This window comes from Ambystoma mexicanum, chromosome 5p, assembly GCF_040938575.1.
Source record: "Ambystoma mexicanum isolate Mex_15411 chromosome 5p, UKY_AmexF1_1, whole genome shotgun sequence".
Taxonomy (NCBI): domain Eukaryota; kingdom Metazoa; phylum Chordata; class Amphibia; order Caudata; family Ambystomatidae; genus Ambystoma; species Ambystoma mexicanum.
The window spans coordinates 866,727,136-866,871,314 of record NC_090930.1 but is presented as its reverse complement, the minus strand read 5'-3'; positions in this window follow the sequence as shown (position 1 = coordinate 866,871,314).

Sequence of the window (144,179 nt, the reverse complement as noted above, 5' to 3'; positions counted from 1 at the left end):
CCTGTGAGTGTAATGACAGACCACACGACCTCTGGACAACGCAATGACAGCCCAAGGGACAAGCCAGATACCCTGAAAGTTCATTCAAAAAAATGTTGTGCCCTAAAACAACTAGCTTAGAACATCATCACATTTCACTGTCCAGACATGTAAATGAAATAAATCCACAATAGCTGCCATAGTAGATATAATCTTAGGGACACTTAGCCTGTTTCTGACCAACAAGGACAACACATTTGGGTAAGAATGATGCCAGCCAGCCCGCCCAGAGAGCCCAGACCAGTGGTGTGGAAAGTAGAAGACGGATGTCGCAGGTATTGATATGAGTTACGAAGAAGTTATAAGGACTGTGGAGAAGGGGTGGTTCCTGGCGGGGAGAGGATAATGTGGCAGGATTAGGAGATTGAGGTGAAGAACTGGATTCAGTGGTAGACACAGGCAGTTGTGAGAAGTTGGTGGATGAGGTTACATCTGGATGAGAAGTGGAAGAAATGAATGAGGTGGTGGAAAGGGAAGAATGGGCGGAGAACTTGACAGTGGAAATAACAGGATTAGAGGTGAGTGAGCTGGAGATGACATTAAGAGCACAAGAAGGCTAAGTACCCAGTAAGACCAGAAAGAAACGAGGAGGTCAGGTTGGGCCGAGGCAGGCCGAAAGAGAGGTAGGAGGTATACATCCAAGGGAGGGACTCCAGAAGAGTGAGTATTCTAGAAGCCAGTGAGGTATACAATGTATCTGAAATGGTAGAAGAGAGGCCTTGGGGGAAGCGTGTTGATTAGACAACTCCAAAAGCTCTCATGCTATCTGCTACTTTTGGAGATAGCCTGGAGTAGTTCCCAAGAGGATCTCCGGAATTCGACATGAACATAGATCTGGTGATCACCACTCTGCTAGAATTCAGATGGATTGGAGCCCAAAAGCCGCTGGGGCTCATTATATGTTTGCCGGTCTGGAATTAACGTGCCAGTAATTCCATTTACCGGCATGTTTCCAGACTGGAAAACTACAAGTCTGCCAGTGGGGTGGCTGAGTTACCTCCAACTCTTGACTCCAGGTAAATCAGGCCAGCCTAGCTGGTGGAATTACTGCTAGATGCTGGGGCTAATTCCGCCTGTGCTTATTTCTCTGGTGCTAATTCCACCAGTGGAATTAACACCCATTTTCATGTACTCCTGATTCACAGGTGGGGTAAAAGTGGCAGTAATTTCATTACTGATACTTTACCACATACCGCCCAACTAGTAATGAAGCCGAAAGTCCTTAGGGAACCTGCTAATTGCAATAAATCAAAAATTGATCTAGCGTAAAGGGAAAAAGAGAGGGCAGTAGAGTTTTCGATCAGACCAGATGGGATTCCACTTAATACAGATGTCTACACACTTGAAGCTCAACAGAAGTAAGCTACTCTAGATACTTGGTGGCAAACATAATACTCTGGACCCCTGAAAAGTTCTTTAAAGCTCAGCTTAGAACAAATACCCTATGTTGGTTTTGTGATTTACATCCCGGCACCCTCTCACATATTCTGTTTTACTGTTTCTTTATATTTGCATTTTGGTCCTTCATATGGCAGGCTATTTGCAGAACAATACACCTTCATGCACTTTTGCATTTTTACAGCATATTAGGAAGGAGACGTGCTCCATGCCTCAAGGTTATTACAGAACTGAAGACAAGACCGAGATTCATGTCATAACTTGATGAAACCTTGTATCATTCCATCATTAAATCTTTAGAAACAACCTCCATGAATCAACAAGACCTTGCTGGATATAGTATATCTATGGAGATTAGGTGGTAATTAGATGAGACCTTCCTAAATTGCCATTCAGAACTTAAACCAGATAGAGATGGTATAAGCTAATGGCCCTTCAGCTCTTCCTTACGGGTTGTGTGATGATGTTCCCTACCTAGATGTGCAGACAATTGTGGGAATTGCCTTGTGGTCTAGGTGCTTCCTTGAGCTTGTGGTTTAAGGTCCCGGGGTGGAACAGGGATGATCCCTGGGGCACTTTCTTTAGTTATTCATAACATTAGGCAATCCCACCCCACACCAATTCCACAGAACAACCTCTTCCCAAATTGTGCATGGCAGACTCCCTATGACATTCCCAACTCTGTCAATGAACAGCTCTGCAGTTTGCAAGCTCATTCCTGTATGCAGACCTGTTTAAGGCACTCTGGATTTTCAGATACCAGATACCCTGAAAGTTCATTCAACAAATGCTGTGCCCTAAACAGCTAGCTTAGAACATCAACACATTTCACTGTCCAGACATGTAAATGGGATAAATCCACAATAGCTGCTATACTAGATATAATCTTAGGGCCACTCAGCCTGTTTCTGACCAACAAGGACAACACATTTGGGTCAGATTGATGCCAGCCAGCCTGCCCAGAGAGCCCAGACCAGTGTTGTGGAAAGTAGAAGAAGGTTGTGGCAGGATGTGAGAGGAGTTACGAAGATGTTAAAAGGAATGTGGAGAAGGGCTAGTTCCTGGAGGGAGGGTATATGGTGGCAGGATTAGGAGATTGAGGTGAAGAACTGGAGTCAGTGGCAGACACAGGCAGGCAGTTGTGAGAAGTTGGTGGATGAGGTTACATCTGGTTGAGAAGTGGAGGAGATGGATGAGGTGGTGGAAAGGGAAGAATGGGAGAAGAACTTGGCAGTGGAAATAACAGGAGTAGAGGTGAGTGAGCTGGAGGTGACATAAATAGCTCAAGAAGGCTAAGCACCCAGTAAGACCAGAAACAAATGAGGAGGTCAGGTGGGGCTGAGGCAGGCAGAAGGTGAGGTATGAGGCACAAATCCAAGGACTGCAGAAGAATGAGTACTCTATAAGACAGTGAGGCATACAATGTATCTGAAATGGCAGAACAGAGGCCTTGGGCAAACCTGGTAGATTAGACAACTCCAGAAGCTCTCATACTACCTGCTACTGTTGGAGATAGCCTGGAGTGGTTCCTAGGAGGATCTCCCGAATTCAACATGAACATATATGTGGTGATCACCACTCTGATAGATTGTAGATGGAATGAGGCCCAAAAGCCGCGGTAATGGTGCCGGTGTTTCCACGTCCGTGTGCGGCCGGTGGCATTACGCCTGCCAGGTCAGACCTTGTGGGTGTAACACCACACGGCCACATAACTAGGAGTTAGCCGGTCCGGAAAACTGTGCTGATACCGTTTTACTGGCACCGTTAAATCCGGACCAGCTAACTCGTAATGAGGCCCATGTGTTCTACGTAAGATTCAAATAAACTCTCCCTTGTCCTTACCTTTACCCGCTCGCCTTTGCATCTCTGATGTACACCCTTTATTCAATATGAAGTCATTTTCATTGAGAGCTTAGTTTGAACTATTGTTTTGATTCCGTTTCCTGGGAGAACAGTTTTGAGGAAACCGATGTAGGTAACATGGTTGTACTGATGAGTTGAGTATACATAAGTGTGTATGGTTCTCTTATATTATATCCTGCTCTTAATTGCTATTCCATGTACACCATACCATACTGGCACAGCCTCCACTTTGATATGCACTAGCTTCTACAAATTATGATTAGAAAGAGGTTGCACTTTTTTAGGGGAGGCTGATTGTGCCGTACTTATGCATGCTTTGTGATCAAAAGGTTGTCCTTTACACCTACTCTTTTTCACTGAGTACAGTTGAACGTGATGGATGCTTGCATCACCCCATGTGTGTACAAAGGAAGTCATGAGCCTGTTCAGAATAGCAGCATAGCTGATGAATCCTCTGATTTGCAGTGCTCGAGATTCCATGGCTGGCACCAGAGGCAAAAGAGGAGCAAAAGAGGAGCGGGTGAGGATTAGTTTTGAGGTGACTTGGAATTTGAGGGTCATGGAGATGGCACTGCTGCTGCCCTTGCATGGTAGTCATTTGGAAATGGCGGTGTGCAGAGTTGTAAAAGTTGGGTTGAAGTTGGGAGCAGGAGGTGGGAAGGCATTAAAAACTTCATATTAAGATTATTGAACAACGGTTAGCAATAACATCCATGGGGGGGAAGCTGGTGGGGAAAACATTCTACAGAAAGTGATTTTGGGGTATTTACCAAACATGAGTGAGTAGGACAGGAGTATGTTGGAGAATGTAGGGAGATGTGCAGCCACTGAGCCCAACGGAGCCAGTGAGAGTACATGTACTGCACAGGTTAGTGAGAGTAGTAGATGGGCTCCTGCTGGTTGGATTGGGAGAATCATATTTCTGAGGCTGGTCTTTGATTACTTTTGGATTTCTGAGTTGGCATTGCAGGAAGATTTTAGGGTAGTGTTGTGGCAGGACATGCAGGTTAATGGGAAATAATTATACACATTAGAAGGCCAAAAGGGGACATAGACGGGAGGGCAGTATGGTCTTTATTGGGTTGGTCAGAAGAGACACAATTATGCGCAATGCAGGCTTTCAAGGAATGAATGAGCATTACGTTTGTGGCAGAGGGCCATTATTTTGGCATAAGGGGTGATGCAGTACAGCTTTACAGTTATTAGTGGCTTTGAAGAAAAATTTGAAGGTGCTAGTTGTGGATGACAAGGAGTTACTCTGTACTTCTAATGGAGTTGGGTGTTTTCAGAAGGGAGGAGTAAAACCATGCAGACGAGCCAATGGCATTAGAGTGATGGAACTGAGGGAGGTGAAAACCAGGAAGGAATCAGAGATACATATATAAGGTTTTTATGCAGGGACACTTGCAAGGGTAGAAAACAGACAGATATTTGGTTATTGTCATACTGGTGGTTTTTATTTTGGTAGATAGATAATGGAGATGAAGGGAGTGGTGTAGTAGTTGTGTTCTTGAGGCTTGGCTTTTCAGTCACTCCTTGGTAAAATGGCGAAGAAAGAGAGTGTAGGCCAGGAGCTGAACCAGTTGCTCTCGATATGGGTAAGTGAGAAATAGGGCCTTCAGTCACTGATTGTTATTCAACTGGGCAGATATGTCATGGTAAGAAATCTCGGAGTCAGATTAATTAAGGAGAAGGTCAAGAGGCATTTAATTGCTGCACAATGTGTGGGACAGAGTTGACAGAGTGGGACAGAGTTGCTGCTTAGGAGGGTGTGGTGACGGTCATAGAGGGTAGCTATGAATATACCTGTATAGAAAGAAAGTGTCTAGGTAGTTATCAGTGGTATCATACTCAGGAATTATGTGTGAGGCAACGGAAATGTTCAGGGAGGGTGGGATACACCTGACCATAATGGGAATCAAGCATTTTATATTGGAGGTCAGGGTTTTATTTTTGAGGGAATTTGTAGGGAATATGAAAATTAATGGGGCATGATTAGCACCTCTTGGAGGATATTCCTGAGTGATGTGCTTTAGTTTTGAGGGATTTTGCTAAAGTACTGAAGATGGAAGGTCAAAATCCGGGCCTGTTCCCCCACCGCAAAACACTCGAACTGGAAGAAAAACCAAAGACAATATGGCCGCCGATTGTACGAGCCCACACTGATCTCCAGTGCGTCTATGATGAACAAATACAATGAAAGCTACCCTCTCAGTCAACCTCACAACCCAAGAGCAGTACGAACATTACCCAAGGTGGACAAAGACCCACAGGATGGAACCAAAGGCAACTCCATTGATAGTCTCCTCTAAAAGCGCCAAGAAGCCATGCATCCAGTCGTTAGAGACATCATGACATAGCAGTGTTAGACATCAAGCATGTGTGCCGGCCGCACATCGGGACACAATCACTCACCCAAACACATGAAGAACACATGCGTACAGTTCTATAAGTTAGAGGACAGTAACATGTACATACAGCCTACACATTTTTATTTTGTCATTAGCTTGCCGCAGCAAACCAGAAACTACAAGAAGCAAGACGATCTCATGTAAATGGTTGCAGATGCTCACATGCAAATAATCCTACATAAATATAGGAACACTTGATGGACCCAGCAGAGCCGGAACCAACTAAGCTATGGATACTATGGAAAAGCACATTCACTAGAAGTCAGACTATGGCTCAGGAAATGACATTAGGCTGCAACGATCTCAGAAAACTGAAGCTAAGCTGAATGAAGTACGAACCAGAGAGCTGCCATGTGTGGAACAGGACCACTGCCAAGGTCACATTGTTGCAAGTGACATTCTTTCCCCCGAAATGAAGTAACACCAGAGTGGCAGACACAAATAAATCTCCTTCAATTCAGACTAATTCAGAGCTCCAAAAGCTCACGAATATGGTGTCTGAACAAGTGGTCCAGAAGAGCTGACAATGAACTAAGAACTGACGGCTGGGAAGAGCAGAGGTCTCACAGGCCAGACAGTGGCTGGCAACAAAGTTGTTACAACTAGAGCCGAAGTTATCCGATGGGAAAGGAGCACTCTCATAATTATGGTGGTTCACATGTGGCTATAATGCAGACACATAGTTGCACATGTCTCCTTGAACAGGTGAACTCCAAGCTGAGAACTAACTTGAGTCCCAGGCCAGGGGGCTAGCACCTCGACCTCGACCAATCACAATTAATGGCCCTAGGGGTGGGTAGCGGGGGCCACCAACCAATCATCGGGTCAGAATACTGTAACATTTAGAAATAGCATTTTCCCGGGATGGTCCAGACCTGACACCTGACATGGGAGGACCAGTGAACTAACCTCTATAGGGACTGCTATAAGGGAACTACCACTCAACACCCAATCATGGAAGGTGATACGTTCCTGGAGAAGGGTCCAGACTTTCCAGTGTTCGCAGAGCTGTGCCTGGATTTTTCTCCATGTACTAATCCCTGATGGTTTGTTGGCTGTCATAAACCACAGTTGAACTTGCTGCCTGTCTGGATTTGCATTCCTTTTGGGAAAGAGAAGGAGTTAGGCCTTCCATGAGTTTGGTGTTCGCAAATTCCTAGCAGCCACACTGAATGCCTGGGAATTCTCCACTAACCGTACCATTAAGAAGCAACCTGGTTAGTTCTGTTCCAACAGGCTTGCCTCGGGGAGCAGAGGAGGGGTTAAGCAGATGTAGTAGGGGGACAGCGGATTCCTGAAATAATTTCTTGGACTGGCAGCTACAAGGGGAAGGGCATGGATGGGGTTAATGCTTAGCAATGCACTTTTAAGCAAAGGCAGGACATCATCTGAGTGAGAGTTGCTAGACTGAGGATTAAGGAAGGGGTTATGAGTTAAAGTTACTGCATACGTTACATCTGTAAAGCAATTTGAACCAGTTTAACAGTTGATTGTAAGCATAGAAATGTCAAATTAATAGGACCCTTTTGCTTAAGACACCCATGATATACCATATCAGACAAAGAAATCCCTGGGGTGGAGGAGGAGAAGTTCAAGTCCTCCCATAACCTGGTCATTGGGCATTGTCGTAGGCCAGCTAAGTGGAACGTGATTGGTTCGCAGGTTTCAAAAAGGGTGCCTACAGAAGGAGATCAGCTTTTCCCCTAAGCTGTGAGAGGCAAATGTGCGCCACCCTCCCACCCTACAGTCATTCATGGAGGGGAGTTTATTTTCAAACGCATGATGGGTTCATGGCATGTGATGATGGTTTGGTTAATAGTAACATGTCACAGTGCTAAGGAGGCATGTGATATGTAAAATGTTTGTGGTGCGCGGGTAACCTCGTTTAGTGCCTGCGTGGTGGCATATGTAGTATCGGATAGGCTGAACAAGCATAATTTAAATATGCCATTTTGAATGAAAAGAGGTTGGATTGTAAATAGACCATGTTTTGTGTTTTATGTAGAGAGAACTTTGGAAGAAAATTTCACCCGAATATGTTGTGATTGTGAGGGAAGATTGACACCTCATTGTTTGGTCCTGAAGAAGGTCGGAACTACACCTGGCTGCAATTTCAAGCCCTTGTTTAGTCGAACAAAACATATGTAGACGCTGTCAATAAGCTATGCTATTGTACATATATCCATACCAATATGAGAAAAGGGATATAATGTAAATAACCAACTGTGTATATAAACACAAGAAGGGTTCTAGTGATAAGTGGTTCTTCCTGTGTTTTGGTGTGAATTGTTGCAGTGGTTGAGTGAGAGAATGTATCAGTTCGAAAGGTGGTAAGAATCTAATGTCAAATGTATAATTATTTTGTGGAAACAATATGTGGCTTTTTTAATACTGTGATATGTTGTGAAATAAATTGATATTTTGCATTGAATATTATTGTGAATTGTGTTTTTCCAACCTTATCACCAAGTCCATATTTTTGAATACATTATATTATTTCCCGGCCTCTGGTTTACAGGTACCCTTATATCTAATGTGTATGGATAGGCAGCATGTCGGTTAGGGGCGTTTAGTTCCGCAGGACTTAAGGTTATTCATTGTAGCAAAGGCTTCTATTTGATAGGGATTTTAGTGAAGCAGTGTTAAAGAGGGTTTGGAAAGTTCCATTCACATGGCCAGGCTACACTGGGGGAGATATGACAGAGTGAATCAGTAAGAGTGGAATAGATCAGGATCCCTAAAGGAATTTCTTGGAGTGGCAGGTGCAAGGGGAAAGGCATGGAGGGGATTAATGCTTGGTAATGGACATTAAAGGAAATGTTTGATATAAAATGGAGGAGGCTGATAAAAAGACTGATGAGAAGGAGAATTTATGGAAAGAGCCAGGAGATAAAGGCATTTCCCTTAAAGTAGTGTGGTGTGTTCTGTACTGTATTCCCAAATGACATACATCCAGATGTCTTGCAAATTCTACCTTTAGAAAACTGCAATGATAAATTGAAGGCAGAAATGTATAAATACATTAGTATGTTTTAGGGGACATGGGTGACCCTCACAAGATTAGACCAGTACCAGAGGTATGGGTGGCATCCTTAAACATCAAGGACAACACCTACGAGATACCAGTAATGGACTTCAGGAGATTGCACATATCACCAATATTTTGTTTTTATAATAATTGGGAGGTTTTACTTCCTACTTCCCTCCCTCATTGCCCGCAGTAGTACGGTCCTGATACCCTCCTAGCTAAGCAGAGACCAGAGGGTGTTCACCATTCAGAAGGCCCGGGAACCACGCCGCGGATGCACACAGTTCTTTTCTCCTGACTCTAAGATTTCACACAATTCTGGGCACGGGCACATAATGTGGAGGAGTAACTTCACAGATACAAAACTCAATGTGGATTTCTCTGTCCAGGTAAGACACGAAGGAATAACTACCTAGCACACTATACCCTGGCACTGAATTAAGCCATCAGATGAGGCATGACAGGGCTAGACAGTAAGAAATACCCTTACAGACACATCACCCCTTTCTTGTAACTCTTGGCTGCATGAGTCTGAAACACACAGCTTCTCTCTCCCAGCTCCGGGCTCAGTGACACAATGAACTATGCATGTTGTAGCCAAGGTTCGAAAATAGGATGGGCCTAAACGGCAGCATTTAACACAAACTGGATGGGAAGTTTGGGAAGGCAAGGCAGGGCTAACCAAATAGCTGTATCCTAACCTGAAAGGTACACACCTCACCTACAACATTCTTTTAGCGACCAGGGTCGTGCAAGTGCCACCTCGCAGCCATTCCTCCAAGTTCCTAGCACTGTAGTGAATGGTGTTCTAATTACTCAAAGTAACAGCACTCATTGTATCAGCTTCAGCAGAATGAAGGGCCGAGGTCAGAGTGGCCACCTTTTTAGGCAACTACTTTATCCGTCAGCTATGTACCCAGAAAAGCTCTTCTGTAATGGAGCCCCGTGAGATCTAAACTAACTGAAATAATGGAAACACTTACTTTTCTGGATCAACACTTATACACAAGATTTCTCTTTGTAACAAGGCTCAAAATATTGCTATACAATAAGTAACACACCTACATTGCAGTAGTCCAGCCACTAATTCACGATGTATAGAAAATGTGCCTGTGCCCTATCCAGATGCTAAGAATCCTTTCCATAAAGTGTTTTTTAAGACACATAAATATGGTAGGTTTCTATATGAAACATGGTGCTTTCTCATTTTGAACCTCTACCAAAAAAAAACACAAAAAAAAACGGGAAAGTGGTGAAAGGAGATTTGAGCTATTTCATGTCATTGAAGCAAAGTATTATACTGCATTATAGTTGTTTGTATTTCTTGTAATACATGCGATTCGGAAAACCTAATGTCACAAATTCATTTTCAGTATTTAAGAGCTGGCTTTCCTTGGAAAACCCTTTTACTTGTTCCAAAAACTGCCCCCTAATGTTGTACAGTAACCATGTCTTACAATGGCTTTATTGCAGGAACTGAATCTCAGTAATGAGTTTAGGCAGAAGAAAAACATATGAGAATGTATTCTGTGGGAAGTTCCTCTCACGCATGGAGGTGCTTAGGGAGAAAATTCCCCATATCCTCCATTTGTTTGTTCAGGGCTATTTTGAAGCATGTCAGGATGGAGGAAAAACTGCATCAGCTCACTACACCGTTTAAGTGCTTGGCTCTGTAATCTACTTGCTGAGCAGAAGGGGAAATATTCTGGGCCAGAAATAATATCATTTTCATTTGAACATTCCCTCAGGCTCCGAGAGTCCAAAGTAGAGAACAGGTCTTTCGACAGCGACTTATTTCATGGTGAAAACATGCAAACCAATGTAAACTGTTGCCTCTTTGAAAGGGCCTATCAGTTTCAGTTTGAAAGTGTGGTGCTTCTACAACTAAAAGACTTGGGCCCTCATCATGAGTTTGGTAAGGCAGAATCACTGCTACTTCTGTCATGTCCAGCGGAATTACCGCTGTATTACAACTTGGTGAGAGCGTGCGAAATTAAGAACAGGATTTGGCCTTGGTGAACAGGATATACCTCATCATCCAGGCATGGATGGCCCATCACGGTCTATGCCTGAATGATGACAAAACGGAACTCATCATACTGGGGAACACGCAAAATATCAAAAAACTGAACGATGACTACTCTTCATTTATCATAGATGGCAACACCATTAAAGTAGCGAAAGAAGTAAAAACACTAGGCTTTTACCTCGACTCATACCTCTCTCTAACAAAGCAGGGAAATGCGATGGCCTCCAGCACCGCTTACACCTGTAAGCTGATTAGAGCAGCTAAACCATATCTATCCACCGCCAGCTGCCTCACCCTATCAAGAGCCCTGGTATTATCCAAATTGGACTATTGCAATGCACTATACATAGGGTCCAATAAACACACATTGCAAAAAATCCAAACCCTGCAGAACAACGCCCTTCGAGCCGCCCTAGGAATCCCAAGAAGAGAGCATATCTCAGATGCCAGAAGACAATCTAACTGGCTATCCACAGCTGACAAAATTAAACTCAAAACAGTATCATTGACTTTCAAAAGTATTAACGACCTAGCCCCCAAATACCTAACAGAAAGATTCAAAAGAAGAACCTCTAACAGACCTACCAGAGAAGCGTACACCAACCAACTAGCTGTGCCCCCATTCAAATTGAGCACAGCCGGAGGCACCAGCTTCCCTGTCAAAGCGGCCCAGCTATGGAACTCGCTCCCATCATCCTTAAGGTCTGACCAATCTTACCCACATTTCAGACTTAATTGCATTAAATGGCTCAAAGAAAATGACTTATAACTGACTAGACTAGGACTACTCACGTCTGACCCACCTGTTAATCTGCAGCTAAAACTCATACCTCGCTCATCACCCCCGCTTAACCCACCTTGCTCCTTAACATTCAATGTATACTGTGTATACACCCCGTGTACAATCACCTGTGTATGTAACCATGTATATTGTCATCATTTACTGTTAATGCACCCTGTAACCATCCTGAAATGTGTAACTGTAACATGTAAGCTTAAAGTATTGTTGAACACGCGCCCGGATACCCTCAGGTCTGGCGCGCGCTATAAATAAATAAACAAACAAACAAACAAACACACCACTGGCAGCAACGGAAATTCCATCCAGTAGAATTATCACTGTAATTGAATATGCAACGGTAATTCTGCCCGGAATCATCAAAATCACTGTTACCGCCATACAATCAGCGTTAATTCTGCTGGCTGAATTACAGCCAATGGATTTACTGCTGGCAGAAATAGCGTCATTGTTGGACCGGGAAGCATGGCGGTGGCCAACTTGAAAAGTAAAATCCACTTTGAATCTCCCAGCGGAGGACCTCTGGCCAGAGGAAGGCTGCCATCTGGGCCACCATCAGGGAGTAGGTTAGTGGAAATCTTCCCACGGGACAGCGAAGAATCTAGAAAGCAATGGAATGACCTCAAGGCTAGGGTCCACATGCTCATTGCCAGGCACAGGAGGCACAGGAGCTAGACCTCAGCTAAAGAACATGGCACTGCGCTACCCCTCGCCCTGACCCATGGGAAGAGAAGGCCAGCTCCATACTCCACATGGAAGGAATAGAGAGGGAATTGGCTCTGTGGAAGTTGGAGCAGCAAGCCAAGGGTATGTCGGGGAGTCTATCAGTCCGCACTCCCATGTGTGTGCACTTACCAAAAGCATGCGTCCCCCACACTAGATGAGCACAATGGACAATGGAATGGGCATACAGATGGCAATAAGTACAAAGGCACAGTGACTTCATGCATGTGCCAGGGAAGGTGGGATAATGTGGTAATGCACATGCACTGTAGTGAAAATGTGCATGTGAAGTCATGGAACCATGAGAAGCACCCATGTGTGCTGTGACGGTCCATGTTGCTAAGTGAACCCTCTGTGCTGCCACAGGAAGCAATACTGGCAGGCCAACAGGCAATGTGCACATGTACGAGCCATGGACACCCTCAGCAGGCACTACTCCCACCTAGCAGTAGCTGTATTCATTGGCCTGAAACCAACCACACCCATCATCCAAAATGTGTGTAGTGTGAGACAGGCATGGTATCAAGAGAGGCACAGACACAAGAGATAACAGTTTGAAAACCTTTATTAAAGATGTTTGGGTTGGTGTAATGCCGAACTTGCCCTATCTCTAATTTGGGGTTTCCCTCAACTGATGTGTCTAAGGATAGTCGAGGTCCGTAAGTCCCAAAACAAAAACTGTCTGTGTCAAACCTATGTTTACTCTCACTGTGGAAACAAATTTTGTGCAGGATTTCTCCAAAAATAAAATAGTGTCCCAAAGAAATATATCCAAGACTGGATTCAGATGGACATCTTGTCAGGATTGGTGCTGCCAGTACAAAAATAGTTCAACTTGAGTTTTCCAGGCAAGGTTCCGTTAGTGTTAAAACGACTTGGTTCATAAAAACCCTCAGGCCCGCTTGTACACAGTTCCTTTAGGCCTCTAATGGTTCTTTCCCCTAGGCTTATAGCCTCTTGTTTTTCAGTTCACAATCAAAGGTTTACAAACACAAAGGTTCTGCTTTTCAATAAGCCCCTTAGCCTTCCCTTCCCCGAGCTTGGGCCCCTCTGGTTTAAAAGTTCATCAAAAAGTTGACAAACACAATTCTTCTCCTTGGGTCAAAACAATCTCTTATACTATTTTAAGGATTTTGCTCCCGTTTCACCTTTCTCAAGTGGAGCTGCTGGTCCTTTTAACACTGGGACTGTATCAGAGACTTTCGAGGACACATAGCTTAGCTTCCTCCTATGAACAAACACTCTGACATTCAGTCCCCTCCTCTGCTCTCTGTCTTTCTTTGTTAGAGCTGCTGCAGTGTCTTTAACACGCAGGGCTTCACTTTCTTTCTGGGTTTTTGGCACCCTCTTTATTCCAAACCGTTTCTCTCCTTTCTTATGCCTCTTGCATATTTTCCTTCTCTCACGTTCTGTGTCATTCACACTCTGTGTCTTTCCCCTCTTCGTGCTGCTTGCACACTCTTAATTATTTTCTTGTATCTTTAACTTCTTTTCTTTCTTTACACTTGTGCCACTAGAACATTTAATTCTGTCCTTATGCTTTGTGCCGCTTGCACACTTTCTTTCCTTTCTTTACCGTGCCACTTGCATGCTTTCTCTCTTTCTGCTTTCCTTTCATTCATGCTGATCACACACTTTCTTTTCGTTCATGCACATTGCACACTGACATCCGGGGCTTCTCTGAGATATTAGGCTACAAAGTCAATTGGAACAAGTCTGAGATACTTCCTGTCACCGGTAGATGCATGCAGTGCATGTTCGACCAGATGGATTTTAAGTGTTGTCCTGGGAAGATAGAGTATGTGGGTGTGTGGATTGGCCCGGAGGTGAAAGCGTTGCTAACGTTAACTTCGACTCCATAATGTCAAAGTTGAGGTCTGATATTGACAGATGGTTGCTTCTGAAACTCTCCATGTGGAGCACCCCTGCACATACTGGATCCGAGGAGCAGGAGGAAGAGCAGGAGGGAGGCAACCAGGCCCACTGGAGACCACCACAGTGTCAGCTGTACTAGGCATGGAGACACCCACCATCCCCATATCAGTCCTCAGTGTCCTCCCCACCAGCCATGCAGATGGCACAGGAGGCACAACACATGCTTATGCAGTTGCTGTGACTACCACACCACAGCTGGACACCGTGAACATTCCCATGAGTGCTGTCCACACACCTGCACCCACCCACCCACCCATCTGCCCCTTGGTACCTTCTCGTGACCTGTGACGGGCAGGTATCGCCAGCACCAGGGTGGGGTAGAAACAGGAAACAATGGCTCTTCACATGAGGAGGAGGAATACACAGGCTCCCTGTCACCCCCTAGCTTAGCCCTATCCCTCTCCAGAGCCCACAGCCAGTGGCATAGCACACACTGGCAACAATATGTGTGAGGCTGGATGCCATGGAACAGTCCCAGGTGTCCATGGAACACCTGGCAGGGCAGCAAGTGCATCATCTGCAGGTGATCAGAGACAGCTTCCAGGGATCATCCAGGTCAATTTCATGGTCCCTGGACCACCAATGCTGGCAGCTCACCCAGACCACCACTGCCATCTCCACCATTGGGCAGAGGATGAAGGAGCACACTAGGGGCATGTTGGCGTTTGCTGGCTCCCCCGATTCTGCATGCAAATTACACTGCAGAACATTTGGGGCCAGGAGTCTGAGCCCTCCTCCTCCATCACCCCCATGGAGGGATCTGTGCCCAGCACCTCAAGGCGCTGCTCCTTGCGTCATCTGACTCCAACAGTGTTTGAACAGGCTGGCGAGGGGTCACAGAAGTGACACTTCATGACAGCCTGTACATAGGAACAATGGAGAAAGGAGGCCATGGCTGTGTTGAGGTGGGGGGAGATGGGTGGGATGTGTGTGTTGGGGATGGTGTGTTGGGGAGTGGGGAAGTGTTTGCAATGGGTATGTTGGGGCTGGTATGTTGGAGAGGGGTAAGGTAGGTGGTAAGGGTGTTTTGCGGTGGCGTGTTGTGGAGGGGGAAGGTGGGTGAAAAAGTTGTGCTAGGGATGGTGTGTTGGAGAGGGGGAGTTGGGTGGGATGGATGGAATGGGTGTGTTGGGGATGTCTTTATTCACACATTAATATTCAATTCTAGTTCTCTCGATGCAATGCTAGGACATTCCTCTTCTGAGAATGTGATTTATTCAATGTGTGGCTATTTACAAAGGTAATCAGAAATAATTGTCTATTAGTTATTGCCACGGCAGACAGTCATACCTTATCTCCGAAATGCTCAGTGTGTGGCAGCACTGAACCGGCAGGTAGTGAGTCATTGTCTACTGGGGGTGGCATGTCCTCATCAGGCAGCAGGGGGACATTTTGCCTGAGGCAGATGTTGTGCTGCATGGCACAGGCAAGAAATATGTGTCCAATCTCTTTCTGGCCTGTACATCAAGGCCCCTCTGGGCTGGTGTAGACACAGACACTGACCCATCAGCAGGCCAATGGTCCATTATATGCATAGACTGGTTCTGACATGTGCCTCGTTTTTTGGCCAACACCTGTGGCATACCTGGATTATGCACATGTGGCATTAGCCATGGTAGCTGGGAGTATCCAGAGTCACCTTCAAGGGAAAAGGTCACAGGAATCAACCACAGTGCATTGTTGATGTGTTGTCATTTGTAAATACATATTGATGGACCCTTTATGTATGCATTGTCCATGTATTGTCCTGCAACATGGTTGCCCATCCATGTTGATGCATGCAGTGCCATTCACTATGGAGTACATATGCATTGTCGTGTTCCACATTCTGTGCAGCTCACAACCAGCAATCATCACACACATGGTCTGTGATTGGTAGTACAGTGTGCGGATGCCCTGTTTTGGGCCTGTGCATTGCTATCGTGCATGTGCCCTGATGGGTGATTTGTTATTCTTGTACATGCTTGCGGAGGCTAGATTCCTTCCATTGTGGCTTCACATACATGCGTGTTACATTGTCTTTGTGCAATTTTGAGCTATGACATTTGATGTGTAGGTATGTGCCCCCTTGCATTGTGCATCACTGAAATACTACTACATTATTGTCTTGCATCTCCTACTACTGTGGGTTAGTTGCTGTAATGTACGAGGTGAGAGGGCAGGTCTTGCATCTACAGGGCCTTGGCAGTGCATGCATTGATCAGTTGTGGTAATGCCCACCGTACACATAACATTTCACTGGCACTGCAGGATCAGTTTGTGTGATGGCACTTGTACTCACCCAGTATCCATATCCATTGGCCTCTGTGGCTCTCCATGTATGCAGAGAGTGTGCTGTTCCACAGGACCATGGCATTGTGGGTGGAACCTGAGAAGCGGGCAAAGCAGTGTGTTATCAAAAGGTCACAGAGTGATACTGCTTCCTGTTGCAGTATATCTCTTCATATTCCTGGGGGACGACAAACGCCACATGGGTGCAGTCCTTAGCAGCAATTATGTTGGCCAGGTTGGCTGCTGTGTATAAATGCATGTTTGTTGCATTTACCTGGGCCTGGGTGTTGGGCAGGGAGATGTGCCAGGAGGCATGGCGTAGGAGTGCTTCCAGCACCTGCACAAGCACATATGAAAATGTGGGCTGGTACATGCCATGCAGCATCCCCGGAGTGTGCTGGAAGGTTCCACTTTCAAGGAAATGCAAGGAAATGTAGGACAAACTTCAGCAGTGGGGATAAGGCAGTTCTGATGTTAATCCTGCTCTGTATGTTGTCATGGATCAGAGTAGCTCTGCAATGGTCTCCCTGTTCAGTCGGTACAGGGTAATCAATTGGTTGTCAGTTAAGGTCCAGGTTGAGGGCCTGACCTGGGAAATGTGCCCTAGCTTAGCATGGTGTATCCTCCTCCTCCTCTATGTGTTCCTGCCTCTGAGGAGCTGCATGTCCCAGGTCGCAACTGTTTGTGGTAGCATAGTGTTGGAAAGTGTTAGGGTTAGGTTCATGATTTTTGTACTCTTTCAGGGTGAATTGGGTGCACATGTCACTTGTTTTCCATCACCTGTATGCAGTTAACTCCACCTTTTAGTTGGAGGTAACTGCACTGTGTTTTTGGAGGAATTAACATACTTTTTGGGTTGCATTTCTGCAGTGTTTCAACTTGGAATATGGCAGAAATTCAGTGAATCCGTTAAACCTGCCAGATGTTGGTGGTAACGGCAATAGGTCAAATTCTGCGGATGGAATTAGCTCTGGCTCTGTATTCAGTGGTGTGGTAAATGTGGCAGTAAACCAATTACCGCCACTGTTACTGTATATACCACCAATGATGAGGCCTTTGGTTCTGTATCCGGGACATACTGATAACCATGTGTTGGCAGATTCGTAACATATAATTTGTGTTGTGAGTGTTATAATAATACGTGTAAAAAAAGAAGAGAACTAGATATGAACCTAAATTTCACCTGATTTGTAATGTCGTAGATATGCAGTTTGAAGGCATCATGAAGCAAGACACAGACAACAGACTTAAAGTTTAAAGTAAAACACTTAATTAAACCAACTATCAGGATGGTAAAAGACCTAACTTTGTCCTATGCTAAGGTGGGATTTTCCTACTTGAACAAAACTAAGGAAAGTCTGAGTCCAAGAGTTCAATTTAAAAGTCTGTCTGTGTCCAAAATATATTCTTGCCCCCACAGCTAAATGTAACCAATGTGTAGGGATATCAAAATCAAAGGAACTTGTGTTCAACTCAAAGTTCTGAGCTTCTTCCAGCTCACAGCTTTCTTTCAGTTCCCCTTCTCCAAGTATAAGAAAGTTCAACAACACATTCTGAAGATTACCTTTTTCCAGTTCAAAGTGATACAGTTCAAAACAACCCTCGGAGTTCCTTTCCCCAAGTTCAAGCTAATCTTGCAGATAGGTCTCGGGGTTCCCTTCCCCAAGTTCAAAGTAGTATCCCAGATGGGTCTCGAGGTGCCCTTCTCCAAGTTAAAAGCAGTATCACAAGTAGGTCTCAGGTTTCCATTCCCAAAAACACAGGAAATCAAAGCACACCTCAAAGTCAGGTGAATACACATTTTGGGACTCTTCTGTCACAGTGACTTTGTTTTTTCCAATTTTATAGTTCCTTGGTCTAGGCGCAGTTGTCAGAAAACATGGTACACCCATCACAGGTCACACAAACCAGAAACCTTAGGTTAAATGTCTTTGGTTTTCACAATTCCCTGGTCTAGGTGCAGTTGTCAGACCACACGGTCCATCCATAACAGGTCACGCAACCAGGAACCCTTGATATATATTCACCCTACTTTGCTTTCGTCTGATTAGCCTTTTGTCTTTTTCACAGTATGTCCCATCCCCTCTGCTAGTCACATGATTAGCTCTTGGCTTGACAATGCACATTTCTCAGTACATTTGGTGGAGGGTTGCTTTTGACATCGCCCATCACAAGTAATATAGTCACTCTTTCTACTGTAATTTGTTTAGGAAGGTTTTCCATCCTCTCTTTATTTTACCCAACAGCTCTCGTGATGTCTGGTGGATTAAACATTAATTGTTTGGGTTTTCTTCATCTTTGGGTGATGTGAGATGCAAAGATCCCAGCTCATTATTAAAGAATAGTTCATTCTCAAAAAGATTTAATTTAGCGGGACCTTTTAACTGTTCCGATAATGGATTGCAACTTAGTAAGCATTCACAGTTACTGTTTCTGCATGCAAACACTTTCGGAAATGGGCTTTCCTTCAGTGGCATACGCGTAAGAGACACACCAGTGTTTCTGAGTGCAGAGAAACTCACTGGTGCTTGTTCTTTGTCTCTTCTTGCTACATATCCTGCTCTGTGCTCCACTCCTGCCTCCAGGGCCCATCAGTCTGCCCCTATGATACTCTGGGGTTCCTAGCATGCCCGGAGAAAATGAACATTCTCCTGATGTCTCTTTGGGACGGACTTCACCAGCTCCCATCTCCACTCCACCAACCATGCAGAAGGAGATCCTTCTGCAACACCAGACACGAGACCTGCTTCACACACCTACAGTTTCAGCATCTCAGCATGTTCTGCTTGAAAGATCGGATTCCCACAGCTTTCAACAGTGGTTCTCTTATCTCCCTCTTTCACGGGTGTCTTCGCAGCTACTCTCAGCCGGGACATTCACATCGGCTTCCACTCCGACTTCCATTCTGACTTCCACTCTGACTCTCGGGTTAACTCCCACTCTGACTCTGACTCTCTGTTTGACTCGGAGGAGGGCTCTATGTAGTTCTTAATCTCTTTCAGGTGTTGCTCATTAAACCTAATTGCCTGACCATCTGGAAAGTGTTTAGCTGGACATGCCTGGTTCTAATACCTCTCTACAGGCATCTGCTTCATCTCAGTACCAGAGTGGAAACTAGTTTACTAGTGTTTACTACTCTCGATTTCTTCTTCCTTGTCTCAGTACTGCTAGGCAGAAATTGTGGGAAAATATTGGGAAATGTCTTATAATAGTCCATAAAGGTTGGGTGAGGGTTAGGTTGTTCCTTAATAGGAAAAAGGTGATACAATGTCTCGTCTAAGAGAATCCCACTCCCAGTCCTCACAGACCCTCCACCCAGGTGATCCTCCCTTGCTTGTCCACCCCCAGTGTCAGGATCCAAGAGTGATTGTGTAGACGGGGGTCCAAACATGACCCTCATGCCCCCCACACGACTCTCTACACAAAGGCAGAGAAACAACAGATATGCCTCACTCTTAGGCCCATCACCACAATCTTCGATGTAGGGAAGAGAAGGAGGAGGGAAGCAGGCGAGAATAGAGAGAAGGTTAGCAATGGAGAGGGAGAAAGAGGAAGAGAAGAGGAAGGAAGGAGTTTCTGGATTTAAGGAGATGCGGATCAAGACGGAATGTATGAATATATATTCATATATTTAACTTGCACATGCTTGACTGCTACTAACATGGAGAAGCCATAAGGAATGATATAGAAGCTATAGGTCTCTGAAATGGATGGCAAAGGAGAGACAGGCTTCGAGTACATGGAAAAAGCATCCAGCCAAGGACAAGTAGAGACATAAAGTTCCAGTTACCAAGACAATGAGCCACCTGTACAAAGTCAGGCTAACATTCCCATAATTATAAGCAGGACAGCTTCATTTAGTGGTCTCCACACACGTGACCCAGCCAAACAGGACAATACCCATTCAACCATGGTAGATGAAGAAGACTGTTCCCATCTAACCAGAGGGAAAAAAGCTACAGGTGTTTCCTACAAGCTGCTAACTGAATGCACTCTCCCGGGTTTAGGTGATCAGAGATGGCAACAATAGGGAACACTTTGCACCACCATTTTCATTCCTGTTGCCTTGAAAAGGTACACTCAGTCTGCTAACTGTGCAGGGTCTCAGGGATGGGAGAACACATTCTGCCCAATCCAGATTTACCTTTCACATGGAGATATAATTTGTTGTAAGGGCCAAAGGTCTCTCTGCAACCCTGCAACTTTGTACATTGAAACTAGTAGAGGTGGTCCTAGGAGGACTCACTAGATATGGCTATCTAATTGTAGAACTAACCCGTATATCTTCTATATGTAGCACTTCCAAACTGACCAATGTAAATGTGTGATAGGTTTCTGAGATGGAACCTGGATTTGTTACATCACAATGGGATAAAACTATGTGACACATGCTTAGAAGATGAGAGCTCCAGAGGATACTTGTTTTTCTGGTGTGATCCCTGTCAATTGTTTGTTAATAAAAGACAGTACATTTCCCCCCTGGTTGAGTGTTCTGTTCTTGTGGCGGGGAGTCTATGATGGGCCCAATTGTTATCTGCTGACAATTGGGGTGACTGATAGAGTGCCCCAGCCACACCTACAGAAAGTGGTAGCAAGGCAAGGTTGCTTCGAGTTTTCGTTGAGAAAGCATCTCACCCCACCGCATGCCAGAAGGGCTGTGTGACGGCCTGTGGAAATCAATTCCTAAAATCACATGAATATGAAGAGAAGGTTGACAGAAGCCACCTTTGGAGCAAAATTCCTGTCCGCTTCCCGTGGGACACCTATCAGGCCAGACGGCAGAATGGCGGGTTGTGGGAGAGTCGATGTTCGAAAGACCTCAGCGGATCACCAAATGTGAGTATAGACTCAGCTATAGAACCAATATGGCTGGGTGATCCACTTGGTCTTTTTTGTTGAAGTTTTTGTTTGATCTAAGGATACCTGTTAGTTTGATGGTCAGTTTGAGCGGTCATCTTAGACAGTCAGCTTAAAAACTTTAAAGAAAAAACTAATATATATTGGTTTCTCTCTTAGTTAGGCAATTTAGCTTTGGTTCATGGATGATTATTTAACGGTTTACCTGGGTATATTGGTTAGTGGAAGAAGCCACCTTATATTGCGGAAGGTGGTTTCCTGATTTACCTCACAGAGGTGCAATTCTATAAGGCGACGCTATAGAAAAGGGACCACAAGATTTATTGGATTACCCTGTTAGAAGATAGGAAGGCGGTCATATACATGTTATATTGTTTTTTGCATTGTGTTTGGGGCAGGTCATTAGCGGACTAATCTATTGAAAGGTTAAGTTATGAAAATGTTTCCTCTAGAGAAGTGGTGACGTCACCGGTGAGGTTGTTTAATAGGGCTTGCAGGTTACAGAACGCAGTAGAACTTGATTGGTAGTTTTGCCGATTGTGATTGAAAATCAGATTCAGAAGCTTACAAGTGGAGTTGTGATTTCAGCCTTCAGGGCGGAAAACCGCAGACGGACGGTGCATGGAGCACGCCTATGTTTTTGGAGCCAGAGAAGCTAATGAAAAGATTTCTTATATTGAATTGATTAAAATTGGATGTATCGAAATCCCAATTTGAGGTCAAGTAAGGAAGAACCTGAACTGTATTGGGATGGTTTGCATCTCTTTGGAATTAACCAATTAGTAGTGGGTACTGTACACGTATGCCTGATTTGTTTTAATATTTAAGTATTTATTGGACACCCTTTAAGGTGACTCTTGTTTTGAATTTTCCCATGATAGACAGGAATGGATTTTAGTTGTTTTAATGTGGGTGTACAGTGTGGTTACCCTCTGAGTTAGTAGAACCCTGACACTCACTGCAACTGGGGTTGGCTGGTGCGAGGAAAAGTGTGCACTGCTGCCCTTGAAGTAGATGGATGTCTAAGGTAGAACTGGTAAATTCTGGAAAACTTTGGTAATTCTGTATACCTCTTGAGCATAAGACAAAGTTTAAGTAATGTGCAAGGAACTCTGAAAATGTATTTTGAATCTGTATTTTGAAATTGCATTCTGTGATTTGTCTGTCGCATTTTTGTTTCCGGTGTGCCATTACTTGTACTTGAATTTGAATGGGTAATTTGCGTTTGTATTTGTACTTGTGTTTGCATTTGGATTTGTTTTCCATGGATATTTACTTATAGAGAAATGTAATGTTTGTAAAAGTTATTTGCGAAAGAAAGAAAGAAAGAAAGAAAGAAAGAAAGAAAAAAAGAAAGAAAGAAAGAAAGAAAGAAAGAAAGAAAGAAAGAAAGAAAGAAAGATGCAACTAACAGAAGCACAAGAGAGAGAGGAAAAGGAGAGCAACAAATCAAAGAGAGCTAGAACACATAGCAAGGACAAAAGCAGAAGAAAAGCCGGAGTGGCAAGTACAAAAAAGAAGGAGGAAAGGAGGTTAGAAGTTGATCGGCACATTAAAGAACGCTGTCGCAGGGAAAAAGAGGAGCGCAGAAGTAAATGAGACAGAGACAAGAGCAGAGAAAGACACTCTTCGAAAGTGGTAGAAATTAAGATGGTAAGGATGATAAGGATGGTAAGGATGCGGAAGGTATACAAAGAAGGATAGGGGAGCTCTATAGTCGCCGGAGAAGCAGCGCAGTTGCCCCACAGGCATACAAGAGTGCTGAAACCTCAGTGATGCACGAATGCAGAGTTACAGATCAAACAAAGTGGAAGCAGTGTGAAAGCACATCATTAATAAGAATTAGCTTTGATGAAGGCATATAGGAGGACAGTGACAGTAGTATTGGGATGATGGGATCAGATGAGGATTCACATGGAAGCAAAGATGATGAGGAGAGAGAACACTCTCAATGCTCTAAGGAAGCAAGCCAAGACAGAGACACAATATGGAGGGGCGAAGATAACATGGGTTGAGGAGATTTAGACATTGCAGGGTGACTACCACATCCCGATGGTGGGTCACTGAGCATGGACAATGGGACTCATTACAAGGTCAGCGGGAAACCACTGGTGCCACCGGCAGGTGGCTGCGACCCAGAAACATTGTTGCTGGCGCCTGACATCCCGGTGCCTCCGGGACATTACAAATCCGGCCAGCGTGGGAAGTCAGATGTCGGATTTGGTAAGTCCCCATTCCTGTGGAGTCCCATAGGACACCTCAGGGATGGGTACTTGGAAGCACTGGCACAGTTACTAACAGTGCAAGTGCTTCAGTGATAACTCTGCCTACTGTGGCCATTGTGCCCGGCAGGGTCAGACCTGCTGGACTCAATGGCACCTGCAGGCAGACCTGGACTGTGGCTACCCAGAAGCAAGGGTGATAGTAAGCTTACTGGTACCCTTGTTTCCGGACCGCCACACTTGTAATGAGGGTCAATATCACCCTGTGGAGCAGAGCCAGGCCAGGACAGAAAAGGAAAGAGATGGCAAGTGCATTCACCACCACTAAAGACATGGGGACGCAGGACGGACGCATGACACTGACATAGTTCCCATTACTGGAAAAGGGTAGGGGGGACAGCACAATATATACCATGGCAGCAAATGGACAAAGACAATTTAAGATTTAAGCTGTATGGTTAACTGCTCGGGCTGGCAAGTGGATTTATGAGATTGAAAGACTGACAGCAGTAACAACATTAGCGGTAGGGGACATGAAGAGTTTGCTCTTAGCCATTCTTGGGGACGTAGCTGACGATGTATGGAAAAGAGCAGGATATCCTAGAGTGACAGCACAAAGCATGGCACGTGATGGTGCACCATTCAATAACTGCCAAGCGGCCGTATGGCAAGCTCTAAGGGTGCAATACTCAGGCACTTTGGACATAAGCATGATCATGGCACACAAAATGCATGAGGACGAAGACCCACTTCAATATATTCAACAAATTAAAGAGAAATGGTGTCTTGAGACGAGAGAACCGTGGGAGAAAACAGGGGTTATTTGTCCATATATTATGTCAGGGGTAACGCAAGGAAGTAAGCAGCTGAAGAAGCTAGTGGGGATGGAGGCTAAGCCATGGTCAGAAATCCAGCTAACCATGCATAACTATTGCAGGCTAATTCAAGAGAATACGAGAAAGAAGCGTGAGGAGAGTAAACAGGAAGAAGCATAGTTAGTGCAGAAGAAATGATCTAAGTACACAATGGATGTGGGGCAATGTTGATGTTCGGAGAAGGAGTAGTTGCTCAGCATGGGCAGAACCGACCATAAATGACAGGGGGAGGTTTTACAGGACGCAGCGGTATGAATCAGTGGCCAAGAGGATGAGGAGGGATACCTTGGGGAAGAGGTTTCAGACACTCAATGCAGCAGAGCGAAGGAAGGTTTCATGGGGGACAGCAAAGACCAATGGGGGGTTCTGCACAATGTTGGGTGTGCGGACAAATTGGCCACATATCGCGAGTATGCAGATACAGGGGTGGGATGCCTCGGAACGGTGGAATGTTTAGACCTTCCAGGATATTGCGGCATGAAATTGAAAGTTTTGCGGCATGAAATGGCAAATATTGTGGCACAAACCTTTATTTATTGCCGCATTTCTGCTGGAAATGTTTTATTAATTGGAGCATGTAAGATTGCCACATTACATGACCGAGGCACAGTGCAAGTCTACAAGAGAGCCAGAGTCTCATTATTACGTATCTTTTGTATTAATTTAATGGGAAGAGACCCAGATGTCTCTGGCTTGGCAGAATAGTGTTTGTTTTGGCTACATTATTGGTTTAATGTGCTTGCCTGTTTAATAGTATTAACTAAATTGATCATTATCAGATGTAATGCTAAAAATATTGCCCTTCTATGTTCTCCAATGCTCCAAACACCCACACACCTCTCTCACCAACACACATCACACATCTCACCAACTCCCCATCACAACTTGCAATTCTTAACCTCTCACTCTGTCATACACATACTCATGTGCTATGTCACACTGCCAGGTCACAATTTGCACTCCCCGGCACCTGCCACACTCCAAATCATACTCCCAACTCACACCTTACGCTCTCCATTGCCTCTTGCAGTATACAGTCCTTCATTCCTTTGTGCTGCTTCTGCATCTTGCATCCTTTCCCTCATTCTATCACACTATTACCTCATCCTTTGTCCCAATCTGAAGCTCACTGACTCTTTCCGGCCAACCGTTTCCTCTCTGCTTTCTGGCCCACTGCTCTCCCTGAGCACACGCTCCCTCTACTTTCTGTACTCTGCTCACTCTTTTAATTCTGGGCCACAGCCCCACTGCATCCTCTACTCTCTTTTGCACTGCTTCCTCCCTTGACCCACTGCTCTCCCTCTGCTTTCTTGTCTATCACTTCACATCTCACCCATCACTCCCCCTCTCTCTCCTTTCCCTCTCATAGTGTGGCCATTTTAACATTTTTTAAACATTTAGATTTTGACCCAGATCCTCAAAAAATGGGGCAGTTAAAAATAGAGACGAGAATATGCTATTTCTAGATAACCTGTTTTTGGAAATGAGCAGATCACCTTATTCTCAGATTTGATCTGAGCATTTCCACAGGGCTGAGCTGTAGCGCAAATTGTTGCCTGGTCAGCTGCCTTGAATAGAAGCACTCTCCCGACAATGTCCTGCAGGTTCCCTGCGCATTTCACCATGACAGGCCCTTAAAGGGCCCGCCACTGTAAAATGTGACCCAGAAAACGCATTTCTATCCTGTTTGAGGAAAATAAAAGCAAGTGACTCAGCAGTGGTTCATAACGTAAGAAAATGCATGACAGGTTCAGGAAAGACCCTGTCATGCAGTGGCACCCGCAGCCCCCATGCACGCAAGGTTGCCTACAATTTCTGCACATTTAAAAGTGAATTTTGCTTCTGAACAGACGTGCATATAAAATGTGCCAATTCAGGTATCCTTTATGGATTGGGATGCCTTTTTTGGTGCAAGTGAAGAGATGTGTTTGTGCATTTCATTTCTTGCATGGAAAAAAGTTTTGAGAACCTGGCCCCCTGAGTAAATGTTTTTAAACAGTCGTTGTTTCAGGTGTTTTTTGCAAAAACAGCTGTTTTCGCAGCATTTTTCAGGATCACAAAATTGCTATAAACTGGAGGGTCTAATCAACAACCCACATAGCAGACAGAGCTGACTGACTATTATAACAAAGATCACACGCAAGCGCAAATGTATGCGCCACAAGAGATGCATACACAAGACAAGAAAACACAACAGTATCAGCCCATGGCAAATGCATTACAGACACAGGGACAAATGCAATCACAGCCAGCAGAGAAGGCACTGGTTCAACAGAACATAATAACCATGACACAAGCAGGCTCCACGATGCTGGCTCCCGTGTGAAAGCTACAACAGTGGTGACTGTTGTAGGGGGCAATCCATTTACAGGAACGGGAATGTCATTATATCTCCAATACGACAGCCCACAGACAGATGTGATATGTTCAATCCTATATGTTACACCCAATCCGGCTGAGGAACCATGAATAAGGGTGACTATAGGTGAGAAGACTTTTTCCTTTCTCGTCGATACAGCGGTGACTAGGTACTGTATAAGGGATGGATGATACTCGATGTCAGGCATTGCCATGAATGCATAGGGATTCACTGGAGCCACAGATTTGGTTCCTTTTACTGATGAATTACCAATTTCTGTGGGAGAACACAACCTGACCATGCCACTATTATATTCCCGACAGACACCAGGGAATATAACGGGTAGAGATATGATGAGCCAGCTTAACATGACCATCTCATTCACAGAACAAGGGATAGTGTGCTTGACACCAGGGATTCATTACATGAATGTGAGGGAACAGAGGGAGTGCCAGTAGACTTCCAACTGTTTTCATATGGGGTAGAAGTGTTAATCACATGGCTCCCAGGGATACAGGGTACAGTGTTGTGTATTTCCAATTAACTTATCCATAGATTCCCTTAGATGAAAATAAAGGAAATGTGATTCCAATAGAACTCTAGGCAGTTATAGTGAGAGATGAGAGATTAGTATTGCATGGAATTGACGATACAATAGAATCATGGAGAACTGTAATTGCAATGGGGGAAAAGATACAGGTTGACAGAAGTTGGGAAGGAAATTAATCTTTCCCAACCCCCTAAGCGCTTTAGAGTGAGGTGAGTCCCATAAATAAGCCATGTGATGTACCAAGGGGGGAGAGCGCCGTGCTAAGGAACCCTGCAGGAACACCATATTGCATGAAATGCAGATGTATAGATGTAGTGGGCGCATATAAAGAGGCACCATTTTTGTATTTATGGCAGATAGGTAGATATATTCAGCCCTGCATTGACGTGTGGTAAACACAGGCCCGATGAAGAAACCCAAGCAGGCCCAAGTGCTGATGGAAGAAGGACCCGCACTGCTAATTCCCATATAAACTTCCTTTTGTTCCTTAATTGTTGGAACTACTGGTTATCCCGAAAAGGAATGTACCCTGCAGGGCCGCGAGGCATCACCAGGCTCCTCGCTGCACACATTCATCACAGCCAGGCAACCAGCAGACCTCCAACCCCCACCCAACCCACCAGGAGTTATTACACCCACAACCAACCCAGTCCAAGACACCTGAATTCCACGATAGTAGGTGACCTCAGACCACCAACCATAAAACCAGTGGTCATAAAATTCTGAAGAACACAACCATTTCACCTCATACCATAATAAAACACTTTGTAATACAAGGTACAGGTTGGAATAACTTTTAGTCCAAAGCGAGGGTGGAAAACTTGGGTGTGGAGAGTGCGATGTGAACTGAGCAAAGAATGTGTGGGTCAGCATGACCGTGATCCTCCTTCTGTGCCAGTCCCAGAGTTTCCCAGGTGCACGCCATAATGATAGAGTAGCATTGACTTGCAATAGTAACTTATGAGGAACAAAGCTTTCAGTCCCTGGAGAGATGAGCCCAGCCCACTCCACATGATGGAAGACGGATGTACGGGACTGGGGCCAATCACATCCTGGCATCCCCCATGGAGCAGGCCCATGTATAGGGTCTCACCAACCAGCCGCACAGGTGTATGACTGTATGTGATGACGATGTGCTGTTTTATAACCTTTCGCTTGTGCAATTGTTTGTTAGAACATTCTCAAACGGCAGAGTTCTTTGCCTGCATCCTTATTGTTATGATTTGAAACCTTGTTATCCTTGCAAGAAATGTCAACCTTTTTCCCTAGCTGGCTGTATTCTTTCTGGCATGAGCGTACATGGGCGTGCCTTCATTTGGTGACCCTGAAGTGATCCCAGTGCCCCCCATACCTGTAGAGGTATCCAGGCAGACTCTCCAGTAGGGCCTCGCCCACCTACTGCGACCAGCGTAAAAAATGCATACTTCCCAGTGGCCATACAGGAGCCGTCTTTGCAGAATCCTGTCTGCTCTTTGGAGAGGGGCGCGGCCCCAAGGAGAAGGGCAGGCTGGTGCTGTTGGAACCCTGCGATGGAGGGGTTTGGGTGAACATGTGCACGTTAGTATAGCCTTGCAAGGGATAACAAGCAGAGGACAGATGTATGGGAAAGTATGGACAGTGTGAACACGCAGAAATTGAAATTGGATGTGTGGCATGTTCTGTGGCTTGTTTTGTTTTTGGTTTTTATTAACATTTTAAGGAGAACAATAAGGAAAGGAAAACGGAAGTGTAGAGAGCCCCCCCAAGTGAGGGGAGAAGGTGGAGCCACTCATATTGTTTAATGAAAAAGAAAAGAGGAAGTACATAAGAGCCCCATATAATTAGAGTGCTTGGGAACAGTAGTGGTTGTTATTTTAGTTTGTTTTATTTGTGTATTTTATTGTGCACGCCAGAGCACCCGGAGGGGCGTTGTGTGGTTTTTGTGTGTTTGGAGAGTGTGGTTTGTGTGAGTAAGGCTACTGAAAGGAAAAAGCAGGGGATCCGGTGGAAGAAAAAGAACATTTTTGAAAGTTATTGGTGACAAAAAAAAGGGGAAATTTGAATGTTTTTTTGACAATACATACAATTGTGTAGCTCATTAGCACCGGCGTAGCACCAGCACGGGCGCAACCAACCCGAATATGGGGGGAGAAACATCCATAGAATACATGTGCAAGGTCCTGCCATAGTACTGCGACAGAATCAATAAATACCACAACCAGTGGGTGACAGAGACTGGCGAGGGAGGATGCCCCACTCATGGCCAGAGCAAGGCTCCTATGACAGAAGTATTCTGGAACTCATGTCCATCTTTATGACAATAAAATACAAAGGAAAACATTTCCAGAACAGAAGGGATATATTGAAACTCTGGAAGACGTTTGAGGATAAAGAGGAGCGTGATGAGAAGAAGGGGCGCGCAGCGATTGTAAGGGCACAGGCCCAATCAGGGATGGGACGTCATCACTGGGACACAGGCAAATATATCCTCTAGCAGCCCGTCCCGCAGTGGGATACACAAACCTAACTTATGTAACCACATCGGAAACAGGCCTACTGCACCCATATGTCTCCCCTCCAGAGGTCACAGCACACACAGACGTTTATCCAAGAGAGTTAGATATAGCACTCGCAGTCAACACGCTCATAACTCGCCAGACTGTAGGTGGCATGCAACGTGACCAAAGCAGACATACCAGTACAGCAGGGGGCAGATGAGTGGATACTGGTAATAACAGGGCCAGTAATATAGGTTAATCCCCCTCAGTAATTCCGGCAGACCAAGTGGTGGAAATGGTATTACAGTTGCCGGCATCCCAATGGTAATACCGGTGGGATAACAGAAAACATATAATGAGGGTCTTGGTCTTTAAACAGAGGGGAATATCAAATATCTAGTATTTTAATTTTTTTTATTTTTTATTTGATTTAGTTGCAACAAAACTTTTCAAATATTTGAACACATACAAAAGGAAGAACAATTTCCATTTAAACTTACAATATGATTAAAATATATACATAAAATACATAAAATAAACCCACTTCACACTTCCATTAATCAACACATAATACATAATACACGGTGCATATCTATTATCCATTTGCTTTGTTGTGCCTTGCATTGGTGGCAAGGTGGCAATTGGGTGTTTGGTGTGGGTAGGCTAGAACCCAAAGACAATGAATGGACAAGAAAAATAATTATATGTAATAACAACTCTTATGAACACTAAATTAAAACGTAAGCCAACTTTGATTCTTGCAGATCGAATTGCAATGTGAACATAACTCTTGATCTCTGCAGCTGCACTGAAGAAGGATGGGCACCTAAATACAGGCTTTACTGACTGGAACGTAAGTTAGCTATGACATAGTTTTTCATAATGTTTTTTTCTTAAATACAATCATTATACATTAAAAATAAGTATGCCATCTTCTCCAAAAACATTTCCAAAGAACTAGATTGACTAGGATTTGGAGTTAATGTTGTGATGATGTTTGCCTTGCTAGACAGTGAATAGTGTGTTTGTGACTGATTTGGAAAGGAGGTGTGTGATGATGTGCTTTACTGGATGGATGCATGTAATCTAGTCTGGAATGCATGAGGTCATATAGAATGTTGGAATGTGGGAGTTTTGATGTATGAGTGAGAGAATGCTGACACGCTGGTGTTCCAACCGAGGCAGTTGGAAGATGTAGCCTGTGTGGTGGGGGTCAGTGGATTCCTTGTATGTAACTTAAAGACCTAAGAATAACCAGAATAAAGTACTTACCTGAAGTGACTGCCGATCTTCCTTTGTTACAGTTAAAACCTGACTGTAGACCAAATAAACATGTAGAGGTGCCTTATGTCCAGTTGGAGTGCATGTGACAAATTCATTCAATGTTTGTCCTTGTGTTTGTGTAATATGTGATATGATTAGGCAGTCTAGGATCAGAATTTCTGTATTTTAGAATCGTTGCACTTTAGCTACCTAGCACTTAAATGACTGTTGTATTTTGCTCTGCAAATAATGCATATCATTACTCATGCTTCAGAAATCAGGGACCTCATCTCCAATCGTAATCTGGACATTTTAGCTATAACTGAAACACGGCTACACCCCACCACCGGTACAGCTCTCACCATTGCTGTCCCAGCAGGTTACGCAATCTTAAGCTGCGACCGCCTACTACATAAAGTGGGTGGAGTTGCCCTCATCTGTAAAGATATCCATTATATTTATATCTATCTCCACCATTTCTCCTCCCTACTGCTGCATACTTAGCACTAAGCTCACACTATCACTTACCTTCACCCTAACAATTCATGTCATATACCACCCCCCAAGCCCAGGCTAAATCCTTTGACTATGACCTTGCACAGCTTCTCAGCGCCAGTGTCAAACCCACTTCCAAAGTCCTCCTCCTGGGAACCTAAACTTGTGTTTTAATGAACCATCAGACAGACACTACTTCACTTGTTAACTCCCTAACCTCTCTAGGATGCACTCAACATATGTCTAGCCCAATACATCGACTAGGTAGGTCACTAGACTGGCTTGCAGACCTTAACTGCAACACAACCAACTTAGCCATCACCCCTAATCTGTGGGAAGACCACTACACCATAACCTTCATGGTGTCTGTTACCTCCTCCCAGACACCTAAAACCCCCTCTGTCCCCACTGCGATCACTAGATGCTCCTTTAATCTCACTAAGGAGTGACTCCACCCTGTCCTCACAGCTTACTGCACCCCTACCTCAGCCGCATTGTAATGTAATCTTTCAAACCTGGTTCACACCTATAATATTGCCATCCAGTCAGCCATTGATGCTATCGCTCCACTCAAACTTCATAGAGCTAAACCAACTATGCACATTAACTCCTGGTTCACACCCTGTCTCCAAAAAATGTGAGCCAGGAAGCGCATCCTCAGAACCAGTTGGCAAAAATCCCCATCAATAGCTAACAAAACCAATTTCCTCAATTTCTCCAAGGAGTACAAGCAAGCCATCCTTACAGCCAAAACAACCGCCCTCACAAACAGGATCTCCAAAGCCCAATCCCAAAAGTGTGAACTATTCTCTATCTTACATGAACCTGAATCCCCCTCACACCTATTGCCAACTACACCAAAGATGATGCCTACTGACAAAATATCCAAGATGCCCTCACCAACAAGATACCAATAAGAGAGCATGTATCCTTGCGAAAATACAAAAGATGGAGCCTAGTTGCTTCCTGCCTGCAAACACCACCCTCTCCACTGTCACTATCTTCAGCTTCATTCCTGTTACAGAATCAGAAATTCCCACTCTCATCGCTGATCTGAAACCCTCTTGCTGCCAAGGTGACACCTGCCCAGGTCCCCTTGTTAAGGAATGTGCTACACCCCTTATGCCTATCATCACTGTATTTATAATTTCTTCATTCACAACATTAAAATCCCACTCAACTGCAAGGAAGCTTGGATCTCACCACTAATCAAACAAGCCTCCCTCGGTCCCACCATTCCTACCAACTACAAGCCTATCACCATGGTTACTTTCCTCCTAAAAATTGTAGACAGTGCTGCCTACATTGAGATTCAATCCTACCTGGAACTACATAAGATCCTCAACCCACGAAGGTCAGGCTTCCATCCAGGGCATGGCATTGAATCTGCCCCTGGACCTCAAAAACCAGTTGGATGACATCCACGATGCTGGCAACCTTGTCCTCCTCCTACTCTGTATCTTTCATCAGCATTTGACCTGGTCAACCACCAAACTCTTTGGCACCACCTTACCACAATTGCCAACTTCTGCCTATGGCTCCCATATGGATTGCCTCATTCCGTTCCGACGGAACAGCCTGTGTCTATGCAGGTAGAGAAGCTGCCCACCCAACTCATGTTCCCTGTGGAGTCACACAAGGCTCCGATGTGCCAGAGTCTTTATACAATATCAATACAAAACTACTCTTCAACCACCTCAACTCTCTTGGTATATCATATACAAACTATGCAGATGATACACAGATACTCATCCCCCTCTGAGGCAACTATGAACAAGAGCCCAGCATTATCAACAGGATTTATGACACTATTCAAACCCGGATGGCCACACACCAACTATGTCTTAATGATGACAAGATAGAGATCTTGATTGTAGACCACCCATCACGTCTAGACAAACTTGACCCAGCCCACTGTGCCTTCACTATTGATGCCTTCTCCATCCCTGTCATCCATGTCAACACAATTGTGTCCTCAGCTGTGCACACCACACAACTCTTGACTGCAACCAAACACTTCATCTCTGCACAAGAGCGACTGACCATAGCCAGAGCAGTAATTGGCTCACAGCTTAATTACTGCAACTCTCTTCACTGGCACATCAGAACATAACCTTAACAAGCTCCAGACCATTCAGAACATTGGCATCTGGGCATCCATGAGCCTATCCAGATATGACCGTGTCTCAATTCATAGAAATGCTGTTCATTGGTTACCTATCAGAGAACAGATCAACTTCAGAATACTTTCGATCACTCATCGCTGCCTTTCTAACTCTGCACTGCCTTACCTTTCCCAGAGGATCTCCAAGAACAACTCATCTAGCCCTACTAAACCAATCTAAAGCCACAGACTTACTATCACATGCCTCAGAGACACTAGTGCCAGGGTTCTAGTTTCCCAGGCATTGCTGCATGACTGTGGAATAACCTACCTCCTCACCTACGCACTGAGCCCTTGTTCTGGCCTTTCCGAAAACAAATGAAAACTATGTTATTCCACTGAAAACAAGTGAAAACTACTTTAATCCATTGACACGGTACCTGACAAAGAACTGAGTAACTAACCATCCCCCCCTGCTTCCCTCCCCCTCCTCTCTCTTCCCATCCTCTCCCCTTACCCCCTTTGCAATCAGCACCTTGATTCCTGTGGATTTTATGCAATGTACAAATATAAACATTTAAAAATGAAATAAATAAATGTGTGTTCCATATTTATAGAGAGTACAATATTTTGCAATCAATTTGATTGAATTCAGCCATTTTTCTTATTGTGTGTTCATGGTTTTATATGAAAACCTTACACATTTAAATAGAAATAACAGTGTGCAAAAATACATAATAACATACAATACATTTAAAATTACAAACAACCATTCTAGAAAGACTCAGAATAAATATAAATCTTGATTGCAAAATTAATGTCCTTAAAATCCAAGACAAAAAAACGGTATTAGGTGAAAATATAGTTTTGTAAAAGCCAAAACATTTAGAAAGACCGATTAAAATCGATAATTCAGTCTTTGTAAATCAATAGTTAAAACCCCATTACCCACTGCCCTATCCCATAATCACTGCCCTCCTTACTCCCCCAGAACGCATTTTCTTTGCTCAATCCAACGCTGTTTTCCTCTCGGTGCGTGGCCATCTTGAGAATGCCAGCTGCTCCCTGAGATGCACACGAGTGCACGTACGGGCTGACAGGCGCGACCGGGCGAGGGACATCATTGAAATAAGGTAAGTGAATTTTCTGGTGTGTCCATGTTTGTGTACATGTATGTGAGGGAGAGGTGTGTGAATGTTTGTAGTGGGAATGGGAGAGGGCAGGGGTGCTAGTTAAAAGGTACTGGATTGTGTAACTGTATGACAGGAAATGATGGTGTGGGGCAGGAGGGGAGAAGGGGCATGGAAGTGGGGAATGAGGGAGTGAAACTTCCTGATTAACAAAAAAAGTACCCAGCTGAGGCAAGAATGAGGGTCGGGGCAAAATACATGGTATTTCAGCGTTTTGAAAGCAACATAAAAATGACCAAAATAAATCTTTTTGGTGTTCGACCTTCAAAAAGCAGGAATATCACATAGGACCAGAAAATGCACACAAAAAAGGGTTGAAGGGAAGATCCTATTTAAGAATTTTCTGTATACGCTACACCTAATAGCTGCTAAATCTAAGGAGATTAATTTTCCCAACATGATTTTGTTCAAGAATTAATTAGCCCTATACAATCTATAATCAAGTAAAAACATATTAAAATAAGTTTGCCCAATAGAGAACGTCAAGAGGCAGATCGTTAACAGATGCTTTATTCCCTGATTCACAGAGCATTTTTCAATGGGGTTTTGCCTTTATGAAATGCTGCTGTGAATTAGGCTCAACAGACCCCTCAAATTTGAACATGTTCTATTCATTCAGTGATTCCCCCTCATGGACCCCACCACCTCTCCAGTTGACAACAAATTCACGTGAAACCTTAAAAGTCTATTGCCCCAAGCTTGACATGGAAATTTGTCAAGGTATAACTCACATTCTGGCAACAGGATTGGGAGAGAAGATTCATTCTATAACAGGGCATATCTCATATTAATCTTCCTGGTCCTAATTCACTCCCGCTCCCAATGTGCTTTTTTTATTTTTTGCTGGCACACATGTAGTGTGTCACTAGAAAAGACCAGATCTTGAGCTGCAGGTTGCATGATGTTGTCCAGAAGAGAAGGAGAAAGCAAGAGGTTTTATGATTCATTAGCGTATTTAATGTAACAAAAAAAGAACCAGTAGACGGTAACCTGATTTTTCTGCAGAAGGATAATGTTTTCCACTCCAACCATTCGGTGATGGACAAGAGGCCTAGCTCTTGTTGAATGATAGGGGCAGGAGCACACTTTGGGAGCGATAAAATACGCCTCCAGATTAAGCCCTCTAGAACATCAAAGACAGAAAGTATACTAAATTACACAATATTATACAATATACATCATCTCGAGTACTGTGACACTGGAGATGTTTATTGTATAAAAATTGATATTATACATATATATATATATATAATATGAAATTGGTGACACTTGGGAGGTCGATTATTTTTTTGAGACCAACCCTATGGACTGATGAGGTTATAGGTAGTGACACCCACGATTTGACCTTCTTGTGGTTTATCTAAATACGTGTTTTACCACTTAGTAGGAAGGTAGTTCACCGCCCAGTGGGACTAGCCGATGTGAGGTTGGTGCCCAATAGAACATGCCAATCAGGAGATTCAATTAGTGATAAGATGTCAACATCAAATAGGAGAGTTGGCAACACTTTGGCGCTATAACAATTCATCAGTGGAACCAGAGAGAACTTGCAAATGTGTTATTATTCCTCTTTCTTTAATTGAAAGCTGAAGGCTATCCACTTCTTTTTCATATAGTCACAGTGATGCTGCCTCCTTATGTAAAATGAGGTTTCTTCATGCCAGATCTACAGATCATATTTTAGTCTTTTGGACATTGATGGCCAGATCGTGTGCCTGCATAACTTCACTAAAAGCCGAAATAAAGCATTGGAGACCAATGGGCATTTGATCTAATAGCACCAGGTCATCCGGGTAATCAGAAAGATGGAGATTAAATAGGGTGGATCCAGGATAAAGCCCTGGCACACCCCTCTGGCTGTGGGGATTGACCCGGTCAGACTACCCATCTCATCTAAAAGCACCCTCATCCTAGTACTATTGTGGCAAATTTCCAAGACTCAGGAATCCTCTTTAACTCAATAATGTCCTTGAACAATAATCCCAAAATATTATCCATTCGCTTTGGGTTTGCCTTCATTACATAATTGGAAAGCCCATCTGTGGCAATAGCCCGAGAAGGATTAATGGCACAAATAAGCATAAGCATTCTGTACTATTAATTGGTATTAATTAAGCTGATAATAATGAAAGTATTTTGCTGTGGCAATAATTGTAAATATATGGGCACATGCATTATAAGCTTTGTCTCTTGGGACCCCGATCATGGACCAAACTTTCTTTGGTTCTAAGATCTATCGCTAGCTTCACACACTTCAAAGAAACATTAAAGACACACCTCTTTGACAAAGACAAAGGTGTAGACTAATCCTTCTTATCATGGGCAACTCATTCTGACGGTCTAGATCCATTTTCTTTTTTTTTCGTTCTGCTTTGTGATCTCTCTATGTGCTGTTTGTTTATCCAAGTTGTTTGTATGCACTGAGGACTCTGGCTGTGTATCATGTTATAAACATTAATTTAAAAAACAAAATAAAACAGAGCAAATCGAGGACAGATGCATCATCCAATTATTTGTCTTTGAAATGCATCATTTCAACTCATTAGTTTAAAAATGCTCTTGCAGGGAAATCAACCTCAAACCACCCTACATTAGTTCAGACTCTTTTATTATGCTCAGTATCTTACACTAAGTCAGGGGAAAGGGCAGCACACTGATTTAAGTTAGAAATTGCGATCTAAACCTGCACAGGCATAGATATCTTCTCCTAAGCATGTAGAGTCATCAGTCATTGTCATTGCCACTAGGAGTGCAAGACTAGATGACCATGTCTGGAATGTGGGGCCCCAATTCATCCTGAGGGTCATACATGAACTCCATATGCACTTGGATCTCTGCTGCAGGATTTAGTCAACCTTGCCCCCAATGGCATGCACACTCTGGGTCAGTCAGTGGTGAACATTTCTGTGTGTTCCTTTTGGGCCTTATACAGCCTTGGCTCTGACAAGTTAGGAGTTGGAAGTCCCTCAGGGTCTATGGGCTTTATAGAATCGGGTCAAAGTGAATACATGCAGTTTCTGATGTATTTTAGCTATTCAATAATCTTTTCTGGTTTCTCTGTAACTGCTGATTCCTCCTTCATAAATTTAACCAATGCTAACATTCGCCAAACATTTTTCGCCAGAGAAGACCAATGTTTCAACTCTATCATTTGTAATAATGTCTATTTTTGAAAAATTACATCTCTTAAGATTCTAAAACACAAAAAGGACTCTTTGGGGTTACCATCTGTGGGTTGCACAAGTCTATTGTCACACCAAAAAACCACACAGGCTAATCAATTATACATGTGTTGCCATTCTCTCAATCTTGCCTGCATTGACCCATGGGGGAATACTGCGTGTTCCAGCCGCATTTTGTGCACTGAAGCAACATTATTTAGACATTCAAAGATGGCGGCATCAGTTCACCCATCAGGCCGCCTTTTTACTGTACCCTTGTGAAGCCCTGAGCTTCATAGCAACAAGGATAACAACTGATCTGACGAGCCTCTGCGTTTCGAGACCACGCGGAGCTCGCCAGACCCTGCACACGCTTCATTTTCAAAAGGGAAGACCTCCTCACAGCCCCGCACCACTCTCTCACTCCCCCGCTCACAGTGCATACGGGCAAGCAACATCTAGAAAACAAGATTGATCATATCGGGTCTTGTTTATCTAGTCTTTGATGTATTTCGAAAATGAGCCCACGCTATGCAGCGCGGCTCGTACAAGATAAAAAATTATGCTAAACAGGTACATACATATTTATAAACTGTTTTGATATCCTGCCTGATCATATATGACATTTATACCTGGCTGATATCTGGTTTCTGGCCCCTAGGTAACAGGGCATGCCAAGTTCTCAGGCATCCCGTGACTATGCCCACCTTTGACCCTATCCAGAGTTAAGGAACCATGCAAAGGGGAAGCCGCTATTCTGTTACGTTTAACATACCTTAGCAGAGACGCAGTTCTGATTAGAGATACTCTAAAAGGGACCTGCATTTTTTCTTCCCACCCCTCCCTCCTGTCATCCCTGCAGGTGGGCCCAGTATCAACAACTGCAGACAACGCTGCACTGAAAAACAGCTAAGGCACACAGGCTGGCGCCTTTTGTATAGCCCTGAAGAAAGTGGTACACCAACAGTATTCCACTGAACCCGGTCGGCTGATAAACAATCCAGTCTAGTGAGAAACAAATAAAGTCACAGCTGAGGACTGTTTTCTTTTTATATCTCTGTCCAAAAAACTGACAGAGATACAACACAAATAGTACGAATACTAAACGGAGTGACCTAAAAAGTAGTAGGAATCTCTGATGGTTAAGTGCAATTCTCACTCTACTAATTGAAACAAATTATATATTTGTCACAGCAGTGATTCCTCTGCCAAGGTGTATGCATGAACTATCAACCAACACCATATCAGAGGACGGTTTATTTCTATCCTTTCAAGATAACCTTTTTTGTCAATTTTTTTTTTCTTTTGATTTTTAACTGTCTCTGCTAGACATAGAATCTAAAATAAAATGTGAAACCATTCATTCGAATAGCAGACAACACATGCCCAGTTTTCCAACTCAGCATGTGCCTTTTACTGTCAATGCTGGCAAGATTAATCTCATAAGATTTTACATGAAAGACTGCCAACCCACTTTTAAACAAAACAATATGTTAATCCTGATGTGGTTGCACAGCCAATAATCTCTTTTTCACACACATGCCCCCCCCTGACCATCTCATCATGGTTGGGCAGGGTTTGGTGCCTATAACTGCAGTGGTGTAAGAGGCCACGGGAGGCAGGCAGGCACAACAGGGCCGGCATCATTGGGCAAATACCCGGCAGAGTCTTATGGCATGCTACGCCCAACAAGGGCAAAAGCATATTGATGTTACCACACTGCGGGAATGTGCTGATGCGTTCCTGCATGCTCACGGCTAAAGCTTGCCCTGCCACTATTGCAATCAATGTTGCTGCCTCATTCTGGTGGTGGCATTCACATGAAAGAGGCTCCTTCCTGGGCGGGAACCCTGCATCTTAATGCAGTTATTGTGGGCCGTGTTTCATGCACTGTTAGAGGTCTCTCTAGTGTGTTGGTCTTCTGTTTCTTTGTCTTCTCTCCTGTTTCCCTTATACTCTACCTAGCTTTCTGCTTGCAGTCCTGTTTGCCTCCACTCCAGTCTGGTCCCCAGCCTTCAGTCCTGTTTTGCTTTTTTCCAATAGTCCTGCCCAATATCTGTTTCTGCTTACCTGGTCCTGTCCCCAATATTAACAGGTTACATGTATTACCCTATTTACTTCTGGCCTGTCTTCTCCTGTTCTTGCTCGCTCCATTCCCCATCGTCCCTTTTCCTGCATCATCTACCAGCATACCTGGTTGTATGCTGTCTTACCTGCTCTGGACATTCCATCATTGCATATCAGTTGCAGTGCTTACACTGTCTGCCCCTGCACCCTGTGAACTACTGAGAGACTGTCCTGTGGTGTAGGGAGGTTAGTTCCACCAATCCCCATTAGCCACTCTTGGGAACGGTGTGGGCTTGACCTCATACACCACACTCCACACCACTGCTATGAACTCCAGCCATCAAGAAGAAGACAGTAATCAAAGAAACAGGTACTCTGCAATGGAGAGAGACAAAGCTTGAGAGATTAAGATGCCTACCACCCGACTTAGACATGGATGCAGTGCGGCCACTGAGGGATGAGATCCAACTCTGCATCTCGAGGTTTCTACTCTAGTGCAAGAGAACACTATCTTCAAGGATGCCATGAACATGTGGTCACTACAGCCACTACAAAGAATACTCTGACACACTCCATGACAATGACAATTCGACGGGGATCACAGGAAACTCTCAGAACTTTGGGAAGGGAAGAACAATCTACGGCATATCACCTTAACAATTGAAAGAAAGATAAGCTAGGATCATACCAAAGAACGATCACAGAGAGATCGGGATGGAAGGGTATGGATGACAGGTCAATAACACCTTAGCCAGCAAAGTAAACACAGGCAGCAATGGATCACCAACATGAAATAGATAGGAAGGGAGCGGTTGATTGTAAAAATACAGCACCAATACCAGAGTGGGGGACATTCCACGCCTCAACCTGATACATAAATGTCAAAATTAACACCGCTGCAAACTTGCCACGCCATCACTCCTAACAATTAGATGAAAAAGTAAAAAAAAGAGAAAAAATATGCCTACTCCATAGGACCACCGGATAAATAGAACAAGAATTATAAAGACTAAGAGACATATAACCCACTAACCCAAAAGCACCAATTTCTGCATACTTACCTGACACATAAATCCACACAGCCACCTTCTAGCACAGCAAACCGCATGCACTGCACCACACCGCAACAACAAACAAACAACACATAACCCGCACCAGCAGCACACAAGGATTCACATCAATCCGATATTCACACCCAAGCTCAGCGCACAGTGAAACCCGAACTGAAGCTGCCAACAGGACACCACCTTTTCTCACTTTCCTACTCCCTCTTCACCTTACTAACCCGACCACTCCTTCTTGTTTGAAGATCCACCAGAGCGCCTGGGGTCCAATTCCGTTGGTGACGGTGCATGGTACAAATACCTTTAACATTAACATTAACATTAACAATTAACATTAACTTTGCAATCATTGCAAAACACAGTTTTTGTTCAGAAGACGTAATTTTGCACATTATAAAGCACAACTAAGTTACAGACTAGGTAACCTCACTGGAAGATCATTGACCTGGGCCGCACCCTGTGTGTCATCCAATAGCCCATTTCTCAGTACCTTTGTTGAATTTGAAAATTAATTTTTTGAGTTATTCCAGTCCCCGAACCTGGCCTCCAGAGCTCAAAATCAGCTGGTAGATATATGACAGGGCTATCAATTCATTGCAATTTATATAATTAATTTCTGTCAGTTAGCCACCGACCCACAGTGGCCCAAAATCACAGAAAGAATGCTCCTTTGGGGGGGCCTGAGAGGAGAACTGAAAGATGAGGTGGAATATGTTTACAAACTGGTCAGTCTTTAGGCCCTCATCGACGTGGTCATATGGCTCAGTCATCGGTTGTCGCAAAGACAAGGGGAAAGAGGAGAACTGAAATATCAACCTACAGACCTCCTTTGGCACTTCCAGTTCCCTCTGTTGAGAACCATTCCAGAGAGTCCATTCAGTTAGGTTTGACTCACATGCCCCTCACTGAAGCTGAAAAGAAAAGACGATGCACTCAACACTAGTGTTTGTATTGCAGAGGATCCAGTCACTACCTAGGAGATTACCTGCTACACCTAGTTAAGCCAGTGGAAAATTGATGGGCTCAGTGCCAGTTGGGAAGGAACCACCAAGCCCACATGTGTCCAATCCTCTTCCCCAGAATGCAATGTCTGTTTATCCCATTCCAGCACCACGTATTTTGGCTCTTACTATTGAAATAAAATGGCCCTAATCTCCAGCTTCAAGAAAATCCTTGCTCACCTGGATTCTGAAGCCTGTGGGAATTATATTGATTCAACCTTTGTCCAAGCACACAGAGTTCCTTTGATTGAAAAATCTATGCTGACCATAGTGGAAGTCATTGATAGCACAGCTCTTTCTTCTGGTCCTATAAACCAGCAAACATTGGCACTCATGCTCTTGATAAATCAACACACTTAAGAGATAGCATTGAATGTGATCAAGACTCCCTCCTGCCCTAATGTTTTAGGGTTGTTTTGGCTAACACACCACGATACCATAGTCAACTGGACAACACAGACAGTGATCTTTGGATCAGACTGGTGCATGCAACAATGCTGTTCCTTGTTATCTTGCTCCCCCTTGATGCACAAGGTTCCTGGTGATCGACAAGTACAACGAATATGCTCCCTGCAAAATGTGCCAGTGGAATACCATGGCTATCGATCTGTACTCTCGAATCTGAAGGACATACCTCTGCCACCACATCAGGAATTTGACTGCGAAATCATCCTCATGCCTGATAAACTTATCCCACATTGCCTTATTATTCACTAACCCCACATGAGCGGGAGGTACTGCAAGAATGCATTGCATAAAACCTCACAAAAGGCTACATCGTTCCTTCCTATTCCCAAGCCAGGGCTCCACTGTTCTTCATCCTGAGAAAGAAGTGACCATGAGGCCAACGATATCCCTTGCCCCTGATTCGAGACATCATGGAATCCCTGTGGTCCACCACATTCCTCACTAAATGTTACCTACGAGGAGCCTACCCTCTCATCTGGATTAAGGAAATCAACAAATTGAAGAGAGCCTTCAAGAATATGTTGAGGCTTTAGAACATAATTACAACTGACAGTATTTAAGAATCAAGATCATAATTTTTTGTAATAAGCTGGCAAGCACTATTGAAAAGAAAATCACTCAGTCTCACAATTCTTGCAATTGGAGAATTTGCAAACTCAATTCACAATATGGAGCATGAGATTAAGATATTCAGAATGATTTATTAGAAATGTTAAGACAACCAGAATTACAAGCATCCCTGGATGAGATTAACAAATAACTTTAGCCACATAATAAAGAAATTGCAAACAGGAAAATAAGAAAGATCATAAACATACTGGGGCAGTAAAAGAGGATATTAGTATAATACTTACTTAAACACCTATCAATCCATTGGACCTAACATTAGCTAGTAATTCTAAAGATGTGAGATGGTCTACATTTAATATTCTCATAATTTCTGAGCATTGTATTGTACCTCCAACCACCATATTATGATAACGTAGTCAGTAAGTAAATGAAAGACGGGGAAGGATATTTAAGGCAGGATATACTGCCTCTAAGAAAGGCATTTCTGGTCTGCATTTGTACTCCTACTGCACATTTATGAACCACTTGTTTATTTAACAGGAACTACTGGTGGTCCCTCATCAATCTCTAAAACTACAATTACCTGTGGATGAAGAGGAGGCTCTGCACTGCCCTTAAGTACCCGGCTCCAATGCAAAGCACTGCGAAGGACAGGGCAGGACAGTTAAGACGGGAAGGCAAAGGTTAGCATTTCAACTAATTGATAAAGGTGAAGTAGACCTCACTTTGAACTATTGTTTGGTGTGGTGAGGGAAAAGATGCATTTAACTCTACATTGGCAGGAGGATGGTATGAGTGTGCCTTTGTGTTTTGGGTGTTTAGGTGCATTTTATTGCTGAATACTTTACATAGATAAAGCCTGCTATATCTTCATTCCAGTAAGGCACATAATATTTTTCTTGCTCTTATTTTTGTATTGTTTTGCCTTGTAAGGCAGGCAATAAAGTTTACAACTTGAAAAAAAGGGAACAAGGGAGCAGTTAACATATCTCGGAAAGGCAAGACTATGTCAGTGGCTGATCAACCCAGTAAACAGCATCTGTCTGACACCTCAGGAAAACATGGGATAATTACTGAATATTTCAAAGGCGATTCTGTGGTGGTAGTTGATGTTAATCCTATACCCATCATGTGTGAAAATGCTAGCAACCCCGGGGCCTCTATTACAGCAGTGCTTGATAACAATAACTCATTACTAAACCTCTGATATTCCATACACGCAGATTGTACCCTGATTGGATAGTCTAAATGAGATCTGTTCTTTATTAGATGCACATAATATGGCAACAAGCTTTGCATTAAAAAGTCTCCCGAAAGTAGATACAATACTCATTGCTTGGTACAAAAACATTCAGTGATTTTGGAAAATATTGGGAAAGCGTGTGATGTTGGAATTTCTTCCACTACCCCAGTGATTCCTAAAGCATCACATAATGTTTCACTGGTGGTTGCTGCACCCGGGGTTCCAGATATTGAACATTTTGAGTCTACAAAAGTAGAAATTCTAGTTGGCAGTGACGAGGATCAAGAGTTGGAGGTGCATCTTTCGAGGAGAATTAGAAGAAAAAGAAAAAAAGCAAAGTCCTTGTGACTTCCATAGGAAGATGCATCTATAATTGTTCAAGAAGATACTAGCACAAATTGGGACAAGGAAAACTCATTGCCAATTGTTTTTAAAGCACTGAGAAGGGCTGCCAGGAAAAATAATAATGGTCTCCAAAGAGGGGGCAATTTGACAAGCTGGTTGCTACTAATAGAGAGAAAAAGCGACAAGCGCATATGCATGAAGCAGTCGTGAATTAAGTGTCGATATCTTCTAAAGAAGAAAGTTGGCAAGAGGGCATAGCCACATTGATTGTTCAAACAAAGGGTTTAAATAATTTGGTGAATAATAAACTGCAAATTCACACATCTAAACAGGTCCACAAGGGAATTATTGGCACCAGTGTGCCCCAATTGAACATTTCTGCCCTGCAAAATGATGCAAAATTTGTTTCAGAAACGCAATTCACGATAACTACTCTGTTCTCTAGTTCTGACTTGGCTATAAATCGGAGCCGATTGCTTTCTATTTTTTAGTAATGTGCAGACTCTGAGAGTCGTCACAAGTAAAGACTTTGTATATGTAGAGCAGGCTAAAGGTTGTGAAATTAAAGTATTGAGAATGCATTGTACTACTACTGAGGTTGCAATTATTATTAGAACGAATTCTGAGTCCTTATTAAAGGGTGGGTTTTGACCTCAATTGTGTGTTGCCACAGAAACAATCTAAAATAATTGAAACTAGGGTAGTGCCTGACAAGGTGTTGAGGAATGAAGTGGTTGTGATGGTTCCTTCATTAGTACCATCATCATGTGATCCCTCAGTGAAAGCCCATTGGGAGTGGTTGTGTTCCTTCTTCCCCCTGAGTTTACTAGAGCATGATCTACCCTGATAATTACATCTTGGAACACCGGGGGTCATAACTACCTATTCAGGCAGGATGGTTCTATTGATCTCTTAATGCCTTCAGATATAATCATGTTAAAGGAGTCTTGGCTGCAGGAAGCCACCACATTAGATGGCTAGTCAAGCTTTTTTAAACCTGCAAAAAGGGTAAAAAGGGTCATCCATTTGGCAGTCTGGTTACATCTATATCTAATGATTTAAAATCTAAAGAGAAACTCCTAAAAGAAGATAGTAATAATGTTCTGGTGGTTTCAGTGGATCGTCGGTCTGAAGATAGCATTTTGTTGGTGAATATATATGATCCTCCTGGAGGTATGGTAACTCAAAGTATTCAGCAATGTGTTTATTAAATGGTGTGTGAACAGCTTCTACTGAACTCCAATGTCTGTTTTGTTCTGTGTGGAGACCATAATCGCAACTGTCTATCTGCTGATGTTGATGCTAAGTTGAGGCTAAAGACAGTTTCCTTTTTACGTAAATCCTTGTAAATTAAGAGGTTCATTGAATGGTCCGAGTTTTTTGAAGACATAGAGGTCTTTATGTTAAATCGCTGTCTGCGAGGAAATGTGCCTGCTGCACCTACATGGAGCGATGACAAAGTAGTCTCTATCATTGACTATGGGCCTTATTACGACTGTGCCGGTCCGGTAAGAATGGTGCTGGTAAGCGTACTGGCACCGTTGTTACCGGACCGACAGAGTATGACTCTGCAGGCGGGTGCCGTCCTGCCCATCGTGGTCAGACCTGGTGGGCAGAATGGCACCTGCCTGCAGAGTTTAACAGAAGCACCGGCACCATTATTAATGGTGCCGGTGCTTCTGTGGTCCCCATTCCCATTGAGCCCTATGGGACTCCAATGGGAATGGGGATTTATACTTTACCAGCGCCTGATTTCCCCGAATACCAGAGTTGTAATACCCCGTTGTTACCGGCAAGCCATGCACCAGTAAATATTGCAAGTCCGGCGGTAACCCACCAGTAGCACCGGCAGCGTTACCGACGGACTTGTAATGAGGCCCTATGTCTGTGTTAGAGAAAAGATGATGGAGTGGGCTATGGATCTCCATGTGGTCATGATTATTCATTGTGACCATGCTATCTTATCTTTCTGCTGCAACCCTCCTGCGCCTATGGTTTAAATCTATCATACAGTAACAGACATAGATTTAAACTCAGGTGGAAACCACATTGGTTGGATGGATATAAACCTGGATAGAATGAAGTCTTTCATGTCACAAGTCAAGGTTGATATAGACCATCGACATACTGACAATGATATGGTGGAATGAATAATCTCTATTGCATATGATGTATTACCATTGGGAAACTGTATCTGCACCAATAAAAATGGTGGTCCAGGAAGGGTCTATGATAAAAATATAGCTGTGGCAAAAAGAGATATGAGATGAGAAATTAGGGGCCTGGAGAGGTTTTACCTCCCAGAAGAAGAAAGGTGCTGTTTCAGAAAACAAATAAATCAAAAATGTATATATAAATGAGGTGAAACGGTACAAAGTATCAACTGTAAATTTGGCGTGACAATCGATGTTGAACATTTTGGCTGAAGATCAGAGCAAAATGTTGTGGTCATCTTACAAATCCATTTCTCAAAGGAACCAATCAGATTTGAAGTGCTATATTAGTGCGTCTATTTAGTTGTCCTTCCATAAGAAGAAATGTGATGGTATGGATGAAATTGTTGGAATTAAGGCAGGGCTAGCGTGATTTTGATCATGACTATATTGTGGAGATAATTAAGAAACTGAAACAGTCATGAGAACCTGGGCCTGATGGGTTATCCAATTTTATACTCAAGTCGAAACCTTCCGCTCTGAGCAAATATTTTGTGTCAATCTATTCAACAAGGAAGAGATATATGGTCTGGTTTCTGATTCTTGGAGGATGTCTCACTTGGTGCCAGTTCATATAAAGGGCCTACACAATAAACTGGAAAATTATAGATTGCTGGCTCCAACTCATGTGTCTAGTAAGATGTTCTTTATGTTTATTCTTAAGGAAATGAATAAGTGGATTGAGGCAAATGATATTATTAGCTGTTGTTAGAATGGCTTTAGAAAAGGCCTCTCCACAAGTATAAATATCCTTACCATTAACCCATTGATTGAGCAATGCAAATTAAAAGATGCCTTACCTCTGTATATCCTTTTTGTGGACTTTACATCCTCATTTGAAACCATAAACAAAAGGAAAGTGTGGTCAAAATTGGAGAAAATGGGCCTGCACAATGATTTACTGTATTCATGTCAGCTTCTGTATTGTGATAATAAGGCCAGAGTATGACTAAATAGATTGGGGGAACTTTCGATACTATCCCTATCAGGAGGGGAGTCAAACAAGGTTGTGTTCTGGCTCCCCTCCTGTTTGATCTTTATGTTTTCAGATATTGGTGGCACATTGGCATTAGTCAATAATGCTTTTCTGAGGGTTGGTACTATGAAAATCGGTTGGCTAGGATATGCCAACGATTTAGCAGTGTTTGATAGTACTTATATTGGTTTATGCCATAGTGCACATGCAATGCTTGACCATGCGGATGAAAATGGGCTGACAGTAGACTTGGAAAAAACAATATTTGGTGTTTGGGGAAGAAAGGCTCTAATCATACAAGAATTATGTTTAATTTGGTTGATTTGTCCAGAGTATTCAGCTATATCTATCTGGGGTGTGAAATTGAGGTGGGCCTGAACAGTGAACTTTTACTAAAGAAAAGAAGGTGAAGAATACTTGAACTTTCGGCTGCTACACATGTATACAAGCAGAAACCAGTTCCATTGTTGCTGTATGCATTGGAGAAATAAATCATATAGGGATTATAACCTATAGGCTGATAAAACAAACGGTGCAAATTGGCGAAACATCTGGGGCTACCGGGATCAACTACAATGGAAGTGCTTAGACTGGAGTTGGGGCTCATGTCAATAGCAACCCATCTAAAGATAAATATGTGGGCACTATTTATAAAGCTAATGTATGCCTTGGACAGTTCCCTATTAAATGTTGTAAGGTTGGCCATGATACAGAATAAAAGACGTACTGTGGAATTATTAATAAAACTGAATGAGGATTTTTTTTAAATTTAATTGGGTTGATACCAAGATGGAAGGAAGGAATTGGATATATGTGGAAATCCTTTACTGAGTGCTCTGAACAATGGGATTGGGTTAAAAGCCACGAGAAACTTAGTAAATTGAAATCACTCTTGTACATGAAAGGTGCGTGGGTTCAGATTCCAAAAGATCATCACACCTGTCAACTTTGTTTGTGTAATTTACAGATTGGAACATCAAGACATGTATTGACTTCATGCAGTGCTATGATAATGACATATATACAATACTATAGAAAATACGTTGAAGATATAGCAAGTATACAACTTTGTCAATTTTGGTTGAGATGTTTGTCTGGATACAGCAAAGGTTTAATAATTGCTGCTACACAGGTGTGGAAAATTGCTCCTAAGAAACTTGAAGACAAGTAATGATTTTAGTAGGTGCCAATCTGATCTTTTTAAGGTATTATTATTGTGTACATGGGTCAGTATGGTAGTTGGAATGTATTTAATTAAGGAAGAAGGTAGCTTCATTTTTATGTGTATTTTAGTGGCTATATTTTGCCAAAGACATGAAATAGATTGTGTATCTAATAATAATGTGTGCAATATTGTATGTAGTGACAATGATTGTTCCTTTTTTATGTTTGTCTTTGTTTGTAGCTGTTTGCTAAAGTTTATAACTTTATCCACAATAAAAAAAACAAATGTAAATAAGTTGTCAATATTATTCAACCTTTTGTTAATAAATCACTGGCGTCTTCAGAACAGTTCAACCTTATACTGTAGAATGGGCTGACAGTTAATGTAGACATGCTAAGAGAACAATGCACAAGGGACTAACATCCTCGAAGGCAAGGGATGCAAAATGAGTTGCAGTTAGGAAAATATAACAAAAGCTAGTGACAAAAATGAAGACAGAACTTTCTCTTAAAAATAGAATCTTGGAAAATAAATCAAAGGCACTTCTGGTATATGTTTAACAAAGGCACCAACTGATCTGTGAATCTGTTAGCTAACAATATTAAGGAAATGTCATGGTATGAACATTTGCAGTCACCTTATACATATGGGTTAAGCCATGATGCAGGTACTGAGCATGTAGCTGTACAGGGTTCCATGATATTGGGAGGAGAATTTACTCCACTTAGCATCCCTATGGTAATGTATTTTTTAATTTAGTATAATGCAGCATATATAGCCTTTTTATACATAAAATTACAAACCACTTAAAGTGCATAACACAGTGATAATTCATAGCAATGACAAGCATATACAGAGGAAAACAATATAAATAAAATGTACTCACCGATAAGTTACAATGTACTGTAACAATACTGGGGCAGGGTTATCACAAAATTCCTTCATAATTGCAATTTATTGAGGAACCATAATCTAGTGATATGGAAGATATGGGGTATGTGATCCACCCTCAAATATTGTATCCAAAACAGATCATCATCTATTTGCAGCCTATATATATTGCTTTTGTTTTTAATGCCACTGTGGCATCACAGAACTACAATAAGTGTTTCACCGCTTCCACATCACCAATTTTGTACATCCTGCAAGTGTGAATATTCCAGTCTATGGAGGTACAACCTCCAATTGCATCTATTGTGTTGACTAGGCTGAGATTTACCTTCTTGTATTCTCTAAGAAGGAAAGCACAAGAAAACTGTTGAAGATAATTAGGTAGATGGTCAGGAGCACTGCAGGAGTAAATATAATTCTGCCTGCTTCTTCAACTATTAAAGTTATTAAGATGTTCTTATCAGCATTTCTTTAATTCCAATAGTATATCAAACAGTGTGGTAATTTGAGAGAGGTCTGTGCTAATATGAATTCCACAGGGAGGCAAGTGACTTTCACGTTTTTGTAAATTGTTCTCTCTTTTGTAACTATACACCTCAATCCCATACAATATTTTAGTTAACATTTTCATCTTATATATTTCAATGAAAAATGTAAGCGAGAAACCAGCATGCTGATTTGCAAAGGATTTAATAGCACTGAATTGTTGGCGAACCCGTACTCTTGTTTTATCTAATTTGGCAGTCCATTCAATGTGGTGGTCATGGGAAACTACCAAATAGTTGTATTGATCATCCGCTCTCCAGGTAAACCCATGCTTCTGTTTTCTCATTCCAGAGAGAAAGGCCCTTAGCTTGGTTTTTGCATTGTTAATCACTAAATCCATGGATTTGGCATATTCTGATAAGTGGCTCAATAAAGCTTGACGCCCGCTGAGCGTGGGATCTAGTAATACCAGGTCATCAGCATAGCCAAGCCAAGAGATTTAAGTGGAACCAAGTTTGGGAGGATGTGAATCCATTGAAGACAATCTATAGAATCCAGTGCCGTGCCCTCTGTGGATGCTCTAGTCTCAACCCCGCAGTCAGTCCATCGCAAAGCGGAAGCCACTTTACGTGACACCAAGAAGTGTCAGAGACCTATGTGGATTAAAAAAAGAATACCGCCACCTGTAAACCAAGAGGGGGATTCCATCTGGATGGCTTCCGATAACCTTCCTTTGTGCAATCTGCCCACACGGTACTTGGAACCTTTTTTGGTAGAGAAACACATCTCTTCTGTTGCTTAACATCTACAGCTATCTATAGGCTAGAGGATTAATGCAGTATTACATGTCTCCATTTTAAAACTCTACAAACCTGATGCTTATGGTTTGGTTCCTCCGAAACCACCTCCAGTGCTGATAAACTTTCACCTTAAATATGAAATACAGGACATAAGTGATTTGTGGATACGTTATGATCGTCTAGACTATGACATAGACTGGAAAGGAAATTCAGCATGCGACCGCTCATGGGAACCCACTTCACAAGTCCATGTTCCTCAACTTCAGGTGCTTTCACCTCTGATATCTTGAGAAACCGGGTGCTCCTTTGGCTTTGTGGAGGGGGCAGAGTGTCAGTCACACAGCGCCCCTGACCATCTCACCAATATCCAAAGTGGTGCAGGAGGTCATGGGAGGCAGGCAGGCCCAAAAGAACTAGTTGCATTGGGAAAACACCTGTCAGAGTTGCTACGCCTGACACGGACGCCCCCATCTTGATGTCATCATACTGTGGGAAAGCATGATTGATGATGCATTCCTCATGTGTGGGTCTCTAGCTTGCCCCATTCATATGCCAAAGAACACTGCTGATGTGTAGAGCTTTGTTCTGGTGGCAGCGTTCCATTAAAAGTCACCTTCCAAAACTAGAACTGCTTGTCTTAATGAGGTTATTGTTGTCAGTGTTTCCTGTGCTGCTAGAGGTCTCCTATAGCGTTTTGGACTCCTGTTTATTTTCCTTCTCTCTTGCTTGCCTTCAGCCATAATTACCTTCCTGCCTGTAGTTCTGTTTGACTTTTGTGGTGCCTGGCCTCCTGCCTGCAGTCCTGTTTGCCTCCTGCGTCCACTCCAGTCTGGTCCCCAGCCTTCAGTCCTGTTCTACCTTTTGCCTACAGTCCTGTCCTTCTTGTATTTTCGCCTACCTGGTTCTCTCCTCAATGCTACCATTCTTTACCCTATAAACTTTGGTTCTGTCCTCTCCTGCTCTTCCTCATCTACCGATCTGCCTGTTTGCTGTCTTGCTTCCTCTGGATAGTCTATCATTGCCTCTGAGTTACAGTGCTTGCACTGTCCCTGCCCCCTGTAAAATACTATGTGGCTGTTCCATGGAGGTGAGTTCCACCAATCCCAATCAGGGAACTGTGTGTACTTGTCCCCCTGTATTCCACTCCACCAGCTGCTATAAACTCAGCCTGGACACAAGCAAGAAGAAAACAGTAACACAAGTAACGGATACCCGGCACTGGAGTAAGGCACAGCTTGGCACTTTTCCCTCCCGTGCCAAAGTGTGTCATACAAAGGGAGAAGGGACTTTGAGTGTTTCCCTTCCCTCTTTTTCCAGGGAAGAAATGTTATCTTGTATTTTTGTTAAACTTGTGAAATGGTTGCTGCGCTGTTTCACAACATTTATTAAACAGGTATTGTCATCCCAGACAGCATGGCATGGTGCTACTAGCTATAGCACCCATTAATGAGTGGCACTGCCACGTAATGATGACACTGGATCTTGTTTAAATTCTTTGCTTTGCTCGGGCATGTACCTTGAGCCCTGCACATTTACGATGCAGTAAAGTCTGCACTTTACGATGCAGTAAAGTCTGCACTTTACTGCCTCGTAACCAGGGTAAATTCCAATAGTAAAATAATGAATGCTACCTTATGAGAGTTTTGAGTAATGTTAAGTATGGAACAAATAGGTAAAAATTGAAAACTTATCACACACTTGTGTTAGTAGAACAAATACAAATAAAATGCACAATGCACTCAAATTAGAGGCACATACAGGGAAACTAGAGCAAGGAAGAAAGAAACAACAGCACCAAAAAATGACAATAACAATAGCGTTAATCATCATGTACACAAATTAATTGTGTGTTTGAGGCGTGCTTATTGCCCCATGTATGTGCACTATGAGCTCCGATTAAACTCTGCGGAAAGTACTTTAAGAACATATAAAAAGGTTAATGTGTATATGGCACATTTTACATTTTGGAAATTTGCATTGTCAGCAAAAACAAAAAACTAGTCTAATCATGTCAGTAAACAAAAACAAGTGGGCCAGATATTTGATGTCATTGTTGATGTCATCAATGACATTTCTGATGGCATCTTTCATGCCCAGGGTGTTATTCTTAGCAGTGCATGGTGGTGTCTTGAGTTATGGTTGCTTAGCTTACCATAACTGTCAAATTTCTTGAGTTTTTCGGGTTAACTTGTAACAACAACATCCATTTAACTGTGTTTTTTCATTGAATTTCATGGGATTTTATTAGTGCAATTTAACCATAACGTCCCTTTAACAAAGTTTTTTCAGTGAATATATAAATGTATAATTTCAAGGAAAAAACATTAGTTGCATGGATGTTGAGACTTAATGCAAAAAACCCTGGAAATTCAGCTAAAGCCACCCTAAATTTGTGCCCCCATTGCGCAGCATATGACTACAATGATGAGATCACAGGTCACATCACTGCTGACATTTCTAATTACATAACAACAGTAACCAGCATTAAGTTTGGCCTTCAGCCATGCTCAGTGTGTATGGCGAAATATATTTGAACACATGAATGGGTACTACTCATGGCCTTCAGTTATGGACAGTGGTCACAACCTTCACCCATGTGCACTGCATATTTTAAAACACTAACAGTCCACAAATCACAGATTGTGGCCTTCATCAGTGGCTACATCTTTCAACTGTCTCCCCTGTATAATACATGCACTAATCAGTCAATAGCCTTGGGTATTAGCACAATACTGGCTAGTGGCCGGAACCTTCGCCTGTAGCCACTATATATTCTAACACATGAGTCACTAGGCATGGCCTTTCACTATGAGCAGTTTGTACATCTTTTGGCCATATGCCCTGTATGATCTAAAATACTAACATGCTTCTACCTATGGCCTTTAGCCATGCCCACTGTATATAATATACATTAACCAGACACTAGCCATGCTCTTCAATGCAATACTAGTCAGTGACCATGGCTATTTGCTGTGCCAACTGTATATTTTAACATATTAATGAGCACCAGCTATGGCTTTTAGCCATAGGCACTGACTACAGATTTTAATGTTGCTCACTGTATATTTTAAAACAGTGATGGGCAACTGGGCATGGCTTTTAACCATGTACATTTGTATCTTGCAACACTAACTAACCACTAATAAAGGCCTTTGATGATGGTCAGTGATCCCAGCCTTCGTCATGGCCAAGTCCATGGCCTAAATTGTTATTAAGATAATCAAGGTTTTTATGAGCTAATTCATTAATGATGTTATGTCTAATGCCATTATTGATGTAATCAGTTCTATACAATGTAATTAGTGCTGTCACCAGTGGTGTCACCAGTCATGCAATTTGTGATGTTATCTGTGTTCTCTGACAACATGTAATTAGTGATGTCCTCGGTGATATGATCTGCGATGTCATCATTGTTGTCATAAGCTGTGCAACAAGGGGTGCAAAGTTAAGGTGGCAATAGTTGAATTTTCAGGGTTTTGTTGAGTTAAGTTCTCACCTTAACATCCCTGTAACTAAAGTTTTTTCCTTGAATTTCAAGTTTTCTTTTAGAGTGAATTCCTCACCTTAACATCCCTGCAACTAAAGTTCTTTCCTTTCCTTGAATTTCAAGGTTTATTTTACAATGTATAACCTTAAAATCCCTACAACAAATGTTTTTCCTTGAATTCCAAGGGTTGTGTTATTCCATAAATAATTAACAGTAATAATCCATATAATTAAGCTAATAAAGATGATGTATCATGTATAGAAAGTAAAATAAAGATAAATTGCTTTTATTTACTTAACTCTTTAAAATATTTACATTTATATGTATTAGCGACCAATATAAAATTATTAAAGTGTTACAGTTACTGTGTACAAAGACCACACTCAATATATCTTAAAATAATAAGACTACTACCCACGTGTGTGTATATATATATATATATATATATATATATATATATATTTTTTTTTTTTTTCAGTGAAAAAACTTTGTTAAAGGGACGTTATGGTTAAGTTGCGCTACTAAAAACCTATGAAATTCAGTGAAAAAACGTTGTTAAAGGGACATTATGGTTAAGTTGTGCTACTAAAAACCTATGAAATTCAGTGAAAAACTTTGTTAAAGGGATGTGTTGGTTCCAAGTAAAACCGAAAAACCCTTGAAATTCGCCAGTTATGGTAAGCTAAGCAACCATAACTCACGCACCACCGTGCACTGCTAAGACTAACACCCAGGACATCAAAGATGACATCACAAATGTCATTGATGACATCACTGATGACATCACATGTGCATTTATCTTTCATAAAAACTCATCATGGCACAAGTCCCACATAGTAATCCTGAGTTTTTACCTATCTTTTGAAACTTTTTGAACCCTTTTTTGTGTTCGATCTGTACGCGGACAGCGCACATGTCCGCGAACCGCGTACAAGCACCCCTATAAAAGACCACACCCTATAGCTTATTCTCATTGTGTTTCTGGCTATTCTTCAGAGCACAGCTATTTCTCCAGCAACTTGCTGATTCCACCATCGAGATGGCATCCCTGGCTGCAGAACTGCCACCTGGTGCTGCACCTGCTTCAGCACCACACCCACCCCCTCCACCACCACCACCTTCCCAAGGGCCTGAAGAGGGGAACAGGAGTGAGGATGCAGAGGAGGAAGAAGAGGATGATGAGAATGAGATAGAGGAAATCCCTACTACCCGCACTAGACGTGAGTCTTGGGTGTGGCGGTTATTTTCCATTTATGGGAATGGTCCTAAGGCTTGTGCGAACCGTGTTATCTGCAATGAGTGCAAAATGATACTCAGTCGCGGGAAGCACGGTTCGTACAGCTTTGGGACCACGACCATGAAGCGACACCTGAGGTCATTTCACTCTGGGGCTATTCGCAAGGTCGTACCTTGCGAAGAACGTAGTAGGTTGATTTCCTCTACTTCATCCTCTGTTTCTGATCCTGTCACCACAAGGACCACCTCTGTGGGACAGCGTCTTCCTCAAGCTGCCTCACAGGCCATACAGAATTCTGATGACCCTTACCTTTCGAGGGTCACAGTTGTATGTATGTACTGTGACACAGTACTCTGCAGGGGGCAGCGACTTTGGAGTGCTTTTGAGACTATTGTCTCAGAGCATGAGAAGACCTGCTCACTACCCAAATAAAACCCACTCTACATCTTCCTCTCTCAGCTCGCCCTTTCTTATCCCTGTGGTTGGTGACCCCCCCTTTACCCTCCTTTCCCTTCCTCTCCTAGTGTGTCGTGTCTAAAAAACCCAAAAAATATATAAAATTACAAAAATCAAAAAAAATAAGGCTCTTTTCAGAGCCGCCTTTCACAGTTAAAAAATAGAAGTGAAGATAAATAAAGCAGGGCCCTTTGTATTTCTTAAAAGTCCGCGGACATTTCGCGAACATTAAAAAAATTGGGGTGCTACCCTATTGTTACCATTGCATTTTTCTCTGGGAGGAAGTGGTGGCGTGTCAAAAATTATAAATACTTAACACCTACTTCAAAATGGATGAGTGTATTTCTAAAAAAGGTTGCAGTGCATTTTGTACATTTCTCAGAAAAATCTCAGAAATATTGCTAGCATAAGTAAGATGGACTCCATCTCTGCGAAAAATGTATGTACTACGAAACATAATATTTTCATTGTGATAGAGGACATGCCAAAATCTCTTAGAAATGCACAAACAGCCTTATTAACATTGCGCCTTGTTTTTTCCATTTGTGGACCAAATGAAGAAGAACGAAGCCACATTTGTCTCTGCGCAATCTGTGAAAATATTACTTGAGAATTAGGAAACATGTCCATGACTTTCCCAAGTTCTTCTTTCATAGCAAATTGCAAAGAAATTCCAGACATATGTCCTAAACTGTTCCCTTCACAATGAATTACAATTATGTCTGGATGTTGCTTTGTTTCCAAAGTAGCACAGAGAGGTAGCAAGTCCAACCACTTCATTCCACGTACTCCATGCCAGTGTACTTCCACATGTGGAAATCCAAGATCTACAGCTACTCCACAGCTTTGTGCATGCACCTTCAACCAATGTATCCATGAATCTCCCAAAATCCAAACAATCTGTTTTCTGAAACACACAGCCATAGCTATCTGTTGTTCTCTCAGCAAAAAGAGTATCTTAGAAACTCTCTCCTGGCACAGCACACCCACTAAACTTTCCTGACCAATCCCTTTCACTGCTCATTCTCATTTGCATGACTTCTGAACCCAAAAATCCTCGGATGTAACTCCCGATGTCCGCGCACTACCGCCATGTCCGCGAACATATCGTAACATGAACAGCCCTTCTACCATTTCCACTTCACTCTCTGTGCCATTCCCTCATTGGATGTAGCTAAGAAATCACATGACCATGCACTAATCACATTCAAGACCTCTACATCTAACTGCATCATCATAGATCAGCACTGCAAATGTACTGTGAATCTCTCTGAGTACAAGTGTCATGTCATTGGCAAGCCCATCTACAAGAAATACTGTACAAGTCTCCAAGATTTCTACTTGCATCTCCATGCATATCCATATGCATGAACACCAACTACAGGTATGCATATTTTCTGTACAGAACATGAACACATTTTCAAACTGACTTTTAGCTTGTGTAATCTGTACAATGAATCGACTGTCTTTTTTCCAATTTCCTAAAATCAACTATCACTTATAAACCTTTATACTATTTACTTTCTTAATACACAAACTATCAAATCATGTTAAACTAACATTTTTTAAATGACGTTTATAGACTAAATATATTGAAACAAAATTGCATGCATGCACACTCTATGTCCCAATCTCAAAAAAATAATACTTATACAATTACATTTTTTAATTTATTTATTTATTTGATTACTTTAATTTAAGCATGACATTAAGGCACTATTACCTAGAACAGCTTAGTTACAGAAATGGTGGTATTCAGTGGTACATTATGAATTTCACAAGACATACTAAAGATATGTTGTTTGTTACAGTTACTCATTGCAATACAATTTGTTCATTAAGAACATATCATATGTATTGAATTGGTGCGACGTATCTTATGTGATTAAGATAGTTTTAATGGTTTTAAGGAAGGCACTGAGGATTTCAATTAAAAAAAATCAATATCTAAATTAAAAACAATGCTATATACAAACAAAATTACTAATTTGTTTCTTTTACAATTGCAGTGAAGACCATTCTCCTGAAAAGAAGCAGCCGAATTTCAAGAACAAAGAAGAACTAAGGATTAAACTGCTCATTTTAGAAAAAAGTAAGTAGAATATCACCATATTTGTATTATTACTCAAACATACTGTAAAGTTAATTCATGCTATTTCTGTGCCTAAAAATAGAGATTGTGCACCATTCTGTCCAAAAATTCCCATGTCTTAAACAGCGATTTACAGCCAGAATGGCGCACAAATTCCTACTTTTGGACACACAAATTACCCAACTCAACCGCTAGAATTTTCATATTATAGAACAAACAACTGTTTTTATTGTATACATTAGATTTACTATTTGTACTTCTCCACACCACTAGCTTATTTTTTCTGTCATCTGAACCTGAGTTTAGTAACATATTAATTGAAGAATACACATCCCTACTAGTTGTAGTTCCCAATGAACAATCAGACACCATTACATACATCATATTACTCAAACACTCATGCACACAGCACACATACATTGCAGAACACCCCAACCCATACCTTCTTTATTTTTTTCAACAGACCCTAAAGAATGCCTACCAAAAGTCAAGTCCGTAGAAAGCAACGCAGAAGTAGAGCAAATGAAAATAAAAGTGTCCAACATAAGCATCCATTTCTAGCAGAATTTGTAAAAAAAGTTCAAACAAAACAGCAAATACAGTCATTTAGTGACACACAAGAAGTTTCAAGTACAAACACTTTGCCTTCTCTATCAAAATGTAAAACAAACCAAAAAACAATTAACAGAAAATCAGCTATCACTACAGATAAAACTACTTCTTTAAATTTAAATATAGTGCAAAGTAAGCATACCAAGAAAAGTATTTTAGCAAAAATGTTCTGTCACAAAGTCCTTCAAAATCTTATAAAAACAGGAGAGAAATCAGGTTCAATGCTTAAAACCTATCGTAGGAAATTAATTTTAGAAGCGTTGATAGATAGTGCAATTCTTCTCAAAAGAAAGTTATTTATTTTAGTGTTAAACAAAATTAAACCACTAACAAAACTAATAACTAAATTACAAAAAAGACTTCTCAATAAACGAAATGTCAACAGAAAGAACTTCTTAAGTATCTGCAGAGGTGAATGTAGTCACACCACGAGCACAGAACCATACTTTAATGAAGAAGCGTACAAACAAAAAAAAAACAAATACAATTGCCATACATAGCAGTGGTTATGAAAAAGTTACTAATACCATAATGGAACAAGAAGTACTCCTTACTAAAATATGCCCTGAAAACTTAGAATTACCCCTACATTCAACTGAATCAGAACGTCTAGTGTACAAATGGCCATGCACGTCAATATGTAACATTCCTAAACCATTTTTCAAGTCTTTACGCCAATTCCTCAATCAATATGTAAAAAGCAAAGACAAAATCAAAATGAAACTACTGCAAAATATGGATACCTGTCCAGTGCGCAAATACACAGGACTACAAGGACATTCATTGGCCTGCATTACAGGAGCTACTTGTAAAACCACCTTCCATGATATGAAAAGAATATCAACACATCATTCAACTATAAGAAATCTAGTCTATAAACTGTACTATGCTAAAAGTCCTGCTTTAGCACTAGCAAATGTAAATAACATTCTTCTACATGGTACAGCGAAAGACCTACTTCAAGAAATTGACTATATCCAGAAAAAATATTTTGGAAGTGAAAGCCATTTACAGAATGAAATAGCTTTAAACCAAATTAGCAACAATTCTACACATGGCTACCTTTTGCTAAACACATACAAAAAAGAAATACTAAAATGTAAAAGTACATCAGCTGAAGTACCAAACCATGTATGTGTATGTTGCCGCATAACCTTTTATAAACGTAACACGAAAACTGTAGACCTATCATATAAAATAGAAGACAATGAAGATTCTAAATGGTTTGAATTAGCTCTCTACCTTGTAGCAGAAAACAAATACGAAATAAGTGACCCCTTAATACTTTGCAGTTACTGCACTACAAAACTTCACAACAACCAAACTCCTTCACGTGCTATCACAAATAATTTGGAATTATACCCATTACCAAAACCCCTACAAAAACTTAATTTAAATGAGAGCATCATAATTCAAACAGTACACCAATTTCAAGCAATAATACGCCTTCAACCAAAAACAGTAAAATTACCTCCTTCTGAATTGGTAAAAGGCATTTGTGGAAAAGTAGTTTATTTACCATTAGATCTAAAAGAAAATGTGCATACTCTAGGAGTGAAACGTCCAATCCAGCAATCTTTAATTATCTTAGTAAATGGAGTACCTACAAAAGACAAAAAAATATGGCAACAGCTGGTAGATGTACATAAAGTTAGACAAACCTTACAATATTTTAAAGAGATTAATGAATATTACAAAGAAATTAATATTGAAGAAAACTTGAAAGATACAACTGAAATAATTCAAGAAACACAAGAGGCTGGTCAATTTGAGCTACTAGATACTGCTACAATATCAAATACTTTAGACCATTATACAATTCATCCTTTGCACTCTAATGACACCATAGAAGATGCACTGGAAACATACCAAATGCGTCAAACAAAAGGATCACCAATCGGCATATGGGAAAAAAGTATAGAAGAACGTGCTTTTCCTCTACTCTTTCCTACTGGCAAAGGAGGAAGGTATGATGATAGACCTATTCAAATATCAGCTTCAGAATACCGCTCATTACGGATGTATTCTGAAGATCCCAGATTTAGACAAAATGTGGAATAAATATTCCACCTACGCTTTCAAAGTGAACTAGCAACTTTATGTTACGGAGTTGCACACATATTAAAATCAGGATCCCACTTTCAAAATATGACAGCTACACAATTATTACAAAAAGTGCAACAAAAGGATGAGGTTTTACAATCAAATAATACAAATCTATTAGCAAATATGCGTGGTACTAAAGAGTACTGGTTTCGACGTCACGGAGATGTACGTTGTATGATCAGAAACCTTGGCCCACCCACTTGGTTTGTTACATTAAGTTATGCAGAATATGCATGGGAAGATTTACATGATTTCCTACGCATATCAAATAAAAACAAAACAAACATAGATATCCTAACACCAGGAGAACTTTGTTCTTTGGATCCTGTTAATGTTTCAAGATATTTTCACCATTGCTTCATTGCTATGCTACATTTTATTTGTAATAAAACTGTTCCTCCCCTTGGAGAAGTGCAACACTTCTTTTGGAGAAAAGAATAACAAGCCAGAGGAGCACCACATATCCACATGCTTTTATGGATTAAAGATGCTCATAAATTTGGTCAAGACAGTGATTCCACTGTTTTACAGTTTATTGACAAATATGTCACTTGTGAAATTCCATCAGAATCCACAAATAGTGATCTTCATGCACAAATTTTACAATTTCAAAGACATAAATGTGGCAAATATTGTTGTCGCAAACACAAAAACAAAGGGAAATACTACACCAAATGCCGATTTAGTTTCCCTAGACCAGTTACAAATACAGGTCAAGTGAACAATCTCATGTCTTCAGTTAGACATAGTGTTAAAGGTAAGTCACCTAAAAATACATATTACATAAAAAGAAAAGAAGAAGAAAAATATATCAATGATTATAATGCAATCATAGCCCACTTATGGAATGCAAACATAGATGTGCAGTTCTTTGCAGACAATTCTACTGCAGTTGCACAATATGGCACAGCATACTTAACCAAAGCAGAAAAGACAGAGCTCCAAGACCTCTGGAATGACCTGTCATCAGATAAAACAGTGTCTCAGAAATTATACAGCTTGGGCATAAAAATGCTCTCCTATAGAGAATGTGGATCAAATGAAGCAGCTGATCGTTTAACTGGTACTGCATTGTATGGTAAATCTGAAAATATAGTATGGCTAAGTCTTGGTCCAGCTGAATCTAGAAAAAGAGTTCTAAAAACATACAAAGATATAGAAGCAACAGCCAAACATGATCCCAACAGCCAAGACATTTTAAAAAACAATGTATTGGACACATACTACCCAAACAGAAGTAATACTTTGGAAACCATGTGTCTATACCACATAGCCCAAAACTACACATACAAAAATAATATAAAACCTGATGAAAAAAAACTCACTAAACCTAATTTAATTAATCATATCAAATTGTCATTGAAGACTCCTCAACATAAAGAAATATATTACATGTCCCTGCTACAACTCTTTAAACCAAGGAGAAAAGAAGAAGAAATACTAGAAAACTATGACTCATATGAAGATGCTTTCAAAGCAAATTAAAGCACTATAACTGATGTAAACTTTACACAATTCAAAACAATGTTGCACAATGAACAGCAACACGAAGAAGAACTCCAGGCCCAACTAGATAAAGACACTCCTGATAGTAGTCAACCTTCTGTAAGAGGAAGCCAAGAACCACTGGGAGAACCACTAATAATAAATGAGGTAGAATTAGCTATGATAGAAGTAGAAAACACAATTTGTCAGTATGAAGATAAAGAAGACTTCACTATACTACAATCAAAACTAAACAACGAACAACGTAGCATTTTTGAAGAAGTAACAAAACAAATTGCACATGGTGTACAACTAGAAAATGAAGAATGTTCCTGCCATAATTATAAACCTATACTACTGTACGTCAGTGGTGAAGCTGGTTCTGGCAAAACATTCCAAATCAAAATCATCAGTAAATTCCTTCAACAAATGACAAACAACAAACTGTCAGCTGTTGTCACTGCCCCCACAGGGTTAGCTGCCTACAACATAGGTGGTGTCACTTTACACCGATTACTACTGTTGCCAGTAGAACACCAGAACAAATTAGACTATTACAAACTTTCTGCAGAAGCTGCAATGGAACTACGCAGAGTATTGAAACAAATGAAAATGCTACTAATAGATGACGTGAGCATGGTCTCCAACCTAATGTTGGCTTTGATTCACCTCAGATTACAAGAAGTACTGAAAACAAACTATGAAGAGCTCTTTGCAGGAAAACACATTATTGTTTTCGGAGATCTTTTTCAATTGACACCAGTAAAAGGTGAGCCTATTTTAAAAAAATTAGGACACAAACTCTGCCGTAAAACTGTTGGCAGCATTGGAAATGTCAACCTTTGGCAACATTTCCAATACAGAGAATTAACAGAAAACATGCGGCAATCTGCAGATCTCACTTATGCCAACATCTTAAAAAGTATCAGAGTTGGTATACTCTCTAAAGGAGCAGAAACAATATTGAAAACCCGGCAAAATAATGCACTTTATGGCGATAATGCATGTGCTACAGATGTTATGGAACAATTAGCCCACAAAAATGGCAATTGTATGGCCTTAATGCCAACTCTTGCAAGCTGTTTCAAATTCAATGAAATAATGTTAAGTAAAGAAATGCAACCAATAATGGAAATTAGCGCCACAGACAAACTAGATATACATGGTATGACACTACCTATGTGTGACCAAGCCACAACAAGACTAAATAGTTTAGAAAAATCAATCTCAAACACAGCAGGCTTAGAAAAGATATTAAAATTATCCTTAAATTGCAGAATAATGCTTAAACGTAACCTTGCCGTGGACAAAGGACTAGTTAATGGAGCACTGGGTACAGTTGTTGGCTTTCAAACATACCCACGTGACAACAAAATTCAGTTTGTCAATATACTCTTTGACAAACTTTCAGAAGTTAAAAGGATAGGACGCTCAACAGCTCGATTCCTTCTCTTCAAAGACATGTATGTACGCAAAGAACAATTTTCTCTAACTCTTGCATACGCAGTCACGATTCATAAATCACAAGGTCTTACCCTCGACAAAGCAATGATAGATATTGGTAACACAGTCTTTAAAGCAGGCATGAGCTACGTAGCACTATCACGCTTACGTACACTTGACGGTCTATTTCTAATCAACTTTGATCAAGTAAAATAAACGCTGATATTCCTTGCATTTTAGAATACAATATACTTCGCTCACTATACACTCACCATCTAAACACATATTCTGTTCCACAAAAAGTAAAACATTATAAAAGAAAAATAAATCAAACAGAAAAGCAACAGGATGTCACTGCAAATCCTCCAAAGAGAGTAAAAGAAAATAATACTTCATCAAGTACCACAAACAAAAAAGAATCAATTAGGGAAAGTGAACAAGGTACTTCTTCAAAGAAGGAAGACAAACTCCAAAAAAAGCAGTCAGATACAGAACTACCTGGTCCATTTAAACTCTCAAATATAGTTGGTGTAAGTTGCTACGCAAATGTAGCAATGAATATTCTATTTCAATTACCACCAATTGTTGAGAACATTTACTTACACAGTACAGACCCATTGTGTTTGCAAATGTTAGTACTTCACAGAAATGCAGCAAACAATCCTCACAACACGTATAGTGTTTATGGAATAAGAGAACAATTGGACTACTGTGCTGGAATGCTGAAATTCACTATAAACTCACAGGAAGATCCACAAGAATGTCTAATGTACTTACTACAAGTACTGGAAAACAAAAACATACATATAAATGAAATCTTCCAGATTTCATACGTGTGGAAACATACATGCACTCTCTGCAACAATGTGACACAAGAAGAAATCCCCAATGAATGCTTCGTATATATATATATATATATATATATATATATATATATATATATATATATATATCAATACCTAATTGTGAATCCATTCCATTTCAGCAACTTGTACAAAATGCAAACCATGGTAGATTATGTTCTACCTGCAATTCAGATAATCGCTCCACGTTAGTAATACAAACACATAGTAAATACGTAATACTAATGCTTCTATGTTACAATGCAGATGGTACCAAAAACAACTGCAAGCTGACTGGATTCACACATGGTCAAATATCACTTGGTAAGAAAACCTTCACAACAATACGTATAATCTACCACGCAGGAGCCACAACCAATTCGGGGCACTACACTGCATATATAAAAAAGAAATGTGGATGATTTCAATGTAATGATAGTACCATTACTCTAAAGCAGAGATTACCAGCAAATATTACAAATGCTTATTTAATGTTCTTAAAACCAAAATTTGATAACTAAACTGTTCTTAAACCTCAAGTAAACTTGTAGTAAAAAATATAAACTGTTAGAATATTCCAAAAGCTATCTAACTGCCCAAAGATTCTACAACAATTAATCACATAAATGAATACCACTAAATTAGAGCAAAAAATAGACAATTAGAATACGCCAGTGGTATCTAACTGTCCCAAAATTTAACAATTTCCAAACGGATAAATCAATACCACTAAAATATATAAAAAAAATAGACAGTTAGAATACGCCATTTGGTATCTAACTGTGCCAAAATGTAACAATATCCAAACAAATAAATCAATATCACTAAAATATATAAAAAATAGACAGTTAGAATATGCCTACTGGTATCTAACTGCTCCAAAATTTCATAATATCCAAACAAATAAATAATATGTTACTGCTCCAAAAAAAATGCAACAACCTAATGTATAAAGCATTAGCCAAAAACAACAAATGAACACTGAAAACAAACAAACAAATAAATTGTAGCATAACAGAAAAAGTTTTTTTTTTAATCCAACATGGATTTTTTTTTCTCCCACAGACCCAATGATTTTAGCAACGAACACAGAAACTGAGCAAATTGCACAGTACTCTGGTTTGTAATCTACTAAATATGAGGGTCCAAAAAAAAAAATGTTGATTATACAATGTAAAAATTCATTACAAAATACTAATACTAACATGCTATTTTCTTTTATCACAGAAATTAACAAGAAATACATGTACTCCAGTTACTAAACCAAACAGTAAGTATATTATACACTCTATGCCCTGGCCACAACCATCACAGGATATCACACCCATAGTATCTTATAACTTTGTTCCTTATAAATTTGTTTTTGACCCAAAGTTATAAGCAACTATAAATGTGATATGCTGCGGTGGTTGTGGCCAGGGCATAGAGTGTTGTGTGCAAATGGCCAGGCACCCAACACTCTATGCCCTGGCCACAACCACCGCAGCATATCACACCCATAGAGTAAAACATTTCAACTATGGCCTATGGAAACTGTTAATGTCCGCGGACATTACCAGTGTTCTTAGAACACTTTCAATTTGCCAGCGAACAATACGGACAGCGTCCTCAGGACACCCCCTACGAACAGTTCAGGACAACGCATGTGTTCTTAGAACACACCCCCATTTTGTTTATGTGCGAACATTTCAGGACAACGTGAGAGTTCTTAGAACACTTTCAACTTGACAACGAACAATACCGACACCGTCCTCAGAACACCCCCGTTTTGTTTATTTGCAAACATTTCAGGACACCAAGAGTGTTCTTAGAACACTTTCAACTTGCCATCAAACAATACAGACAGCATCTTCAATACACCCCCTGCGAACATTTCGGGACACCACGAGAGTTCTTAGAACACTTTCATCTCGGCAACAAAAAATATGGACAGCATCCTCAGGACACCCCCTACGAACATTTCAAGTCATTGTGTGTGTTCTTAGAACACATCCCCATTTTGTTTATTTGCGAACATTTCAGTACACCGAAACAGTTCTTAGAACACTTTCAACTTGCCATCGAACAATACGGACAGCGTCTTCAGGACAACCCCTACGAACATTTCAGGACACCGCGAGAGTTCTTAGAACACTTCAGGACAACGCATGTGTTCTTAGAAAACACCCCCATTTTGTTTATGTTCTAACATTTCAGGACAACGCGAGAGTTCTCAGAACACTTTCAACTTGACAACGAACAATACGGACAGCGTCCTCAGAACACCCCCATTTTGTTAATTTGCGAATATTTCAGGACAACGCGAGTGTTCTTAGAACACTTTCAACTTGCCATCGAACAATAGGGACAGCGTCTTCAGGACACCCCTGTGAACATATCAGGACAACGCAAGAGTTCTTAGAACACTTTCAACTTGACAAGGAACAATACGGACAGCGTCATCAGAACACCCCCATTTTGTTTATTTGCGAACATTTCAGGACTCCCCGAGTGTTCTTAGAACACATTCAACTTGCCACAGAACAATACGGACAGTGTCCCCAGAACACCCCCATTTTGTTTATTTGCGAACATTTCAGGACACCCCGAGTGTTCTTAGAACACTTTCAACTTGCCATCGAACAATACGGACAGCATCCTCAGGACACCCCCTACGAACATTTCAAGTCAACGTGTGTGTTCTTAGAACACATCCCCATTTTGTTTATTTGCGAACATTTCAGTACACCGAAACAGTTCTTAGAACACTTTCAACTTGCCATCGAACAATACGGACAGCGTCCTCAGAACAGCCCCATTTTGTTTATTTGCAAACATTTCAGGACACCGAGACAGTTCTTAGAACACTTTCAACTTGCCATTGAACAATACGGACAGCGTCCTCAGGACACCCCCTATGAACATTTCAGGACACCGCAAGAGTTTGTAGAACACTTCAGGACAACGCGTGTGTTCTTAGAACACACCCCCGTTTTGTTTATGTGCGAACATTTCAGGACAACGCAAGAGTTCTTAGAACACTTTCAACTTGACAGTGAACAATACGGACAGCGTCCTCAGAACAGCCCCATTTTGTTTATTTGCAAACATTTCAGGACACCGTGAGTGTTCTTAGAGCGTCTTCAGGACACCCTCTATGAACATTTCAGGACACCGCAAGAGTTCTTAGAACTCTTCAGGACAACGCATGTGTTCTTAGAACACACCCCCATTTTGTTTATGTACGAACATTTCAGGACAACGCGAGAGTTCTTAGAACACTTTCAACTTGACAACGAACGATATGGACAGCGTCCTCAGAACACCCCCATTTTGTTTAATTGCGAACATTTCAGGACACCCCGAGTGTTCTTAGAACACTTTCAACTTGCCATCGAACAATACGGACAGCGTCTCCAGGACACCCCCTGCGAACATTTCAGGACACCGAGACAGTTCTTAGAACACTTTCAACTTGCCATCGAACAATACGGACAGCGTCCTCAGAACACCCCCATTTTGTTTAATTGCGAACATTTCAGGACACCCCGAGTATTCTTAGAACACATTCAACTTGCCACAGAACAATACGGAGAGCGTCCCCAGAACACCCCCATTTTGTTTATTTGCGAACATTTCAGGACACCCCGAGTGTTCTTAGAGCGTCTTCAGAACACCCCGTACGAACATTTCAGGACACAGCGAGAGTTCTTAGAACACTTCAGGACAACGCGTGTGTTCTTAGAACACACCCCCATTTTGTTTATGTACGACCATTTCAGGACAACGCGAGAGTTCCTAGAACACTTTCAACTTGACAACGAACAATACGGACAGCGTCCTCAGAACACCCCCATTTTGTTTATTTGCAAACATTTCAGGACACCCCGAGTGTTCTTAGAACACTTTCAACTTGCCATCGTACGATACGGACAGCGTCTTCAGGACACCCCGTGCGAACATTTCAGGACAACGCGAGAGTTCTTAGAACACTTTCAACTTGACAACGAACAATACGGACAGCGTCATCAGAACACCCCCATTTTGTTTATTTGCGAACATTTCAGGACTCCCTGAGTGTTCTTAGAACACATTCAGCTTGCCACAGAACAATACGGACAGCGTCCCCAGAACACCCCCATTTTGTTTATTTGCAAACATTTCAGGACACCCCGAGTGTTCTTAGAACACATTCAACTTGCCACAGAACAATACGGACAGCGTCCCCAGAACACCCCCATTTTGTTTATTTGCGAACATTTCAGGACACTACGAGTGTTCTTAGAACAGTTTCAGCTTACTTGCGAACAAAACGGACACATATTGAGTCCTCAGAACACCCCCCAGTCAGTTTATTTAGAACATTTCAGAATACCCGTGATGTCCGCAGACAAATCGAACACAAAAAGAACGTCTACCACATAAAAAAGCACAACATTTAACCTATCTCATACCCTTCCATCCTCCCCAAACACTCCTACAAACCAACACACTCTACTAAATACACATTTAGAACAAACTTTCAACGCGCTGTCCGCGGACGTCCGTGAATCCAAGATGGCGGGCGCTACAGAAAATCTTACGCGCTTCACGCTTAACACTGTCCAATCAGCGAACAGGTCGCATGTCTGCTGACATCACTCAAGCCGATTGGCCAATCAGGACACTGCCCGCGGAGCGAACAGGGAAGTGTGTCCGCAGACCGAACACAGATATCACACATTTTTTTTGACCTACCTTTTGGTCATTTTAAAAAAAACTACTGGACGGATTTTCACCAAATTTGCAAAAGCACACTTTCGGGACCAAGCCACTGCTCCTGGTCCAAATTTGGTCAAAATATATATATATATATTTTCTTTTTTTTTTTTTTTTTAATCAGTTTTACAGCCACGGCTACCATAAATGTATGCACGGCTGAATATAGCAACAGCTGGAGGGGGTGTACCCCCCGACTAACACAGAGCATATCCACTGCTATACTAAAATACATAGTCATATTTAGTTTTCTTATACACTCTCTGTGTTGAAAGGATCAATTAAAGTTCTTTGATCCATTTATACATTGGGCCAGATTACGAGTTTGGAGGGAGCCATGCCCTTAATAAGGGCATGGCTACCCCCAAACCCGGGTCTGGGTCCCGCAAAAAGGGATTTACCGGACCATTCTGACCTTGGAGGGACCGGTAAATCCCTTTCGTATGACCCAGACCTAATACGTCCCCAATTACCATTTGAGCCCCCATAGGACTCAAAGGAAACGGGGAGGATGGCAACAACGGTCCTGTTGATAATGGGGCCGTTGCTGCCATCCGGTAATGCCCGCGGTGCCACTCTGCACGCTTGGTCTGACCAGGCGTTCCAGAGCGTCACCCGCGAGCATACTTGGAATGGTGTGGCGCCGTTGTTGCCTTACCGCAACACTCCAAATGAGGCCCAATGTGTGTGTTTATTATCTGTTTTTATAACTGAAAAGTTGGCATTGAAAAAGACCAGTTATGGAGTATAGGGAAAAAAGACCAAGGAACTGGGATTGGAAAAACATTTGGATTCACGTATATAACAAAGGGTAAAAAAAAGGAACATTTATTTTTTTAAAATTTTATTTTGTATTTTTTTTAAAGAATGGGGTAAAATAACTGCCACTTAAAAAAATGGAAATATTCCTAGTATTGGCAATTGGCCTGGTGTTCTGAAACAGCCTTGCCCGAGCTGTCTAAGGTGACATCTCCCACCTCGATCTAGCTGTGACATCTCTTGCACATTACTAATCAATACTGTAGATCGGGTGCAGGTAAGATGGAATGATTTTGGGTGTTGGTTGGTGGAAAATAAGTATTGAAAGTATTGGAAGACTGCGACGCAGATGACAGATACTGGTGTGCTGATTTTGCACCATGCGCTTTGGCTTTATGTTTCACGTAAGCATTCCTATAAAATTCGTCCATTTCATTCCAATGTACTTGGACAAGATGTTGAATCAATGTACAGGTTCCCAAACTTTGTGACAGCTTGCTTGAAGATCCCTGCTGCAAATCCTTTCCACAAAAAACCCACATCACTTCCTCAATCTCCTTCTTGCTGTGTTGGTCCTTCACCTGAAAATAATGCCAACTGTCAGCAATTGTTTTCTGCGCACATTGCTTTTTCCATGGAGGTAAAGCAGAAGCCACCAACACCATCTCATGTTGCTGTTTAGTACGCGTCACACTCAACTCAGGGAATTCCTTTCCCCCCAATCAAGGTGGCACACAACAAATCACTATGATTTTGATTCAGGTTCAATTTGGTAAGGCCTCCAACCCATCTCGCACCCAACCTCAACAAATATCCAATGCCACAATGGACTAGGAACCAGGCCGGTGTGTAGTAAGAATATAGATTTATTAATTTATTTAAACCAAATTTGACAAACAGGCTAACTTCACCCACCAAAGCTGTGGTAACACAAGAACAAAAATTACTTCCGTAATGGCAGCAACACAGAGATAATACTGAAATATACAGTCACAATTTCCCGCCAATACAGAAAAAGAACAATTCAAGACACCCAGTGATTGCTGATTTGGTTATAATACATTTTCTCCTAGCAACCCCCAACCCTCCAAACATCAATTAGACTTGACCCTCTGAATTGAAGGCCATTGGCAGAGAGTGGGAACATAATGAAAAAATTGTTCTTTGTTCTCATAGAAATGCACTCTTTGGAAAAGGGATTCAAGGGGAAACATTGTTTTTTACTTATTACCAAGATGCAATACGAGGGAAACAAAAGTAATGGGAACATTTGTTTTGCCACACCTGAAAAGAACAGGCAGGGCTTTGTGGTTTGGGTCAGAGCACAATGGGAACAAAGGGGCAATTTTGTTTTTTCTACCACAAATGCAAAGAAAATACAAGGCTTTGTACGTCTGATCTACAATGCAGGGGATCAACGGGTAATTTCCTTTTGCACCCTGCACACTCACCTGGAAACAGTATTTTGGGGGTTCATTCTTTTGGATTTAGGACACACCCTCTTTACCGAAGTCAGGGGTTTTCTTACAAATAGTCAATCAAATATTTATGTCTATACTGGCTCAACACACACAGGGAGGAGCTTGTTAGTTTTGAATTATAACAAAACACACCCTGTGATTTCTATAGGGAAATTAATGGATTTACTTTAATTAAATATGCTAAGCATCTACACAGACAACAAGGGTATTTTACTATGGGGAAATAACTAGAACAATACTTGAAAAATACAGGACCTACACAATCTATGGCTTTGGGATAGTTTTAATTACAGAAGAGGCCTTGTAATGGGCATCAGGGAACAGTAGGGTACCTCTGGGACATCAAGGGTGTCAGTCAAGTATAGTCCCCCCTGGCTCCTCCAAAGGGTCCCAGTCAGCTTCCATGTCTCCTTGTTCCTGTCTCCGATGCAAAATTTGGTGTTTATCGCAAGAGTTCAGCAGCAGGTTACCTTGCGGAATAAGTGAAAAAGCACAGTTCATACTTATAGCGCAAGTGACATCACAAACTTGTCAAGATTACCACAGAAAGGATTGGTTGGTTTTCTCTACTCACCTACCCCCTGTGTGCTAATATGGTAAGAAGATGAGCAGTGTTAGTAAAGCTGTGGGAGGAGAAAGCTTTGTCATTCCGAACTGACATGCGGGTTTGGCATGTTCAAACTCTGAAAAATCTGTCAGCATGGCAAGTACCCTCATTTTTCAAATCTTTACATGTATGGATATATTTTTAAGAACTACATTTTAAGGCCAGATGATGCTAATCTGAAGTATGCACACCCTCCCTATGCAGAGATAAATTTTTTCTACATTTACAAAGGTGTGGTATCAGTGAAAAATATGCCACCTCAAAGTTCCCATGTTACTTTTGTCCTTACATTTTCCTTAATAACATCTGTTTTCTTTATCACACCTACATCATTTTGGTATGGTTCAAAGTGGATTATTGTCACCTTTAATAAAAGTCTGCAATGAGTGTTGTGCCATATACACTGCCCTTTTTATGCAATCAAATGCATTTTTCTATTAATTAAACTCCAACTCACATGCCTTGCTCATTCTCACCCCCACCTTTGTTCTCTTAAGTTGCATTTCCCCTTACACATGTCACCAGCCAGATGCTGGCTCATGTTTACCTTAACCTATCCCTTCTTGGCCTTTTAATGGCCCTGGCTGCCACATTAATGCACAATTCATGGGAGCTGTGACCTCAAGGTCATCTCTGCTGAAAAGACAGGCAGGGATTTATCTATGTCCACCATGACTTCCATCAAGATCAGTGTATTTCTTTATATTTTTAAGCAAAGCTCCTGATTGATTGTTGGCAAACAGACCTCCCTCTCTAGGACCAGTAGAGGAAAGGTCTTTGAGGTTAAAGTTTAATTTCAGGAGAAATGACTGGATGCATGTAGAATTCTGCAAGAAATGGCTTTTAACTCCCACACAATGCATTTTATATGACATTTTATAAGGCACCTGGGCCTTATATCCATGTGTAATGTATTTCTTTAATCTCACACTTGAAAAAGGTATGAGTATCACTTCTGGATAGTCCAGTTATATGACAAAACCATGTTCACCTTAAACCCAACTGGGCACTTCTGTCTGTGTACATTCATTTAGGATGAGGAAAAAGGGAATTCTTGTATGTCTTATAAATGCAAGAAACTTAGTTTCACTGGAGATTTCGGGATCACAATCTGGTATTACATTGAAGATAATGTCCACACTGCTATCTGTCTCTTTAAGTAAAAAGTGTAGCTTTACATTGATTTAGTAAAACAGCATTGCCAGTCACATGTCTTTCTTTTCCTTGCTGAAATGCATTGTGCATTTATTTGCACTTTTGAGATGTAAGCCCACTTTCTTTCCTTTGAGATTTAGGCCTGTTGTTGGTTCAGTAGGCCTCATGTCTGACATCACCATTTCTCTGCTGGCTTTAGTCTTCAATGGGACTTTACAAATCACTCCGGTCTGCTCGGGGTAGTGTTGGAGGTGAAGGGGGCTTCGTGGGGTAGTGTCAGAGGTGAAGGGGGCTGGTGGGTGGTGTCTGGACTTGAGGGGGCTGCCTGGGGTATTGTTGGAGGTGAAGGGGGCTTGTGGGCAGTATCTGGACTCGAGGCGGCTGCCTGGGGTACTGTCAGAGGTAAAGGGGGCTGCCTGGTGTAGTGTTGGAGGTGAAGGTGGAGGCTGCAGCCTTTTGAATGTTTATTGGTGCGGGAACCATCTGATACCAACCCCAGGACCAAAGATGGTTGTGTACAGCTTGGTTTACAGTGGAATAGTTTCAATGTCCAAGTGAATGCATCTAGCTGAGATTCAGAGAACATCTTTCACAAGTTCCACCATACGAAGGACTTTGTTCAGACTTCAGAGGGAAGCTTGTCTTGCCTTTCACTCTTCACAAAGCTTCTTCGTCGTGTCTTTTCATATTTTTCTTTTTTTTAGGAACATCAACTTTGGCATTCAGGGGCTATAATTTACTCCACACTCATCATGGCTACTGGTCCCAGACATATTGAAATGTAAGACTGCGGAGGAAAAATTTAAATTAAAAAAACACAACACTAAAAGGCCACTTAATATCAAAAGTTACAAACAATAAAAATAACAAGCTAAAACAAAAAAAGACAAACTGGAAACCACAATACAAAGGACAAAGAAGGTAAAAAAGGAATGGATACATGAAGATACTGCTCTTTGAAAGTTCCTGAAGGTGCAAAATCAAGCTTACCCACCAAGAGACAAAAAGCAATGACAGAAAACAAGAAAGAGGTGTTTGCGAGAGGGGTATAACTGTGGTTAAACAATATTACCAAATGGAATGTGTTTCCCATATATGTGAGTATGCCCAAGTGCAATAACCTGTTTGCACCTGAATTATTGACCAATCGCATGTCTCAATGAGGTAATGCATCTCTACATGGCCATAGCTGTGTCAAGGAAAGGCCCAATCCCACTGGCAGTGTAATTGAGGCGACAAGGCGCCTGTTGTGCTAGCCAATCAGATCATGTGCCTTCAAATGACTCCTAACCATGTCAACAAACGGACCAATCACATGCTGCAATGTATCAACGTGGCTAAACCCACGCCGTATTACAAAATCTGTGCATGATAAATGGACCAATAGGACAGTGTGCTTCATCGACGCTGCTATGCGTCTTCGTGCCCCTTGCACCAGCCAATCAGATGATGCATTGTGGTTATACACCTACACATGACTCCTAACCACGTCAACAAATGGACCAATCACACTCTACAATTTATCAATGTGGCTACGCCCATGCTGTATGACAAAAGCCACGTGTGCAAAATGGTCCTATCCAACAATGCGCTTCATTGACGTGGCTACACATATTCACGCCTGTTGCGCCAGCCAATCACATGACTCCTAACCGCATCAACATGCCGTATGACGGGATCCAGGCATGTGAAAGTGGGCAATCAGTTCATAGGGGATTGTGTAGCCACGAAAAATACCCACACTCAGAAAAACAAACTATATTGATCTTTGCTATGCATTCTTGTTGGTGAATGGAAACCCAAGTAATTCCAAGCAATTTTGGTCAATGAACCCTTAATTCTCAATGTTTACCCACTTTTAATCTAATCCACTTTTTCCTTGTCTTGTGATTCACTCAACTTGTCTATTTTTTGCTTTACTATTTTTATCTTTTTCCCCAACATTTTTCTATTCTTTGGCATTGTCCTTTAGTCTTGTCATTTGTGTCGTTTTATATGTTTCTCCCCTGTTAGACATTTAGACTGGTCTGACAGTTACAGCAGCAGTGATGGTGATGTCATGTGGGTTTCCAATACATTGCCATCCCAGAAGAAAACAACTGGAATGAAGACCACTGCAGACAGCTGATGATATTTCAAGGTGAACGAACACTGTTCTAAAAAAAGGAAGTACAGTGCAAGTTGTGCAAGAAAGCACTAAGGCTTGGACCTTCAAATGTTCCATCACAAAGCCTGGAAACATCAGTAATGATAAATCATCTGGTGCAAGTCCACTGGGATGATTTGGATAATGCATAACATAAATCTCCCAAGCACCACAACATTAAAATGCATGGGCCTCATGTAATATGAGCACGAATATCAGCACCTCCTACAGCACCTCCATCCACCAGTGGGACACCATCAACACTGAATGAACCCTCAACTTATGCAGCAGCGTCACTTCCACCTGTTCCTATATTACCAGCTCCCAATGTTTCAGTTGTGAAAGTAATGTGTTGCTTATGCCACAATTGGGCCACAATTGGGTCACCTCAGGAGGTGCCACAACAAAGGATTGCGTCAAGTTCATATCCGAACACCAGGTTAATTGTTAGCCTTAGGTTTTCTTAAGTAGCAATCCCCCCTTTTTTGAGAAAAAATGCAAAAAACTATAAAAACATACAAAATACAATAAATAATACATTTCTTTTTATTTTACTTCCCTTTCTTATATGTTACATCCGTATGTGTTTTCTTTCCCTGTTCCACCCCCCTTTCCTTCTCCCAAAACAGCCCTTTTCAAAAATATTTTATGCAGTTTGGTTGAATAAAATCCCCCATAATGTTCACTTATAACCATGGTTATAATGCTGGTAGATGGGTGCTGTAACAACGTTTTTTTTCCTGAATACACATATACATAGTGCGAATTTGATAGATGTTTACTAGGATTCCCTTACTTTATATACATATAACATGCTAAACCCCCTGCTAGGGATTTTGATGTCCGCGGACTGTGCGAATGTCTGCGGATGGAAGCAGAAAACATCAACACTACCCAAAATCTCAGGGGGTATCTTAGATTGTTCTATCATGCTATATAAACACTGAAAAAGTTCAAAAAGCAGCACATAAACACATTATATGTAATAATAAATAAGAAATGGAACCTATATATGTAACACATCAACCATCCATTTAAATACCATATGTACTAAAATGGAATATACCACAACAAAAAAGATATGCCTCCAACATAATTACCTGACAGAAACTGCACAGCTAAGAGCAACAGCAGACCTACACAACAGTAAGAACACAACTTACCAGAAACTAGTAAGTAAACTTCATTTTTCTTATATATTTCTAAACTTTCTGTATTTGGTACACTAAAAGTAATCTATTTATTTTTTGTACACAGAAATGTCCAGTACTTTGAAATGGCTTGAGGAAAATGAACCACGTGAGGAAATGTCTGATGACAGTGATACTAATGGTAGACAGTTCTCTATAGAAGCAAATTAATAATCATTTCTTTATGTGTAATTAACATATATATATATTTTTTAACAGACCATACAAACATTGAAAATAATACACCAAAACAGACATTAGAAAATACTCTGCAAAGCATGGAACAGAAAATGGACATGCTTATGGAAAATTTCAATCTTTTGAAACATTTTGTGGAGGACCACATAAAAGAAAAAAAATAAATATCATTGTCCCACATGCACCTGTTCCCACTCTCCATGTCCCAGTCAACTATCCCCAAACCCTCAACACCAAGAAAACTGTTTTGATGAGACATCCATCCCTTCATCCCCTCCCAACCCCTAATTCCCCTGTGTTTGTGTCAGTTTCTGCTTCCCCGTCTCTTTCATAAATTTTATATCTGTATATAATAAAAAAAATAATATGTGTGTTTTAATTTAGTCCTTTGTGTCTTATTCTTTTTAAAAAGGCAGTTGGGGTGTCCTCAGACAGCGCGAATGTCCGTAATGTCCGTAATTAACCAAAATGGGGGTGTCCTGAGCACACTATACCTGTCCGTACCGTCCGCAGGCAAAATGAAACTTTTCTTAGAACACACTAGGTGTTCGGAATGTCAGCAATTAACCAAAAAAGAGGTGTCCTAAGGACACTACACGTGTCCATACTATCCACAAGCAAGATAGAACTGTTCTTAGAACACATTTGGTGTCCGGAATGTCAGTAATTAACCAAAATGGGGGTGCCCTGAGGACACTATACCTGTCTGTACTGTCCGCAGGCAAGATGAAACTGTTCTTAGAACACACTAGGTGTTCGGAATGCCCGCAATGAACCAAAATGGAGGTGTCCTAAGGACACTATACCTGTCCGCACTGTCCGCAAGCAAGATAGAACTGTTCTTGGAACACTTTGGGTGTCCGGAATGTCCGCAATTAACCAAAATGGAGGTGTCCTAAGGACACTATACCTGTCCATACTGTCCGCAAGCAACATGGAACTGTTCTTAGAACACGATCGGTGTCCGGAGTGTCCGTAATTAACCAAAATGGAGGTGCCTAAGCGCACTATATCTGTCCGTACAGTCTGCAAGCAACATGGAACTGTTGTTAGAACACATTGTGTGTCTGAAATGTTCGCATGTCCATACTGTCTTTAGAACATCTACGCACATGCGCACCACACCCATAAGTCCTACGAACATCACGCCTGTCCGTAACTGTCCGTATTTCTTGTGTCGCACATTTAATTAGTTTGAGGACTCGAACATTGTCCGTAGAACATCAGCGCGCATGCACACGACCGTTCTTGTGCATTTGGTGTCCTGCGGACATCGGTTCCCTTCGTGGACGTGTTCGCAACGTCATCATGTGACCGCACCCATGCTGAGCATGTGTCCTGAATTGCGGACACTGTTCTGAACCGCAAACATTTTGAAAGTACATTTTTAGGCAATCCAAAGTATTTTACAGTAAATATTCACCATTGCACATGGCCCAAACAATGACCCTGACTTTCTACATACTTTTTGAAAATGTTTAAGCCTTTTTGGGTTGTTCGATCTGTCTGCGGAGCGCGCAACAGCACCCCTATAAAAGGCCACACCACAGAGCTGATCTTTATTCTGTCTTCCTACTATTGAAGATTACATGCTTTTGCTGTGCTGCCTTTGCTGAAACCTAATGGCATCCATGGCTGCTGTTGTTCCACCTGGTGCTACATCTGCCTCAGCACCAACCCCGCCCCCTCCACCACCACCACCTCCCCAAGGGCCTGAAGAGGGGAACAGGCATGAGGATGTAGAGGAGGATGAAGAGGATGAAGAGGATGAGGTAGTAGAAGTCCCTACTACCAACACTCGCCGTGAGTCTTGGGTGTGGTGGTTGTTTACCATTCAGGGTGGAGTGCCAAAAGCGCGTGCGAACAAGATCACCTGCAATCAGTGCCACATGGTGCTGAGTCGTGGGAAGCCTGGTTCACACAGCTTTGGTACGACATTTATGAAGCGACACCTAAGGTCGTTCCACGGTGGTGCTGTTCACAAGGTTGTACCTTGTGATCAACGTAGAAGGTGGAGTTCCTCTACCACATCCTCCGTTTCCGCTCCTGTCACCACAAGAGACACTCCTGTGGGACAGCGCATCCCTCCAGCTGCCTCACAGGCCATTCACAATGCTGTTGACCCTTACCTTTCAAGGGTCACAATATTGTCTATGTACTGCAACGCAGTACTCTGCAGGGGGGAGAGTATTTGGAGTGCTTTTGAGACTATGGTCAAGGAGTATGAGAAGGTGTGCCCACTACCTAAATAAGGCCCACCCTACATCTTCCTCTCTCCCCCTGCCCTTTCTTATTCCCGTGGTTGGTGTCCCTTCCTTACACTCCTTTCCCCTCCTCTCCTAGTGTTTCATGTGCAAAAAAACAAATAAAATATAAAACAACAAAAATCCAAAAAAATAAGGCTCTTTTCAGAGCCGCCTTTCACAGTCTAAAAATAGAAGTGACAAATAAATAGTGCAGGGCACTGTGCATTTTTTAGAAGTCCATGGACAGTTCGCAGATATCTAAAATTTTTGGGTGCTGCCCTATCATAACCATTGCGTTTTTCTCTGGGAGGAAGTGGTGGCTCTGAAAAGAGCCGTTTGGTGGTGTTTGTGTTTGAAAAACCTCAAATGGTCAACACCTACAGCAAAATAGATGGCTGTAATTCCAAAAAAGGTTGTAATGCATTTTGCACATTTCTCAGAAAAATCTGATTGCCAGCATACATAAGATGAACTCCATCTCTGCGAAAAATGTATGTGCTATGAAACACAATATTTTCATTGTGAAAAGAGGACATGCCAACATCTCTTAGAAAGGCACAAACAGCCTTATTTACATTGTGCCTTGCTTTCTCCATTTGTGGACCACATGAAGAAGAACGCAGCCACATTTGTCTCTGCGCAATACGAGAAAAAATTACTTGGGAATTTGGAAACATGTCCATGACCTTCACAAGTCCTACTTTCATTGCAAATTGCAAAGAAAAGAAATTCCAGACACATATCCTAAACTGTTCCCTCCACACTTAATTATAATTATGTCTGGATGATGATCTGTCTCCAAACTAGCACAGAGAGGTACCAAGTCCAGCCACTTCATTCCATGCACTCCATGCCAGTGCACTTCCACATGAGGGAATCCAAGATCTGAAGGTACTCCACAGCGTTCTGCATGCGCCTCCAACCAATGTATCCATGAGTCTCCCAAAATCCATATAATCTGTTTTCTGAAACACACAGCCATAGCTATCTGTTCTTCTCTCAGAAAAAAGACTTTCTGGCACACTCTCTCCTTACACAACACACCCAGTAAACCATGGGTGCACAACATACGGCCCGCGGGCCAGTTGCGGCCCGCCATGCCCTTTTGACCGGCCCGCGAGGCACAAAGACTTTCCTAATGGAGGGCGAATGTATTTTGAGTGTATGTTGAGATGCGGGGGTGGGGGTGTGTGTCGGATGTGTATGAATGTTTGTGTTTGAATGTATGTTGAGTGTATGTTGAGATGCGGGGGTGGGGGGGTGTCAGATGTGTATGAATGTTTGTGTTTGAATGTATTTGAGTGTATGTTGAGATGCAGGGGTGAGGGGGTTTGTCGGATGTGTATGAATGTTTGTGTTTGAATGTATTTTGAGTTTATGTTGAGATGCGGGGGTGGGGGGGTGTCGGATGTGTATGAATGTTTGTGTTTGAATGTATTTTGTGTATATGTTGAGGTGAGGGGGTGTGTCGGATGTGTATGAATGTTTGTGTTTGAATGTATTTTGAGTGTATGTTGAGATGCGGGGGTGGGGGGTGTGTCGGATGTGTATGAATGTTTGTGTTTGAATGTATTTTGAGTATGTTGAGATGCGGGGGTGGGGGGTGTGTCGGATGTGTATGAATGTTTGTATTTGAATGTGTTTTGAGTGTATGTTGAGATGCGGGGGTGGGGGGGTGTGTCGGATGTGTATGAATGTTTGTGTTTGAATGTATTTTGTGTGTATGTTGAGATGCGGGGGTGGGGGGTGTGTCGGATGTGTATGAATGTTTGTATTTGAATGTATTTTATGTGTATGTTGAGATGTGGGGGGGTGTGAATGTTTGTATTTGAATGTATTTTGTGTGTATGTTGAGATGCGGGGGTCGGGGGGTGTCGGATGTGTATGAATGTTTTGATTTGAATGTTTTTTGTGTGCTGAGTTGGGGGGTGGGGGTTCGGGTCTGTATGGGTGCATGCTTGAGTGTGTGTGTGTGCTGAGTTGGGGGTGGGGGGTTCGGGTCTGTATGGGTGCATGTTTGTGTGTGTGTTGATTTGGGGGGTGAGGGGTTCGGGTCTGTATGGGTGCATGTTTGTGTGTGTGTTGATTTGGGGGGTGGGGGTTTCAGGTCTGTATGGGTGCATGCTTGAGTGTGTGTGTGTGCTGAGTTGGGGTGGGGGGTTCGGGTCTGTATGGGTGCATGTTTGTGTGTGTGTGTTGATTTGGGGGGTGGGGGGTTCGGGTCTGTATGGGTGCATGTTTGTGTGTGTGTTGATTTGGGGGGTGCGGGGTTCAGGTCTGTATGGGTGCATGCTTGAGTGTGTTTGGGGCATAGTGTTTGGTTGGGGGTGAGGGGGCCATGGGGCATAGTGTTTGGTTGGGGGTTAGGGGGGTGAGGGTCCATGGGGCATAGTGTTTGGTTGGGGGTGAGGGGGCCATGGGGCATAGTGTTTGGTTGGGGGCGAGGGGGCCATGGGGCATAGTGTTTGGTTGGGGGTGAGGGGGTCATGGGCCATAGTGTTTGCTTGGGGGGTGAGGGACAGGGGGCATAGTGTTTGCTTGGGGGGTGAGGGACAGGGGGCATAGTGTTTGGTTGGGGGTGAGGGGGCCATGGGGCATAGTGTTTGGTTGGGGGTGAGGGGGCCATGGGGCATAGTGTTTGGTTGGGGTTGAGGGGGCCATGGGGCATAGTGTTTTGTTGGGGGTGAGGGAGCCATGGGGCATAGTGTTTGGTTGGAGGTGAGGGGGCCATGGGCCATAGTGTTTGCTTGGGGGGTGAGGGACAGGGGGCATAGTGTTTGCTTGGGGGGTGAGGGACAGGGGGCATAGTGTTTGGTTGGGGGTGAGGGGGCCATGGGGCATAGTGTTTGGTTGGGGGCAAGGGGGCCATGGGGCATAGTGTTTGGTTGGGGGTGAGGGGGCCATGGGGCATAGTGTTTGGTTGGGGGTGAGGGACAGGGGGCATAGTGTTTGCTTGGGGGGTGAGGGACAGGGGGCATAGTGTTTGGTTGGGGGTGAAGGGGCCATGGGGCATAGTGTTTGGTTGGGGGTGAGGGGGCCATGGGGCATAGTGTTTGGTTGGGGATGGGAGCCATGGGGCATAGTGTTTGGTTGGGGGTGAGGGGACCATGGGGCATAGTGTTTGGTTGGGGATGGGAGCCATGGGGCATAGTGTTGCACTCCAAGAGTGAACTCAATAATAAAGCTAAAACAGGCACAGTTAGGAGATGTACATCCTTTGCTTTTTTGAGGAAACCTGACTCAACGAAGGCCATACTCCTCTTGGGTAACCCAAACAGCAAACTATAGCAGTCCAAAATAACGGAATGTCCAATCAAGGGTCAATAAAATATATATAATTTAATTAAACAGACGATATACAATAACTAAATCGAAATAAATGATAGCAATGGAAAATGTGTAGTACAAAATGTAAGTTTGAAATGCAATAAAAATCGTTACCCCTCAAAAACATATCTTTTTCCATGTGTTTAATACAAATTGGGGGTTGAAAAAGCCTCCTGACATGTCCCGTCTACCGCCCCGCCCACTTTTAGTTTTCGGCCCACTATAGCCCTCATGAAAGGTACTTTCGGCCCTCTGTCAAAATCAGTTGTGCACCCCTGCAGTACACTTTAATGACCAATCCCTTGCTTTTCTCATTCTCATTTGCACCCCCAAATCCCTGTATGTAATACGCGATGTCCGCAGACTACCACCATGTCTGTGGACATATCGATAAATCTGAGCATGGTGTATTTTAATTTAAATAGTGTGCCCCATTTCCCCTTTGAGGTTGCCTCTGAAAAGAGCCGTTTTCTGGGGTTTAGGGGGGTTTGCAGATGCTTGACAGACATGTTGGACAGCCTTTCTACCCTTTCCACTTCACTCTCTGTGCCATTCCCTCATTGGATACAGCTAAGCAGTCACACAACCATCCACCAATCACATCCAAGACCTCTACATCTAACTCCATCATCAGAGTTCAGCACTTCAAATGTACTGTTGATCACTCTGAGTACAAGTCTCATATCATTGGAAAGCACCTACTACAAAAAACTACTGTAAAAGTCTCCACAATTTCTACTTGCAGCTACAGGCATATCCACATGCAAGAATACAAACTACAGGTATGCATATTTTCTGCACAGTACATGAACAACTCTTATGAATGCATATAAACAGAGTAACTGCCACTTAACCTGTATAACCTATAAAAAAAAAACTTACTGTCATTTTTCCCATCTGCTATAATCAACTCTCACTTCCAAACCTGTCTGCTATCTAATTTTCTTTTTACACACAAAGCTATCTAAAACATTATAATATTAAAAGATGGGAGAAATAACATTATAATTATAGAAAAACACTTAGTAGTGTATTACACACAAGAAATAAATAAATAAATAAAATTACACACAGTCAGGATAAGATTATGCATCTTCTTACACTCACATAGATAGACAGTATCATTGAAAAGCTCCCAGCTGAAATAACACCACTGCCTATAAATCAAATTCTTCTTCTTTATTACCAATACCTTCACAAATGCATACATTCCATGATTCTCTGTACAATTTCTACCATTTACCTTATAAAAATTCCAAAATAAATATATCATTATTTCTTCTATCTCCTAACATTCAATAACACAGCCTTAAAAAACCAAGGGAGTTTCATACACTTAGTATTCTACTCATTTGCAAAGCATATTTAAGTAACATATTGTAAGTAAAATATAAAGCCTGCACATAGTCAAAGGAAACTGCATTCACACACTATGTTCTCTTATCAAACAAGAATACTTCTACAAAAACATACAAATAAACGTCTAAATTAATGTCAATGCTCTAAACACACAAAATTACTAACTTCTTTCTTTTACAATTGCTGTGAAGACCACTCTCCTGAAAAGCAGCAACATCTGAAGTACAAACAACAACTCAGAAGAAACTTGATCATTCCAAACAAAAAAAGTAAGTACAATACTACCATAATACTCTTACTGTTACTCAAACTTACTGTGCAGTTGATTCATTGAATTTGTGCGGCAAAAAACATAGATTTGTACACCATTCTGCCCACAAATCCCCATTTGTTAAACAGGGATTAACAGGCAGAATAGCACAAAATCCCTGTTTTTCGATACACAAATAACATAACTCAGCCCCTAGAATGTTAGTATTACAGAACAAAGAACTGTTTTAATTCTATACCATTAGATTTAATATTAGTACTTCTGCTCACCACTAGCTTACTTTGTACTGTCATCTGAACCAAAGTATAGTAACACACAAGTACAAGAATAGCCTTCCCAACTAGTTGTAGCTGCCCAATGCACAATCACACACCACCACATACATCTTTACCATTATATTCACACACTCATGCACACAGCACACATACATTGCAGAAAAGCCCAACCCATAACTTTTTTTTTCAACATACCCCAAAGAATGCCTACCAAGAACCAAGTCTGTAGAAAACAATGCAGAAGTAGAGCAAATGAAAATAAAAGTTTCCAAAATAAGCATCCATTTCTAGCAGAATGTGTACAAAAAGTTAAAACAAAAGATCGAATTGAGTTATTAAGCGAAACAAATCACGCTTTCAGTACAAAAACTTTCCCTCCTCTTTCAAAATGTAAAACAAAAGAAAAAGTGATTTACAACAATTCAGCTACCACTACTGCTAACACTGCTCCTATAAATCTTGATGTAGTGGCAAGTCACCATACCAAAAAAAGTATATTAGAAAAAAATGCTCCGCCACAGAGTCCTTCAAAATCTTATAATAAAAGGACAGAAATCATGCACAGCCCTTAACACCTATAGTAGAAAATTAATTTTAGAAGCTTTGATAGACAGTGCAATCCTTCTCAAAAGGAAGTTATTTATTTTAGTGTTAAACAGAATGAAACCACTAACAAAACTAACTACTAAATTGCAAAAAAGACTTCTAAATAAACGGAATGTCAACAAAAATAACTTCTTAAATATCTGTGGAGGGGAATGGAGTCACACCACCAGCACAGAACCATATTTCAATGAAGAAGCATACAAACAAAAGCAAACAAACATAATTGCCATACATTGCAGTGGAAGAGGCTATGAAAAACTTAATAATACCATTATGGAACAAGAAATACTGCTTACAAAAATGTCACCAGAAAATTCAGTATCACCTCTCCATTCAACTGAACCAGAACGTTCAGTATACAAATGGCCGTGCACGTCATTGTGTAACATTGCCAAAAAAACTTTCAAATGTTTACGCCGATTCCTCAATCAATATGTGAAAGGCAAAGGCAAAATCAAAATGAAACTACTACAAAATATGGATACCTGTCCAGTGTGCAAACACACAGGACTACAAGGACATTCATTAGCCTGCATTTCAGGACCTAGTTGCAAAAGCACCTTCCATCCATCAAAATGATATCAACACATCATTCAACTATAAGAAATCTAGTCTATAAACTGTACTATGCTAAAAGTCCTGCTTTAGCACTAGCCAATTTAAATAACAATCTTCTAGATGGTACAGCCAAACATCTACTTGAAGAAATAGAGCATATCCAGAGAAAATATTTTGGAAGTGAAAGGCACTTACAAAATGCAATACCTTTACAACAAACTAGCAACAATTGTATAGATGGCAACCTTCTACTACACACATACAAAAAAGAAATACTAACATTTAAAATGCCTTCTTCCATACAAAATAAGCGGCTCCAGATATGACAATAGATTCGCCTGAAAAAATTGCAGCCCAGAATTGGTTTCCTTCAATAGATAAAATGGAAGTTACGAACTTACTGTAACAATACTCGTACTCACTAATTAGTTGTGAACATTGAGTGAGGATATGTCTGTCAGTCTCTATTTTTGTGCCACAGAGGCGACAGAGTCTTTTTTCTCTGGGGATCTTGGCTTATCATCCGGTGTGCTCCAAGGTCTGAAGAATATTAAATTGGAGGTATGTAACAGATCTTCTGATCTCTTTGGAGCAGATGTTAGTAAGATATGAATGAGGGGACCCCATGAAGAAAGATTCAATATTCATTGTAGAATCCTGTTCTTTAGATTTCTTCTTAATAAGATTCAATCGATTTGGATTAGCTAATATCGTATCTGAATTGATATTAAGAAGTTTCAAATATTTTCCTGCACATTCTTTCAGACTGATCAAAAAAGGTTTAGTACAATTTCTATTATAATGATCAGATAATAACCCATATATCGAGTTGTCATCTGTATATGATGTTAAAACATAGAACACATTTTGTATTAATCATATGGTTTTAATTGATGTAATACCAAGTTCCATGCATAGAGCCGTCACAGGGATTGACTTTGGGACATTTAACATTGTACATATAATTTTAGCCTCTAATATGACAATGCCTTCTAATTTACTTTCAGAGATTGTTGCGAGTCCACAGGTTATGCTAGTGATGATACTACTTCTATAAACCTTAATGAGACCCTCTATAATATTGCCACCTTTTTTATACATGATACCTCTAAGGAGAGGCCACTTTTTCAGTATCTTCAATCGTATATTAGTACCGTAGAAATCCTTGCAGGGTTTACTATTAATTGATACACCTAGATAGTTATATCTCTGAGCCATTTCCAATTTGGCTCCATTAATATGCCATGAATTCTTAGATGTTTCCTCCCTTGGTCCAAATATCAATATTTTCATCTTTGAACTATTTATTTGGAGATTATTTCTTTGGGCATAGTCAGCAATTGCATTAAGTGATCGTTGTAAACCAATTGGAGTGTGATCCATTGATATAATATCGCCAGCATAACTGATTCAGGGTACAATTGAATTTTCTATAACAGGAGGGAAGTTAGCGATATTTCTAAGATATTGATCCATATCCGCAACATACAAATTATATAAAGTCGGTGCCAATACACAACCCTGTTTGATACCAATGTTCCTCGGCATTTCTTGAGTGAGTGTGCCGTCATTACTTGTTATTATCCTCTCTGTAGTATTGAAGTACAGTTGTTTAATATTAAAATATGCACTGTTTTACACAATAAAAGAGAAGTAGAAGGTGGCAGAATGCTGTTGTATCTTCTAATTTATGTAATTTTCAAAATGTTATCTCTATATTTATTGCATACTGGTTTTAAAATGCATCATAGTAGCAATCTATTTTCTACTTTACATAAAACACTTATCAGCTTATTCTTCCATTTCAATGTTCTATTTTGCATGTATATATTCATAATGATTATTTAACATATATGTGTCCACAGAGAATGGATGCTCCCTCATGAAAAATAATTGCACACGTCTTAATAGCTTTCTTACTAATAGAAACTTGACAATTCACAAAATTCCTTACTGATGTGTTAAGTCTCCTACCATCTACATGGAATCTTGAAAACATATTTATTATTTTATTTTATTTATTTGTAGCGTGCCGCAGCCCACAGGCATACGGGCGCAAACATATAACAGTGGTTACAGACAGGACAGAGCAGGGCCAGCATTTGGTAATGTTCTAAGTAACTACTTGAAAAGAAGCGTTTTGAGTTTGTTTGGTTCAAGTCTGAGCATGGCAGGAAGATTATTCCAGCTGGTAGCAGCTCTAACTGGAAAGGATCTCCCTAGGCCATTGGGTTTTTTGGTATGAGGGGTTTTCACTAGGCCTTGGTTTACTGAACGTAGGGATTGTCCTGGTTGGTACAATGATGTTTGTTCTTTTAGGTATGCTGGGGCAGTGCCGTATATGCAGTGGTGAACTATTGAAACTGAATTAAAGGTGATACGATCTTCAGTGGCCAGTCAATGTATGGATTTTCTGTCCTCTGTGACATGATCCTTTCTAGTTTTGTTCTTAATGATTCTCACTGAATCATTTTGTATGACTTGACACTTGGATATACTGCTTTTGTTTGCTCCCAGAAGTAGGGTGTTTCCATAGCTGAGTCTTGATAGAATAATGGCTCTGGCTATGGTTGTGCTTTTTTTCTCATTTAGGACCGGTCTTAAGTGCCTAAGGCGTCTATGGTAGTATCTGCAGTTTTTCTTTAGGTAGGCTATGTGTGCTTTCGCTCGTAGCGTATATTCCAGGTACACTACTAATGTCTTTACTTTATCAGACACTGGTATACTGGGGTTTTTTATGTTAAATTTAGCATAATCTGGGCTAAATTTAGCCCTAACCTCGGGAGATCTGAATATCATGAGCTCAGTTTTACTGCTGTTTAAACAGAGCCAGTTTGTTTTCATCCAAGCTTCGATTATGTTGTAAATATTTGTGATGGCAGAGCTGTCTTTGTTGTGACACCCATTCAGTTCTATTATCAGCTGGGTGTCATCAGCAAATTGGTAAATTGCACACCCAAGTTGGTTAAGAGGGCGTACAGGCAGCGAAGATATAAGTTGAAAAGAAGAGGCAATAAGCTGGCCCCTTGTGGAACATCACAGTTTATGTCTATGGGTTTTGAGAGTTTGTTGCCCCAGTGTATTTTGGAACTACGATCTGTTAGGAAAGAAGAAATCCAATCTATGGCTTCCTGGGAACAGTTTCCCGATGATGGGCTTCTTGGAGTTTGCAGTGGTCGAACAGGTCAAAACGCTGCTGACAGATCCAACAGCATCAGCATGTCATAATCAATACGTACGTCTTAAAAACTAGATTGTACAGTGTAGATTGTAAATTACAACCAGAGCAACTGCATTGCATGTCATGGAATGCTTTGGTTCGAAGATCAGAAAAAGTTACACTTTTCTAATCAGGGATAGGAACAAATCAAAAGTGTAATCTTTCTTACATTGTGGACACATATGATTCCACTCTCAGTTTGTTTCCTGCCATAATAAATTGAAGAAAGTCATAAAAAATACTTCACTATCTTTCTGTGTATTTTGAGAAACTTGTTGATTTCCACTTGCAACACCGACTACATTGTGTACTGTGTGGTTTTTCATCTACAGATATTTTAAGAAATGAAAGTTGCACACACAGCTGCTTGTCTGCTGTGGAAGTTATTTCTTGCATCAATGGTGTCATTTGAAACAACATACACAAAGCTGCATTAGAATAGCATTCAACCCCTATTTTAGTACTAAATCTACAATGGGAGCAAGTCATAGTTGAATGACTTTCCGACTCCAGTAGATTCTGTTGTGTTTTAGTCTTAAGAAGAATTATTTTATTTGAATGTAGTTTCACTGATTCCTTTTGTTTCCTGACTAAGTGCTTAGTGGGTACAGGTATAAGGTTCAGTTGAAGAGCAGACATCACATGTAACCTATTATATTCTTCAATACAAGAAATGCCAGCTGTAAATGTTCTTTCATGAAAGTTTATTAAAAATAAACCTTCAATATTTTTCACACATGACAGGGCTACACATGACATTCCTTCTTTGAACACTGTATGACCAATGTCAATGAGTGTTGCTTCTAAGGTCAAAGGTCAACCCTTGTGATTTATGAATAGTAATTGTATCCGCAAAGCACAATGGAACATATTCTCTTCTCGCAGTTGTATCCTTAAAAAGCATGAACGTGCAGAGGTAAGAGAAATCAAATGAGTTTCTTCTGCATGATAAAACTTTATTTCAAAATGTTCAATATTTGTACTGTGTGGAAAAGTTTAAAATGCAATCACTCTTCCCATTGCTCCATTGACTAGACCAATTTCCACATTCGTGTTCCTCTTTAACATTACTGGTACATCAATGCACAGTTTAAAACTATTTCTAGATTTGCTGTTTCAGAAATGTAATTATCTAGTTGAACTAATCAGGTTTTTGCTCTTTTATCCAACTCTAATGGCATAACATGACCATCTAGAACATCACACAATTGTATCTCCACAATATTTTCCTTCTCAGACAGCAGCATTGTAGAGTTGAACTTGTTCCACTCTGCAAGCGTACACATCAAAGAAGCACAAGAGTTGTTTTCTTTTCCGAGTCAACATGACATGCGATGCAGTGCAATCTGCATGACACATGTTAGAAATTAGTCTTCCCTTTAAGACTGCTTTCACATTCTCCAAAAGAAAACCTATATGATCCTTATTAAGGATCATCATTTCCACTTCCTGTAAGTTTTTAATTTACGCATATATATTTTAAATGCATTATATTTGTCATTTGCAGTGTAGAAACTAAACTTTGGTGTTTTTCACTCATATAGTTTAACTAGAAGGTAACTCATTTTAATATGATGTGCAGCCAGACCCATATATGATGAAACTGACTCTTACACCTACTTTTATCAAGTCAAGCTAGAGAGTGACCCAGAAGTCCTGTTTGTTCACAAACTTCACAGTCATCTGTTCTCTGTAGCATCTTGATCTGTCTTTGAACATTATTTGTGTGCAAAACTTGCAAAAATCTCTTTAAGACTTAACAAAAAAACATATACATTTTGCACAAAAAATGGCACCTCCATACCGCACCTTGCTTATTAGGTTTTATTCTAGATTGACCTAAACTTTCAATTTCTGTTTGATCAGACTTCAGAATTTCTTTTTTTTTCTTTTTTTTATCGTGTTATAGTTCAAAGAACTTTTCACAAATCATATAAAAGAGAAGAGAACATACAAACATCAACAATAGTACAATTTCAAGTTCAGATAAGAATTACTAAAAGCAGAAAATTACAAAGATCGCAATAGCCTAGCAAAATAGTATAATCTTTGTAAATTAGTTCCACATTAATGCATGATAGAAAAGAAGAGTAAAATCATCATATATCTAAAAACATATAATAAACAAAAACATAAAGGGAACATACAGATCTTAATGTACGGACACTTAATGTTCCTTTTCCCCCACATTTATCAAAGGCAAAGGGAAAGAAATTACACTGCACTCATAGTTCAGCTAATAACTTAACATTGGGCCTCATTGCGAGGAATGCAGTAGGGGGTTAACGGGGCAGGTAGAGCTGCTGGCCCCATTAACCCCCTACTGCCCCATTACGAAGTCTCCTTGACCCGCTAAGGATGCCTGGTTTTAGCGGACCCGGATGCTAACAACGGGCCCGTCATTAACATGCCCATTGTTAGCACCATCCCCATTCCCATTGAGCACTATGAGGGCTCAAATGGGAATGGGGATGTACTGGGGTCGGCTTCCTTGAATGGGGAAATATCGGGCCCTCCAAGGTCGGAATGGCCCGGTAATTCTCCATTCAGGGAACCTGGACCCGGTACCTGGAATGGGGGTAGCCATGCTGCAAATAGCGGCATGGCTACCGCCATTCTCATAATGAGGCCCATTATCTTCAAACTCCCTAAGGCAAGAATTCACTACCTTCCATATCTGAGTAGTGGCAATTATTAAGCTCCTATTCCAACCTACTAAGCATCACAACCAAAAATGTTCACTGGCAATATGGGTCAGATCATAATCGTACTTTGCAAAATATTTCTCATAAACAGGGCTCATACTTTTACAGCAGGTAACCATGTATCTAATGGTTTCAACCTCCATTTCATCACAGCACAGTCTACACAGCCGTTTGTAAACCAGTATTTTCAGCCAAGCTCCCCGTACACCGAGAACATTAAGACGATTTAGCCTCATGTCCAAGAATATATTCCTGTTTGCCTTGGAGGGCAGCAATTTTAGATAGAGCTGTGGTTTCTTATAGAGAAAGGGTAGTTTAGCAAATGTGGATAGAGAGCTATATTCTGCAACCCTATCATTGCTACTAACCCAATCCCACTTTTCTAGAGAGTTTTTCAGGGCCTTCAAAACCAAAATAAAGATCCTGATTTTTCTTTTGGAAGGTTTTCAGAGCCACCATATTTCCACCCCTCAAACCTTCACCTAGGATATATAACAGCTTGCCTTGCCGTGCATACATTATCTCAATAAAAAGTTTGGCCCTATTATATTACATTGTTTAGAAATCACACCGTTTTGGACCTCATAGCTACGCCCACTCTCATCATGTAACTCTCCTCATTAATAAATCTTTCTGTATGAGAAGTGTGTTTTCACTCTCTGCCAAACACATCACAAAAGTTGCCACGTGTAAGTACATTAACTGTTTCTATATTTCTATGGAATGGTGTAGTCACCTCAAGTAACTTCTTAAGTTTACTAAACATAAAAATGAACAATTTTCTTTTCAGATGAAGAGCATTTTTTAATTATTACTTCTACTCTTTTCTTTTCCAAAAAACACTTTTCAACATATCTAGATTTTGGTTTCACACTTCTCCAAAGATTTGTAAAAATGCCTGTGTGGAACATGTTCCTATATATCTATATCTTTATTCCTCTGATTAAAATGTATAGAACATGTGCCCTCTTTTCTTCTAAAAAGCTTTGTTCTTTGACTAACTACTAACGAATTTGATACATTTCTTCTTTTATTAATTTCACTTAAAATATTCTGGGTTCCATTAATGTTTTCAGTTCGCACATTTCCTAAGTTTTATCTATAAAAGGTGGAGATGTATTATCTGCACTATTTATATGTACAGGTTTGGAAACACTGCTTTTAAAGATATTATATTGTAAAATGTTACTTCACAGCATTGTATCCTTTCTTCTAGTACGTGGATCTTCCTTCCTTGTAAGCATGGTTAAGGAAAATTGTAAACAAAAAAACATTATTACTATATACATACCTAGTCTTGTAAAACAAACTGTTAAATATGGGCTACAATATAATCCTGAGACCCATAGTGTCCCTATTGTTTTGGCAGATTATCAAAGAAAAACTATTTGGGGACTCTTTTATATAATCAGAGATTTCCCTACTGTGAGCATTCTACTAAGCCCATTTACACATACATTAAATATGAGAAAATGTAATGTGGGTGAAGTGCTTGAAGGGTCCCATCAACACTATAACTCACAAAGCTTGTTTCAATTTCAGAAAACATCTTAAAAAACAGTGCCCATCCGACAGGACATAACTAAGAGAAATCAACCCATTTTGCTACTATGAATGTGTGCTACACTGCACTGAAGAATCCCATAGTCTAAGGGCCTCATTACACGGTAGGCGGTAAGGGTTTGCCGGTACCGGTATTTTACCGGTACCGGTAAACCCTTACCGCCTTACTACGAGGTCCCTTTGCGGGTTGGAGAATTTAACGCCTGCTTTTTGCAGGCGTTAAAAACCAACCCGCAAAGGGACCAGGGAGCTAATTACGGTACCGCAATTTGCGGTGCCGTAATTAGCACCTTCCCCATTCCCATTATGCCCTATGGGGCAAAAATGGGAATGGGGAAGGGCAATGGGGGAAGGGGGAATTACCGCCCCACCAACCTTGGAATAGAGCGGTAATTCCCCTTTCCACCAAGGCGGTGCCGGTATTTTACCGGCATGGACCAAGGTGCTAATAGCACCTTGGTCCACCGCCGTCCGTGTAATGAGGCCCTAACTGTTTTTTTGGGAACATTCACACAGATAAATGATTAAACTGCAATATACATTATATGTGAGAGAAATGTGCACAACTAGCATGTTTCTTGAAGACTATGACCTCAGTGTTTCATTTGTAAATAAGTAAGTACCAGTGCAGCGGATGGACCGATGTCTGTTCTTGTTGGTGACCCATCTGAATTAAGATGTCAGAGTCGTCACTGAGGAATATATCTCAAAGAAGCTCCTCTCCATAGGCTGCATTCACAATGCTCTCAATGCTTTCAAAAGGTGTCAGCAATTTATTGTTTGTTGATCCTTTTCGATCATAGGCTTGGTAGACATGGCAACATGTGGGATGGGTGATGCACTTCCTAATGACTGCATTCATTCTCTAATTGATTTTACAAATGCTGCAGCAAGCATACTTGCGCATGTTCAAAGTATCCCACAGTTGTCTTGCATACTGTCAGTCCTCCTTGCCTGAGACATATGGATGACAATTGGTCACTCAATCTTTAAAACGCTAGGCCAAAAAGGATGCTAGAAGGTATTCAACGTTATCATTAAGTCAAATTATCTGTAGAGTATGAAAGCAGATCCCTTACCAGCTCTGCTGCATCAGGATCACCTACAAATGCACAAGCATTTTCCAAGTTGATCAGGTTGAGCTCAAGTAGGTAAACCAGATGAATAACCTCACCCATGGAAGCATTTCATCTTTATCCCACTTAGTGGCCACTTCAAAACATTGTATGGTGAATCAGACATTAGAGATGCTCTGCAGTGTTGAGCAATACCTCATGTAGAGCTCTGCTCTTAGTGCTGTATTAATCTGGGATGGAATTGTGCAGCTCATATAGCATAAATATGATGAGCACTGACCTTTTCAGGCTGTAATGCATCTGTTGTTGGCACAGTACATTTTTGGGATGCTAATCCTGAATGAAAAGTGAGCTGATCTTATGGACCACAGTGGCCATTTCTTTCACAGCCTAAGAATTCATGATAAACCATGCACATATGAGGTGAAAAATATACACAAACCATGAAATTTGCAATGTCATACCTATAAAAAAGGAAGCAAGGACATGAGATGGATTGCTGCAGAAAAGCCCAAATGCAAACTATGAGGCCTTAGCCACTGTTGTTTCACCTACTTCACTTTCCTTCACATTCTCTCAGGTGCCATTTTCCTGCTGCAGTTGGCCTTAAGCCCCAATAGACTTTTGTAGTACATGGCATACTGTATCCATCACCTCAGTGTACAATTCTCAAACCACTTTGCAAGAGAAGACATTTTCATTGGGAACTTACCAGTGGTGATTACATTTTCCTCTGTGCTGGCAGAGTCCAGGAATTTCCACGAATAGGGCAAGATACCATTTGCCAACCTCATAGCCAAGTTGGCATTGATCGGGTGCAGTCGATAATGGAACTTGTCATATTTGAGGCCACATTCAAACACTTCCATAACTCTGACAAAATGCGAAATCACTAATATGGGGTCAGAGGGAAGAGCTTGATGTTCAGCTCTGAAGCACATATACACCTGCAATATTTTTCAAGGCTAGAGGTATGCTGCTTGTTTGATGGTAGGGGTTGCTGTGCACCCCCATTCATTTGACTGCTTCCTATGTCTGTGCATTGTGAAACAGAATATGTGATAACAAAGGATGGTACCAAAGTGGGCCCCTGCCTTTACAAAGCAAACTACTTCCAAGCAGATTGTGAAAGTGCCCAATATGGTTGCTGTTTTTATTTCATTATGAAGTGCTACTAACATTGTGTTGCGTCTAGCACACAGGTTGCTCTCATTAGCATGCACTGGGGCTGAAAATCATGGTATTCATGGTGTTCTAGATGTAATGCAGTGATGCAATGTACTTTCAAATCTCTGACAGAAATGCTAGACTCAATTTCACATATATTGTTGGTGAGGAAACTTTGCATAGCTGAGGTACATAATGCAATGTTTAGAAGAGAGAGCAAGTGCTGCAGTGTAAATAAAAGGCCCCATGTAGAGCTCTGCTCTGAGTGCTGTAGTAATCTGGGATGGCATTGCACAGCTAATATAGCGTAAATAACATGAGAAAGGTAGAGTTTCAATGGGTTGGCAATGAGTTTGTCAGGTTGTGGTGCATTTGTGGTTGGCACAATACATTTTTGGGATGCTAAGCTTGAATGAAACGTGAGCTGATCCTTTTTGCAATGTCATACCTATACAAAAGGAGTCAAGAATATTTGATGGATTGCTGCAGAAAAGCCCAGATTCAGACTTTGAGTCCTTGGGCACTGTGCTATCACTTCCTTCACATTGCTTCACATTTTCTCAGATGCCATTTACCTGATGCATTTGGCCTGAAACCTCAAAAGCCTTTTATAGTACTTGGCACACTATAGACATAACCTCAGTGTACAATTCCCAAACCACTTAGCAAGAGAAGAAATGTTCACTCTGAAGTTACCAGTATTGATTAACGTTCCCAGTAAGCTGGCAGAATCCAGGAATTTCCAAAAGTAGGGCAAGAGATAATTTGCCAACATCATAGCCAAGTTAGCATTAATAGGATGCAAGCCATCATGGGACTTATCATATTTAAGGCCACATTCAGACTTTTCCTCAACTCTGACACAATGGGTAGTCACTAATATCGGTGCAGAAGGAAGAGCTTGATATTCAACTCTGAAGTACATTCCTAGCTGCAATATTCTTCAATGGTAGAAGTATGCTGCTTGTTTGATGGTAAGAGTTGCTATGCACCCCATGCATTTGATGTCCTATGTCTGTGAATTGTGTAACAGCATATGTGATAACATATTATAGTACCCAAGTGGGTGCCTGCACATCCAAAGCACGCCATTTCCAAGCAGATTATGAAAGTTCCAGATATGGTTGCTGTTTATTCTTTATGGAGTAATACCGAGACTGAAACAGAATCAAATAAATATATTTCCACTCCCCCAAAATTCAAACAAGTGTCCCTAACATGTCTACCAGGCGCCCCTCATACTCTCCACAGTCCTCCATTCCCCTGGTCTCTCCCAATCACCCATAACACTCAATGTGTCAATGATGCTGCTCAACCCAAAATGTTGGATAGCCAAATTTATTTATTTATTTATTTATTTTCCTTTATTGTTTCTGTTTATACAAACCTTTACAAAATTTCAATAGTGAAATACATAAAGTAAAACAAAATACAGTAATTAAATTAATTATCATTAAAACGTTTACCATTTTTAAATACATTCCCAACTATTACATGCTAGAACATACATTTTGATATCGTATAATTCTACTCGCTCAAAAACCTCTGTCTGTTGAATCTAATTTACTTTAGGGATCTAATTATGCTACTTATAGCCACGTTTATGACACGTTCACAAGCACACAATGTGCAATTTGGTGTTATGCAGCCTTGGCTGCACAGGATGCCACTTATAAAGCGGCTAGGGGTGCCGCGCATCGACCGGGTGTGAAGGAGCCACAGATAAACACGCTAGCTGTTGCTGTTGCTGGGCACGATCCTGAATACACTAATCGCACCCCTTTTTTGTATTGCCGCAGCTATAAGAATTTTACAAATAAACTGAGCATGGAATATGAATGGCGAAAGAGACAGTATTGATAAAATGGTAGTTAAAAGGTGACAGTAGGGTAAATGACTGCTCATGGGGTTATGTAAGGTGGATGATGATAATAAGGACCGAGTTCACATAGAGGTTAGGATAGAGAAGAAGAGATTAGATGTGGTAGATGTAGTCATGGTCATACACATTAGTATCCTTCTATATGCAAAAAAATGAAAAAACAATTAGTTAAAGAACACCTCACAAAAAAACTGGAAACATCTACAGATACCTCATAGAGAAAGTACATTAAACTTTACAACAAATACAATCAAATAAACCTCCACCTCACTAGCATGAATAACAAAAACAAAATACCTTTAAATATGTAAATATTTACTGACACTTTCAATTCAGTCACATTCTCAACATGTGTACTTAATGAGTTCTACAATCAAAAGGACAAAACTGCACACAATGCAAACAAATGTGGCTTTTATACTTTCCAAAATCTAAATCACAAAAAAGAGGACTATGGGACTCATTACACGGTAGGCGGTAAGGGTTTACCGGTACCGTTATTTTACCGGTACCGCTAAATCCTTACCGCCTTACTATGAGGTCCCTTTGCGGGTTGGGGTATTTAACGCCTGCTTTTTGCAGGCTTTAAAAACCAACCCACAAAGGGACCCAGGAAGCTAATTACGGTACCACAATTTGCGGTGCCGTAATTAGCGCCTTCCCCATTCCCATTATGCCCTATGGGGCAAAAATGGGAATGGGGAAGGGCAATGGTGGAAGGGGGAATTACCGCCCCGCCAACCTTGGAATGGGGCGGTAATTCCCCTTTCCACCAAGGTGGTGCCGGTATTTTAAGCAAAATACTAAAATGGCTGACACTTTTTGACTGTAAACCTATCACAGACAAGCACATCATTACAACAGTAACATCAATCAATTACAAACACTGAAAAAACACATTATACATACCCTACTCTTACAAATTACTACAAATTCAAACTATGAGTCAATTTCCCGGAGAAAGACTGCAGAAGTCAAGGCTGGTTTTAAAACTTTGTGGTTGATCGGAGACAGTTGGCTATTTTGATTATTGGCTTTTTGTGGGAAACTAAATATTAATATGGCCCTAGATTTCAGCGATTTTATTATTAAATGATTTGGATTGCGAGGAATGCATTGGTTCTAAGTATTTACAAAATTGTTCAGTCTGAGAAGTACAGGGCAGCTAGACGTCATACTAATTCATGTTGGAGGAAATTATTTGGGTAATGTATGGGGTGTGTCCCTTGCTTTGATGATGAAACAAGATTTGGATACATTAATTAACGGAACTCTTTCCTCACACCATATTTATCTTTTCCAATCTGACTCATAGAGAAAAATGGAGATGGACCACCAGTTGTAATGGTAACATTGAAAAATTGCAGAGAAATGCTAATAAAGTAGGTTCAGCATTCATGAGATACCACAACCAATTATGGATTTCAAACAATAACATACAATTCTATGGGACCAATTTGTATAGACATGATGGAGTACACATAACCGATGAAGCAAATCCAGTGTTTCTTCATAACATCAGAGCAGTCCTCCAAATGTGCTAAAATACTACACTCAGTGTACTCCAAAACAGTTGTTTTAAAGACTACCTATCAAATATGCATACACAAATACAATTAAATAAAATCCCAGACCGTTTTTAAAAAAATAAATCATTGGTCATAGCTGTGGGGATACCCGTGACTACTCCAAGGCCCTATGATAAAATCTGTGCATGGGGAATTGACCAATTAGGGCACACTATGGCATGCAGGTGCATACGTCATAAAGCCACATCAACAAAGTCACCCAATACGGCCGAAGTTTGCGAAGGCGTGGCTACGATACCCATAGGCATGGCTACAAAACTCAATGCCCTATTGACTTGTTTTGTAGTAATGGATAATAACCAGCACCTCATGTCAAAGTTCTTCGATTAAGTTATTGCTGTTAGTCCTTGTCGGTATACATTTGTTCACTTATACTACAAGTACTTTTAGCTAATTACACGTCATTTCCCCATCCTTATTTAACAGCTTTTTCCAAAACCTCTCTCCCTTGTCTTGTGATTTGTTGTGTTTGTCAATTCTTTGTTTTCATTTATCATTTTCTTTTTTAAACATTTTCAATTTTGTGGCATTGTTTTTTTTGTTTTGTCATATTTCTTCTTTAACATTTTCCTCCCTTCATAGCTTATTACCATCATGTCTGGCAGAAGTGAGAGCACTGACGATGACATTATATGGGTGCTAAAACCATCACCACCATGAAAGAAGCTCAGTGGCATGAACAAAACTTCATAGAGCTGGAGATTGTTCCTGGTAAAGGAGCACCATTTCCTGAAGGAGGTAGAGGAGGTGCAGTGTGCAAAAAGCTTCTACGCCGAGGGCCATCAACCATACCTTCACAGAGCTTGGGCACCTCTGTCCTGATAAATCATCTGGTACACGTCCATTGGGATGACGTAGATGATGAGTTTAGGAAAGCCCATGAAAACCACAAGGTAAAAATGCATGGGGTTCATTCTCTTCTTCATCCTACTTCTACAGCTGTATCTACTTCTTCGACACCTCCTTCATCATCACCTCCAACAACCTCTTCATCTACAGCTTCAGTTCCAGCCGCCACCACTGAAGCCAAAACTTCTTTAGGTGGATCACAACACCCACGTGCTCTTATTTTACCAGCACCCAATCATGCAGAGTTTAAAATTGTTTGCAAAATATGCCACAATTGTGTTGTCCCAGGAGGTGCCACACTAACCCATTGGGAAATAAGTCTCTCCCAACACCAGGTGCATTGCCATCACTAGTTACTGTATTAAAGTGGCAATTTCTTTTCCCTATTTAAAAAAAGGTATATATATATATATATATATGTGTGTTCCATTTTTCATCAATCCCTTTGTTATATGTTTCATGCTTAATGTTTCTCCCTTCCCAGTTCCTACCTCCTCATTCCCTGTCCCCCAAAACAGCCTTTCTAAGGGACATCCTCTAAGCTACACAAATAGACAAAATACAACACAAACTGCATTAAAACAGCACAACATCTTATGTGAACTATTTTATGCAGTTTGTGTTATGGAAATATATTTTGAAAGTTTCATTGTAGCCAAACACATTTTTCAGTATAACCAAGGCTAGAGTTCATTGACTTTGTTTAGAGCCGCGATTACCAGATGTTGGTAAGAAAAGTAAATGACATAGTTTTGCATACATATAGATAGTGCTTAAAAATACTCTTTTGGATACAAATACTGTTCATTTTCAGCACATTAATGCAGTACAGCAACAGGTAAGACCCATTGCACATGCAGCTATAACCTCCAGTCATTGCTGCAGTTGACTGCACAGACAAAGCCAACCATCCCATTGGGGAATTCGGTAGCAACGATTATACATTTGTGTTAAAAAGAAATGAACATATCTATACATGTGTAAAGTCAAAGACAATAAAGAGGTGGGAGTATAGTTAATCTCTGAGGTAGAGAAGCTGTGAGTAGATTCATAAGACATAGAAAAGGGAAGATACAGTTATATCCTTCTATTTGTAAAAAAAGGAAAACATAACCAGTTAAACAACACACACACTTTAACAAACACAATTAAATAGTCACGTTTCTTGTATCTAGTGCATAAAAAATGCATTAAGAATAAACTGCCTCTTACTCTAACTAGGTCCATATATATACCTTCTAATTAATAGCAGTGGTAATTTAGCTAACTCATAACACCCCAAATAAACCTTCAAATATTTAAATCTTTACTGAAACCCACTTCTACAACAGCTACACTCTCAGAATACTTCATAGTGTGAGTTCTGCAATCAAATGAGAATACTGCACACAATGGTGCCTTTTATACTACCCAAAAGCAATAACACAAAAAGAAGACTGTATAAAAAGCAAACTACTAAAATGGCTGACACATTTTCCCTTCAACCTATCTCAAACAGCTGCACAAGTAAAACAGTAACTACAACCAATATCTTTTTTTTATGACCAACATCTCTTGCACCCGCAGCTGTTCAACACAGCTATAAACACTGCTTTGTAACTGTGGCTATGCGTACATTTTTATCTAACCCAAAAAGAAACGTTGCCAACCTTTAAAACTTCAAATGAAACAAGGGTAGACCTAAGCAGTTCATATAAGATATATAAGAGAACGTGTGTGCTCTAACATCAACATAACAATATGATTATTTCATAGAACATTTATGGTTTTGTGCACACAGCTATTACTGGAGGGGCATCTACGATAGCAACAAATGGAACTTAATATGCATAAACGCACCTGCACCCATTTGGCCCGTACACATGGCCATAGAAACACCCAACAGGTTCCTTTTGTCGGAAGCCGTGGCTATTGGAAAACATGATGTGAAAAAACTTTGCTTTGTACTGCCAAACAACAATTGAGTGACCCTAACTTAATTACCAGCTACTACTATGCCCCTATTATGTTCCCCTATCTCATACATTTTATCTCATTTCCTCCATAACACTCAATCTTTCTGTGATGCAGTTTCCCCTCAAAATGTCAGGTAGCCACAGATATGACATGTATCGACAATTACACAATGGGCCTCATTACGAGGTTGGAGGTAGCCATGCTGGTTTTGCTGGCATGGCTACCCCCAAACTCGGCTCTGGGTCCGGCACCCGCGAAAGGGGAATCACCGGGCAATTCCAATCTTGTTGGAGCCAGTAATTCCCCTTGCGCGGGTGCCGGAACCGGTACATCCCCATTCCCATTGGAGCCCGTTGCTACCATCATTTTCTGCTTGCGGGTGCCGGTACGGCCACCTGGTTAGCCCAGGTGGCTGCTAGGGCACCCGCGAGCATAATTCGTAGTATGGTGGTACGGTAAAAATGGTGCCGGTAGCGGTACTGGCGCCGTTGTTGCCTTACAGCCATACTCATAATGAGGCCCAATGTCCCATTTGTTTATATTTAGCCGTGGTAACACATTGCCCCATGCACAGCCATGGGTAAAAACACTGCACGTTGGCGGGCTCCACCGTAGCATCGACTATACACGCCAGTCAATTCTGCGATTAGTCGTGCCTCAAATTCTGTCATGTAATTGGCTGCTATGATAGCCTTGGCTAGCAATTAATTTCTAAAATATATATTTATATATATATATATATATATATATATATATATATATATATATATATATATTGTTTATATATATATATATATTGTTTATATAAACATATATATGCATATATACAATACTCTGTGTAACTTAAAATCTAAAGTATATAGACTGCAAAACACAATATAACTATAGTGCACTATCAATAATACATTCCATGACAACAGCATAAAAAGGCTTTAATGATGTACAGATAACCGGGATTCAATTTGAAATGATGTACATAAAATGTAGATAATATCAGTAGGTATCATATTAGATATGGACTATTAATACATAGGATAGGAAAAATATAACATCTTCTCTTCTATCTGCAATTTTACTTTGTTATATTTTTCTTACAAGTACTTCCATTTTAATTTGCAGACTTCTTTTTGTATTGTGTTTTTTAAAGATGTATTTGTTTCTTGTCCACAATCTTACATTTACGTAAGTCTGGAAACACACTACCAAAATACATAAGACTCCCAAATACCTACTGTGTCACTGACCTTGGCCTTGACCTCCTCTAACTTCCAAATGTCACGTATTGTCCTCCAGTCACATCCCCACCTCTAGAATAATGTCATTTGCAATTACTTTGGCCTGAAAATAGCTTTCTAACTACTTTTCATTTCCCATTATCCTCGGCTATAGCTGCGGCTATCTCTTGCATTGAGAAAAAAAGATGGCAGACATTTCATTACTAAAAAACCCTGGTTCTGGTATTTTACCCGAGATATACCTATCTATTTTTGAGAAGGGGGCACCCCCTTCTCTGTCACATATTTTAAAAACTACAGAACGGAATAACCTCACACCACAAAAAGGCCTCTTTTAAACGCTTTGTGCCCAAGTTGTTTTGGACCTTGTGCAAATCCGTCCAGCCGTTTGAGATTTGCACTTTGTCAAAAATCGACCTCATTTGTCTATGGGAAAATGAATGGGAAGTAGGCCACAGCTTTGGAAAACATGTTTTCACTTCTTAATAACTTTAAATGTTTTATTGAATCTTTATGAAATGTTGCAGTCTGGGGGGCCCACAAGTCCCTTTTTTTCGAATTTTGGGCCAGAACCATTACTTGAATCAAAAGTTATTAACAATAGAATTGGAAGAGGTTTCTATGGGAGTCTGACTCACCTTAACTATAGAGAGGCTATCGCTGCCCTGTAATATATATATACCTATAGTTAAGGTGAGTTGGACTCCCACAGGAACCTCGAAAAATTGTAATACTTACAACCACCGTGCCCCCAGATTGCAATGTTTGGTAAAGATCTGTTAACAAATTAAAATAAGTTATTAAGAAAACAATCAAAAGAAAAAAATCAAAATTGCAGCCTTCTTCCCATTCATTTTCCCATAGCCAAAAAAAAAAGCAACATTTTTGCTGGACCCCACAGCCCAAACCACTGGATGGATTTGGATGAGGTCAGAAACAACTTGGGTACAAAGCGTTTACAGTAGGAGTTTTTGTGGTTTGGGGTTATTCCGTGCAGTAGTTTTTTAATTATTTGATGAAGAATGGGGTGGCCCTTCTCCAAAATAGATAGCTGTATCTCGATAGTTTCTCAAAGCGAGAGATAGCTGTGGCTACAGCAGAGGCTACCAGGAAATGAAACACAGGAAAGAATCAATGTGCATGTCTAAACACATGCACATGTGATTAAGATACATGTGCGGGGTGGCTAGAGGACACCAGGTGAAATGTTTGAGTTGGAGTGAGTCTAATGATCTAGTTTGGAACACAAAGCTTCTGTAGCCTCGACTAGAGACGCAAATAGCCGACATTTCAAAGCAAACTGCGTCACAGAAACATTGTGTGTTCTGGGGGAATGGGAGAGGGCAGGGGAGGTGAGAATGCCATCATGGGTGTGCGGGCAATAGGCACAGAGTAGGGGGGCAGTTGGTGAAAGCCTGGGGGCCAGGGAGGCATTATTTTCCCTAAAATCGTTTTATAGATTTTTCCCCTAAGACCGCAGTTATAGATGACTACAGATAGCCGAATGTTTGTGTAGTTTAGTTCTGTACCAGCGTTTATTTTATTTTTTTAGAAACATATTTTTTTATAGCTATAGTGAAGTCAGGGGTGAAAAATATGGGACTCGTATTCATGAAGTAACAGAGATTGACTCTACTTAATTTTGAGGCTACCTCAGGGTATGTTTCCTAATCAATGAGCACACGTTAGCATATAACAGCATTCATATTCAACTAGTTCCCTTTTTGTACATAGGTTACTGAGGTTAATGGTTTATTTCCATGTACTTGTCCTAAAATTTCAGTGCATTTCTTCCATGGAGTAGGCCCACTTTTGAAGGTAAAAAAAGTAAACATTTATGTAGAACTGTAACGAATTGTGTTTTATAAAGTAATTATATTTTCTGATTTTATACAGACTAAAAAGTGCATATTATCACATAATTACTGTGCACATAATACTGTAGACATGACTAGTGTCTGTACTGCTGTGCATATAGTGTATCCCACTTTATGTCCATTCACCGAAAGTCGCCCCATCCTTACTACCCCAACCACGCAGTATACTTGCTGCCTCTTTATTCTCTCCATTCTTATCTAACCTCGAATCTCCCCACATACTTGCCATACTTATATCTACTATTGTACACCCACCATGTCTTTTTCTATGTACGCACTCTACCCACATTTTCTGTACTGTTATGCAGTCTATGCACAGTCTCTTGATTACTACCCACCTTTCTGTTACAGATTGTATTTATGTTTCTGTACTGTTCTGTACTGTTCTGCTATCTTCTCTTATATTGTATATATCTCAGTTTTTCTTTTAAATATGAAAAGGCATTGCAGCGGGTATGTGAGAAGTGATGAAGAATGTGATGGAAGGAACCACACACGCGTTAATATCGGCAACGACTGGAGTGTTTATCCGTGGCTATGGAAGCATGAATCACTGCATGGCATGCATAGTCCCGGCTATCCGGGGGCCCTGTGTTATCATAGCTATATGCAGGTCAATAGTACGCCGTGTTTTTTCCCATGTTGCATAGCCGCGGCTACCCGACATTTTGATCAAAACTGCATCACAGAAACAACAAATGTTATATGGGGAATGGGAGAGGGCAGGGGAGGTGAGGAGGATATTAGGGGAGTGGGGGAGGTGGCATTCATGTTGGGGTCACTTGGTGAGGGTAAAACATTTCTGGAATTTTTCTGATTAGCGCGGCTAAAAATAAAATAACATTGTACAATGTTTATATGCTTGCGGGTATATGCGCGCGGGCAGTCGATAGTAGGCACATGCACGTATCTCATCAGTTGATTTGGCAGCTGTTCTACATGTAGCTATATGAATAGCTGCATGTATTAGGCTATACATTTTCAGTGCAATAATCATATTATTTTGTAAATGTTAGACCACAAATTTTACTTGTGTTTCTGATTTTATATCCACAGGTTTACCCTTGTCTTATTTGAACTTGAGTTAGTAAAAAATGTGAAAGTATCCACGGCTATAAGATGACATTTATAGCTGCATTTGAATAGCAGGTTGGGGGAAAAAAGTGTTTCATGTGTTTAGGTGTTTGTAATTGTTTGGTGTTAGTGTTGTAATTGTGTACTTGTCTAGGTTGCAGTGAAAATGTTTCGTCCATTTTAGTACTTTGCTTACTATGTAGTCTTCTTTTTGTGGTATTGATATTGCAAAGTATAAAAGCCACCATTTTGTCCACCTTTCTCATTTTGATTGCAGAACTCACACTGTACACATGCAACGTGTGTGGCTGATGTAAAAGTAAGTGTCACTAAATATTTACATATGTAAAGGTTGATTTGCTGTGTTGTATGTGACAGCTATATTAACCTCTGCTATCAGATGGCATATATTGGCACTATTTTTCACCTTCTCACATTGAGGGTACAATTTATGGAAAAGTGCGTAAAGATCCTGCAAATGCCTGCTGGACAAGGATGCCGCTGCGGGAACCTGTGTGCAGAAGATATTGAGCGCGCTCTGTGTATTTATGGAATTGTTTGCAAAAAGTGACCGTATAGGTGTAACGCTCACCTGACTCCCACGGAGGCGCTGGCCTGGTTCGCGCTGCTGTGACCTCTTCTAAGGTGATGCGCAGGGTTCGGAAGACGGACTGGACCGGGCCCCCAAATCTGGCTTGTCTGGCTCGCAGAAGTATCCTTCTTTAGGCGAAAATAGGGGATTAACTGTCTGCGGGGTAATGCAATCAGCCTCCCACTTTCCCCTCTCACCCTCCTCGAAACCCTTCTGTGATTCCTTGTAGCGTCTCACCTTAGGGTCTGGAAGGACGAGCTCTCCATCCTGCTTCTGATGCAGGGGCGCGTTGGTATCCAGTTACTTCACTGGATTTTCGGATTGGTGAGAACCAAACTTGCTTGGCTTCCAGGTAAGTTTTTTGATAAGAGGTTCCCCTTGTGTCCATGCATTAATGTACTAATGCTAGTGTCTTTTTCCCCATAGGGGCCGTGGGACGGAATGCCGGGGAACAGGCACCGACCCGAGATGAGAGGGGAAATCCTTGTAGAAATCAGGTAAGTCTTTAATGAGCGTTTTTTGGTAATGTCTTTTCATTCGCTCATTAACACTGATGTCTCTTTTTCCCCTTAGGGGCCGGGGTCCGGAAATGCCAGGATGCGGCGCGGACCCGAAATGAAGAGGGAATGAATCAACAGGTAAGTCTTAACATGGAGATTTAGCTTTCCTTATTCCCTTCTCTCTCTCACCTTTTGTTCTGGCCTTTTTCTCCCTAGGCGCTGGGGCGTGACTGCGAATCCGGATGATCACTGCTGAACATGGAGGCGCCCTGTAAAGGTGAGTGGAATGCGGCGCTGCAGCGATCGACACGATGAGCTTTTAAATAAAATACTTCCTTTTCAGGATTGTCGGCGAGATGTCTCCGGGATGCGGATTTAGCAGGTAAGGACTTTTCCTTCTTCTGTTCTCTTCTTCTCTCCCTTTGCAGGTGATCCAGGATGCTGGCAGGCGTGGCAGAAGTCAGGATGCAGGAGCAGACACGGTGAGCATCCAGCTGCTAGATGCAGAACAACGCGAAGCTCGTGTGGCTGTTCGGGTGGGGTTTAAATAGCCTTGGAAGAAGTTCCAGGTATGTATCCTTCCACCAATCAGGTATGTATCCTTCCCCGACCACGCCCGGATGGTGAATTAGTCCCACAGGTAAAGTAGTTCCTTTCAGGCCTCAAGGAGGCCGGGATCAAGTGCACCCAAGCACTTCCATAATGAGCCTGGCGCCTATGGCGCCAGGACTGATGTCTTTTATGAGCCTGGCACCATAGGCGCCAGTACACTGTCCAAAGGGCCCCTATATGGGGTTGCTGGGTCCTTGCTTGGGGACTGGATGTCTGCTTTTGGGGACGCAGGGCTTGAACCGGCTCCCCGGGAGCGGGCATCATGACAGCACTCCCCCCCAAGGCCCCTCCCAAGGTTGTTCCCTCCGGGGGTTTTGGTTTGTCTGGGAATCGAGGTGCATGCACATGGTCGCTGGGTTCCCACGACCTCTCCTGAGGTCTGTACCCCTTCCAATCAATTAGGTAGAACAGTTTTGACCTAAACATTTTTGAGTCTAAAATGTTCTACACTTCGAATTCGGGCTCCCCATCTATTAGAATAGGTTCTGGAGGTTTGAGTAGTCGGGTTCCGGGTACCACTGGTTTCAGAAGTGACACATGAAAAACAGGGTGAATTGGCATACTACCTGGTAAATCAAGTTTAACAGACAGTGGATTAATTATTGCCGTAATAGAATAAGGTCCCAGATATTTTGGGTTAAAAGTTCGAGGCCCTTTGAGTGGTAAATGTCTGGTAGCTAACCACACTTGATCCCCAATCTGATACGGAGGTGCTTCACTCCGATGTAGATCAGCATTCTCCTTGTATTTTCTCTTGGCTTGTTGTAAATGCGTAGTTGACTCTTTGAAGGCTTGGGTAATTGTAGAATGCAGATGTTCTACTGCAGGCATTCCGAGGTTCTGAGGTGAGTCAAGGTTTGAGGTTCGAGGGTGATGCCCAAACAAAGTATAAAAAGGACTGTGGCTAGTTCCAGAGTGTACCGAATTATTATATGCATATTCGGCTATCCAAAGAATGTCTTTCCAGTTGCTTTCAGATTGCTGTAACATACACCGTAAGTATTGCTCAAGGGTCTGATTTGTCCTCTCGGTCTGACCATCGGTCTGAGGGTGGTGACTGGTCGATAATCTTACATCGATCTGCGCCATTTAACAACATTTGCGCCAGAAGTGGGAAATGAATTGGCTTCCCCGGTCAGAGATTAGTATAGATGGGAATCCATGTAGCCGAACAATGTTTTCGAGGAATTCTTTGGCTAGGACAGAAGCTGAAGGTAAACCTTTCAAAGGAATAAAGTGGGCCATTTTGGTAAACAAATCCAAAATTACAAGAATAGTATTGTACCCCGAACAAGGAGGCAGGTCCGTAATAAAATCCATTGATAGGGTGTGCCAGGGTGCTGGCGGTATGCCTAGAAGTTGAAGGAGACTGGCTGGTCTTTTCTTTTGACTTTTATTTTGGGCGCAAACACCACAGGACATCACAAAAGATTTAACATCTTTTCGCCAAGAGGGCCACCAAAATTGTTGTTTCACCTTTTCCTCTGTCTTGGCAATACCGGGGTGTCCTCTATTAATGCATCATGATAACCGGAAATAACTAGTTCGTGTAATTCCTTATGTGGCAGGAATAAGCGTCCTTGGAAAAAAGGTAAACCATTATCTATGGTAAAGTCTGATCCCTTTTGTATCCAATCCTGTAAGGTTGTAGGGTCCAGGAGTTGTTTCACTCTGGCTTGAATGTCTTCAAGCGTCTGTAACGAAGTCATGCCTAGAATCCTCTGTTCGGGAATTATTGGTACTGGTTCTGAGTTTGTATCAGATTCTCCCATTCCAATTCGGGATAAGGCGTCTGCTTTGCCATTCTTGCAGCCAGGTCGATAGGTAATCACGAAATCAAATTCAGCGAAAAACAAAGCCCATCGGAGCTGCCGTGATGACTGAGCCTTGGCGGTTTTCAAATACTGTAAATTCCGGTGATCAGTGATCACTGTGATGGTATGTCGAGCGCCAAGCAGATAATGCCGCCAGGCTTTAAAAGCGGACTTAATGGCTAACAGTTTTTTGTCTGTGATTGCATAATTAACCTCGGGTGCCGAGAATTTTCTGGACCAAAATGCTACGGGATGCAGTTGGTTGGTTTCGGGATCTCTTTGGGACAGGACAGCTCCCATGGCTAGGCTGGATGCGTCAGTCTCGACGACATAAGGGAGATCTGTACGCGGGTGTTTCAATATAGATGCCGAGGTAAACTTAGCTTTTAAATCCTGAAAGGCCTGCTCGGCTTCTTCAGACCATTCAAAACGTTAATTGTTCCTCAAGAGTGCAGTAATGGGTTGTACCAGGCGTGAAAATTCCAGGATAAACCTGCGATAGAAATTGGCAAAGCCGAGCATGCTTTGAACCCCTTTTACAGAGCTAGGTGATGGCCATTTGAGGATGGCATCCACTTTTCTTGAGTCCATTCGGACTCCTTTGGGTGTCAGGATGAAACCTAGAAACTCGACTTCTGTGGGATGTAAAACACATTTCTCCAATTTAGCAAATAGTTTGTGTTGGCGCAGTTTTTCAAGTACTGCCCTGACGTGTTTTCTGTGATCAGATTCCGAAGAGGAGTGCACCAGAATGTCATCGATATATACGACAACACAAACATCGATGAGTTCCCGAAGGACATCATTCATGAAGTATTGGAAGGCAGCCGGCGCGTTACACAATCCGAAAGGCATCACCTGGTACTCGAATAATCTGTATTTAGTACGGAAGGCAGTTTTCCATTCGTCGCCTTCTTTAACTCGTACCAGATGATAAGCCCCCCGGAGATCTAACTTGTTGTATATGCAAGCGTCCTTCACCTGGTCAAGGTGTTCAGGGATCAGAGGCAGAGGATAACGGTTTTTAACCGTTATCTGGTTCAATGCGCGGTAATCGATACAAGTTCTAAGGTCGCCTTCTTTTTTGGGCACGAAGAACAAAGCCGAGGATGCCGGGGACTTTGACGGGCGAATAAAACCATTAGCTAGGTATTGATCCACATATTGTCTCAAATGCAGATTATCAGGTTCGGTAAGGGCATAAATCCTGCTGCGAGGGGGTTGTGCACCGGGCACCAGATCAATTTGGCAATCGTATGATCTGTGAGGAGGTAACGTGTTGGCCTGTTCCTTTTGGAAGACGTCCTGAAAGTCTTGGTATTCCGGAGGTAGTTGCATGGAGGCAGAGGTTACAGATGCTAGATTAATCTTCAGGTTTTCTAGGTAGCAGGTTTGTGTACAATCCGGGAAGGTTATTCTCTTAGCTCGCCAATCAATTCGAGGATTATGTGTCTCTAACCAAGGGATTCCAAGAATAACCTGAAACTGTGGAGCCTTGATTACATCAAACACAACACCCTCCCGATGGCCGTCGGGACCAATAAGAGTCACCTCAGTAGTGGAATGTGTTACCGGTCCAGAGGCAATTTCAGTTCCATCGACTGTGGTGATGACATCTTTGCTGGTTTTAGGACGGAGAGGGAGGTTAATCCTAGAGACCAATTCACGATCCACATAGTTTCCAATAGCTCCTTTATCGATGTATGCCTTTATTGCATGCAACCGCTTAGGCTGTTCTGGATCTATGAGAACCATTGGCACAATGAAATGCGAGGTCTGAGAGTTAGTTTTCAAGCTCGGCAAGCGGACCCCTACACTTGTCGGGCGGAGTCGTTTCCCGAAACAGAGTCTTCATGCTTTTTATCAGCGGCTCCTACCGCCTTTCGGGGCGGTTTTGCCGGGCAATCTCGTAGAAAGTGTCCAGAATTCCCACAATAAAGACATAATTTTAACTGCCGCCTCCTTTCACGTTCCTTTTGAGTTAAGGGTCCTTTAACCCCTCCAATTTGCAAAGGCTCAGAGACATCAACTCCCTTGGGATTAGCATGGGTCTTGGCCAACACCCGGGTCTCAAACCTGGACCGATCTGCTTTTTCTGTTTTGAAGTCTGTGATCCAATTGGACCACTAGGTCTATATAATCTGTGCATTCTTGGGGCGGATTTACAACTTGGGCCAAGACATCTTTAACTTCTCCGTGTAGGCCTCGATAAAACAACGTGACTCTTTTATCCTCTGGCCATCCCGTTTCCACAATTAGTCTATTAAAGGTTGCAATATAGGATAGGAGGTCCTGATTGCCCTGTCGCAGGGATAGAAGTTCGTCATCCAGAGCCTGCCTATGAGACTGTCGAGCAAATAACCTTTCCATGCTTGCTTGAAACCTTTCAAAATCACGGAGAATCGGGTCATCTTGAGTAACCAGTGGAACTGACCAATCGGCAGCGCAGCCGCTGAGATATGACAATACAAAGGCTACCCTGGTCTGATCATTAGGGAAGGCCCCAGGTCTGCATAGGAAGTGCAAACGACACTGATTCATGAATACGGCAAATCGTTTGGGGTCCCCAGCAAAGCGTTCGGGTGGGGCCAGCGGCATGTTTCCAGGTAGATTAATCTGCACAGGGTTACTGGAAACCACAGGAGCGGGGTTCCCTCCGGAACCGGGTAGAGGAGTTTGCCCAGCTTGACCTTGCAAAAGCTGTCTGGCCAGGTCATCAGTTCTTTCCTTTGATATTATTAATTCCCTCCTGAGGGCATTAGTCTCTTGATGAGCGGCATGTACTTTGGCCCGTAATTCCCCCAGTAATTGGGCCAACTGATCAGTCTCAGAACTTTCCATAGCGCCTGGGTGGGAATTTGTAGGAAGGCTTCGCGTTCTGTTACGCTCACCTGACTCCCACGGAGGTGCTGGCCTGGTTCGCGCTGCTGTGACCTCTTCTAAGGTGATGCGCAGGGTTCGGAAGACGGACTGGACCAGGCCCCCAAATCTGGCTTGTCTGGCTCGCAGAAGTATCCTTCTGTAGGCGAAAATAGGGGATTAACTGTCTGCGGGGTAATGCAATCAGCCTCCCACTTTCCCCTCTCACCCTCCTCGAAACCCTTCTGTGATTCCTCGTAGCGTCTCATCTAAGGGTCTGGAAGGACGAGCTCTCCATCCTGCTTCTGATGCAGGGGCGCGTTGGTATCCAGTTACTTCACTGGATTTTTGGATTGGTGAGAACCAAACTTGCTTGGCTTCCAGGTAAGTTTTTTGATAAGAGGTTCCCCTTGTGTCCATGCATTAATGTACTAATGCTAGTGTCTTTTTCCCCAGAGGGGCCGGGGTACGGAATGCCGGGGAACAGGCACCGACCCGAGATGAGAGGTGAAATCCTTGTAGAAATCAGGTAAGTGTTTAATGAGCGTTTTTTGGTAATGTCTTTTCATTCGCTCATTAACGCTGATGTCTCTTTTTCCCCTTAGGGGCCGGGGTCCGGAAATGCCAGGATGCGGCGCGGACCCGAAATGAAGAGGGAATGAATCAACAGGTAAGTCTTAACATGGAGATTTAGCTTTCCTTATTCCCTTCTCTCTCTCACCTTTTGTTCTGGTATTTTTCTCCCTAGGCGCTGGGGCGTGACTGCGAATCCAGATGATCACTGCTGAACATGGAGGCGCCCTGTATAGGTGAGTGGAATGCGGCGCTGCAGCGATCGATGCGATGAGCTTTTAAATAAAATTCTTCCTTTTCAGGATTGTCGGCGAGATGTCTCCGGGATGCGGATTTAGCAGGTAAGGACTTTTCCTTCTTCTGTTCTCTTCTTCTCTTCCTTTGCAGGTGATCCAGGATGCTGGCAGGCGTGGCAGAAGTCAGGATGCAGGAGCAGACATGGTGAGCGGCCAGCTGCTAGATGCAGAACAACGCGAAGCACGTGTGGCTGTTCGGGTGGGGTTTAAATAGCCTTGGAAGAAGTTCCAGGTATGTATCCTTCCACCAATCAGGTATGTATCCTTCCCCGACCATGCCCGGATGGTAAATTAGTCCCACAGGTAAAGTAGTTCCTTTCAGGCCTCAAGGAGGCCGGGATCCTGCAGCATGGTCTGCATCAGGTAAGTGCACCCAAGCACTTCCATAATGAGCCTGGCGCCTATGCCGCCAGGACTGATGTCTTTTATGAGCCTGGCGCCATAGGTGCCAGGACACTGTCCAAAGGGCCCCTATATGGGGTTGCTGGGTCCTTCCTTGGGGACTGGATGTCCGCTTTTGGGGACGCAGGGCTTGAACAGGCTCCCCGAGAGCGGGCATCATGACAATAGGCATGTCGTGGCCGGAACGCCCCCGACACGTCCATGCAAAGCACAAACTCATGCATGAACTCATATACCCCTGAAATCCTGCGTGGGCTCCCCCACAACCAAGTGAGCACTCAGATGACACTTCATAGGGTCCCTCGTAACTATAATCAGCACCACCTCACCATGCATAACATGTCTCGTAAAAGTTATCATTTCCTCATTTCCTGGTAAATACGTGTGCAAACCCCTGTAAATCGTTCCTGCACCATGCTACACTGCATGCACGCACCCCTAAGTCCAATATTCAAATTTACCTCTGTGTAGTGATTCCTGTGTGCAAGGCTCTGTACACCTGCCTTCGGGTGGTGGTTACATTGAAAGCTTTGCGTGGCCATTTCCCTGACATGAGGTTGCACGATCAGATCCATGAATACGATTTTACCTGTGCAGTTGTGGTCGTGCAATCGCCTCACCCGTTCCGTCCCTATGAACACCCACAATTTTCCTTGATCTTCCTCATTCTGCATGTCTCCCTCCCCTACTCTGGTCTATGCACAGGCCAAAACCACGCTCTGCGGTATGTCTCGCGCAATGCAATCTGCTGCACGCAGGGACGCACCGGACATGCGCAAAATCCCAGCAGAGTACTGATTTTCCCCATGCAGTCGATTTCCTTGAATCAGCTAAAGGAGTCAGTTAATTGTACCATAAAAGTGTTTAGAAAGTGCATTCTTCTTAACTTTATAGCCTTAGAAAAATGTTAGTGCTGCTCATACACCTATGCATTGTCAGTGTTTTACCAAGATGCTATTAAATATAACCATCTCTGTTGATACACCTATGCATTAGCTGTGTTAGATTCCAATACTCTTATAAATAGGTATCCCTAAAATGTTGTATTGCTTATCTATATATAAATCTACACTATTTTATAAGCACTGCTCTGAGATTACATGTAGTGCTAACATAGTACACCTGCTCTCACAAGCTTCTACCTACCAGTATTGGAAAAATGTTTTGTTATTGCTTTGTAAATAAGGTACAAATGGCGATGCTCTTAATTCTCCATGCATTCTTTTTTACTTTCAATAACATGCTGCTTAATAAATACATTTTTAAATGAACAGCATTCATATGCAACTATTTCCTTTAGTCTATGCAGGTTACTCAAGGTAAAGGTTTATTTGCATGTACCTGTCCGAAACTTTCACTGCCCTTCCACCATGAAGTACCTCCAGCTGTCTGCAGTTTTCTACATGAGAAATATTATTATTCCACCGAAAATATGAAATTGTTAGAAGTATTTCTGAGGCAGAAAAGGGCATCTCCGACCATGAAACAATTGTGACATTTGCAGCACAAAACTTTGCACTTTCAGGTGGAGTTTGTGGAAGGTATGGTGCTGGAGATGGGTGGTGCAGAGGTTTGCATGGTAGTTGCTAGAGTAGAGGATAATGCCATGGCAGCTGTTGGCACTAGTAAGACGCAAAGGCAATCAGGAAAAGCAAAGGCTTTGTCTGACAAACTGTACGTTTTTTTTCCCAACGACCAAATTGTTCTCATAAGAGAAGATAAGAACTATTTGGCACAGGTGCTTGTATTTTTAGTTTCTCATGGGCCTTTCTGTAGTCCTCGTCTAAATAATCCTAGTGTACTCTCACTGACAGGGTAATTCATAGAAATTTGCACAAAAGTGGCGCACGCGACTGGCGCACAGCGTGCCCGTGCGAATGTCTGCGCCAGCCGCGTGCGATAAAATCGATTTCCGTGCACAGCGTATTCATGGATTTTCGCATCCAAAACCAGCCGTGGCGCAGCGACCCTGCAGCAGCGCCAGTTACGCTCCCAAGAACGCCCTCGCGCAAGGAAAAGCCTTCAAAATCCCCAAATAATCACAAAGGGCTGCCCTAACCCTGGACCAGTTCACAGGGCTGTCAAAGAGCAAACGCCAAGCGGGGAACGTGTATTTCAGTGGTTCGCAAGAAGTTCCACACGCGATTCCAGCAGGGTACGTGTATTTCAGGGGTTCTGGGGAGTACTATACGTGAATTGGCCGTGTGGGTCCTCCCAGGTGTTCGCTCTACAACCTCCACGGCCCCTGCAGGCAGCCCACACCACGGGGGACTACCCTGCACCCCTGCTCATGTCCCGCAGGCAGCCCATCCACCATGGGCATGCCCCCCAGCCAACCCACATGTCACCTTGCACTACTGATCAACAATGCATGTCTCCCAGCATCCCCACCCCCTAGCAGTCAGGGGCACCCTCCACCAGGCCCCCACTCCTGTCCCCATGCACCCCCACCCCCCAGCAGTGCAGGGGCAGCCTCCACCAGGCCCCACTCATGTCCCCTATTACCCCCAACCCCCAGCAGTGCAGGGGCAGCCTCCACCAGGCCCCCACTCATGTCCCCCTGCACCCCCACCCCCCAGCCATGCGATTTGCCTGGGTACGTGTACTTCGGGGTGCGCGGGAAGTTCCACAAGCGATTGGCCTGGGTATGTGTACCTCGGGGTGCGCGGGAAGTTCCACACGCGATTAGCCTGGGTACGTGTACTTCAGGGTGCACGGGAAGTCCCACACGCGATTGGCCTGGGTACGTGTACTTCGGGGTGCACGTGAACTTCCACACGCGATTTGCCTGGGTACGTGTATTTCTGGGGTGCGCAGGAAGTTCCACACGCGATTGGTGGAAATCCACGTGTGCTCTGTCATCACGTGTAATGAGGGAAACACCCGCGCGCCTCACGTCACAGACGCGCTCACGCGCTAAGGGCCTTTGGTCCAATGAAATCGCATATGCGTGCTGACGTGCATACACGCTAAGGTCCTTTCCTCGATTTACACGCAGACGTGCAGGATTTTCACGTGCCAAATCACTCCGTATTAAGCTGGCCACGCGTAAGCAAACGGAAGACCACGCTCCTGCCCAAAAGGCCGAATTACTGCCCCCCAGAGCCCCGAGCAGCCTCCCACGAGCCATCTGCTGCTGCCTGCCTGCCTGCCTGCCTGCTGCCACCGTGCCCTGCCATTTGGTGCCTGCACATCAGCCATCTGCAGGGGTCCATTTGCTGTGTCCACACCTGCTGGAACAGAAGACTCCCGACTGGGATACCATCGCTCCACAGCCCAGCCCCAGGACCCAGTTGCCCACCCTCTCCTGCCTCTGGGGTTGCCATGTCGTGCACTGCAACATCTGGCACCACTGGCAACCCCCGGCCAGAGAGGCAGAGGGGCACCAGCTTCACTGCCACCGAAGTTGGTGTCCTGGTGGAGCAAGTCCTGGGGCAGTATGATGCCCTCTTCGGAAGTAAGCGCGCCAACAAGGAAGGACGGACTCGGATCTGGACGGACATCGTGACTGCCATCAACGCGGAGGGGGTGGCAGTCCGCGACTACCAACATGTCAAGAAGCGCTGGGATGACTGCAGGTCCAGGACCCTCTTGAAGGCCCGGCGCCTCGTGGAGGGGGGCTGGGGCCGCATGAGTACCATCCAGATGAGGGTCCTGGAACGCGTAGGCCCAGTGCTCCACGCCCAGATCCTTGAGAGGCAGACCCGTCTGGAGTTGAGCGGTAAGTGGCCAAGCATTGCTGTGTGAGACAGGGCATGTCGCAGTGTGCTGGTTGTCTGATACTTGCCTGTATGTGTGACATAGGCCATGTATGCATGTGTGTGTGCAGGGACGTCATGCATGTGAGACCAGTAATGTGTGAACCACACGGTTGGTGCATGTGTTCAAATGCAACATGGGTTGCCCTATGCGGAATGGCCACATGAAAGCATGCCAGTCTCTGTTCCTGGACATGGGTGAGGGATGGGTGCTGATGCCATGTACATGTATGCTGTCCATGTCTGTGTGTCTGACCTGCGTGTCTGTGACTTGTGAATGCCAGGGATGCATGACACATGTCTGTCGCAATGTTCAGGTTCACTGATGCAGCCTAGTCATCCTTGTATCCACTGTGTCTGTGGTGTACAAGGCCAGATGGATGAAACTAGGGTGAAGTGTGTGCATGTGATAGGCATGGCCCATGATGCATGTGAGTTCCAAAACAACAGTGTATGTTTCAAGAATCACTTGGACATGTATGCTAATGTCCATAGCATGCACCATGCCTGTTACCGCATATGTTTTACCTGCACTGAGCCATGTGTGGTGGAGGGACATGATGGAAGTGATCTTTGACAGTGCCACTCATCTGCTGTTGCTTCCTGTCTAGGGGACCATTGTACATTACCCTGATGCTTGTGTTCTATGTCTCCCTCTACACAGCGCCACGTGAAGAAGAGGGCGGAGACGGCTCTGTGGAGCAAAGCGGCGGGGATGCCCCCACGGCTGCAGCGGAAGGGGTGGGTGAGCCCCCACAGGGGCTTGCAACGGCGGAAGACGGGGTGGAGCCATCCAGGTTGGTGGTTTCCACAGAGGAGGAGGAGGCTGCTACTGAGGCGCACATGGGGCCTGGTGGGGGCATCCCTGTTGGTGCAAGTGTTGCAGTCCAGGGGCAGGGGCAGGAGGCAGCACAGGTCGCCATGGAGGGGCCTGTGCATGTCACTGTCCCTGACACTGTGACTGCACCACCATGCACCAGGAGGGATGCCCCATCCCAGGCCCGTCCGCAGGTAGGGGGGATGTCCATGTCATCTGACTCCTCTCCACCTGCGGACGAGGGGACCCTTGGCCATATGGAGAAGGTCCTGATTGGTGTTGCGTTGCGCACAGGTGAAATTTGTGATGAGGTGCGTGCTTCCCGGGAGCAGCATGCACGTCATCACGGAGAGCACCGTGCCGATGTGGCCCAGTTGGGATCGGCCATGGTCGGGGGTTTCCTACATGTGACGGCCAATCTGGCGACCCTCTCCTCCTCTGTGGAGACTATGCACCAGTCGTTCTCCATGCCGTCTTCCGGCCCAGATGCCACCAGGGCCCCCTGTGGACCTGCCCCGACCAATGCAGCCGGCTCGGTGGGGATCCCATCCCTGCCACAGTCGGGAGTCGGAGGTCCAGCAGGGGTGGACACACCAGCAACTGGACCCCAGCAGATGGAGGATGTGACGGCATCATCGGTCAGGGCATGTGCACGATGGCGTCGGTGGATACCATCAGCCTGGATGCCGTCGTGCTGGCACAGGCAGTTGCGTCGGAGGCAGCGGCAGGCTCGACGTGGGAGGCATCATGGCTCGGGGCCATCAACATCAGGGGTGCAGGCATCGGCCGGAGGGCAGGAGAACCCTGGAATGGGAGTGGCTTCCATGTGGGAGCGGTTGGGCCAGCAGATAGGTGCGGAGAGGCAGCGAGCAGAGGAGGAACGGCTCACAGTGGTCAGGGCAGAGAACTCCATGCGGAGGGCGCTGAGGCGGGCTGAGTGCCTCGAGGGTCTTCGCAGGGAGTTGGAGCTGGACACTGCTTTATCCCTGCGAGACCTCGGGGGCAGGGAACATGCCCGCCTCCAAGCCATTGAACAGGAGTTCGATGATGCCCTGGCCCATGACAACATCCAGTGAGCCGTTGGACTAGCCCGCTGCCCATGTAAATAGTTATGTAGTTAGTGTTAGGTGTAGTTAGTGTTAGGTTTCTTTGTTTTTGCGTTTTCTTTGGACCTTTTGGACAATGGGCCACATTTTTGTATATAGTTATTTTTTTATTAGGTAGTGTTGTTAGATAGGTTTCATTTCTTTTGTTGGGATCATGGACCCTGGCTTGTTCACCTGTACATAGTTCACTGTTGGATTTTCTTTTCTTTTTACAATTTACCCATGGAGCAATGGCTTTCAATTATAATTTCCCATTGGATTTTCTTTTCTGGACTGTGACTTTGGACACCATTCCTTTGGATTCTGATTTTTGGTTTTGCATTTTTTCATGGACATGCTTCTTTTTACTTTTTTTACATTCCCATTTCTGTTAGTTTATTTTTGATTCAATTCATGTTTCCTTTAATACATATTTTTTGATCAAACTTCAATGTGTAGTATCATCTCATTGGTTTCATGCATATCATGATATGGGTTTTGAGATTCACTGACACCCATTGGGTGTATGTGAGGGAAATGTGCAAACTTGCAATTGTTGTTCTTTCATGTTATTGCCATTTCTGAGTGGGTGGATGCAATACTCGGGTGGGTGTTTTGCATTTGGAGGCTGACCATAGGGACCAGGGATCTAGATTGTGATGACATGTTGGCTGGGGAACATGAGTTGGACATGAGTGGGGGCCTGCTGGCAGGTGCCCCACAGTGCTGGGGGGTGGGGGTGCAGGGGAACATGAGTTGGACGTGAGTGGGGTCCTGCTGGCAGGTGCCCCACAGTGCTGGGGGGTGGGGGTGCTAGGGAACATGAGTTGGACATGAGTGGGGTCCTGCTGGCAGGTGCCCCACAGTGCTGGGGGGTGGGGGTGCTAGGGAACATGAGTTGGACATGAGTGGGGGCCTGCTTCCAGATGCCCCACAGTGCTGGGGGGTGGGGATGCAGTGGAACATGACTTGGACATGAGTGGGGGCCTGCTGCCAGGTGCCCCACAGTGCTAGGGGGTGGTGGTGCAGGGGAACATGAGTTGGACATGAGTGGGGGCCTGGTGGAGGCTGCCCCTGCACTGCTGGGGGGTTGGGGTAATAGGGGACATGAGTGGGGGTCTGGTGGAGGCTGCCCCTGCACTGCTGGGGAGTGGGGGTGCAGGGAGACAGGAGTGGGGGCCTGGTGGAGGCTGCCCCTGCACTGCTGGGGAGTGGGGGTAATAGGGGACATGAGTGGGGGCCTGGTGGAGGCTGCCCCTGCACTGCTGGGGGGTGGGGGTGCATGGAGAATTGAGTCGGGGCCTCGCGGAGGCCGCCCCTGGTTGCTGGGGGATCGGGGGGTCTTAGACATAAGTGGGGGCCTGGTGGAGGCTGCCACTGGTGGCTGGGGGGTGGGGGTAATAGGGGACATGAGTGGGGGCCTGGTGGAGGCTGCCCCTGGTGGCTGGGGGGTGGGGGTGGTGGTAGACATGGGTTGGACATGAGTGGGGGCCTGGTGGAGGCTGCCCCTGCACTGCTGGGGGTTGGGGGTGGTGGGAGACATGAGTGGGGGCCTGGTGGAGGCTGCCCCTGGGGGGTGGGGGTAATAGAGGACATGAGTGGGGGCCTGGTGGAGGCTGCACCTGCACTACTGTGGGGTGGGGGTGGTGGGAGACATGAGTGGGGGCCTGGTGGAGGCTGCCCCTGCACTGCTGGGGGGGTGGGGGTAATAGGGGACATGAGTGGGGGCCTGGTGGAGACTGCCCCTGCACTGCTGGGGGGTGGGGGTGCTTGGGGACATGAGTGGGGGCCTGGTGGAGGCTGCCCCTGCACTGCTGGGGGTGGGGGTAATGGGGGACATGAGTGGGGGCCTGGTGGAGGCTGCCACTGCAATGCTGGGGGGTGGGGGTGGTGGGAGACATGAGTTGGACATGATTGGGGGCCTGGTGGAGGCTGCCCCTGCACTGCTGGGGGGTGGGGGTAATAGGGGACATGAGTGGGGGCCTGGTGGAGGCTGCCCCTGCACTGCTGGGGGGTGGGGGTAATAGGGGACATGAGTGGGGGCCTGGTGGAGGCTACCCCTGGTGGCTGGGGGGTGGGGGTGCTGGGAGACATGAGTGGGGGCCTGGTGGAGGCTGCCCCTGGTGGCTGGGGCATGGGGGTGGTGGTAGACATGGGTGGGGGCCTTGTGGAGGCTGCCCCTGCACTGCTGGGGGGTGGGGGTGGTGGGAGACATGAGTGGGGGCCTGGTGGAGGCTGCCCCTGCACTGCTGGGTGGTGGGGGTGGTGGGAGACATGAGTGGGGGCCTGGTGGAGGCTGCCCCTGCACTGCTGGGGGTGGGGCTGCATGGGGACATGAGTGGGGGCCTGGTGGAGGCTGCCCCTGCACTGCTGGGGGGTGGGGGTGGTGGGAGACATGAGTGGGGGCCTGGTGGAGGCTGCCCCTGGTGGCTGGGGGGTGGGGGTGGTGGGAGACATGGGTTGGACATGGGTGGGGGCCTGGTGGAGGCTGCCCCTGCACTGCTGGGGGGTGGGGGTGGTGGGAGACATGAGTGGGGGCCTGGTGGAGGCTGCCCCTGGTGGCTGCGGGGTGGGGGTGGTGGTAGACATGAGTTGGACATGAGTAGGGGCCTGGTGGAGGCTGCCCCTGCACTGCTGGGGGGGTGGGGGTGGTGGGGGACATGAGTGGGGGCCTGGTGGAGGCTGCCCCTGGTGGCTGGGGGTGGTGGGAGACATGAGTGGGGGCCTGGTGGAGGCTGCCCCTGGTGGCTGGGGGGTGGGGGTGGTGGTAGACCTGGGTGGGGGCCTGGTGGAGGCTGCCCCTGCACTGCTGGGGGGTGGGGGTGGTGGGAGAAATGAGTGGGGGCCTGGTGGAGGCTGTCCCTGCACTGCTGGGGGTTGGGGGTGGTGGGAGACATGAGTGGGGGCCTGGTGGAGGCTGCCCCTGCACTGCTGGGGGGTGGGGGTGCATGGGGACATGAGTGGGGGCCTGGTGGAGGCTGTCTCTGCACTGCTGGGGGGTGGGGGTGCATGGGGACATGAGTGGGGGCCTGGTGGAGGCTGCCCCTGCACTGCTGGGGGGTGGCAGTAATAGGGGACATGAGTGGGGGCCTGGTGGAGGCGGCCCCTGCACTGCTGGGGGGTGGGGGTGCATGGGGACATGAGTGGGGGCCTGGTGGAGGTTGCGCCTGCACTGCTGGGGGTGGGGGTGGTGGGAGACATGAGTTGGACATGAGTGGGGGCCTGGTGGAGGCTGTCCCTGCACTGCTGGGGGGTGGGGGTAATAGGGGACATGAGTGGGGGCCTGATGGAGGCTGCCCCTGCACTGCTTGGCGGTGGGGGTAATATGGGACATGAGTGGGGGCCTGGAGGAGGCTGCCCCTGGTGGCTGGTGGGTGGGGGTGGTGGGAGACATGAATTGGACATGAGTGGGGGCCTGGTGGAGGCTGCCCCTGCACTGCTGGGGGGTGGGGGTAATAGGGGACATGAGTGGGGGCCTGGTGGAGGCTGCCCCTGCACTGCTGGGGGGTGGGGGTAATAGGGGACATGAGTGGGGGCCTGGTGGAGGCTGCCCCTGGTGGCTGGGGGGTGGGGGTGGTGGTAGACATGGGTGGGGGCCTGGTGGAGGCTGCCCCTGCACTGCTGGGGGCTGGGGGTGGTGGGAGACATGAGTGGGGGCCTGGTGGAGGCTGCCCCTGCACTGCTGGGGGGTGGGGGTGGTGGGAGACATGAGTGGGGGCCTGGTGGAGGCTGCCCCTGCACTGCTGGGGGGTGGGGGTGCATGGGGACATGGGTGGAGGCCTGGTGGAGGCTGCCCCTGAACTGGGGGTTGGGGGTAATAGGGGACATGAGTGGAGGCCTGGTGGAGGCTGCCCCTGCACTGCTGGGGGGTGGGGGTGCATGGGGACATGAGTGGGGGCCTGGTGGAGGCTGCCCCTGCACTGCTGGGGGGTGGGGGTAATAGGGGACATGAGTGGGGGCCTGGTGGAGGCTGCCCCTGGTGGCTGGGGGGTCGGGGTGGTGGGAGACATGAGTTGGACATGAGTGGGGGCCTGGTGGAGGCTGCCCCTGCACTGCTGGGGTGTGGGGGTAATAGGGGACATGAGTGGGGGCCTGGTGGAGGCTGCCCCTGCACTGCTGGGGGGTGGGGGTAATAGGGGACATGAGTGGGGGCCTGGTGGAGGCTCCCCCTGGTGGCTGGGGGGTGGGGGTGCTGGGAGACATGTGTTGGTGATCAGTAGTGCAAGGTGACATGTGGGTTGGCTGGTGGGCATGGCCATGGTGGATGGGTTGCCTGTGGGACATGAGCAGGGGTGCAGGGTAGTACCCTGTGGTGTGGGCTGCCTGCAGGGGCCGTGGAGGGTGTAGAGGGAACACCTGGGGGGACCCACATGGCCAAATCACGTGTAGCATTCCCCGGCACCACCGAAATACACGTACCCTGCAGAAATCGCATGTGAATCTTCCGTGCACATCGGAATACACGTACCCAGGCCAATCGCATGTGGAACTTCCTGCGCACCCCGAAGTACACGTACCCAGGCCAATCGCGTGTGGAACTTCCTGCGCACCCCCACCTACCCAGGCCAATCGCGTGTGGAACTTCCCGCGCACCCCGTAGTACACGTACCCAGGCCAATCGCGTGTGGAACTTCCCACGCACCCCCACCTACCCAGGCCAATTGCGTGTGGAACTTCCCGCGCACCCCGTAGTCCACGTACCCAGGCTAATCGCGTGTGGAACTTCCCGCGGACCTCGAAGTACACGTACCCAGGCTAATCGCGTGTGGAACTTCCCGCACACCCAGGAACACGCGCACACGCTATTTTTCACACAGCAGGTGTCCGTGTTTGTCGGTGCCCCTTTGCACCTCATTTGTCCTAGAGGGCCACTGTATGGGCCATTCATCATGGCTGTATATGGGTGCTTTTTGTTAGCGCACATTTTGGCGCACATTTTTTTCAGTCGCAGGGGCGCTACCGCCTGCTTTCTTGTGGCGTACTTGTTTGGCCCTGTGTGCGTCTTTGACCGTGCGCTGGTTTGCCCTATTCGATTCCATGAATACGGGTTGTAGGCGAGCGTGTGAGCGTTCCGCGCACTTGCCTCCTGTACTTCCCCCGTGACTCCCATATTTTCACGCGTTGTTCCCCATTCCGAGTGTTACGCCCCGTGTTCCACCTACTTTTGTGATGTGCGCCGCGCTATGTGCGATTTCGCAGTGGCCGTGGCGCACGCTGTTGGATGACCTGTGTGCCGGCGTGCGCGGCGCACATTTTTAGCGCACATCCAATGTTTTTCTCGCGCACGGACTTCCATGAATCGCTGTGTGCTGGTTTTCCTGCGATTTTCGCACTTGCACTGCCATTTATTCGCACTTTTCCTGCGATTCGCACGTTTTGGGCCTCTGCGCGGGAATTTTCAGCGCACATTAATTCCATGAATCGACCCCTGAGTGTTGAATCAGGACGGATGTTCCCAAACTCTTAAATGGGACATATCATGGCCCCAGCATAGTTTCTTCTTACAGATTTTGCACTATATGCTTTCAAGAGAGTGGTGCTCCTCCATCATGAAATATCTCCAGCTATCTGCCATTTTCATAATTTCGCATTACATTTTGCGGGGTATGGATGCTTTGTTTATCCACCCCCACCTGTAACCTTGCCCATACATTGGACCCTTACACTCTGTACCGCGGTGCACCATGCCCTCACTGTTTATATCTAACCCATTCTTTCCCCTTTTCTAATATATCCACCCTACCCTAGTTTTACTTCCCCGCCCACCATATTTCCAGCCTCTATACTCTCACCCACCCTGCTGCACCCTGTATACCAGTACCCACTCAGTGTATCCCCACCCACTATACTCCCACCCATTCACCTTGTCAATGTGTAACAGTATTTGTTTTTTACTCCACCTTGTATTTTTTCCCAACGAGCCATGATTATTATATGTGAAGACAACAACAGTGGAGTCCACACAAATGTTGTATTGAATATAGTGCATATGATGCACTACATATGAGGGTAAAACAATTTAACATATGTGTACAACTCTAACTAATTGTATTTCATAAAATACGTTCTGTAACTAAATATGTTTTCATTTTTTTTACAGACGGAAGAGTGGACAGTACACCTTTCTCATCATATCTATTAAGTGGCCATACCTAATATGAAATCTTCCCATTTTACCTAACCCTGACCACCCCCACCAACTCATCCTGTTCACAATCTACCCAAACTTTATATACTCTACCCACATCCTCTCTACCCCTGTATGGCTTACCCCCACTCTCTTGACACCTACTCATCCTATCGCCACAGAATCTTTTCATGCTACTGCACCTGACTCACATCATCCCTTACACTCTATATATCTTAAAATTCTACTTACAAGCAGTACTGAATACACACATATGTACATATGTAAACATTTTAAATGATATATGGCTTCATATCCACTACTACAAATAAATAATTGTGAGAAATATATTGTGATCTTTTAGTGCAGTTTGTGTTTTATTTTGTCTATTTTTATAATTTACAAGTTGGCCCTGAAAAGGGCCGTTTTGGGGGCCTGGTAAAGAGGAGGGGGAAACAGGGTTGGGAAGACCATTAGGGTTTACAGATGTAACAATGGGTAAAAAAGGTAACTTTTTTGTTTTGTATTTTTTTGTTTTTTGATATTTTTGTTTTCAATTTATTTTAAAAAGTGGCTAAAAACATTGGCACTTAACAAATAATCCTAGTGGCAATTCACCTGGTGTTCAGAAACGGCCTCTCGTAAGCCATTTAGGGTGGCATCTCCCACTGTGGTGCAGTTGTGTCCTTGTTTGCACAAAACCTTGGAATCGTGAGGACGGATGTCCCCAAACTCTGAGATGGAATGTTTGATGGCCCCAGCGTAGTTTCTTTTAACAGAACTTGCACTGTACATTATCTCTTTCATTGAGAGGGTGGTGCTCTTTCTCCATAAAATATTTCCAGCAGTCTGCATTTTCTTCATCCCTCATCATTTTATGCAGAGGGGGGGGGGTTGGCATCCAAATCACATCATCACTACTGCTTGTACACAACAAAAAGGACTATACAACTTTAAATTTAAAATATTGAGAAAAAAGAAAACAACTAACTAAAATAATGAATAGATAAACAGAACAAATAGCAGGAAAAAGGAAAGAGAGAAATTGACAAAGGATGGGGCATTGGATGGTTAAGTATTAGGAGTTTGCTAATGATACACTTCGTTTTTATGGTGAGTCAATACTCCAGAGAGGTTTTGATGCAACTTGCCCCTCATGATACTGTTTGGCCAGCTAACTGGCAATTTAACCCATTTCATTCTCCCCCTTTGTTGCTGCCCTTTAATCCATCTGTATTTGGTCTTCTTTGTATTGCCTGATGGGCCTCTCCCTGTTACCTACATTTACAGCCTATTTTCTTATAGTGTAACTCCCCCCCACCCCCATATGATGCACTTTCCACTATGGGTCTTACCGATTTCATAGCCTCCTCACAGCCAAGACATCCCCATTTATCTGCCTTGGCCAATTTTAATTTTTGGGTTGACAACCCCTCTGAGTCACTTGGTGTCAACTTATTGACTGCTATGGCCAACCTACATTTGGGTCAATTGGTTACTGGCCTTACACATCAGTTGGATCGTACACAAGACCTGACCTTTGAAGAAAACAACATCATTTTGACTTATTCTTCTATTCAGTTTGAGTGGACTGATCACTATATTATTAATTTCTCGCTAACAGTTCCTGCAGGACTTTCCAGCCGTAAAACTACCTGGTGTCTCTCTCATATTTGGAATCAGGTGGAGCCTTCTTCCTTGTGTGAGTCTATTTTTAAACACTATAAGGCTAATCAGATTAGGTCTCTAATGAACTCTCTACAGGCGTAATCTTCTGCTTTTAATTCATTGGCAGATGAGCGGACTCCAATTAAGAAACCTAAGCAACCTATTAGAACATTGCACCTTGGTTTTCCACCAAGTTGCGGCCCTCAGGCCGCTATATAGACCAGCAAAGAGGCATTGGTGACAAGCTTACTGTGATAGCAACAGGCTTCTTTTGAAGATGGTCCGCCTTGAGTATCTGCTATTTCTGAAGTGAAAAGCAAATACATTTAGATCACATTTTTATAGCAAAGAATCACTCTAAAGAACTTGCTGCAGTCATGCCAGAACTTTCTTCCCCAGTAGCTACCAGTTGTACTATTGTACCTTCAAAGGACATGTGAAACTCTCTCTTGGATTTCTTCTCTAATAAAATAGTTTAGATCCGGGAGGATATTTTGGCTTCTTCTGTGGCTGGTCCTTCTATTTGCCCTTCACTTTCATTTCTTACCGGGAGGAGTGAGGGTTCCTTTTTGACATTTGCCTCGACTACCCAGGACCAGGTTCGTAATGTGATCCAGCAGCTTAAGTCTTGTCCTCCTCTTGATCCAGTGCCTCTGAGGATTATAAAGGGCCTTGGTGCTGATTTAATGCCAGTGCTTACCACCGCACTTAACCATTCGCTCATCTGAAGCTCCATTCCTTGTTTTCTGAAGTACTTTGTTACAGAAGCCCACTCTGGACCCGACTATCTTGGTTAACTTTCGGCCTATATCGCTTCTGTTGTTTCTGATGAAAACACTGGAAGCAATAGTTAACCCCTAGTTTAGAAATGTTCTCGAAGAGTCAGCCACTCTCAATGCTTTTTGTCAGTTTGACTATCACCCTGTAATGGGAATGCAGTCGGTGTTCAATTCCGTCCTTGATGATCTGACTATGATCTTGGATCAGGGTGGAGCTGGGGTGATCATTTTATTAGATCTTTCTGCTGTATTCGACACAATTAACCATGCTATTCTGTGCCAGCGCCTGGAAGAAATTGGTATTGCTGGAGCGGCCCCTGAATGGTTGACCTTCTTACTGGCTTTCCACACCTTCCACAGTGACCAGCGGCTTCCCACAGGGATCGGTTGTTACTCCCCTGTTATTGACCATATATGTTCTTCGTCCAGGGGAAATGTATTAATTCCCATGAGTATAGGTTCTACGCTTATGCTGACACTCAGCTAATTTTGAGAATAAACCGGGAGCAGGGAATGATGGCGGCTCGACTTAAAAATTGTCTAGTGTACATTGGCAGCTGGATTAACACAAATTGGTTCAAATTAAATGCAGGGAAAACTAGGGTGTATGGGTCTCGACCATTCTCCAGCTGCCCAGGCACTCTGGATTACTGACTTTGAGCCACTTCACTGGGCCCCCTTCCCACCATGGTTTCAACAGTAAAAACCTAGAAATATAAATCGCAGCATCTCTTTCAGCATTACCCCAGGTTAAGGCAAGATGCAGTTCGTACCATGCAAAACATAAGATGCTGAGGAAAATCTGCCCATTTATTCAGAGAGAACGGTGGAGTCTGGTAGTCTCAGCATCCATCTCAGGGACTTTGGACAACTGTAACTATACTCTGGTTGCTCAGCCTAAATCGTTTATACAGCATCTGCAGGTGGTGCAAAATGTGGCTGCTCTCTTAGCTGTTGCCCTCCAGAAATGTGCCCATGTCAACCCAGTACTATAGAGCCTTCACTGGCTGCCAGTGGTGCCAAGAATTCAATTTAATACCCTGTGCCTTGTTCGTCTGGCCTATGATGGACTATTATGGCTCTGTAGCATCTTATCTTCCTGCAGAAATAACTTTAGTTGCAGGGACCTTAAGGTGAGAACAAACACCCTGAAATGCATATAAAGCCACCTTAACTTCACGCTCCCTTTACGCGCAGCCTTTTACCACAATAATGACATCACTGATAAAATCACTTATGACATTCATCTATGGCATACACAAATTTCAAAGTATTAAAAAGTTGGATACTATTTAGAGATTACTTTTTACTGTGTACAGTATTTGTTTTATTTCAATATTAACATGTGTATCACTTATAAAAGACACAGAAAGAAATATACATCTATGTACAATGTTGAATTCAAAAAACTTCATTTCTTCTGTAAACATATATAAATTAAGAGTAATAATCTCTTTTTTCAATAACCATGTATGGAAATATATATATCATAAAACATAGTTCTTCCTTGTTTTAAAGCACTTCTCATGTCATTTAGAAAATTATACGTGTACACATTTTTCTTACAATAAAACATTTCAGTATTTATTTTAAAACAAAGTAAATAATTTGGGTTCACTTTGTGTCACTTTCTATATATTTCTACCAATTATTTGTGTAGTGAACATGTCTTAGATGTATTTGGCACAAACAGGAATATTCTAAGCAGTGTACTATTTATAATTCAGATATCATCTTTTGCCAAAGTACTACAAAGGAAAGCTTCACAAGTAGTGATATCATGCATGTGTAGCTGTTTACTGTTTTAAACGATGCACTCATTTGTTATGAACTATTCTAAAATGCTAATATCAAATCTGTAAAAACGTAAGGGTTGTCCAAATATGGGCAAATACATAGAGTGATCTTTTGTCTGATGTCATTAGTTAAATAATCCATGATTTTATATAAAATGCCATTAGCGATGTCACCTTTAATGTCAACAAGGATGCTGCCAGTGATGTCATAGATGATGTCATTAGTGATGTCAACAGTGATGTCATCATTGTGGGAATAAGTTGTGCAACGGGGGCGCAAAGTTAAGGTGGCTGTAGCTGAATTTTAGGGGTTTTGTTGCATTAAGTTCTCACCTTAACATCTCTGCAACTGAGGTGCTTTCCTTGAAAAAAAAAAAAGTGGCTTGCATGATGTCCGCGGACATCTGACGTGCTTTCCTATTGGCTGCGGTGAAGCGTGCATTGCGTCTATTTTCAGAGACGCCCGTCATCTTTGTTTATTGCATGAGAGGCTTTGTCAACAGGAGCTTGATCTGCCTCCTGCATAGTGTATACGAGGGCTGCGTCGGCTATGCATCGGCCACGAGTGTACCTGTAGGCAGTAATGTTTCTTTAAAGGCGGTGCGACGCAGGCCCTCGTGTCTCTCTCTTGTTCCCCCCACCCTCCCGCTCCTGCCCCGTGCTCCTCTCTTGTTCCCTCCACCCCACCGCTCATGGGCCGTGTCTCTATCTTGTTACCCCTCACCCCCGCTCATGCCCAGTGTCTCCCCTGTTCCCCCCAGCCCCGCTCATGCCCAGTGTCTCCCCTGTTCCCCCACCCCCCGCTGATGCCCCGTGTCTCCCTTCTTCCCCCCACCCACTGCTCATGCCCCTCTTCTCCCCTGTTGCCCCCCGCACCCCACTCATGCCCCGTGTCTCCCTCCTGTTCCCCCCATCCCGCTCATGGCCCGTGTCTCTCTCTTGTTCCCCCCTCTACCGCTCATGCCCCTTGTCTCCCTCCCGTTCCCCCACCCCCTGATCATGCCCCGTGTCTCCCCTGTTCCCTCCCACCCCACCACTCATGCCCCATGTCTCCCCTGTTCCCCCCACCCCTGCTCATGCCCCGTGTCTCCCTCCTTTTCCCCCCACCTGCTGCTCATGCCCCTTGTCTCCCCTGTTACCCCACACCCCCCACTCATGCCCCGTGTCTCCCTCCTGTTCCCCCCACCCCCGCTCATGGCCCGTGTCTCTCTCTTGATCCCCCCACCTCCGCTCATGCCCCGTGTCTCTCTCCCATTTCTCCCACCCCCCACTCATGCCCCGTGTCTCCCCTGTTCCCCCCACCCCCCACTAATGCCCCGTGTCTCCCCTGTTCCCCGCACCCCCCGCTCATGGCCCGTGTCTCCCTCCTGTTCCCCCCCACCACCCGCTTATGCCCCGTGTCTCACCTGTTTCCCCCCAGCCCCCGCTCATGCCCCGTGTCTCCCCTGTTCCCCCCACCCCCGCTCATGGCCCGTGTCTCCCTCCTTTTCCCCCCCACCCCCGCTCATGCCCCTTGTCTCCCCTGTTCCCCCCACGCCCCGCTCATGTCCCGTGTCTCCCTCCTTTTTTCCCCCACCCCCGCTCATGCCCCGTGTCTCCCCTGTTCCCCCCCACCCCCTGCTCATGCCCCGTGTCTCCCCTGTGTTCCGCCCACCCCCGCTCATGCCCCTTGTCTCCCACCTTTTCTCCCACACCCCCCGCTCATGCCCCGTGTCTCCCCTGTTCCCCCACCTCCTGCTCATGCCCTGTGTCTCCCTCCTTTCCCCCCCACCACCCGCTCATGCCCCGTGTCTCCCCTGTAAACCCCCCACCCCCCGCTCATGCCCAGGTTTCTCCCCTGTTCCCCCCACCCCCTGGCCATGCCCCGTGTCTCCTTCTTTTTCTCCCCCACCCCCGCTCATTCCCCGTGTCTCTCTCTTGTTCCCCCCCCACCCCGCTCATGCCCCGTGTTTCCCTCCTTTTCCCCCCACCCCCCGCTCATGCCCCGTGTCACCCTCCTTTTCCCCCCACCCCCGCCCATGCCCCGTGTCTCCCTCCTTTTCCCCCCCACCCCCCGCTCATGCCATGTGTCTCCCCTGTTCCCCCACCCCCCGCTCATGCCCCATGTCTCCCCTGTTCCGCCCCACCCCCCGCTCATGCCCCATGTCTCCCTCCTTTCCCCCCACCCCATGCTCATGCCCCGTGTCTCCCCTGTTCCCCCCCACCCCTGCTCATGCCCCGTGTCTCCCTCCTTTGCCCCCCACCCCCCCGCTCATGCCCTTTGTTGCCCCCTGTCCCCCCCGCCCGCCCGCTCAAAAATGACAAAAATGTAAGTGAAAAAAATGTGTGATATCCTTGTCCGCTTCGCGGACACACTTCCCTGTTCGCTCCGCGGACAGGACAGGGATTGGGCAAGCGGCTTGCGTGATGTCCGCGGACATCTGACCTGCTTTCCTATTGGCTGCGGTGAAGCGTGCATTGCGTCTATTTTCAGAGACGCCCGTCATCTTTGTTTATCGCATGAGAGGCTTTGTCAACAGGAGCAGGATCTGCCGCCTGCAAAGTGTAGATGTGGGCTGCGTCAGCTATGCATCGGCCACGAGTGTACCTGTAGGCAGTAATGTTTCTTTAAAGGCGGTGCAGCGCATGCCCTCGTGGCTCTCTCTTGTTCCCCCCACCCCCCTGCTCATGCCCCATGCCTCTCTCTTGTTCCCCCCACCCCCACGCTCATGGCCCGTGTCTCTCTCTTGTTCCCCCCCACCCCACGCTCATGCCCCGTGTCTCCCTCCTGTTCCCCCCACCCCCACTCATGGCCTGTGTCTCTCTCTTGTTCCCCCCATCCCCTGCTCATGCCCCATGTCTCCCTCCCATTCCCTCCCACCCCCCACTCATGCCCCGTGTCTCCCCTGTCCCCCCCCACTCATGCCCCGTGTCTCCCCTGTTCCCCCTACCCCCGCTCATTCCCCGTGCCTCCCCTGTTCACCCCCACCCCCCGCTCATGGCCCGTGTCTCCCTCCCGTTCCCCCACACCCCCCGCTCATGCCCCGTGTCTCCCCTGTTCCCCCCCACCCCACTCATGCCCTGTGTCTCCCCTGTTAACCCCACCCCCCGCTCATGGCCCGTGTCTCCCTCCTTTATCCCCCCACCCCCCGCTCATGCCCCTTGTCTCCCCTGTTCCCCCCACCCCCGCTCATGCCCCATGTCTCCCCTGTGTTCCCCCCACCCCCACTCATGCCCCGTGTCTCCCTCCTATTCCCCCCACCCCCCGCTCATGCCCTGTGTCTCCCCTGTAAACCCCCAGCCCCCGCTCATGCCCATGTGTCTCCCCTGTTCCCCCCACCCCCCTGTTCATGCCCGTGTCTCCCTCCTTTTCTCCCCCACCCCCCGCTCATGCCCCGTGTCTCTCTCTTGTTCCCCCCACCCCCCGCTCATGCCCCGTGTTTCCCTCCTTTTACCCCCACAACTCGCTCATGCCCCGTGTCTCCCTCCTTTTCCTCCCCACCCCCTGCTCATGCCCCGTGTCTCCCTCCTTTTCCCCCACCCCCCGCTCATGCCCCGTGTCTCCCCTGTTTCCCCCCACCCCGCCTCATGCCCCATGTCTCCCCTGTTCCGCCCCACCCCCCGCTCATGCCCCATGTCTCCCTCCTGTTCCCCCCACCCCACGCTCATTCCCTGTGTCTCCCCTGTTCCCCCCACCCTCCCGCTCCTGCTCCGTGCCCCTCTCTTGTTCCCTCCACCTCACCGCTCATGGCCCGTGTCTCTATCTTGTTCCCCCCACCCCCGCTCATGCCCAGTGTCTCCCCTGTTCTCCCACCCCCGCTCATGCCCAGTGTCTCCCCTGTTCCCCCACCCCCCGCTGATGCCTCGTGTCTCCCTCCTTCCCCCCACCCGCTGCTCATGTCCCTTGTCTCCCCTGTTTCCCCCCCACTCCCCACTCATGCCCCGTGTCTCCCTCCTTTTCCCCCCACCCCCGCTCATGGCTCGTGTCTCTCTCTTGTTCCCCCCTCCCCCCGCTCATGCCCCTTGTCTCCCTCCCGTTCCCCCCACCCCCTGATCAGGCCTCGTGTCTCCCCTGTTCCCTCCCACCCCACCACTCATGCCCCGTGTCTCCCCTGTTCCCCCCACCCCCCGCTCATGCCCTGTGTCTCCCTCCTTTTCCCCCCACCCGCTGCTCATGCCCCTTGTCTCCCCTGTTCCCCCCACCCCCCACTCATGCCCCGTGTCTCCCTCCTGTTCCCCCCACCCCCGCTCATGGCCCGTGTCTCCCTCCCGTTCCCCCCCACCACCCATTCATACCCCATGTCTCACCTGTTTCCCCCCACACCCCGCTCATGCCCCGTGTCTCCCCTGTTCCCCCCACCCCCGCTCATGGCCCGTGTCTCCCTCCTTTTCCCCCCACCCCCACTCATGCCCCTTGTCTCCCCTGTTCCCCTCACGCCCCGCTCATGTCCCGTGTCTCCCTCCTTTTTCCCCCCACCCCTGCTCATGCCCCGTGTCTCCCCTGTTCCCCCCCACCCCCTGCTCATGCCCCGTGTCTCCCCTGTGTTCCCCCCACCCCCGCTGATGCCCCGTGTCTCCCACCTTTTCTCCCCACCCCCGCTCATGCCCCTTGTCTCTCCTGTTCCCCCCACCTCCTGCTCATGCCCTGTGTCTCCCTCCTTGTCCCCCCCACCACCCGCTCATGCCCCGTGTCTCCCCTGTAAACCCCCCACCCCCCGGTCATGCCCACGTTTCTCCCCTGTTCCCCCCACCCCCCCGGCCATGCCCCGTGTCTCCCTCCTTTTCTCCCCCACCCCCGCTTATTCCCCGTGTCTCTCTCTTGTTCCCTCCCACCCCCCGCTCATGCCCACGTGTCTCCCCTGTGACCCCCACCCCCCCGGCCATGCCCCGTGTCTCCCTCCTTTTCTCCCCCACCCCCGCTCATGCCCCGTGTCTCCCTCCTTTTACCCCCCACCCCCCGCTCATGCCCCATGTCTCCCCTGTTCCCCCCACCCACCGCTCATGCCCCATGTCTCCCCTGTTCCGCCCCACCCCCTGCTCATGCCCCATGTCTCTCTCCTTTCCCCCCACCCCATGCCCCGTGTCTCCCCTGTTCCCCCCACCCCTGCTCATGCCCCGTGTCTCCCTCCTTTGCCCCCCACCCCCCGCTCATGCCCCTTGTTGCGCCCTGTCCCCCCAACCCCCCGCACAAAAATGACAAAAATGTAAGTGACAAAAATGTGTGATATCTGTGTCCGCTTCGCGGACACACTTCCCTGTTCGCTCCGCGGACAGGACAGGGATTGGGCAAGCGGCTTGCGTGATGTCCGCGGACATCTGACGTGCTTTCCTATTGGCTACGGTGAAGCGTGCATTGCGTCTATTTTCAGAGACGCCCGTCATCTTTGTTTATCGCATGAGAGGCTTTGTCAACAGGAGCAGGATCTGCCGCCTGCACAGTGTAGATGTGGGCTGCGTCAGCTATGCATCGGCCACAAGTGTACCTGTAGGCAGTAATGTTTCTTTAAAGGCGGTGCGGCGCATGCCCTCGTGGCTCTCTCTTGTTCCCCCCACCCCGCTGCTCATGCCCCGTGCCTGTCTCTTGTTCCCCCCACCCCCACGCTCATGGCCCGTGTCTCTCTCTTGTTCCCCCCCACCACCCACTCATGCCCCGTGTCTCCCTCCTTTTCCCCCACCCGCTGCTCATGCCCCTTGTCTCCCCTGTTCCCCCCCACCCCACGCTCATGCCCCGTGTCTCCCTCCTGTTCTCCCCACCCCCACTCATGGCCCGTGTCTCTCTCTTGTTCCCCCCACTCCCCGCTCATGCCCCATGCCTCCCCTGTTCCCCCTCACTCATGCCCTGTGTCTCCCCTGTTAGCCCCACCCCCCGCTCATGCTCCATGTCTCCCCTGTTCCCCCCCACCCCCCGCTCATGGCCCGTGTCTCCCTCCCGTTCCCCCACACCCCCCACTCATGCCCCGTGTCTCCCCTGTTCCCCCCAACCACTGCTCATGCCCTGTGTCTCCACTGTGTCCCCCCACCCCCCGCTCATGGCCCGTGTCTCCCTCCTTTATGCCCCCAGCCCCCGCTCATGCCCCTTGTCTCCCCTGTTCCCCCCACCACCCGCTCATGCCCCGTGTCTACCTCTGTTCCCCCCCACCCCCCACTCATGCCCCGTGTCTCCCCTATTCCCCCACCCCCTGCTCATGCCCCGTATCTCCCCTGTGTTCCCACCACCCCCGCTCATGCCCCGTGTCTCCCTCCTTTTCCCCCCCACCCCCCACTCATGCCCTTTGTCTCCCCTGTTCCCCCCACCTCCTGCCCTGTGTCTCCTTCCTTTTCCCCCACCCCCTGCTCATGCCCCGTGTTGCCCCTGTAAACCCCCCAGCCCCCGCTCATGCCCACATTTCTCCCCTGTTCCCCCCACCCCCCGCTCATGCCCCGTGTCTCCCTCCTTTTCTCACCCACCCCCGCTCATGCCCCGTGTCTCTCTCTTGTTCCCCCCACCCCCCGCTCATGCCCCGTGTCGCCCTCCTTTTCCCCCAGCCCCCGCTCATGCCCCGTGTCTCCCTCCTTTTCCCCCCACCCCCCGCTCATGCCCCGTGTCTCCCCTGTTCCCCCACAACCCCCTCATTCCCCATGTCTCCCCTGTTCTGCCCCACCCCCTGCTCATGCCCCATGTCTCCCTTCTGTTCCCCCACCCCACGCTCATGCCCCGTGTCTCCCCTGTTCCCCCCACCCCTGCTCATGCCCCGTGTCACCCTCCTTTTCCCCCCACCCCCCGCTCATGCCCCTTGTCTCCCCTGTTCCCCCCCACCTCCCGCTCATGCCCACGTGTCTCCCCTGTTTGCCCCCACCCCCTGCTCATGCCAACGTGTCTCCCCTTTTCCCCCTACCCCCGCTCATGCCCCATGTCTCCCTACTGTTCCCCCCACCCCCCGCTCATGGCCCGTGTGTGTCTCTTGTTCCCGCCCACCCCTCTGCCCATCCCCTGTGTCTCCCTCCTTTTTCCCCCCACCCCCGCTCATGCCCCATGTCTCCCCTGTTCCCCCCACCCCCCGCTCATGCCCCGTGTCTCCCCTGTGTTCCCCCCACCCCCGCTCATGCCCGCGTCTCCCACCTTTTACCCCCACCTCCTGTTCATGCCCTGTGTCTCCCTCCTTTTTCCCCCCACCACCCGCTCATGCCCACATGTCTCCCCTGTTCCCCCCACCCCCCCCGGTCATGCCCGTGTCTCCCTCCTTTTCCCCCCAACCCCCCGCTCATGCCCCGTTTCTCTCTCTTGTTCCCCCCCACCCAGCCGCTCATGCCCCGTGTTTCCCTCCTTTTCCCCACCCCCGCTCATGCCCCGTGTCTCCCTCCTTTTCCCCCCACCCCCTGCTCATGCCCCGTGTCTCCCTCCTTTTCCCCCCGCTCATGCCCCGTCTCTCCCCTGTTCCCCCCACCCACGCGCATGCCCCATGTTTCCCCTGTTACGCCCCAACCCCGCTCATGCCCCATGTCTCCCTCCTTTCCCCCCACCCCATGCTCATGCCCCGTGTCTCCCCTGTTCCCCCACCCCTGCTCATGCCCCGTATCTCCCTCCTTTCCCCCCCACGCCCCCGCTCATGCCCCTTGTCTCCCCTGTCCCCCCCACCCCCGCTCAAAAATTACAAAAATGTAAGTGAAAAAAATGAGTGATATCTGTGTCCGCTTCTCGGACACTCTTCCCTGTTCGCTCCGCGGACAGGACAAGGATTGGGCAAGCGGCTTGCGTGATGTCCGCGGACATCTGACGTGCTTTCCTATTGGCTGCGGTGAAGCGTGCATTGCGTCTATTTTCAGAGACGCCCGTCATCTTTGTTTATCGCATGATAGGCTTTGTCAACAGGAGTGGGATCTGCCGCCTGCACAGTGTAGATGTGTGCTGCGTCGGCTATGCATCGGCCACGAGTGTACCTGTAGGCAGTAATGTTTTTTTTAAAGGCGGTGCAGCTCAGGCCCTCGTGTCCCTCTCTTGTTCCCCCCACCCCCCGCTCATGCCCCATGCCTCTCTCTTGTTCCCCCCACCCCCCTGCTCGTGGCCCGTGTCTCTCTCTGTTCCCCCCCACCCCCCGCTCATGCCCAGTGTCTCCCCTGTTCCCCCCACTCCCCACTCATGCCCAGTGTCTCCCCTGTTCCCCCACACCCTGCTGATGCCCCGTGTCTCCCTCCTTTTGCCCCCACCCGGAGGCCCTCCTGTCCCTCTCTTGTCCCCCCCACCCCCCGCTCATGCCCCTTGTCTCCCTCCCATTACCCCCACCCCCTGCTCATGCCCCGTGTCTCCCCTGTTCCTCACACCCCCCCGCTCATGCCCCGTGTCTCCCCTGTTCCCCCCACCCCCCGCTCATGCCCCGTGTCTCCCTCCTGTTCCCCCCACCCCCACTCATGGCCCGTGTCTCTCTCTTGTTCCCCCGACTCCCCGCTCATGCCCATGCCTCCGCTGTTCCCCCTCACTCATGCCCTATGTCTCCCCTGTTCCCCCCACCCCCCACTCATGCCCCATGTCTCCCCAGTTCCCCCCCACCCCCGCTCATGGCCCGTGTCTCCCTCCCGTTCCCCCACACCCCCCGCTCATGCCCCGTGTCTCCCCTGTTCCCCCCACCCCTGCTCATGCCCTGTATCTCCACTGTTCCCCCCCACCCCCCGCTCATGGCCCGTGTCTCCCTCCTTTATCCGCCCAGCCCCCGCTCATGCCCCTTGTCTCCCCTGTTCCCCCCACCACCCGATCATGCCCCGTGTCTACCTCTGTTCCCCCCCACCCCCGCTCATGCCCCGTGTCTCCCCTGTTCCCCCCACCCCCCTCATGCCCTGTATCTAACCTGTGTTTCCCCCACCCGCGCTCATGCCCCGTGTCTCCCTCCTTTCCCCCCCTACCCCCCGCTCATGTCCTGTGTCTACCCTGTTCCCCCCACCTCCTGCCCTCTGTCTCCTTCCTTTTTCCCCCACCCCCTGCTCATGCCCCGTGTCGCCCCTGTAAACCCCGCAGCCCCCGCTCATGCCCACGTGTCTCCCCTGTTCCCCCCACCCACCCGGCTCATGCCCCGTGTCTCCCTCCTTTTCTCCCCCACCCCCCGCTCATGCCCCGTGTCTCTCTCTTGTTCCCCCCACCCCCCGCTCATGCCCCGTGTTTCCCTCCTTTTCCCCCCACCCCCTGCTCATGCCCCGTGTCGCCCTCCTTTTCCCCCCAGCCCCCGCTCATGCCCCGTGTCTCCCTCCTTTTCCCCCACCCCCCGCTCATGCCCCATGTCTCCCCTGTTCCCCCACACCCCCCTCATGCCCCATGTCTCCCCTGTTCTGCCCCACCCCCCGCTCTTGCCCCATGTCTCCCTCCTGTTCCCCCCTACCCCACGCTCATGCCCCGTGTCTCCCCTGTTCCCCCCACCCCTGCTCATGCCCCGTGTCACCCTCCTTTGCCCCCCACCCCCCGCTCATGCCCCTTGTCTCCCCTGTTCCCCCCCACCGCCCGCTCATGGCAACGTGTCTCCCCTGTTTGCCCCCACCCCCCGCTCATGCCCACGTGTCTCCCCTGTTCCCCCCACCCCCGCTCATGCCCCGTGTCTCCCTACTGTTCCCCCCACCCCCTGCTCATGGCCCTTGTGTCTCTCTTGTTCCCGCCCACCCCCCTGCCCATCCCCTGTGTCTCCCTCCTTTTCCCCCCACCCCCGCTCATGCCCCTTGTCTCCCCTGTTCCCCCCACCCCCCGCTCATGCCCACATGTCTCCCCTGTATACCCCATACCCCCCGCTCATGCCCCGTGTCTCGCTCCTGTTCCCCCCACCCCCCGCTCATGGCCCATGTCTCTCTCTTGTTCCCACCCACCCCTGCTCATGGTCCGTGCCTACCTCCTTTTCCCCCCCACCCCCCTCTCATGCCCCGTGTCTCCCCTGTTCCCCCCACCCCCGCTAATGCCCCGTGTCTACCTCCATGCCCCGTGTCTCTCCTGTTCCCCCCACCCCCCGCTCATGCCCCGTGTCTCCCCTGTGTTCCCCACACCCCGCTCATGCCCATGTGTCTCCCCTGTTCCCCCCACCCTGCCCGCTCAAGCCCACGTGTCTACCCTGTTCCCCCCACCCCCCGCTCATGCCGCGTGTCTCCCTACTGTTCCCCCTCACCCCCACTCATGGCCCGTGTCTCCCTCCTTTTCCCCACACCCCCGCTCATGTACCGTGTCTCCCTTGTTCCCCCCCCACCCTCCGCTCATGCCCCGTGTCTATCTCCATTCCCCCCACCCCCGCTCATGCCCCGTGTCTCCCTCCTTTTCCCCCCAACCCCTGCTGATGCCCTGTTGTGTTCTCTTTATATACCCCGCCTCCCTTTCCATGGTGGCCATCTTAATAAAAGATTTTCCTTCCTACACCTGGGAAGAAAAATCTTTGTTTACCACCCGGGGTTCCCACTTTGAGGACCTAGGATGCTAGTGGTCTTCATCAATTGAAAAGGACGTTATGGTTACGTCGCACTAATAAAAACCTATGAAATTCAGTAAAAAAAAAAATGTGTTACAGGGACGTTATGGTTAAGTTGAACTAATAAAAACCTATGAAATTGAATGCAAAAACTTTGTTTAAGGGACGTTATGGTTAAGTTGCACTGATAAAAACCTATGAAATTCAATGAAAAAACTTTGTTAAAGGGACGTTATGGTTAAGTTGCACGAATAAAAACCTATGAAATTCAATGAAAAAACTTAATTAAAGGGACGTTATGGTTCCAAGTAAAACCGAAAAACCCTTGAAATTCACCAGTTATGGTAATCTAAGCAACAATAACTCGCGCCACCACTGTGCACTGCTAAGACTAACACCCACGACATCAAAGATGACATCACAAATGTCATTGATGACATCACTGATGACATCACATATGCAATTACTTTTCATGAAATGTCTGTACAAGGGATTCTTATTACAATGGTGAGAAAAAAGTGTCAAAGAACATTGGAATAAATATCAAGAGCTAATTAGTGCATTAAGCAATGCATTGATATAAATAGCATTCTATTATGAAGTTCTATCCAGTATACTAAGCTACTCATGCAGAAACATAGGCATGGTGTGCAGCATAAATAATAAAGGTATAATATTCATACTGTTGATGTGTTGAATAATGAAATGATAACTGATTTCTTATTAAAGTTTTGTGTACTGTGAAATACGTAATAAGTAGATAATAAAACCCACGTATTACATAATTGAATTATTACAGACAAAACACAAAGAGACAACAACACATGCAAATATGAGTATATACAGGGCAAGTGAAGGAAGCAAAAAAGCAGAATTAGTAGCAGAAACAGTTCATAACCTAACTGATTATCTTTATGCAGAGAATTGATTGCTCTGTTTCAAAGCTGCTATTTACACTATGTATATGTATCAAATGATGTGACTGGACCCTAAGGAAAGTAGTGTGAGTACAATGTATACAAATATGAGCATATACAGGGAAAGTACAGTAATAAAAAACAACAGAACTATCAGAAAGTGCTGATAACTCTACTGATTATGTTCATGCACAGAAAGGATTGCTGTCTTTCAAGGTTGTGTCGTCCCTTATGTATATGTTTCATATGATATGACTGGACCCTAATAGAATTTCTGTAAAAACATATTTGAGGGATAACTCTAAAATATAGTACCTTTTCAATTGTTATTTCCTGCCTGCTACTGAATAAAACCATGTGCCCTAGATTTATCAGTAAAGGAATAAAGAGTGAGCCAGACATGTGATATCATCAGTGATGTCATCAATGACATTTGTGATGTCATCTTTGATGTCGTGGGTGTTAGTCTTAGCAGTGCACAGTGGTGGCGCGAGTTATGGTTGCTTAGCTTACCATAACTGCCGAATTTCAAGGGTTTTTCGGTTTTACTTGGAACCATAACGTCCCTTTAAAAAAGTTTTTTCACTGAATTTCATAGGTTTTTAGTAGCACAACTTAACCATAACGTCCCTTTAACAAAGTTTTTTTTTTGATATATATATATTACATGGCCACGGTAGTGGCCATGTAGTTATGGTTAAGTTGCTGTTTCCATAGGAAGAGCACTTTTTGGGCGGCTTATAACTTCACTCTCCCTGGACGAATCCTCACCAAACTTTGCAAAAACAGTATTTGGGTCACTCTGAATCTTTTTGCAAAGTTTGGTGAGGATTCGTCCAGGGGGGGGCAAAGTTATAGGGGGGTGCCAAAACTTTTTTTTTTCCCATAAAATGTTGCTCGCGTCTACAGCCCAAACCGCTGGACGGATTTTCACCAAATTTGGACCAGGAGCAGCGGCTTGGTCCCGAAAGCGTGCTTTTGCAAATTTGGTGAAAATCCGTCCAGTAGTTTTTTTAAAATGACCAAAAAGTAGGTCCCCCCACCCCCCGCTCATGCCCCGTGTGTCTCTATCCCTCCTGCCTACCCCCCGCTCATGCCCTGTGTGTCTCTCCCTCCCCCCACCCCCGCTCATGCCCCGTGTGTCTCTCTCCCTCTCCCCCCACCCCCGCTCATGCCCCGTGTGTCTCTCTCTCTCCCCCCACCCCCGCTCATGCCCCGTGTGTCTCTCTCCCTCCAACCAACCCCCGCTCATGCCCCGTGTCGGTGGCCAGCCGAGGGCCGAGGAGTGGGATCTGCTGCACGAACTCATGTCCGTGCGGCATGTCCGTGTTTTTGTTTGTCCCCCCCGCTCATGCCCCCTGTGTCTCTATCCCTCCTGCCTACCCCCAGCCCATGCCCCGTGTGTCTCAATCCCTGCCGCCCACCCACCGCTCATGCCCCGTGTGTGTCTCTCCCTCCCCCAACTCCCGCTCATGCCCTGTGTGTCTCTAGCCCTCCCACCCACCGCTCATGCCCCGTGTGTCTCTAGCCCTCCCACCCACCCCCCGCTCATGCCCCGTGTGTGTCTCTTACTCCCCCCACCCCTGCTCATGCCCCGTGTCTCTCTCCCCTCTGCCCGTACTCATGCCCCATGTGTCTCTAGAACTCCCACCCACCCCCCGCTCATGCCCCTAGACCTCCCACCCACCCCCCGCTCAAGCCTCATGTGTCTCTCCCCTCCCAGCCACCCCCGCTCATGCCGCGTGTGTCTCCCCTCCCACCCACCCCCCGCTCATGCCCCGTGTGTCTCTATCCCTCCCACCCACCCCCCGCTCATGCCCCGTGTGTCTCTAAAAAACTTCCCACCCACCCCTGCTCATTCCCCGTGCGTCTCTATCCCTCCCACCCACCCCCCGCTCATGCCCCGTGTGTCTCTATCCCTCCCACCCACCCCCCGCTCATGGCCAGTGTGTCTCTATCCCTCCCAACGACACCCCGCTCATGCCACGTGTGTCTCTATCCCTCCCACCCACCCCCCACTCATGCCCCTAGCCCTCCCACCCAACCCCCGCTCATGCCCCTAGCCCTCCCACCCACCCCCCGCTCATGCCCCGTTTGTATCTATCCCTCCCACCCACCCCCGCTCAAGCCCTGTGTGTCTCTATCACTCCCACCCACCCCCCGCTCATGCCCCGTGTGTGTCTCTCCCTCCCCCCACCCCCGCTCATGCCCTGTGTGTCTCTATCCCTCCCCCCACCCCCGCTCATGCCCCGTGTGTCTCTCTCTCTCTCCCCCCACCCCCGCTCATGCCCCGTGTGTCTCTCTCCCTCCCCCCCCGCTCATGCCCCGTGTCGGTGGCCAGCGGAGGGCCGAGGAGGGGATCTGCCGCACGAACTCATGTCCGTGCGGCATGTCCGTGTTTTTGTTTGTCCACCACACCCCCCGCTCATGCCCCGTGTGTCTCTATCCCTCCTGCCCACCCCCCGCTCATGCCCCTAGCCCTCCCACCCACCCCCCGCTCATGCCTCGTGTGTCTCTCCCCTCCCACCCACCCCCCGCTCATGCCACGTGTGTCTCTATCCCTCCCACCCACACCCGCTCATTCCCCATGTGTCTCTATCCATCCCACCCACCCCCCGCTCACGCCTCCAGTGTCTCTTTCCCTGACACCCACCCCCCCACTCATGCCCAGTGTGTCCCTATCCCTCCCAACCACACCCCGCTCATGCCACGTGTGTCTCTATCCCTCCCACCCACCCCCCGCTCATGCCCCTAGCACTCCCACCCACCCCTGCTCATGCCCCTAGCCCTCCCACCCACCCCCCGCTCATGCCCCTAGCCCTCCCACCCACCCCCCGCTCAAGCCCCGTTAGTCTCTAGCCATCCCACCCACCCCCCGCTCATGCCCCGTGTGTCTCTCCCCCCACCCCCGCTCATCCCCCGTGTGTCTCTATGCCTCCCGCCCACCCCCCGCGCACGCCCCGTGTGTGTCTCTCCCTCCTCCCACACCCAGC